This window comes from Archocentrus centrarchus, chromosome 6, assembly GCF_007364275.1.
Source record: "Archocentrus centrarchus isolate MPI-CPG fArcCen1 chromosome 6, fArcCen1, whole genome shotgun sequence".
Taxonomy (NCBI): Eukaryota; Metazoa; Chordata; class Actinopteri; order Cichliformes; family Cichlidae; genus Archocentrus; species Archocentrus centrarchus.
The window spans coordinates 5,292,762-5,415,197 of record NC_044351.1 but is presented as its reverse complement, the minus strand read 5'-3'; the positions used below and the strand labels follow the sequence as shown (position 1 = coordinate 5,415,197).

The following is a 122,436-nucleotide window of genomic DNA, read 5'->3' as shown; positions in this document are numbered from 1 at the left end:
CAGTTCACAGTACACACCCTTCTTGGGTTAGGGTTAGGCAGCTCCACAAATGCATGGCACAACATAGAGTGTAGCCTGTCTCAGCTTTATAGGTTTACTCGAGGGTGCTCCATCGTCCTGCTGGGAGACTTCAACACTCACGTGGGCCATGACAGTAAGACTTGTAGGGGCGTGATTGAGAGGAAAGGCCTACCCGATCTGAACCCAAATGGTGTTTTTTTATTGGACTTCTGTGCAAACCAGTTTGTCCATAACGAACACCATGTTTGAACATAAAGATGTTCATAAATATATGTGGCACCAGGACACCCTAGGTCGCAGGTCAATGATCGATTTTAGAATAGAATAGAATGCCTTTATTGTCATTATACAGGATGTACAATGAATCGTAATCATATCATCAGATCTGTGGCTGTATGTTCTGGACACTTGGGTGAAGAGAGGAGCTGAGCTGTCAGCCAGGGCTGGACTGGGACAAAAAAATCAGCCCTGGCATTTTTGGCTTAGACCGGCCCGCAACTATGTCTTAAAGCATTTGACACAGTCTTACTCTTATTCAATATGGGCATACCTTTTGCTAATAATACTTTTTTTACATTTAGTTTATTAATGCTTCAATTACAAAGCTTTTATTTATCATTTAGCAGTTTTAAAATCTGTTATTTCACTTGTTTGAGTACTTTTTAAAACATGTTTAACCAGTATAGAGGCTACAAATTCAAAGTACTATGCAGCCTTTCAACACACCTTTAACCTAAATATCTAAAATGCTATGATGTAGCCTAAAATGGACACGTGCTGCTCATCCACCACTTCTCGGCCTTGACCGTTTGCTGTTTTATCAGATTAAGGTGCTGTTGCTGCCAGATTTTGGTAAGTATACAAATACCAATAAATATTGATACTAATCAATTGCCATTGCTCACCATTCTCATGTAATAAATCTAACGTTACCTCCATCACCTAAAAGTCCCTGTATTATCCTAATGTTACTACCTGCATACGTACTACTTTCCTGCTCACTCTGTCCCTCGGTTTCCAAAGTCTGAATCTCTGGCTGCTCCTCTCCCCGTCTTCACCTACAGCAGAGCCGGCTCAAGCCTTGAAGGGGCCTTAAGCAAGATTTGATTTGGGACCCCCTTCTTACCATTTCATTGTCCCCTGAACTTAATCATTATTAATGCTGGAGGGTTAAAGTTGATTATTAATTTTTTTAGGATGCTTTACTGTTTCAGCCTTTTCAATTCAATTTTTCAATTCAATTTTATTTATACAGTGCCAACTTACAACAAACAGGCGCCTCAAGGCACTTTATACTGTAAGGTAAAGACCCCACAATAACTACAGAGAAAACCCAACAGCCATCCTAATCTTAAAAATACAGAGGGTGTCTGTCTCCTGAATCCAAGCTGGGAGCTGGTTCCACAGAAGAGGGGCCTGAAAGCTGAAGGCTCTGCCTCCCATTCTACTCTTAAGTATCCTAGGAACCAAAAGTAAGCCAGCAGTATGAGAGTGAAGTGGGTGATATGGTACTATGAGCCAATGAAGAGAAGCCAATATGGGAGAAATATGGTCTCTCTTTCTAGTCCCTGTCAGTACTCTAGCTGCAGCATTTTGGATCAGCTGAAGGCTTTTCAGGGAGCTTTTAGGACAGCCTGATAATAATGAATTACAATAATCCAGCCTAGAAGTAATAAATGCATGAATTAGCTTTTCAGCAAAAGTGTTCCTACATATATGTGCATTGAAGGACATATCCTCTAGCTGCAACATTTTGGATCAAAATGCATGAATTATGAATGAGTTATAAATGCATGAATTAGCTTTTCAGCATCAGTCTGAGACAGAAATATTAGAGTGTAGCCTACTCATTAAATTAGTGTTGTTACAAGTGTACAAATCTGGACAGTTAGAATAGTCTCTTCTTTCTTTTAGGAAATTGTCATTTGTAAAAAATTAAAACAAACCAAAAAAGTTTCATGACAAATGTGGATAAGCTTGGGGGCCCCCTGATGGTCAGCGGGCCCTATGCAGCCGCATATGTCGCCTATGCCTTGGCCGCTCTGCCTACAGCCTGTTGTTGCTGGAGCATTGCTGTTACAGAGGACATGGAGGCTGCAGCAGCGAACATGTCTGTGATCTTTACACATTTTGTAGCATCTACAGTTCAATTTCTTCTCACGTAACTTCTCTTGACCCCCTTTCTGCTGCTTCGGTTTCTCCATGTTGCCTCTCCTTTAACACACGCGCTCAACACTGAAACTACTAGCAGGAGTTACAGGGCACCACGCAGAGAAAAGGTTGGGCTGCTTTCATCGTATATCCTGATTGGTTCCATCCGCTGTCTATACTGAAGATGGGCCAGTGGGCCGCCCCCTCTAAATTGTGGGCCGGTCTCTTAGAACCAGTCCAGCCCTGCTGTCAGCTGATCACCACCTGGTGGTGAGTTGGATCAGGTGGCGTGGGAAGGACGCTGGACAGACCCAGCACACCTAAATGTATTGTGAGGGTGTGCTGGGAACGCCTGGCAGAGGCACCAGATCTTCAACTCTCACCTCTGGCAGAACTTCGAAAGCATTCCGAGAAAGGCTGAGGACATTAAGTCTGAATGGACCATGTTCCGCACCTCCGTTGTTGAGGCTGCTGCTCAAAGCTGTGGCTGCAAAGTGGTTGGTGCCTGGTAGTAATCCATGAACCAGATGGTGGTCAGCGGAGGTGAACGGCGCTATCAAGCTGAACAAGGAGTCTTATCAGGCTTGGTTAGCCTGTGGGACTCTGGAGGCAGCTGACAGGTACCAGCAAGCCAAGCAGAACATGGCTCAGGTGGTGGCCGAAGCAAAAATTCAGGTTTGGGAGGAGTTCGCTGAGGCTATGGAAAAAGACTTTTGGATAGCCTCAAAGAGATTCTGGCAAACCATCAGGTGACTCAGGAGGGAAAAGCGGTGCTCTGCTTACATGGTCTATAGTGCAGGTGGGCCGCTGCTGACTTCAACTGAGGCTATAGTCAGGTGGTGGAAGAAATACTTTGAGGACCTCCTTAATCCCACTGGTACGCCTTCTGTAGCAGAAGCAGTCTCGGGATGAGGGGGATGACTTGCCCATCGCTGGGGGTGAGGTCACTGAGGTGGTTAAACAACTCCTTGGTGGCAGGGCCCCTGGGGTGGATGAGATTCACCCTGAGTTCCCGAAAGCTCTGGATGTTGTAGGGATGTCTTGGCTGACATGCCTCTGCAACATCGCATGGAGATCTGGGGCAACTGGATTGGCAGACTGCAGTGGTGGTCCCCATCTTTAAGAAGGGAGACCGGAGGGTGTGCTCCAACTATTGAGGATCACACTCCCCAGCCTCCCCTGTAAGGTCTATACCAGGGTGCTGGAAAGGAGGGATTCCTCTTGAATCAGAGGTTCGACTAACAGACGGTCCATTAGTTGAACTGCGGATTCAAGAGGAACAATGCGATCCTGGTCGTGAAACACTGGATCAGCTCTTCATCTTCTTGAGGATGTTTGAGTGTGTGCGTGGGAATTTGGTGTAATTCACAAATGCGCAGCTTAAAGCAGATAACCCGTAAGCTGGAGTGGGAATGGAGTCTCACTAAATTAGAAGATGCTCATCTAGCCTGGAAATATAATTTGTTGCTCTATAAAAAAAAGCCCTCCATAAAGCTAGGACATCTTACTACTCATCATTAATTAAAGAAAATAATGAAGCCAGATGACACACATCAATTAGTTAAACTGCAGGAATGTCTTAAAGACATTAAGGCCTGGATGACCTCTAATTTCCTGCTTCTAAATTCAGATAAAACTGAAGTTCTTGTACTCGGCCCCACAAATCTTAGAAACATGGTATCAAACCAGATACTTACTCTGGATGGCATTACTTTGGCCTCCAGTAACACTGTGAGAAATCTTGGAGTCCTTTTTGACCAGGATATGTCCTTCAATGCACATATATGTAGGAACACTTTTGCTGAAAAGCTAATTCATGCATTTATTACTTCTAGGCTGGACTATTGTAATTCATTATTATCAGGCTGTCCTAAAAGCTCCCTGAAAAGCCTTCAGCTGATCCAAAATGCTGCAGCTAGAGTACTGACAGGGACTAGAAAGAGAGAGCAGATTTCTCCCATATTGGCTTCTCTTCATTGGCTCCCTGTTAAATCTAGAATAGAATTTATAATCCTTCTCCTCACATACAAGGTCTTGAATAATCAGACCCCGTGTTATCTCAAAGACCTCATAGTCCCATATCACCCCAACAGAGCACTTCTCTCTCAGACTGCTGGCTTACTTGTGGTTCCTAGGATACTTAAGAGTAGAATGGGAGGAAGAGCCACATGTAAAGAGACACATGTAAAAAATGTAAAGTTTTCCCATCTTTCACTGCTGTGCCACTTGCCGTCCATCTCTGCTGTATGGTGCCAGCTGAAGCTGAGGAGGTGTAACCACTGGAGAGGCACAGTCGAGGTTGTGATCCACTCTGACACACTTGGGCTGTAAGGAAGGATACAAACAAGGAACACAAACTGACAAATGACAAACCCGTTTCATAAGGGATGGCAATGTCCTGTTTGTCAGGAAAACTCATGAAAATTTTCTCTGAGCATGACATCTCAGTGTACTTTAGACCCAATCATATCCTAAGACAAAAATGGGTTCGTCTCAAAGACAAAATTCCCAAACACAAACTAGGCAACATAGACAACATGCTGTGCAGTGCAGAGAGGAGGGTTCAGACCTCTACATTGGAGAGACCAAACAGCAGCTCCACAAATGCATGGCACAACATAGAAGGCCCACTTCAACAGGACAGAACTCAGGCCTGAATGTGACGTCTGCATCGAGTCTTTGCAAGGCCTACATACATAACTGGAAACTCCTCTGAACCATATGCAGTAACCTACGACATAACCTGATGTGCACATCTTGAGAAATGTAACGACATGTCAGGTCAACGATTGTGATTGGCCTGTTCAATACCAACCATTCCTGGCTACTTTTTGCCACAGTTTTTGAATTTATCAGCGAGAGAACAGCAATTATTGTCTCAATATAAGGAATAATAACTCACAAATGTCAGCAAATTCCTAGGAGATTGTTGAAACTATCAGAATGGATATGAGGGAATAAACAAAAAGTGAAAAGAAAAGAAAAAAACAAAAAAAAAAAGGGACTAATATGTTTGCACCTGAATAAAAAAGCTGACCAAAATAAAGAGGGAGGACCCAAGTGGGAAAAGAGTTCTAGTATTTTATGAAAAGCACTAGGATGTGACCACACAGTAACAAATCCGGGTGAAAGCTGCTCTAAACAAAATATCTTATTACATATTGACCATCTCCCTATGATTATCATGTGTATCTGCTTGATGGTTTAATGATTTTCTGTGATGATTCTGATGTTTTGATGATTTACTGTGTACTTGATTGATGTTTTTAATACTTTTAATGATTTTACTGCACATTTGTTTGATGTTCTTATGTTGTTAAGCACTTTGAATTGCTTTGCCGCTGAAATGTGCTATACAAATACATTTTTACTTACTTACTAGTTAACACATACAATGCATCTCACACAAGCATAAATGCCGGCAGCAATGTCGGCCACTTATGTAAGTTACGTACATAGGCCCAAAGACCCAAGCAGAAGTCTAATTCAGGCCTCAGCTGTACATCTGCACCTAAAGGATAAAAGACACTCTGTCAAGGATGTCAATGTTCACATTTTACTGACGACATGTGTGTTAGTGACTGACACAGCAGCAGACCCCAGGGCGGAGCTGACCTCAGGTCAGTTTGCTACTTAATAAAAACTGCTTTTGCTGCAGCTTTTGACAGTTCAGTTTATGACAGTTCAGTTTATGACCATTTAATTGTTTAAATAATTATACAGTAAAAATGTTAATCTATTGATGGAATAGCAACCTCACTTTATTCATTTTTTTATTGAGAATTTCATTATTTCTGCCATTACTGGATAAATCTGAAAGTTAGAAAATAACAGCTTCCAGTGTAACCATTTCTAATCTAAGATCAGCTTCAGGGTGGTGAGTCAGTTTCTCCACCACCACTGACATTTACACTGCCAGATGCAGGAAAAGGGCCACCTGCATCCTGAAGGATCCCACACACCCAGCACACACACTTTTTGTTCCACTCTCCTCAGGTAGGAGGCTGAGGAGCATCAAGAGCAGGACCACCAGACTGAGGAACAGCTTTTTCCCTGAAGCAGTAACACTGCTGAACTCTGGTGAGGCTGTGTAGCTGTACTACTCTCCCTCCATCAATCTTTCCACACACTCATGCTGCTGTGGCACCAAATGTCACTATCTTTACTACATCCCAAACTGTTATTATATATTGTTTATATTAGTCAAGCCACTGCATGTAAATGTGATGCGAATGACAATAAAGAATCCTTGGATTCACTATAGATGACGGTTGTCTAACAGCCACAGCAGAGATGTTTCACTGAGTTACTGTTAAAGGTCAGAGTTCAGTCATAGTTTCATATTTAGCTGAAAACATTCAGAGCAGTTTTCCAAGTTTGTAATGATTGTAAAGTTTTACCAAAAAAGACAAAAAGATTCTAATGAATGTCTCAGCTTTATAGGTTTAAATAGTTCAGTGCAGGTTTGGGAGAATGAGACATTTTAATTAAAGAATGCAGATCATGTTGGGAAAATGAATCCATTATGAACTGGACTGGATGAGCTGGAAAATGACTGAAAACGAAACATGCAGCACAAGGAACAAAGACTCACCAAAATAAAACAGGAAACAGCAAACACAGAGACCAAGCCTAATACCCGTGACCTTGACACAGAGACAGAAGATAAACAATATGGAGAAGAGGCAGACTAAACGCGGAGCACCAAAGACTAAACAGAGAGACGAGGCTAGAACTGAATGGGAAAACAAAAGGGAATAATAATCTTCACAGACACCAGGCAAAAAACAAAGGGCACAATGAACAGGAAAGACACGGGACACAGAGAAGCAAAGAGACAAAAATACAGAAACACAAGGGAGGCAGGAAGACTGAGGGAATACCCGAATCACTGTAACAGAAATAAATACTCCAAACTGAAACACTAAAGAAACAGTCAAAAGGGCAGAATCTGTAATAACCTAAGAACCTAAATCATAAGGAACCTAAGAAACTTAACTGAAGGAATTTAACAATAACTGAACTTCAAAACCTCAAAAACATTAGGCAAATGGCCCAGGACCATGACACTCATAGTTTATTGTATGTAAGGATGCACTAAGGAAGGAAAAAGGGAATTGATTAGGATAGGCATAGAGATCATGCTACAAATAATGTGCAGGAGATTAGGGTGATTAAGGATAGAGATGGAAATGTACTAACACGTAAAAGGAGTGTGCTGAGAAAGTGGACTGGAATGAACTGGTTTAACTTGTGAAATGTAAAATGCAGGGTGAATTCTGAAAGAAGCAGATAACTTTAGCTTAACAACTGTGGGACTAATTATGGCCTCAGTTTCATATGGGCCAATGAACCAGGAAGCTGATTTCTTGGATAAAGACTTCAACGGAATGTCTCTGGATGATAACCAAACCTTTTGGCCCTGCGTATCCTGTGGAGCAGGGATTCTTCATTGGTTTGCATGATGACAGGTACTGTCTCTGGTGCGAAGGAGAGACCTTCTGGTTTGGCACCACACTTGCCAGCTCCTTTGCAAGTGGTGTTGAACTGAGGGTACCGCCAAGTCCTCCTCCAACTCAGGAAACAGAGGTGGTTGATAACCTGTGGAGGCCTCAAAGAGAGAAAGTTTAGTATCAGAGAGGGTGAGATGTTATGTGCATATTCTACCCAAGTTAAGTGAGTACTCCAGGTGGAGGGATTATTGGATGCAACACACTGGAGGGCGGCTTTTGGCTCCTGATTGAACCTCTCTGTTTGACCATTGGTTTGGGGGTGGAATCCTGAACTGAGACTGACTTTGGCTCCTAATGTGATACAAGAAGTCTTCCAGATCTGTGATATTAACTGTGGACCTCTGTCCACAAGGTAGAGGAATTTAATAACTGGTGTCAATCATCCAAAGTGCACAAGAGAGGTGAAGAAGAGAGTGAATGCAGGGTGGAATGGGTTGAGATAAGTATCAGGGGTGATTTGTGACAAACAGATGCAAGAGTGAAGGCTTACAAGATGGCAGGGAGACCTGCTATGATATATGATTTAGAGATGGTGAAACTAATAAAAAGACAGGAGTCTAAGCTGGAGGTGGTAATATTTCGATTGGGAGTGACCAAGATGGACAAGATTAGAAAACAGTATATTAGAGGGACAGCTCAGGTAGAGCAGTTTGGAGACAAAGTTTGAAAGGCAAGGTTCACATGGTTTGAGTATGTGCAGGAAAGAGATAGTGGATACATTGGACAAAGGATGCTGAATATGGAACCACAGTGAAGGTTCATGGATGTTGTGAAGGAGGACATGCAGAAGGGTGGTATGACAGAGAAGGATGTCAGGGATAAAGTGAGATGGAGGCAGATGATCTGCTGTGGTGACCCCTGAAAGGAACAACTGAATGAATGAAATTACCAGTTGTAGACATGTGAAGGATCCTATTTTTCTTAAACTTCACACTTTAATGTACTTGTTCTCTTGCTGTGTAGTATGTGTAGTAATAATAATAATAATAAGAAGAAGAAGAAGATAAGATAAGATAAAACTTTAATGATCCCACGACGGGGAAATTTGTGCATTACAGCAGCTCAATACAGAGAAAAAAAATAAAATAATAATAATAATAATTATTATTATTACTATTATATAAAAGAGGAATCTTTGTCAGCAGTATTGTTCGGGGGTGGGATCTAATTAATGTAACTCATAACACCAGGCGGTTTCCATGGAAGCCCACCATGTTAGGACAGTTAGCTCACATGATAGCTAGCGACATTCTGAGTAATGAGAATACAGTGTGTGTGTAGCAAATAGCTGCGCAGTTCACCGATTATAGCTGCATATTTATCAATGATTCTTTCAGTGAATTTCTCTGGGAGGAGCAGAATGAACCGTTTTAACCCCACCGTTCCCGCTGACCAATATCTCGGTAGGTTGTGTGTTGTTAGCTGTTTCACTGGAGCTTGACTGAGAACCTACACAGACACTTAGCTGTGTCAGTTAGCTCGGCTAACTTTTTCATTTGTGTTTGTTTGTCTGTCTTCCAGCGGACAGCAATGTGTTGTTCTACTTGAGTGATGCTGTGACCCAGCTGCTAGAGCACAAAGAGGAATACACCCAGTTCGGAGTGATCCGCTACTTCGCTGAATAGTACGTCCCACATGCTGCCTGCTATTTTGCTGTCCACCTTTGTTCATACAGGAAGAATGCAGCTCCGGAAACATCCTGAAAACTGCTGTTTTGAGGCTGTTGAGATAGGAATCGCATTGCATTCATGTAAGACAAAAAGTGTGAGACCTTGCTCATAATTTGGTTTTAGCATCGTAATACGGTGATGCTGAATTAATTTAACAGTATGAACTTCAATATAATTTTTAACTAATGCTTTGGACGATAAGAATGTCGCCTGTGTGAACATTCAGTACTGTGCAAAAGTCTCGAGCCACCCCTTATTTCTTAATACATGGAAATACAGTATACATTCACCGGCCACTTTGTTAGGTACACCTTGCTAGTACCGTCTTGGTTCCCCTTTTGGCTTCGGAACCGCCTTAATTCTTCATGGCATAGCTCCAGCAAGGTGTTGGAAACATTCCTTCAAGATTTTGGTCCCTATTGACATGTTAGCATCACACAGCTGTTGCCGATTTGTTGGCTGCACATCACATACATGTTGTGAATTTCCTCTTCCAGTAAGTCCCAAAAGTAATCGATTGGATTGAGGTCTGATAACTATGGAGGACATTCGAGTGCCAGCACTCATTGTCCTTTTCAAGAAACCAGTTTGAGGTTATTTGAGCTTTGTGACATGGCACATATCCTGCTGGAAGCAGTCATCACAAGATGGGTACACTGTGCTCATAAAGGGATGGATATGCTTAGCAACAATACTCAAATGGGTGATGTCATTTAAATGATGCTCACTCGGTATTAAGGGGTCCAAAATGTGCCAAGAAAATGTCCCAAACATCAATACACCACCACCAGCCTGAACCACTGATATAAGGCAAGATGAAACCACCCTTTGATGTTATTTATGCAACATTCTATATGGTGTTCTGCTGCTGTAGGCCATCTGCTTCAAGGTTCGATGTGCTGCACATTCAGAGTTACGCTTCTGCATACTCTTTTGCAGCAAGTAGTTATTGGAGTTTCTGGTGCCTTCCTGTCAGCTCAGAGCAGTATGGCCATTCTCGTTTGACCTCTGGTATCAACAATGGCCCAGGCAACTGCTGCTCACTGAATATTTTGTCTTTTTCAGACCTTTTCTCTTTCTCAATGTAAACCCTGCAGATTTCATTTTGAGTACAGCCAAAATGTGTAAAATTAGAGTAGGGCTATACTGTTAGATTTTGTAGAGTAGTGGATATACAGTAATTATAGCCTTCAGTTAGAAATAACTATGCCTACAAACTGCAGATCTGGGTTTTTGATGTGCTTGCGTTTGTAGTTTCAGCAGTGTGAAGAACAGTAACCACGTCCTCTTCAGAGAGTTTAACTACATCCAGGCCACTCCACATAACAGAGCGTCTTTCATTCGAGTATTCTGGAGATGCTACAGACAGATCGGCAAAAGTGGAGGTGAGAGCACAATAAAACTGGGTCCAGATTAACTAAGTCTGCTCCAGCACAAAACCCTTTTTTGGTAATATTGAATATAATTTAATACCTACGGCATGCTCTAATCTCTGTAATAAAATGTTATGGTCAGCAGTATCAAACGCTGCACTGAGGTCCAACAGGACAAGAACAGAGATGAGTCCACTGTCAGAGGCTCTAAGAAGATCATTTGTAAACTTCACTAATGCTGTTTCTGTACTGTGATGAATTCTGAAACCTGACTGAAACTCTTCAAATAAACCGTTCCTCTGCAGATGATCAGTTAGCTGTTTTACAACTACTCTTTCAAGAATCTTTGAGAGAAAAGGAAGGTTGGAGATTGGCCTATAATTAGCTAATACAGCTGGGTCAGTGATGGCTTTTTTGTTGTTGATTTTTTTTTTCTTTCTTTCTATTTATTATTTTTATATTTTATTTTTGATGGCTTTTTAAGTAATGGTTTAATTACTGCCACCTTAAAATCTTGTGGCACATACCCAACTAATAAAGATTGACACATTAATTAATGGTTGGACTTCTTTGTGCAGTCTAGTATGAATGGGGTCAATAGACATGTCGATGGTTTGGAGGAAGTAACTATTGACATGAACTCAGATCAATTGCAGAGAGAGTCTAAACGAATACAGCAGTACTGAAAGTACCTGAACTTGATGATATGTCTTTAAGATGGTTGTGAAAAGTTTAGGTTAAAACAGTGTCAGTTTTACAACTGAAATGTGTGGACATGGTGGTTTTTACGGCTGGCCTAATTGCATATGAATCATACAAACAAGGTTTTACAAAGGTTTTCACCAGGTAATTTACTTCAAATCCTTCAGAATTTCAGACAAAAAAAAAAAGGCTTATTTTGCATCTAAAGTGTGTGATAGCTGGGAGTGTTCATTTATTTGGAGAGGTGGGAGAATTTGTCATAACTACTGGGTAACTGGTAGATGGCTGAAAGCTGTAAGCACAGTGCCAAAACTTCAATAACTCTTCACGGAGTCTTCACCTCAAATACAAAACTAAATTTATTTCATAAGACTTAAATTGTTGTGTTTCTTAGTTTTCACTGACATTTTTAAGTGTTTTTAGTTATGTACTACCATGACTTTTGCTGTTATAAAACTGGTGGTTAGTCATTGTGTAAATTGTAGCCATAATGAGTTTTGTATCTTGTTTTTTCCAGATTTGCTCTCCATGCTGGAGTACAGGTCTTTGCTGCAGTTACTGTGTCCAGATTTCCCGGTGATGTTGGTGCAGAGTGCAGCCAGGTCAGCAGGAAGAATAACTTTCCAAAAGAACTTTGATCATTTCAGATCAAGGTGGAACTTGACTGCTTAGGGGGTGGCTGTAGCTCAGTAGGTAGAGCAGGTCACCTACTGATCGGAAGGTCAGTGGTTCGATTCCTGGCTACTCCGGGCTACATGCCAATGTATCCTTGGGCAAGATACTTAACCCCAAGTTGCTCTCCGACCGTCCCGTCGGAGTATGAATGTGTGTGAATGTTAGCTAATTAAAAGCACTTAGCTTAGTAAACATGGAAGTGCTTGTATGAATGGGAGTGCATGGGTGAATGCAAACAGGTTGTATAAGCGCTTTGAGTGCTCATACTGAGTAGAAAAGCGCTATATAAGAACTAGTCCATTTACCATTTTACCATTACTTTACAGACAAGATGAAAAACAAATTTCAGAACATTTAGAACAAAGAAATGATAACAATGAAAGTTCTGCTGTTGTGCTCATTCCAAATGAGAGTTTGAAGAGAGGAACCATGATTCGGTGTATAAAACATTAATGTCACAGCAACAGTAATCTTTTCTTTTGACTACAGCAGCACACACATCTGTCAAATTAGATTTTTTTTGTTATGTTTTGTTATTTTGACAAACAGAATATAATTTTCCCTGTCGTTTTAATTTGAAATTTTTTTCATGACAATGAGACATACTGAATAACATTAACATGTTCAAAAACAACTTGATCATGTAATATAAAGAACAGAGTGTGTTTGTATGACTGCATAGAGAGAGAAGATCAATGCTAAGACACACTAACTGTTTTTAACATCAAGGCTACAAGAAGCAACTTTTTTCTGCAGTTAAAGCTGAGCTGCTGAAACACATCGTGTCTAAATGGGCAAAAATAAAATGTACTAAAACTTAAGTTCATCACATAAAGTTACTGCAAAGGTCTTTCCCCTGGACAGACAACTTTTTGTATCCAGTTATATTTTATTCTGAAGGCTGAACCTTTTCTCTGTTGCCACACTGGACACGGAACTATTTCAGCCATAGTTTTACAGTTGGGGAACATTTCATTTAGGGAAGTGATGAGAGGCCAACAGAAGCCTGTAAATGTGAAACGTTCTGATATTGAATCCTCTCACAGAGAGGAAAGTAAGCAGCTGCGTCAGACACCTTGATGGAGGTTTCTACAGTGTGTTTTTAATGTAATGCAAAATGGAATATGAAGCCCAGCTGTAAAAATAGGAAGCACCCTCACTGGACTTTGTAGGATAAACCTTAGAAACATGGCGGAAGAGCTGAAAATTCTTGCTTGAATTAAAGCTAGTAACCTATATAGGAAGGTGTGTGTAATGTAAGGTTCTACATGTGGTTAAACTTGTGTTTGCATTAGTATGAATTACTTTTCTGAATGAATTCTTAAGATAAGTTAAAAAAAAAAAAAGATTTGGAGTAACTTAAGCAGCAACAATGGCGTAGTTTATTTTTTCTGACTTTATGTAATCTAGATCTATAACTACCGATATGTTTTTGTGGCTTTTTTAGCCTTTATTGTGACAGGACAGTGGAGAGAACATAGGAAACCTGGGAGAATGACCAGGGAGACGACAGGATTTGAACCTGGGTATTAGTCCTGCGGCATATGGGTCACCAGCCCAACCCAGTGAGCTAAACCAGCACCTCCAGTCTGAATACGTTTGGAGAGACGAGAAAACTCCAACTGCAGTTTCGGTTTTCCTGTTTTGAAAAACAAAAATGTTACTCATTCAATTACTTATGTTGATAAGACAGGCTCAAAAAAAGGCAGTCACAGAACTGAGGTTGTTTGCTGGAACAAAGATATAAAGTGGTTTCTCCTCTACATGGCAGTGTTATGTGACATGATGAGGAATGATGCTGCCAAGTAATTTTTAGGAGAAAAAAGAAAGAACAGGACCTAGAACACTTCCTTACAGAATTTCATATTATGTGACAGATGTCTGTGACTCGAATACTCAAGTGTGTTGAATCAGTGCTATTAAAGCAATTAAAGCAATTAAAGTTAACAGGACTATATTGTCAGAATATGTTAAAGTTGTCAAATCAGTTAGCACCCTTTAATAAAGTAAAATACACTTGGCTATACAGTTTTTCTTTTTGTTTTTGTTTTTAAAAACATTGTTAGTACTTAGATAATAGTTGATGAAAATATAATATTTTCAAGTTTACAAAAGTCGAGAAGAGTTAAGAAGTTTACTTGAGAAGAAAAGGACAGACACACAGAAGACAACACATTTGGAACACGTGTCTGCAGCTCGACTGATCTTAACTAGCTGAACGTTTAGTGGTGATGATTGCTATTCTTCTCTCTTCCTCTAGAATTGCTGTGATGGACGACAGCATCGATTGTCTGATATCTTTCTCTGACTTCCTTTATGCCTTCCAGCTGCAGTTTTACTACCAAGGTAATAAACCAAGTGATGAAAGGAATAATTCAAGGGGGCAGAGTAATGAACTAAGGGAGGGAAGGGATTAACCTAAGTGGTTAAGAATGTGGATAATTTGGATAATAAAGAATAGATTAATACACTCTATTCATTAACAATCTGAGGGAATGGAAAAATTAATGTAGGAAACAAGTTAAAAACCTGATCTAACAGAAACATAATCTTAGAGAACAGGCTGGTGAAATCACTGAGAAACCAGGTGAATAAATTAACAAACCAATAATAATAATAGGATAGATACAATTCATAAATTGTTTGTAAGGATTAATTAACTTTGGGATTTGTTTTATAGAATTTAGAGGAAACTTCCTGTTGTCCATTGTGTCTACAGAGTTCCTGGACAGTGTGCTAGTAATCTACCAGGATCTGCTAGCAGGGAAGAGTCCCAACACGGTTATTGTCCCAACATCCACCTCCATCGAGCAGATCCCATCTGTGTTCACAGAGGAGAACAAGGAGGAGGAGCAGAAGCAAGATGGGGTGGAGCCGTCCACTCTGGCTCTCTGTATAGATGCCCTGTGTGATAGGTCCAAACATAGGTAAATGCTCTATCCCTCACATACTGTGATATTCTTTTAATTTCACGTAGACATGATTTATTCACTATTTCAGTTAGCCAACTCACATTTGAGATGATTTTTATTATAGTATATAGAAAGAGTCTGTCATCTAGGCTCCAAACTTACAGCTGAGCTGATACAGTGATGAGTAAACATCCCCTTGGGGCCTGCACCGCTAAGGCAAAACAGGAGGAGAAAGTTTCACTGGAGAATCTGAGTAATCTGAGTGTCTGAGGTCCAAGGAGGGAGCCAGAAATTGCAGCTTTTGTGTGTTCATGGGAGTGACAACTGTTAATAAATAAATAAAAAGCAATGCTGAAATAAAAGGCATCCTAGATGTCATTTCCCCTGAGACACTCACTGTGCCTAAAGTTAAAAAAAAAAAAAAAAAAAAGTTTGGAATCAAAGTTGACTTGAAAAACAAATGAAAGACTACAAGAAAAAGGAAAAAAAAAACAGGTAGAAGACAAGAAGCAGGTAGTCTGTCAGCCCCAGATGACAATCTCACTGCAATGGGGGAAAAACCCATCCGTATTCTCCAGCATCCATGGAAATAGTGCCAAGAAATTAGATGACATCTAGTAATGATAGATGTTCCACACACAATGTATGCACAGTTTAGTGAATATGCACTGTTAGTAAATGAAGGCCATTGTGTCTAAAAACTATTCTCCATATCATCATACCACAACTTAAACAAAAAGATTGTTTTGTTGTAGTATTTATTTGTGGTGTGTGTGTTTGTGTGTCTGTGTTTTGTTTGTTTTATCTGACATTTGCATGTCTGTGTGCAGTCATCCCCCCAGGTCATGTATGAGGGAAATCCTGAAGCAGACTGACAGAGTTTCTTACTACAGCTTCCTCATGAGTCTGGCTAAACAAGAGACCATCAACCAAACTATAGGTGGGTTCAACCAGAGACACTGGGCCTCATTTACAAACAGTGCATATTTACAAAGCGATGCATAAACTTTGTGTGTGGAATCTTTTATGCACAAAACAGTGATTCATCAATATTTTCGTATCTGAATTTGTTTGTATTATACAAACAAATTTAGAAGTGCCTGCCTCTCAGCCCGTGACAGCTGGGTTAGGCTCATCTCAACTTGTTTCCTCATATGGGGGTGTGGCATGCTTCCATGCATTTGCTAGTGTTAGTGGATACATTTTCAGTTTTCTCGCTCTTTTAGCTCCATCTTGTTTTTTTGGTTTGTATTAGATTAGTGGTGCTTTAAAGATGTGAATCCTTTCCTTTCCCTGATTCTCCAGGAGTGTTACCCAGTAATGCAGAGCTGCTCATTGATCCAGAGATGGACCAGGAACTTGACAAACTGTGAGAACACACACACACACACACACACACACACACACACACACACACACACACACACACACACACACACCCACACACACACACACACACTTATCAGTAAACACATCATCAGGAACATTACCCCGCATACTAGGGCTGTAACCAGGCGTTGATGTGGGATTTGGCAGGTGAAGGAACCCTAAGAGCTGGTGTAGGGGTACAGCAGGAAAAAAAATGCCTCCCTAACTGATTTGTACTGTTTTCAGAGCTGTGTTGCTGCTGCTCTGAGGTTTACTGCTCCTTTAACTAACTCAATTCTACATTTCATAAACAGATATTACATAAGCCAGTGGCTCCCAAAGTGTGTGCCACGGCCCACCGGGGGGGGGGGGGGGGGGGGGGGCTGCAACACTCTTGACTTTGGGAACCACTAGCATAAGCCATCAGGGCTGCTTTCTAACCCCTAGTTGATATAAAGAACACTGTCAAAACACTGTTCCAGATTTTTCTGGCCCTCTTTGATTCCTAGTTGTAACCATACATGTATTCATCCTGAACTGTCTGCTGTTGTCTGTTACGGTACTTGGAATGCTTTGAAAACACACCAGCTGGTGCCTATCAACTACAGCAGGCCACAATGGTTAGCCTTTAATGTGGCAGATACTTTGGGATTTTTATGAATCCTGTCTGAAGTTTTAAACTTGTTCTAAAAAAGGGGCCTGCCCAGAAGTGAAATACAACAATACTTCATTGTAAGGTAAAGACCCTACAATAATGACAGGGTACACACACACACATATATATATGGGTGGGCACACCATGATGTACCCATTGCTTTGTGGACTACTGCTATGAAGCATTGTGTTTGACATGTAGGCCAAAAGCATCTATCAATTTTACTCTGAATGGGGTTACGTTTTTTAAAAAATGTACATTTTGCTGTATTAAAGAAGGCTTGAAACATCAGCCCATTAAGAACGTTTTTTACTGAGGTCAAAAATTGAGATATAGGGTAATTTTGTCATGGCTTTGCAACCAGTGGATTTGCCCCTTGCTGGCCATTAGAGCAAATGCTAATTTTTTTGTATAATTGATTAAGTGGGTAATAAAATTTTTTTCAACCATAATAGATCTCCAGTTCAGCCTGTATACATTTCAACTTGCTTTTCTTCCATTTTGCTGTTTTCTTCTTTCAATTGTAATTATATTATAATCTGTTGTTCTCTTGCTGTCCAGGATTGCTCAAATATCAGTGAGTCCTGGCAGCAATAGCAGCAGCAGTGCTGTGGGGGGGCTAAAGGAAGTGCAGAGGAAGGCATCCCCCAGGAGGAACATCCATCACAGAAGGAGGATGGAAGTGGAGAGTGATGGCTCCACTGAAGAGACTGACTCATCTGAAAACTGATCTCTGATCACATATTGACCTGTCGCCTGCCATCTCAAAGGGCAGGTTTACCATTGTTCACATTTCTTTATAAGCAACAGTTTGGTGTGAAATATATCAAAGTTTAAAACTAATATGAGTGTCAGGACTTCAGACCTCCTTCTATAATAGTTACCCATTGTAAATAATGCAAATACTATTAAAGAAATAAGACTCTTACATCCAGAAGAAAACATATAGGATATAAGCACGCACCAATCAGTTGTTCTCTAATTTATTGATGAGCGAGATAAAGGTGTTTCTGTCATAACCTGTCATCAGCAGAAGGCAAAAAAAACCAAAACACACTAATTATATAGGACCAGATGAGCTCCAAACATTGATAAACAAAGAACACATATCTGTGTCTGAAAAAAAGTGTCATGACAAATAGTAAATATACAGCATAAGTGCTATAATTAAATTTAATTCAATTTTAATTATATAGCGCCAAATCACAATAAACAGCTGCCTCAAGGAACTTTATATTGTAAGATAAAGACCCTGCAATAATTACAGAGAAAACCCAACAATCAAAATGACCCCCTGTAAGCAGCACTTGGTGACAGTGGGAAGGAAAAACTCCCTTTTAACAGGAAGAAACCTCCAGCAGAACCAGGATCAGGGAGGGGCAGTCATCTGCTGTGACTGGTTGGGGGTGAGGGAGGGAGACAGGACAAAAGACACACTGTGGAAGCGAGCCAGAGATTAATAATAACTAATGATTAAATGCAGATTTAGGTATGTCGAAAAAGAGGTGAACAAAAAAGAAATACTCCGTGCATCATGGGACTCCCCAGCAGCTTAGGCCTATTGCAGCATAACTAAAGGATGGTTCACGGTCACCTGATCCAGCTATAACTACTATAAGATTGATCAAAAAGAAAGGTTTTAAGCCTAATCTTAAAAGTAGAGAAGGTGTCTAATGTGCCTTGAGTGGTCAGTAAGACTATAGAAAAGAATTAAGATATATGAAAATATAGAAATGCCATTCCATTTCCATACATGTAACAATGTTTGTATGAGGTTGTTTATCACAAAAGCAATCTGGAAAAAATACATCTACAAACTTACTGTAAACCCAAAACTGTATATAAAAAATCAAATTCTCTGACCCTGTAACAAAGTCATGTGTAAGAAAGATATAAAATGATATATTCTTACACTTATTTTTCTCCCTTCTCGTTCCTGTCACCCTCCAGCATTTCAAGGCAGATGACTGCCCCTCCTTGAACAGCCCTCCTAAAACCAGGCGATTTTTCTGGAGGTCTCTTTCTCCGCTGCCATCAAGAGCTGCTCATACAGAGCATCTGATCGCTGTGGTTCTTGCTAATATTTTAGGGTTCTTACCTTAGTATATAAAGTACCTTGATTCTGTCAACTAGTAGTGTATAAATACAATCAAATGGTATATATTACATTGTTGTACTGCAGTCTTTATAACAAAGCTATCTTTGACACATTGCAAATGGACTACAACAGAAGAACCAGTCACAGTCAAATGGAATTGAAAATGTGTTCACATAAAATAAGAGTAATATTGTTAATTAAGTCCATTTATGTTTCTAGTAAAACACTCCATTAACTATCATTGCAGCATGTCTTGAAAAATGTGCTTTATTGAATTTTACTGAAGTCCACTGGGTAGTTATTTGAGCAATGATTTTGAAGCCTCTACCCGAATGAGTGGGGAGAGAGTAGTTACTTTGATTTTCACCTGAACTTAAAAACTGTATGTATAGAATCACAATGCAAATGATAAACACTGTTTAAAAAGTTCTGCATTTTCCCCCCAAATCAGGTGAAGATTGCTTTCCCTGTAGGTTTTACTTCTATACAACATAATAGCTTTATAAACAACTCACTCCACAGTGATAGCATGGTCAACATTCTGGCTTATGCACCAGAACAATCATGTAAGTTCTTTTTAATTTATCTGAAATATCTGCAAACAAATTGTCCCCTTAGTGCTGGCTGATTGAGTATTACATAGCCAAGCTGAATATTCATTAACAATATATATTTCCTGCTAGTTTCTCGTCATATTTCCAGGCATTTTTTTGATGGTGAAGCAAGTATTAAATTAGGTCTACATGGTATGAAAAAGGTCTTGAAAATGATCTCTTGAATGCTGTAGAAATGCTGTGATACCAGCAAACTAACCTCATATTAGCTCATCGTCTTCATCTGGGTGAATGTTTCCTGCTTCTTTGAGGGTGGCAGTAACAATGTCATTAGCTTTATGTATATGCTAATATATGTTTTATTTTTATTTATTAGATGAAGCTTTATTGGTGAATGTAATTTGATTTGTATGAAGAGCCTTACTCACACTGTGAATAATAAAGATAGAACTGTGATGCTTGAGATGGAAGATTTTAGCTTGAATGTCTTCAGTCATATTTCTTCAATCAGGTTTTAAGTCATACTTAAAATATATACACTATATTGCCAGAAGTACTCACACATTCAAATAATTGAATTCAGGTGTTCCAATCACTTCCATGGCCACAGGTGTATAAAACCAAAGCACCTAGGCATGCAAACTACAAACACTGGTGAGAGCTCTCAGGAGCTCAGTGAATTCCAGCTTTGGACTGTGGACTTGTGAGATTTCCTCACCACTAAATATTCCACAGTCAACTGTTAGTGGTATTATAACAAAGTAGAAGCGACTGGGAGTGACAGCAACTCAGCCATGAAGTGGTGGGCCATGTAAAATCACAGAGTGGGGTTAGCAGATTGTGAGGCACATAGTGTTCAGAGGTCATCAACTTTCTACAGTCAATCACTACAGACCTCTAACTTTCATGTGGCCTTCAGATTAGCTCAAGAACAAAGTGCATGGGTAAATTCCTAGATGAATTTCATTGGCTGAGGAGCTGCATCCAACCCTTACATCACCAACCACATGGCCACTGGCCTCTAGGAGCCGTGGAAATGTGTTCCCTGGAGTGACGACTCCAAAAAAAAAAAAAACCTGGAGAGAGCAGCTTCAGCCTTAAGAAAGGCCTGTACATGTGCACATCTGTGTCTGATGTAAATATACCTTTTTATATATATATATATATAAATTTTATTTATTTTTTTATGTCAGTCATGTCTGGCAGTTTTTACAAATGGAATCATAATCCGAATGCATTGCTGTACCAAACATATTTGCTTTTACAAGAAGGGCTCTATATGCTCTCTATCGGCTACTCTTGTTTATCTTTTTTTTATTCATTCATTTTGGTCATTGTTCATACAATATGACTGCCACGTCTGACAGGCAGGAAGGAAAGAGCAAAAAGAAGAGAGACAAAGAAGAAAAAAAAGAAATAAGGGGACAGAGCTAGATACACATGATATATACATATACATACACATATATATTATATTTTATTTTTTTTAAAAAAAGAGTTTTGGCTTTGAAATTAGGTTGTAAATGTGATTTATTGACAAGAATAACCATCACCAGTGTATCATCTTGACTTCATTTTACAACACTGATATCATGCAGTGTCACACCCATGTTTTTGCCAACAGTATACAGTAATAACTTCTATACAACCATACATACATATATTATATATACAGGACATATCTATGTTGATGAGTTATGTGCAGTTGATCCTCATGGTGTTAGAATCACAGATGTGGAATACATAGAAAGGACACTTTCTGGTACAGCATCTCACCATGATGCAGCTCAGATGACAGCTTTAGTAATGCATTATTCACTTAACCAACAGACATGACATGACATAACCTGCTGTCTTATATGCCTTGTGTTATGTCACTGTAAAGGAGCGGCTAGAGGCAGACTCTCTGAAACAGTAACATAAGCAGTTTTTGTGAAGCAGTGTGTTTGATGCAGGCTATCTTGTTTTGGATGGCCTAAAGAATTTTGGAGGTTTGTGCAAAGAGGACCGTATAGGTCATCTGTCCTTTAGCCAGCTGTGCCAGGGATACAGCTGCTATGCTCTTATTGGTGAATCTCACAGACAAGTTGCAGAAGACTCCATAGAAGGTGAGGACAGCGTGAGGAGTCCAAGATGAAGCATTGATTGTCTTTTTCTAATTTTCACTACATGGGCAAAATGCACCAACTCTAATGGCAGACAGACACCCATTTTCCATCCCCATGACCTTTACGTTTCATGTCAGTTTTTCTGTTTTTAGGTTTAATTTTTTATACACTTAAAAATAAAATTCTTTCCTTTAAAGCTGAAAAAAGTGGTACGAGCACCCAAGAAAATTGTTTGCAGGGTACTGGACTAAAATAAAAGTTCAACAAAGAAACAGAAAGGTAAAGGCTGCACACTACTGGTCTCTTACAGTATTTTATTAATAATGTTGATGCAGTCCTGCTACTGACCATTTGTGCCCACCAGTATCCAGCAGTGTAAAGACTTTTCTTCCATTCACGTTGATTTTCATTCACTTCATGCCATACTCAGATGACACAATATCTAGACCAAAATTGTGCATACAGATAGTTTTATCTTATGTAGTAGGTCATAGTTAATGATATGCTGCATATTGGACGCAGAGACTAACCCGTCAGCATATTTTACCTTCTCTCTGCCTTGTTTCTATGGCATGTCCATGGTGTTGACTAACAAGAGAACAAATTATAACCATAAAAAAATTAAAGAAAGACAATTGTGACAGATAGACTTTAGTCTTGTTGGAGTATCCAAAACAACACTTTGGATGACACTGTTTTTTTACATTCTTATTTATGTACCCATGGATTCCCATTCCCAGTGGCACATGGCTGTCCCCAATAACTAAAAGCTGTAGTGAGTACTGCTGCAGCTGCTCAACCCACAACTGCATTTTTCTTGCAAACGCAGCACATTTAAGGGGAAATAAACATATTTTTCAATGGTATAAGATTTATTGCCACGAAGCATTGTTACAACAAAGAAATAATTGACTAAATATAAACCCCATCTCTGGAACGCTCTACCGCAACCTTTAAAGGTCATAAACAGCTTATCTATTTTTAAATCTCATCTAAAAACCCATCTGTTCAAACAAGCTTTTGGTCTGTAACTGTGTGGGTTCTAGGATTTTATCTTGGTCTTAACTGTTTTGCTTTTCTTCAATTTTTGTTTATTGTGTAATTGTGCTTTTTTTTTGCTGTTTTCATCTTTGATTGTTTTTTACCTGTAAGGTGACCTTGAGTGCCCTGAAAGGCACCTATAAATAAAATATATTATTTATTCTTCTTATTATTAAGTTTCCTTACTTTTTATCCTAAGCTTAGATTAGAGATCAACAGGTATAAAATCACCATCTACTGACAAATCAATTCTCTGGAAAACAGCATCATCAATTCTTCAAACCTGTGTGAATGGATAGTTGAAGGGTCTAAAGTTGTTTTTCCTCAGTGAGCATCAGTAATAAAGATAAATTATTAATTGCAATTTTATTACTTTTATTTTTTTCCCACATATTTTCAAAAAAAAAAAACAATTCAAAAACAATTTTATTGTCCTATAACCATTAATAGGTGATCATAAAACAGCACCTATTTGTACTTGTCCAACCTTATATCAAATTTACATTTAGTCTGAGCCTATGTTTGAATTCTGTTTTTATATTTATTCTTTACTTGATCTCCTACTGTTAAACACAACCAAAGCTGCAACTGAAATAATAAAACCTAAAACTGTAAAATTGTTGTTCAAACACGCTAAACTTTATTAATATCACAGCTTTTTTCCAGTCTTATTGACAGAAGCATTTAAATTGCTCAGGCAGTATTATGTGATTCATTCTAAGACTTTCCTAATATTAGAGTTTCATCTTCCTTGTTATAATCATCTGCTCTGCTGCCAGTACTTTAATCTGTAATTGTGACTGGTCAGGCGCTGCCAGCTCCAGCCCGTTCACGTGAATGTGCATGGAAAACCATGGGTTAACTTAGCAACTTGATAGCCAGCTTCATGTGACCACTTATCTTGACTGCAAATGTTATGGCAAATGAATCTGGATAAAGGAAAGATGCTGAGCTCACTGCATAGTACAGGGTGCTGATGAATACCTTTTTAACTCTAGTGGCTTCCACTATCTCCTGAAAAAATATTAGGACCAGCATTAGCTGTTAAATTCTCCATTATGTTTGCCTGCAAATCTCTGAATTTGTCTATGTAGCAGCCATGTGTCACTGGATTTGTACATACAACCACCTGCTTCAGAAATGTAATGCAAAAAATTATGACAAACCTGCTGCTCCAAATGTACCCACTAGAACTGCATGTTATTCTGAAACTGGTTTTCCATTACGTTTTGGTATGATGTATTTTATTTCATTAACAGTTTTAAGCATTGAATTTGTTTTCAGTAATATCTTCACTTCTGAATAGACATAACAATGTACAGAGACAACATGTAATATGTAATAATGTAACAGTCAAGATCATTGCAAAATTAAGATCTAGATTAAGTTTTTGGGAATTCACATTCTCTGAACTCAGTTCAGTGGTAAAACAGATTTATGGCATCTATTTATGGGATTGGTAGAACCTTGGTTTGAAATTACTTTAAATACATGCTTTTTTGTAAACACATGTTTATATGTCTGCTGTTTACTGAAGGAGTGTGACACAGCGAGGTGAGAAAGCTGTTCTAGCAGAATTAAAGAAGTTAAAAAATCTGATTTAAATATTTTTGTGAATTTAGGACTAGAGGGAGGTCAGAGGGAAGCTTTGAATTATAGAACTATTTTAGAAGTTTGTGAGTTTATACAAATGATCGTGCTTTTCACAGGATGAATCCTAATGGCTGGTAATCAAGGACTCATCCTCAGACTGTGTAAATGGCCTTACATCTTCCTACATTAGAGTCAGAGACCCCAGACTCGTAACAGCTGTACTTTTATATCTGTTTTTTTGGTTTTGCATCTCTTGGTAGTTGTTTTGTGTCTTTTTGAAGTCTCTTTCAGGTGATTTTGCTGTTCTTTGTAGTTGTTTACTTTACTTTGTGGGTAATCAATCTTCAGTGTGATTATTCTTTTGCACACTGGTTGCAGGTTCAGGAAGAGTTGATTTTAAAAATTTGTTTTCATTTAATTCCATACAACCCTACAAAGTCAAAGACATGATTACTTACATAAACAGCACTTAAATGGTAAATGCACTGGTACTCATATAGTGCCTTTCTACTCAATTTGTGCACAAGCCTCATCCACCCAATCACACACACACACACATTCATACAGCATTTTTATCTGGAAGATTAAACACTTCTAGCTAATATTGACTTGCACACTCACACACCAATGGTTGCATTGGGGGCAACTGGTGTTCAGTATCTTGCCTAAGTATACTTTAACATGTGGACTACAGGAGCCAGGGATTGATCCACTGACCTTCCGATTGATACAGACCCATTCCAAAAAATTGGAATATCATGGAAAAGTTGATTAATTTCCATAATTCCATTCAAAAAGTTAAGCTTTTATAGATTCAGGGCCCACAATTTAAACCATTTCAAGTATTTATTTGTTTATTTTTATATAATTTGGGCTTCCAGCTCATTAAGCCCAAGAAAACAGGATTTATTAGAATACTGTGGAGAAATCAGCCCAAATTTTGCAGGGCATGAATGTTTTAAACTGAGTGTGACACACTAATCATCTATTAAACTCAAAACACCTGCACAGGTTTACCCAGGTGTCATCAAATTGCTTCAGTTTGGTTCAAATGTCTCAGTTCGGTTCAATATGGGGAAGACTGCAGACCTAACAACTGGCCAGAAGACCATCACTGATACCCTACATAGGATGGATAAGCCATAAGACCTCATAGCTAAGGAAAGTGGCTGTTCACAGAGTGCTGTGTCCAAGCATATCAATGGAAAATCTAGTGGAAGGACAAAATGTGGCAGGAGAAGATGCACCAGCAAAAGAGATGACCGTGGGCTTCAGCGGATTATCAAAAAGAGAAGATTCAAGAATCTGGCAGAGATCCAGAAAGAGTGGAATGAGGCAGGAGTCACAGCTTCCAAAACCACCACATTCAGACGCATTGGGAGATGGGCTACAACTGTCGGGTCCCTCGGGTCAAGCCACTTCTGAACCTGAGCCAACGTAGGAAGCGTCTCAACTGGGCCAAGGAGAAGAAGGGCTGGACCGTTGGCCAGTGGTCCAAGGTCCTCTTTTCCGATGAAAGTAAAGTGTGCCTTTCATTCGGGAGTCAAGATCCAAGGGTTTGGAGGAAGACGGGTGAGGAACAGAGCCCAAACTGCTTGAGGTCCAGTGTGAAATATCCACAGTCAGTCATAATTTGGGGTGCAATGTCTGATGCAGGTGTTGCTAAACTCTGCTTTCTTAAATCCAAGGTCACCGCAACAGTCTGCATCTCCATACAGATTCCTTCTGCTGAGAATCTGTATGGAGATGCAGATTTCATCTTCCAGCAGGACCTGGCCCCTGCCTATGCCGCCAGAAGCCTGGTTTGATGCCCATGCCATCACAGTGCTTGACTGGCCAGCCAACACGTTGGATCTAAACCCCCATTGAGAATCTGTGGGGTATTCTCAAGAGGAAAATGAGGGCCACCAGACCCAACAACAAAGAAGTGCTGATAGCAAGCATCAAGGAAATCTGGGCTTCCATAACTCCCAGGTAATGCCACAGGCTGATTGTCTCAATGCCACATCGCATCGAGGCAGTGATTAGAGCAAAGGGATTCCCAACCAAGTATTGAAGATTGACATATTGTTTTGAAAGTACCATATTTTGATTGATTTGATGTGATCCTAATTTCTTTTTTTTTTTTTCCTGCAAAAACTGAGAAGTAGTTTGGGCTGATTTCTCCACAGTATTGTAATTTTTTGAAATCCTGTTTTCGTGGGTTTTATGAGCTGGAAGCCCAAATTATGTAAAAAATAAACAAATAAATACTTGAAATCATTTATAAATCTGAATCTATAATCTATGAAGGTTTACCTTTTTGAATGGAATTATGGAAATTGATCAACTTTTCCATGATATTCTAATTTTTTGGAATGGGTCTGTAGCTGACGAACTTTCCTGCCTGAGCCACAGCTGCCCAGCTCTTAAACTTAAGGCTCTTAAACAATCTAACAGATATTTAAGTTAGATTGTTTTAAGTTTTATTTTGCTTAAAGCTTTGTTGCTCATTAGAACTTAGGAATGAAAGTTTAATACATGTATTGTTAATTTAAAACATTTAAATATGCACTTCAAAGGTTGTTTAATCAGATAAAGTCAGAGGCTACACTTCCACTCTGATAAGCTGTTCTAGTTAGATTGGATTACCACTAGTTTATCTTGTGGGGTCTTATTCATGTGTTTCAGCTGCTACATTATTATGTGATATAAACACTAACATTGTTGTTTAAACATTGTGTCATGTGATTGCTTAACTGACAAATATTGACATGCTTGTATGGGTAATATCTAATATGAGAAAGATGATTCAGATCTTTCCTAACCAAAGTTGTAGTTGCTGTGATTTGGCTTGGTGGGGTAGAGAAGCTCTGAAGGCAGTCTGTATACACTATATCGCCAAAAGTATTCACTTACACATCCAAATCATTGAATTCAGGTGTTCCAATCATGGCCACAGGTGTATAAAACCAAGCACCTAGCAAGCAGACTGCTTCTACAAACATTTGTGAAAAAATTGGGTCACTCTTTGGAGCTCAGTGAATTCCGGCGTGGTGCTGTGATACGATGCCACCTGTGCGACGAGTCCAGTCATGAAGTGTCCTCACTACTAAATATTCCAGAGTCAACTGTTAGTGGCTGGCAAAGAGGAAGTGACTGGGAATGATAGCAGCTCACAGAGCGGGGTCAGCAGATGCTGAGGTGCTTAATGCACAGAGCTTGCCAGCTTTCTGCAGAGTCTCTACAGACCTCTAAACTTAATGTGGCCTTCAGATTAGCTCAAGAACAGTGCATAGAGAGCTTCATGGAATGGGTTTCCACGGCCGAGGAGCTGCATCCATACTTTAAATTACCAAACGCAATGCAAAGTGTCGGATGCAGAAGTGTAAAGCACACCACTACTGGACTCTAGAGCAGTGGAGATGTGTTCTCTGGAACAGAGTTGAGAAGTAATGAAGTACAAATACTTTGTTACTGTACTTAAGTAGAATTTTCAGGGATCTGTACTTTACTTGAGTATTTATTTTTCTGACAACTTTTTGCTTTTATGCCCTAAATTTTTACAAATATCTGTACTTTCTACTTCTTACATTTTCTAAACAGGCTTGTTACTTTAGATTTAAGACATTTGGGTGGCAGGGGGGGGGTGGTGGTGGGGGGGGGGGGGGGGGGGGGGGGTGGGATGGCAGTTAGGCTCATTGGTGATTGTAAATTGCCCATAGGTGTGAGTGGTTGTCTGTCTCTCTCTGTGTTGACCCTGCAACAGGCTGGCGCCCTGTACAGGGTGTATCCTGCCTCTCTCCCTCTGACAGCTGGGATATGTCTGTATATGATGTGAAGTTATGATTTTTCATTTTGTGAAACAGCCTGAAAAACCAAACTGTGGTACACTAACTTTGTGTCAATAAGGGTTGCATGAAAATACTAAAATACTGCAGTTTCATGCAGAATAAACATGGCAGCTTGCTGTACTGTGGTGAATTTACAGTAAAACTCTCTGTTGGACTGGTGCACAGTGGCTGTGGTGTTCATGGTCACAGTTAGGTTACATCAAGAGTAGCAGAGATGAGATTGAATTTAAGCTGATGATGCTTAGATTTATTCACTGAGTTCAACCTTTATACCAACTGTATATTGTCTGTATGAAGACCATATAAAGAGTATACTGTCAGTGTAAGGGATGGAAATCAGCCAAGGTATCTCATGAAATATTGGGTTACATCTGGTTGAACTGAACTGTTTAAATTCACAAAGAGCAGCAGCACAGGTCAGCTGATCACAGCCTGTACACAATGAAAACCTACTGGAGATTATGGGAGTTTCTGCTTTTTAAGAGGGCTGCAGCACTCCTGACTTTGGGAATGGCTGCTTTAGGTGATGAGGCAGAGTCATCCTCTACAATGTAGATAAAATAAAATACCTACATTGTAGTGATTCTCTTTATTTTTTTCTGATCATGTTCTACATAACAGTGTTCAAGCTGAGTGCATTCATTAGAATTAGAATTTAGATTGAAATAAAGTTTGGATTCTCATGTAATAATGTTTTATTATTACATTAATATACCACGAGGTTCAGTTAGCTTTGCACAAAAATAGAAAGAAATGTCCCCCAAAGGACTTTTACTTTTTTAAATTTGAGTACATTTCAGAGCCTGTACTTTTTCACTTTTACTTTTTTCTTTTACTTTTAACTTCAGCATAATTAGAAATTTCAGACAATTTCATGCTCCCAACTTTGTTGGAATAGTTTGGGGATGGCCCCTTCCTGTTCCAACATGACTGTGCATCAGTGCACAAAGCACCATCTCATCCAAATGCACTTCTGGAAGAATCATGAAAAAATTCCCATAAACACACTCTGAAAAACCATGTGGAAAGCCTTCCTAGAAGATTTGAAACTGTTACAGCTGCAAAGTGCAGGCTGACATCATATTAAACCCCGTGGATTAAGAGTGGGAAGTCATTCAAGTTCATATGCGTGCGAAAGCAGATGAGCAAATACTTTGGCAAGTATGCACTATTCATGCATAGTTAATTATAAATAATTGCAGATAAAATGCAATATTAGACATCTCTGTTGAAGTATGGGTAACTTTCTGTGGTATGGAAAATCTCATGTGACCCTATCCATCCATAGAGGTATTTTTATTGTGACACGGCTGTATTACTTGCTGTATTATTGGAAGCAAATAAGAAAATCAAAAATTCACCATGCAAAGAAGATACATCAGTGGTCCAGTTGGTGGTATAAGACCAGGCTTACATGCACATCGTGAGTGTCCAATTCATAGAGTGGAGCGAATGGGAGGCATTATTCAATGAAGATGTCTTCAGTGGGACAAGAGTAACTGATGTACTTCTTATAATACTGCTGGAATGCCCTCCTGTTGGAAAATCAAAAGATAAAATATTCAATAACCAAACAGACCAGATCACTGGAAATGCTTAATTTACTTGGGGCTCAGCTTGTGGGCTAGACTTGCACAAAAACAAGAATATTTGTTGCCATATTCCAGCCTAGCAGTCTATTTGTTTGTGCACATAGACACAAATTGTGTTTAAATCAACTTTAAAACTAAAGCATTTCATTAGGAAGAAGGTTTTGAGTCTAGTATGTGTGCAGCAGAGACTCCTCAAAGAAAACTCATCACCCTGAAAACCAAGAAAACAGAAGACACGGCAACTGTTCTGCTCAAAAAAATAAAGGAATACTTTTTAATCAGAGTATAGCATCAAGTCAGACTTTTGGGATATTGATCTGATCAGTTAAGTAGCAGAGGGGGCTGTTAATCAGTTGCCTTGCTGTTAATGAAATTAATAATAGTTGCACTAGAGGGGAAACAATCAGACAACCCCTAAACAGGAATGGTTTTACAGGTGGAGGCCACTGGCATTGTTTCTCCCTTCATCTTTTGTGACTGTTTTTTTCACTACTTTTTCATTTGGCTAGGGTCCATGTGTAAGTTTATCTGACAAGAGTAGTGACAATAGTGACAGACATAAAATCATAACTTACAATACATAATATTATTGTATATATTAATGTAATTATTGTAGGGTCTTTACCTTACAATATAACGCACCTTGAGGCGACTGTTTGTTGTGATTTGGTGCTATATAAATAAAATTGAATTGAATTGAATTAAACATACAATCATTTCATAACTTTTGGAATTTTTACCTAAATAATGAAAAAAATTATCCTCAGAGTTATGTTTTAAAATGAACTGTATACTAAAAATGATCACTTGTTAGAGGTCGAGACCTTTGTGGAACCCATAACACTCCAACAGCAAGTTTTTACTCAAGTAATAATCCCTCTCAAACTCCAGCATGTGCATGAATAGGGCAGTTATGTTTATGGAACCTCAAATATAACTGAATAAAATATAAAACTGAACACAGTAGAGCAGGACTCACCCCACAGACTCTGCTAAAGGATGTGAAGATGTCTCTGACATCAGAACATGGCAGGCAAAGCGCTGCTGGTCAGGATGCTTGGTGATGAAACCAAAATACCTGCAGTGCAATAACAGCAGTTATTTCCCAAGCTAAGCCTACTACAGGAGGGAAAACAACTGAGCAGCAACTGAGCAGCTTCATAAAGGTTCATAACAATTTACTAATTTCTCATGAGGTTTGGGAATTGATTAAATAATTTAAAGCATTTGACTCACTTGCTGTGTTTTGGATGACAGCCACAGAATGAAATATTTTTCAACTGGAAGAAATGGAAACACTGGTCCCCCTAATAGAGACAGAGAGACATGTAAAAATGTAATCCTGGAATATTAATCCAAATGATCAAATAGATTTTATTAAATTAATTAATGGCTATACAGTAAGTAACTTTAGATAATGTTGTTAACTGCTAACTTACCTGTGGAGAAATCAACTACTCATAGACCTACTGTAACTAAATTTACACTGTAAATTCATTGGATGGAACAATTATAGTTAAAATAACTTTGTGTAGACAGGATATCTTTTGGTAGATATCCTGTGTAGATCTAGATTCAATAGAGGGGATTTGATGCTGCTGATAGGTGGAAAATGAACTGCACTGTTACACTGAATAACATTTCATAAATTGGCTGGTACTTCATAGATCACATGAATCACAAATTACATCACAAATTACATGAACTTTTGTGTCCCACTAAGATGATTTGGTGTTTCTGCAACAACAAACCATGGATAAATCCTGACATAAAGGATCTAGTAAAGGAGAAGAGGAGGGCCTTTAAATCTACTGTTTGTTGTGATTTGGTGCTATATAAATAAAATTGATTTGAATTGAATTGAATGAACTCAATTTATTTTTCAACAGATTTGACCACTCATCTGCATCTCCCCATACTCATACAACTCTGCTAATTACCCTCACTGCAGCACTCTTTACGAGCTGTTCTACCCCTCTCCACTCAGCCACCCCTTCCCTCTCTTCAACTTTCAGCTCACAACCACCCCCCCACCATTACATCAGTTGATTCTCCCACACAAGCCAATACCCAGCCCCTGGCTCCAATGACTCAAATTTGTCCCTCACAATGACTCAGGTGAGACATGAGCTCAGAAAGATTAAGGCAAGGAAAGCTCCAGGTCCAGATGGTTTCACTGCCGGCTCCTCAAGTCCTGCACAGACCAGCTATGTCGGGTAGTTGGACACATGTACAACTTGAGCTTGAAACTAGGCAAAGTACCACAGCTGTGAAAAACATCTTGTGTGGTACCTGTGCCTAAAACCCAGCATCTGAAGGACCTAAACAGCTACAGACCAGTGTCACTGACTTCATATCTGATGAAGACACTGTAGAGGTTAGTTCTCAAACATCTTCGCTCTTAGGTGAACTTATCGATGGACAATGGTGGACAATGCTGTTATCCATCTGCTGGACAGAGCTCTATATCACCTGGAGAAGTCCAGGAGCACTATAAGAATCACCTTTTTTTTTATATCTCCAGTGCTTTCAATACCATTCTGCCGAGTCTTCTGGATTTTGGGTGAAACCCTCCATGCATTGGTAAGGAGCTTTCTTATCTTGATGTCAGTGGCTTCTATATCCTCCTTTGGCCAGCTTATTATCCCAACAGGGTATCTGACAACTGGCAAGGCGTAGGTGTTGATAGTCCGGATCTTGTTCCTACCATTCAGCTGATTCTTCAGGACTTGCCTTACTCTCTGGAGTAAGGCAAGTTGCAAGTCTCTTGGCAGTTGCAGTTTTCCTAGCGGCCTCTTCATGGTTCCCATTTGCCTGTGGGATTCCAAGGTACTTGTAGCTGTCCTCAATGTCTGCAATGTTGCCTTCTGGTAGTGCAGTCCCCTCTGTTCTGACTACCTTCCCTCTCTTTGTTACCATGCGACTACACTTCTCCAATCCGAATGACATTTTGATGTAATTGCTGTAGAACCCAGTGGTGTGGATCAGTGAATCAATGTCTCGTTCACTCCTTGCATACAGCTTGATGTCATCTATGTAGAGTAGGTGGCTGATGTTTGCTCCACTCCGTAGTCGGTACCTATAGTTAGTCTTGTCAATGATCTGGCTGAGGGGGTTCAGGCCTATGCAGAACAGCAGTGGAGACAGAGCATCTCCCTGGTCAATCCCCCACTTGATGGTCACTTGTGCAGTTGGTTTGAAGTTGGCTCTAATGTTGCTCTTCATATTCCCATTGAGTTTCTGGTGAAGGCTCTCAGGGTCCTGTTGATCTTGTGTAGTTCTAGGTATTCCTATGGTGGCCAGGAGGTGCAAACCAACATTACAAAATTTGAAACACTTTTACAAGTTTCAAAACAAATTAACATTTCAGAAAGCAAATTAATATCACTCGAAACACTTATAGAAGTCCCAAAACAAATTTACAATTGGCAAAACCGGAAAGGGTATGTACTAATTCCAATGCTGCATTGGAAGTGATAACTGAAGCGGTCATTTCGACCCAAGATGGATGGAGTGGAATTTCTTGCCCGTTTCACAGTTTTGTTTTTCATGTGGTCGGTCCTTAGAGTTTTTAAATGGCACAGATCAGATGGAAGGACCAGAGGCACAGCGGACAACAGCCAGATGACGCTCGCTATCTGAAGTAGCCTATGTGAATGAACACTGTTAATGTTACTGGTTAGCTCATTTTGTTTTTTGAGACTTTGTTAATTTCAGCAGAAAAACCTTGCCCGTCATTTAAACAGTTCCTGGAATACACTTAAAGGTGCAGTTACTTTTGTTAAAATACTTATAAATTGTGGTAGGTGACCGTGTTTTCTTCCTCACACAGCATTTGGACAATTGTTTTTCATCCATTATTTTCATTCATTTATTTCCCACTTTTAAATATTGAAGCTGTGGGTGTGAAATTGTGTACATGTTCCACCATCATTATAATAACCTTCCCTTCAATTCATAGCTGAGCAATTTCTTTTAGTTTCAGATGCAGTTCAGTTGAAGACTGCACACTTTTCTGCAGCTCTAATAGCTGGAGAACTCCCCTCTGTGCTCCAGGTTTCCAGCTTAGCCATGATCTTATCTTTCAGGTCAGCTGCATTTAATGTACCAGTTGTTATTTGGCCTCGTACCCAATCCTGGAGTATGGAAATGATGATATCCCCCAACCTGTTGTCCCGGCTCCCTCTTGCCGTAACATTTGTGCTGTGCCTCATCAGTCTCTATTTGTAATAGCAGTTGCTTCTTGCGAATGCTGGAACACTGAGCTACTAGTTGTTTCGATGTCAGTCTGGATGGTGGGTGTCAAAGAGTCCATAGGTCCCAATTCCTCTCCATTAAACCCCTTTCATGGGGATAACGTAGACTCAGCTATTGACATGTAGTAGCATTCCAACAGTTTCAGATTCTTGCCGGGCAATCAACACCTGCGTCTTTCCAGTTGTCACATACCCTGTTGGGATAATAAGCTGGCCATATGAGGAGATAGAACCCAGTGACATCAAGATAAGAAAGCTCTTCACCATCCATGGAGGGTTTCACCCCAAATCCAGCACCCCTAGATTGTACACTAAGCAGAAGGGAGGAGATGCTAGATGATACAACAAAGATCCATGAGTACATCAGGAAGATGGCCACAAATGATCACCTTCTTAGTGAATACCTCAGACATCAGAAACCCAAGAAAGAAGAGGAGAAAGAGCAGGGACCATCTTGGAAGGACAGGCCTGTGTACAGCATATACCACTGACAGATAGAAGAAGTGGCTGATATTGAAAAATCCTACCATTTGCTGGACAAAGCTGGGCTGAAGTATAGCACAGAAGCACTAATCATGGCAGCACAGGAACAAGCTCTGAGCACAAGTTCAATAGCGGCTGGGATCTACCACACCAGGCAAGACCCCAGGTGCAGAGATGCCTCTGAGACAATCCAGCACATAACAACATGATGCAAGATCAGGCAGGAAAAGCAGACAGGGCATACACGGAATGCCATAACCAAGTGGCTGGCATAGTATACAGGAACATCTGTGCCAAGTATGACCTGGATGTCCCGATGTCAAAATTGGATACGCCCACAAGGGTGGTAGAGAATGACTGAGCTAAGATCCTGAGGGACTTCCAGATGCAGAAAAACAAACTTGTAATGGCTAACCAACTGGCCATCGTAGTGGTGGACAAGAAGAGGAAGAAAACTGTAGTGACAGACGTTACAATACTAAGTGATGCCAACAAGAAGCAGAAGGAACACAAGAAGCTTGAGAAATGTCAAGGGTTCAGAGAAGAGCTAGAGAGGGTGTTGAAGGTGAAGGTAACAGTGGCCTCTGTGATAATCAGAACACTCGGGGCAGTGACCCCCAAACTGGGAGAGTGGCTCCAGCAGATTCCAGCAACGACATCTGGGATCTCTGTGCAGAAGACTGCAGTCCTAGGAACAGTTAAGATACTGCACAGGACCCTCAAGCTCCCAGGCCTCTGGTGAAGTTTGTTGTTTTTAAACATTTAATCCATGTCAGTGCCTGTATTCATGTGTTTCCATGATATTTACATATTATCACTTTAAAACAGAAAGCAGAAAATAAATGTAGTTGTAAATTTTATAAAAGGCCAAAAAACAGAAAACATAGTTTCAAAACAGTCAAATGTCAAATGGAAATGTTAAAAGGAAATGCTAAATGTGAAATGCTTTAAAGAAAATGCAATGAAATAATCCACCCACCCTTGTTTTAACTCCCTGTCCAACTAGAGATGTGAGACCAAATGTTAGGGTGGAAAACTGAAAAGCAGGTAAAGCAAAATGGAAAATGTGAATATTAAATGCTAAATGAAAGCTGCTAAATGGAAAATATAAAAGACAAATTATTAGACAAAGAGTTCTAACCCTGAAATCTGACGCTGAAAAAATAATGTCTTATGCCTGTTGTGGCTATGATTGTTGCTACCAGGTGTGTTTATTTTTAGGAGGGGGAGATGTTATCAGAAGAAGCGCATAATCTGCACTTTGCTTGGATAGCTCAAAGTTGTGAGCACAGGGCCACAACTCTCTGTCTTAAGTCTTCACTCAGTCATCATGGTGATTGTTTAGAGGCATGTCCCACTTATTGCTCCTCAATAATACTGATATTTTCACAAAACACAGTAGAAATTAACTGAACTGAACTGTCTTTTTCTCAGCAGTGCGCAAACAGGGAGCATAACAGGGAGAAATGTCTGTGAAAATATTATTGAATCCATGCTAGCATGTTAGATTAATGCCTGAATGTTGCAATGTGATGTTAAAAAAAGAATGCACACATTTACACAAGTGGCATAGTGTCATAGTAACTGGGATGGCTTGTGATGTGACAGTAAATAATTTTTTGTATCCTTCAGTGCTGCTTCACAAAGATTTCAGGTTTATACAGTGGAACCTTTTGTAATGGTGCAGTTCTCTGAATAAATCCTGCACTCCATCTGGGTTTTAATCCTCAGATCCTTTGCACAATGCCCAGCAATTTCTATTTGAAGAATTATCCCTTAAATCAAAAGCATGTTGATTCTCCTTCATCCTCCTCTCACTTGTCTGAATTGCCTCACTGTTTTCAGAGGGAAACACATGCATAAATCCTGAGCTTACACTGTATTGCACTGCCTGGCCAAAAAAGTCGCAACCTGGATTTAACTAAGCAAATAGGTACGAGCCTCCTATTGGATAATTACTGCATGGGTGATTATCTTTCAGCTGGCAACAAGTTATTTAACCCCAACTGGTCCAATGAGTTGCTTCTCATTTCTTAAACAACCATGTCGAAAAACACATCGCGTGGTCGTGGAAAAGATGTCAGTCTGTTTGAGAAGGGTCACATCATTGGCATGCATCAAGCAGAAAAAACATCTAATGAGATTGCAGAAACTACTAAAACTGGGTTAAGAAATGTTCAACGCATTATTAAAAACTGGAAGGATAGTGGGGACCCATCGCCTTTGAGGAAAAAATGTGGCTGGAAAAAAATCCTGAATGATCGTGATCAGCAATCACTTAAACGTTTGGTGAAATCAAATCAAAGAAAAACAACAGTAGCACTCAGGGCTATGTTTGATAGTGAAAGTAAGAGCATTTCCACACGCACAATGCAAAGGAAACTCAAGGAATTGGGACTGAACAGCTGTGTAGCCTTAAGAAAACCATGAATCAGTGAGGCTAAAAAAAAGGCTTCAGTTTGCTAGGGAGCATAAAGATTGGACTCTGGAGCAATGGAAGAAGGTCATGTGGTCTGATGAGTCCAGATTTACCCTTTTACAGAGTGATGGGCGCATCAGGGTAAGAAGAGAGGCAGTGAAGTGATGCACTCATCATGCCTATTGCCTACTGTGGGGGCAGTGCTATGATCTGGGGTTGCTGCAGTTGGTCAGGTGTAGGTTCAGCAACATTAAGTGCTCAAAGAATGAGGTCAGCTGACTACCTGAATATACTGAATGACCAGGTTATTCTATCAATGGATTTTTTCTTCCCTGATGGCACGGGCATATTCCAAGATGACAATGCCAGGATTCATCGGGCTCGAATTGTGAAAGAGTGGTTCTGGGAGCATGAGACATCATTTTCACACATGGATTGGACACCACAGAGTCCAGACCTCAACCCCATTGAGAATCTTTGGGATGTGTTGGAGAAGGCTTTGTGCAGTGGTCAGAATCTGCCATCATCACTGCAAAATCTTGGTGAAAAATTAATGCAACACTGGATGGAAATAAATCTTGTGACATTGCAGAAGCTTATCAAAACAATGCCACAGTGAATGCACAGCGTAATCAAAGCTAAAGGCGGTCCAACAAAATATTAGTGTGTGACCTTTTTTTTTTTTTCGTCGTGACTGTTTTTTGGCCAGGCAGTGTATATTTCTAATTTGTACTTTGCTATAATTAATGTATATAACTCCCAAAGGGAAATTACCAGAATCAAATTCATAGTATGTTCATGTACACACGGTGTTTCAATGTCAGTCTGGATATACAGTGGTATGCAAAGTTTGGGCACCCCTGATAATTTTCATGATTTTCCTTTATAAATCATTGGTTGTTCAGATCAGCAGTTTCAGGTAAATCTATCATATAGCAGACGAACACAGTGATATTTGAGAAGTGAAATGAAGTTCATAGGATTTACAGAAAGTGTGCAATAATTATTTAAACAAAATTAGGCAGGTGCATAAGTTTGGGCACCCCAACAGAAAAATGACATCAATATTTAGTAGAGCCTCCTTTTGCAGAAATAACAGCCTCTAAATGCTTCCTATAGCTTCCAATGAGAGTCTGGATTCTGGTTGAAGGTATTTTGGACCATTCTTCTTTCCAAAACATCTCCAGTTCAGTCAGGTTTGATGGTTTCTGAGCATGGACAGCCTGCTTTAAATCCCACCACAGATTTTCAATAATTTTCAGGTCTGGGGACTGAGATGGCCGTTCCAGAACGTTGTACTTGTTCCTCTGCATGAATCCTTAGTAGATTTTGAACAGTGTTTAGGGTCGTTGTCTTGTTGAAGAATCCAGCCCCGGTGCAACTTCAACTTCATCACTGATTCTTGAACATTGTTCTCAAGAATCTGCTGATATTGACTGGAATCCGTGCGACCCTCAACTTTAACAAGATTCCCAGTACCTGCACTGGCCACACAGCCCCACAGCATGATGGAACACCACCAAATTTTACTGTGGGTACCAAGTGTTTGTCTTGGAATGCTGTGTTCTATTTCCACCATGCATACCGCCCCTTGTTATGTCCAAATAACTCAATTTTAGTTTCATCAGTCCACAGCACCTTATTCCAAAATGAAGCTGGCTTTTCCAACCTCAAGCAACCCTGGTTGTGGTGTGTGCGCAGAAAAGGCTTCTTCTGCATTACTCTCCCATACAGCCTCTCCTTGTGCAAAGTGCGCTGAATAGTTGAACGATGCACAGTGACACCATCTGCAGCAACATGATGTTGTAGGTCTTTGGAGCTGCTCTGTGGGTTGACTATGACTGTTCTCACCATCCTTCTCCTCTGCCTATCTGAGATTTTTCTTGGCCTGCCACTTCGGGCCTTAACTAGAACTGTGCCTGTGGTCTTCCATTTCCTCACTATGTTCCTCACAGTGGAAACTGACAGCTGAAATCTCTGAGACAGCTTTTTGGATCCTTCCCCTAAACCATGATGTTGAACAATCTTTGTTTTCAGCTCATTTGAGAGTTGTTTTGAGGCTCCCATGTTGCCACTCTTCAGAGAAGATGCAAAGAGGAGAAACAGTTGCAGTTGGCCACCTTAACCCTTTCTCATAATTGGATTCACCTGTGTATGTAGGTCAAAAGTCAATGCGCTTACAAAACAAATTTTGTGTTCCAATAATCAGTGCTAAAGGTATTCAAATCAATAAAACGACAAGGGTGCCCAAACTTATGCACCTGCCTAATTTTGTTTAAATAATTATTGCACACTTTCTGTAAATCCTACAAACTTCATTTCACTTCTCAAATATCACTGTGTTCATCTGCTATATGATATATTTAACTGAAATTGCTGATCCAAACAACCAATGATTTATAAAGGAAAATCATGAAAATATTAGGGGTGCCCAAACCTTTGCATACCACTGTATATCCAGACTCACATTGAAACAACTGCTTGCTCAGTGTTCCAACATCTGCAAGAAGCAGCTGCTATTACAACTAGAGCCTGAAAAGGTACAGCACAAATGGTACAGCAAGAGGGAGCCAGGATGTCATGTCAGGGGGTAGATATCACCATTCCCACACTCCGAGATTGGGTACCAAGCCCCAAGAATAATTTGTATGTTAAATACCAGAGCAGCTGTCTGACAATTAAACGATAAGATGATGGAACCATGGACACTCCATGGCCGGTTACCAAGACTAAGTGAAGTACCCTCTGAAAGCATACTAGATGATGCAGTACTGTGAACAATCCCTACTTTGACTATCACTGAAACCAATCAGCTGATGTATAGGACAGCAACAGTGATATTTGAGATGCTTGGCTTTATCAGTTTTATCCATGGAAAAGACGACTAAAGGCAAAGATCAAGGCAGCACTAAAGGAAGTTAGCCAGTTATCAGAGCTGAAGAAAGCAGTGCCTAAAAAGTATAACAAACTGTCCATACCCGAGGCCTTAGAAACTGCCAAGAAAAGACTCACAGCCTTGGCTAATCACTTGAAAAGTTATACCAGAGACATAGAAGCCAAGAGAATAAATCAGACATTCTTCACTGAAGCATCCAAGGTGCCAGGGGAACAATATGAGAACAGCACCCCCACCAAGGCTGGAGATGCTACTAGCAGGTTTTAGTTTTCTGATAGTGACTAGTGCATTACCATCTGGAAAACATCTGATTGGCAAGGCCTTTGGATTTCAGCATGACATTGATCCCAAACACACTGCTAGGTGTGGTAAAAGCATAGTAAAAGTAAAAGAGTAGAAAAACACACAATGGAACACTATCAGTCATGGAATGGTCTCCCCAGAGCTCAGACCTCAAAATTATTGAAGCAGTGTGGGAGAGCAGAACAAAAGACAACCAACATGTACAGAAGAGCTTTGGAATGTCCTTCAAGAACCCTGGAGAACTATTCCTGAATATTACTTAAATAAATTACCAGAAAGCTTGAGTTCAGGGTGGGCTGAACAATAAAGGTGGTTATACCATGTGACTTCCACACTAGAATTGTAATTCTGTTTTACCTTATATACTGTATTTACATGCATGTTTGCACATAACTCAATAATCAACTGCACCTACTTACCATAGCAAAATATAAAGAAATTAGGGGTGGGTGAAGACTTCACATAGTACTGTATTCAATTAAAATAACAATAACAAAAACAAAGAAAACACTATTAACTAATATTTGTTTTAAATGACCACCATGTTAATGGTAGCCTAGTATTCAAGTTTACTTGTTTCTGTTTAAACAAAAATTAATTTATTATAAAATGGATTTATTTTGAAAATCCTTCTAAATAATAAGATTGTTTCATTTTTACTCTTTGAGTATAGGTAAGTATGGAGACACAGAGTAGTTGTGTACCCTGTGAACAGAGTGACACTGGTCCTGGACGCTGATCTTCACCCCTTTCACACTGACTTCCAGCACACAGGCTGATGGAGGCTGACCTGCTGACCGTCTATTGTGCGCTACCTGTTAACACAAATAATCAACCAGTTAGTTAGTAACCTTATTAGGGATTTGTTTTAGATCAGTGTAACTCTTACAGGACTAATCCTATACGTATGAAGTATGAAAGTGCAACCAGAAAAACGTTCTCTAGTGCCTCTTTTCCACTAGTACCTACTCAGCTCGGGTTGACTCAACTCAGCACAGTCTTGTTTTGTTTCCGTTACAATGGAATACCACCTCAATGTGGGTGGAGTTGATATAGCAATGTGGGCAGTAGTCTCTTGACGTAATTTGTATGCAACTCAAAACACAACACAACAATGGATGAGCTAGAGGCAAGCTAACGGCAGCTAATGCCAGTTTATTATCGTCCTCATGCATAAGTCCCCCCTACAATGTTTTAATGGATGAAGGTTATTGTTAAGTATTAAAATATGTGTGCTGGGTGTGTTTCAGATGGCTCTCTTGTTGCAAAACTACTGCCACAAACTGTCGATCAAGGAATTCAACCGAGCCTCCCCATGCTTTGTGTGTCTCCATTTTCTTGCTGTTGGATTTTAAAAATGGTGCAGTTGATTCTGGTGAAGGAGTTGCTCTTGTGACTCAGCTAGTGACAACACTCCCTGGCCAATCAGTGGCATGCTGTTCGTTGACATCACATTTTTGGATTGCCTCGGATCGCTTGGAACCCCGGCTGAGTGCCTAGAAACCGTGCCGGGTCAAGTCGAGCCGCGCTGAGTTGGTACTAATGGAAACATGGCATAAGAGTCTCTGCAAAAGATTTTACAAACCTCTATACAATGCTTCACATGTAAACATCAGGGAACTGATGTTTACATGTGAAGGTCAGTTCACATGTAAACATCATGTGATGTTTACATGTGAATCACATGTAAACATCACATGTAAACATCATGTGATGTTTACATGTGAATCTAACATTAGGTTAATGTTGCCTAAACAAAAACAAATCCAAAAAAAAAAAAAAAAAAAGCAGTCTGGACATTCTGTACAATAAAGACAGGAAAAAAACAGCTTTCACAGTGGAAGGGTCTCGTTCCAAGGTTACATCAAAAGTACATCTTTTTCTCTAAAGTAGCAATCATGATAAGAAGGCAAGCATTTTTTATTTGTCTTAGATTATTGGTATTATAAATTAATCTGAGAATATGAATCTCACTATTTCTTAGAACAATTTGCTGACACAATACTCCTCTTGAGGAGGCACAGCAATGCTTCATGTTTTCAGATCAACAATAAGGTAGCTTTTTTAGCTGGGTGCTGATTAAGGCCAAACTAACTGAATGTTACTGTATCGTAATAGTTAAATTAATTTAGTTGCCATTGTATCAATATGGTTATTTACAATTAATAATGATGAATGATAAATAGCAAGCTGAAAGAAGCAGACTACCAGAAATGTGATTATAATAGCAGACGCCAGAAAAGATTTGTTGCTTTCTTTTCCTTTAAAAAAAAAAAAAAGCAGCATTACAAAGCTGAGTGCTTCCTTAAAAGCCTTTAGTTAATACTCAGCAAGAGTACTAGAAAGTGAGATCACATTTCTCTGTATTAGCTCCCTGTTAAATCCAGTGCGGAATCAAAAATACTTGTCCTGACTGATAAGGCCCCATCACATTTTAAAGGTGTAGACACCTCTCCTGTGGAACATGCCCCCAGTTTTGGTGCAGGAGACAGATATTTTCTCTACATTTAGGATTAGGCTGCAAACGTTCCTTGTTGATAAAGTTTATTGTATATTTCTGCTGGGGAACTTCCCATGACTTCCTTGTGGAGAATGGCAAATGGCGGGCCCACCCTGAGCCTAGTTGTGCAGGACGTGTCTTCCTGTTAAAGTTTCCTGTTAGAGTCTTTCCTCATCATAGTGGCCAAGTGCTGCTTATCAAGGATCTGATTGTTGGGATTCTGACTCTAATATTGTTTGTTCTTCATTTTACAATATAAACCACATACAGATGATTATTATTATGAACTGTGGCATACTGGTGGTAAGAGCTGCCTTCATCTTATTCACTTGTTGATTCTTTGTTGATTCTTAGGGGGATTCTGTTAAATGATCTTGATAAATGAAAAAAAAAAAACATATCTCTACCGTGTGCTTCAATTAAACAGTTTATTTTGCACCTTCTGCATTGCAGCACACAGCACGTCATTGCCTGTGTGGATGGGAACCTGAACGGAACCCAGAAATTGTACCAGGAACTTCTCAATCCAATCATCTTTCTGAACTGCAAGAAGAAACAGAGAGAAGAAAAAACAACTTTAATCATAGCTGCTGCTGCCGAAATTCTCCTTTTACAGTCCAGTGTGTTGCAGTGTACCTTGGTCAATTTCTTTGGGCACCCTGACAGCATAGAAGGCAGGGAAGATACCAATAGCCCCAGTCCTCATGTTGTAGCCCTGACACCACAGGTCCTTAGACTGGTTCAGCATTAAGACAGGGTCATCTGCTTCAAGGTCCAGCTCATCGCCATGACGAGGAACAAACCTAAAGCCATGCAGAAAAAAAATACAGGATTTGAGATTCATGTGATTCTGTGCACATTTGTTAGTCTGTGTATTCATGTGTGTTGACCTGTAGACAGCTCTGTGACTCTGCTGCCTCTCCACGCCATCAAGAACACAGGAGAACACACCAAACGAGCCAGCACCTGAACAACACACCAGTGGCATTATACTCACAATCATAAAGAAAAGTAAAAGAAAACAGAACAAAACAGGAAATCAAAATAAACACAAAACTCAAGCATCCACTGACATTTACTGAGGAATTTTTCAATTTTATCTAAAATTATGGCTACCTTGTATTTGACACACTCTTTCTGAACTGAAAACTTCTGCTGTGGCTGTAGCTCAGGAGGTAGAGCAGGTCACCTACTGATCAGAAGGTCAGTGGTTCGATTCCTGGCTACTCCAGGCTGTATGTCACAGTATCCTTGGGCAAGATACTGATCCCCAAGTTGTTCTCTGACACAAGTGTTGGAGTGTGAATGTTAGATAATAAAAGCACTTAGCTTGGTTAATCATGGGGTAAATGTAAACACTTTGAGTGCTCAGACAGAGTAGAAAAGTGCTACATAAGAACTAGTCCATTTACCATCCAACAACAGAGGGCAGCTTGGTAGAAAATTATACGATATCTAATTTTTACACACACACGATCTGTAGCCATGATTTCTATGTCTATCATAAGGATAAAACTGACAGCTGAAATTCCACAGCACAAAACAGTGAAAGACTGAGGGTTTTCTAATTGCTGTGCAACAATCTGGAGCCAAGAATAAAGGTGGTCGTACAAAATATTGACTTTCAAACTTGTAAAATCTCTATTTTCGCTTTATATACTGTATTTCCATTCATGTTTACACATTTCAATAAATTGCTGCACCTACTTCCCATTTCCTTGCCAAATATCAATTAATTCTACCATAGTTCATTCTACTACATCAGTTAATTCAATTTCAGAAATGGCTAGTTAGTAAGGCACAGATTCTTATTATAGTTCCTCTGTCATATTAAACTGAATGAATTTGTATTATTTGATTTGGTTTAAAACTAAATGTCTGGAGAAAATACACACCTGTGGCACTGTAATGGCTGCTGTTCTTGGCAAACAGGTTGAGGAACTTTCTGCTTCTGGGAGCACCAACCCTTCCACCATTAGACTCCTCTTCCTCTGAAGTTGTCGATGATGTTATCTTAGCCTGTTTGCAAAATCTCATCACGATGTCCCTCCTCCTCTTCACCTCCTCTTCCCTCTTCCTTCTCACCTCTTCTTCCTGCCTTTTCTTTGCCTCTTCCTCCTTTCTTTTTTCTTCCACGTCCCTCCTCTCTTGGAGCAGAAGAAAAGACAGGTTATACAGAGAGTAGCAAGGAACAAGCAGGTGGTATAGGTTTCATTTCAACTTCAACAATATTCTCTCTTTTGAAATTCTTTAGTTTTAATCTTGTCAGTGGTGTTGAACAAGGTTTAGTACTTGGTCATCTACTTGATTTTGTGTGTAAGCTTAAATTAATTACATAACAGAATGGTATGATTTCTATGTTCATTTATATGACTGTGCAAGGGTCTTGAATCACCCTTCATTTTTTAATATTTTACTAGGAAAATGTGAAATACGTGCAGTCATTTACTGAAGTGTGCAAATGTAAATGGACTAGTTCTTCTGAAGTGCTGTTCTACGCTAGCTGAGCACTCAAAGCGCTTTATAAAACAGCATTTACCCATTCACACAAACACTTCCTTCTACAGATATCTAACATTCACACACACATTTATACACCAACAGTTGCATCAGAGAGCAATTTGGCGCTCAGTATCTTGCCCAAGGATACTTTGGTATGCCGATTGGAGCAACCAGGAATCAAACAACCAACCTTACGATTAGTAGATGACCTGCTCTAACTCCTGAGCTACAGCCACCACAAAGATACATGAAAGTACAGTGAATAAGTCAAAAAGAGAGTATACAATTCTAACAAACTTGAAAGACATTATTTGTTATTGCCACCTTTATTAATCAACACAGCCTAAAGTCTCTTAAGCAAGTTTTCTTTAATTTCTTTAAGTAGTCTTCAGGAATAGTTCTCCAGGCTTCTTGAAAGGCACTCCAAAGTCTTTGTTTGGATTTTGATTGACATTTATTATGTTTTCTGTCAAGATGATTCCAACTCCTTCAATAATGTTTATGACCAGGCTCTAGGCAGGCCAATCCATGATAGATAGTGTTTGATTGTGTGTTTTTCTATCGAGCTATGCTTTTACTGTACTAGTGTGTGTGTGTAATATATGTGTGGAAATGTTGTAACCCTATGTAAAAAAAATATGTGCACTTACAAAAATAAGGTCAGATCCACCATCCAGCAATGACAAAGGTTATCCTATTCAAGATTCAAGAGAGTTTTATTGTCATTTGTATTGTATTACAGTTCCACAGAACTATAAAATTCTTATTATGCACTTCTTCTGCTCCAGCTCAAAGAATAAATGAGAAAATATACATAATCCAGGAAGAAGGGCAGAAAAAAAAGCAAATAAATAAATAAAAACTACAGGAACAATACAAAATAGACATCTTATATACATGAGGTAGACCTTATAGAAGCAGGTGCAGTAGATGAAGTGTGTTTATGCAATGGTATGGCAGGGGTTTATTGCAAAAAGTTTATTGTAAACAGTCTTGTGTAAAGTGTATGCATATAGTGCAATTAGCAGTCCAAAATCAAAATGTATCTTTCCTTAAAAATAAGATAAAATGGAATATGCCCAAATGAAAAGGTTAAACCATTGTCCTTTCATTTTTCTTTATATGCAATCTGTTAGTTTTTTATTTCTATTTATTAAATTCTGAGTAGTCTGATATTTTTTTTGTCTTATGGTGTTTTGAAAAACTGTAAATAATGACCAAAAGGAAATCTTACTATAATGATTGTAGGGTAGCATATGTATGTATCTATGTTTGTATGTACCCTATCTCGTCTTAAATTAAATTAAACTTTATTTATATAAAAACAAATCACAACAACAGTTGCATCAGGGGAGTTGCAGGTATACTAAAAGTGGGGGTGCATGACATAGTAATCCCAGCTGACCAGATCAAGCATGTTAAGAATCCCCTTTCTAACCCCCTTTAGCTGTTTGAACCAACTGAGAGTAACCCATAACTGCAACAGCTCAATCTTGGCAACAGCCTCCTAGCAGTTTGTGTAGCAAAAGTTCCATATGTCAGAGTCCTCGCTGATAATCCCACTAAACATGATGAGACTCTTACCAGCTCTTGGTACCAATGAAACAATATCAGGAGTTGTACAGACTGACTCACCAAACCCCAGTAAGTCAAATGTGTCTCAGGAAGCCGACCCCAATGAGTCCTTATGGACTCTGCAGCAGAAAGGAGGTCAAGTGACACAGGAATGGGATCCACCTGTTGATGTTAGCCACCTGGCTGAGGACGAACAAACCGCTGTTAAGAACACGTTGGGAAGAGTCAGGGGCATTTGCACAAGATGAAAGTGACATGGGGTGCATTCCCAGATTGAAATGACAATAACACTCAGAGACACTACTCCAATTCAAAGTTTTAAAAGCCCTGCAGACCAATGGAGTCAAACTGTGGCCTAAAAAATGCGGCCTGTTTAAGAGAGAAGTGAGACATATTTCCCACTTACTTTCAGCTGAAAGAGTATGCATAGATCCAAAAGACCTTCAGGCAGTTTATGCCCTGAAACATGAAAAACCTGCTGCCGTTGGAGATGTAAGGAGGATTGCTGATTCCCTGAGTTTCTATTGCTTGTATATCCAAGATTTCTCAAGGATAGATTATGAGCTCTTGCAACTCAAGAATAGAAAAAAGGAGCATTCTCATGGAAAGCTTGGGTGACAGAAGAGGAAAAGTGCAAAGGAGGCTCTGAGTAAATTTAATGACACCCCCCCAATCTAGATTTTGAATTCCATTTTGTGCTTCATAAAGATGTTTCAGATAAAGTACTTGGAGCTGTCTTTTACCAGAATCAGAATGGGAAGCTCAGGGTGATTGGACATCACTTCAGAACTCACACACCAGCTGAAAGGAATTACTGACGAGTGGGCTGTTTGTGAGAAACTGTCAGATGTCAGGTTTGATATAAGATTCAGACCCAGTAAAGTAAATGTTGATGTAGACACTCTATCTAGAAACCCCCTTGACATTGACAATATGTCACAGAGTATACAAAAAAGCTCTCCAAAGAAGCTATCACTGCTGCCTGGGAAGGCTGGGAAGGAAGGCAGGCATGGAGCTGTTGCATAGATCACTGCCCTGATTCTAACACAAGGTGACCAGCTTGAAGTATCTAAGAAATGGTTACATCCAGTGACTCTCTGAACTAGAGAGAGCTCAAAGAACAAACCCTGCTATATGTGACATCTTGAAAATGAAAGACTCAAATTGTGTATTTACAGATGACATGCCATGGAATGTGAGAGGACCTGCCAAAAAGATGATGCATGAATGAACAAGGCTGAACAAGGCTGATTGTTGGAGCCATTTTTGTTATTTGATCTAATGTATGATATTTGTTATTTAATTTATATTGATAAATAGTCTGTGTCATGGGTGGCAATAGAAAATGAGATTAGATGTCACCGTTCTGCACAGCTTTTAGACCATGATCCTGACTATGATTGTAAAACTTTCTTTTCAAGTATGAGTAAATAAAATATGAAACTTCATTCATGCGTCCGAAGTTCGAACTGCCCCCACCAAAGTGGATCCCAGTGATTGCGTGTCGTCGGCCGCAATACTGATTGACTTCTATATTATGAGACTGGAGAAAAGTGTCAGCCAGTCTTACCAACTGGCTTCAAGTCACTAGTTCTCAAGCATTTGAATGAAGACACGTGGCATTTCACGATAGAAAGAGTTCTCAGTTTGCCTTGACAGGAGATCAGTGACAGTCCAGTTAATAGAAAAGGGCGATTGTTTTGCATTGCAATCTATTGCATCATGTCAGTGTGCTTCTTGTGGAGCAAATCAACAGTTCAAAGAGCAACAGTGTCTCAACTGAACACTGATGCAGATGAGAGTTCCACCTATTACATGTTAAGATATGATTTCAGGAGTGGAAATGGAGAGGAGGCTTTATATGCCTTTACAGGTACCTCTACATGCCTGTAACCCTATTGGCCTCTTCTGAGTAAACCCAAGCAGTAAACTGTGGAACACTTCAGGAATGAAATAGTATGGTGGGCATCAAAACACTGAACTGAACAGTGACAGTGAAGAAGAAGAAGTTGACAGAGTACAAAAATCAGGAATCATTGAAATGCCTTTCACAGTGAATGAAAAGGAAGTCCAACAGCCTCATTCAGAAAGGAGTCTGCACCTTACCTTACCTAATCTACACTAGTGATGAATTAACATTAAGAAGGTCTACTGAGCTACATGGTTCACATAATACACCTGGCCAGCTATCTCTCCAGGTACATCTATCAGTCAGTAGTGCAGATATGCATGAGTCACCAAACATGGCATTCTACAGCATGCCAACATATCTCTGAATACCTTACCTTATCGTATTGCCATACCAGATTCCATCATCCTGCTGTGCAAACTAGGGGTGGGTGATATAACTTTAAAAAAAAAAGAAGCTGCAACAACAATCCCGGAGGCAAACAGGGAAAGACCCAGGGGAGCAGGGCCAACCGCAGCCCACAAGGAGCTCAGAAAACCTGTGGCCACATGTCTTGTTGATAACCGTGCGCACACCCCAGAGGAGGAATGAGAGAGACCCTAGATGGAGCCCCCATGGCCAAAAGGTAAGAGCCCCAGAGAGCCAGAGGCAATGAGCAGCCATGTCAAGACATCTGGCCACACACCCTGGGACCCACAGGTACCACCGTCCCAGGGGAGGCAGCAATAGCCAGCGGGGAGTGGTAGGGAGAGGTAAATCCTGCCCTCTGCAACCATGTCGCAAAGGGGTGAAAGCTCAGTAAGCCTCAGACCCAGGACATAACTGCACATGCCAAAAAACACAGGCCACATACTCATACACACAAACACACATATATGCCAGTCACACACATACACACAGTGAGGAGACAGATGGGGCAACCTCAGCAGCTCCACCCACTAACCACTGTGTGGCACACCTGCCCCCCCAAGGCCCAAATGTACTGTGACGTGTTGTCAGACGTCATGCAGCACAGCAAGCATAAAAAAAAAGACCCTACGTGGTCGTGATGTGTTGTTTGATTGAATGGGAGGAGGGGAAGGGTCAGGATACATATGACCAGAAGGTTAAGCACCCTGGTTCCCTACACCAGGAAGGCAGGGATCAGTGAGAACAGATAATTGATTTTAGGCAGAATCATCATTTTAATGGTGGCAACTCTCCCCATGGGTGACATAGGTGAACTATTCCAGCGTGTTAGATCATCCTCTATTGTTTTTATTAGGGGAATATGATTCAACTGTACCAGGTCTGACAGCCTGGCAGAAAAAGCTATACCTAAATATCTAATGTTGCCTCTCTGTAGTGGGGTGGTGGGGATGTTCTGAAAATTACAATTCAGAGGCAGAAGTGTTGATTTACTGCAGCTGATGGAGTAATCAGATATGGATGAGAACTTATCTATCAGTGTGATCATCTTTGGAAGAGAAGCTTGTGAGTTCCCAAGGAAAAGCAATACATCATCAGCATTAAGACTCATCTTATGGTCTGTATTTTCAGTTTGAATCCCTTTAATATCTACATTATGTCAGATTGCTGCTGTTAGTGGCTCAATGAAAATGACAAAAAGTGAGGGAGAAAGCATGCAGCCCTGCCTGGTGCCCTTCTGCAGACTGAAGCTTTGGGAAATGAGATCATTTGTCCTAACGCATGCATTTGGGGAGCTGTGTAGTGTTTTGATCAGTTCATGAAGGATGAACCAAATCCAAATTTGTGTACAACTGCTTATAAAAATTTCTAGTTCACCCAGTCAAATGCCTTCTCTGCATCTAAAGAGACAACTGTGGTTTCTAACTTGTTAATGGAACAGTAATCCATTACATTTATTAGTCTGCATGTATTATTGGGTGCCGACCCTTGATAAAAACCTGTTTGGTCAGGATGTATTATGAATGGAGTAATATTTTCTTATCTTCTGGTAAGGACTTTGGAAATTATTTTAAGGTTTACATTAATGAGAGAGATTGGGGTTAGCTGGATGGGAGCGTGGGGTCTTTACCTGGTTTAAGAAGCAGGCTAATGTTAGCAGAGTTCGTGTTTGAAGATAATGTGTGATTGTTCTGAATTTGAGTCACCTGAAAAAAATGGTGCTTGCACAGACCAAATTTCTTTATAAAACTCTGCTGGAAAACCATCTGGACCTGGGGTGTTATTATTTAGGAGACGCTGTATTGCTTCATAAATTTCAGACATTGAAAGAGGTGAATCCAGAGCTGCAACCTGTTCATCATTTAGTTTAAGTAGAAGTAGTTTAATTATAGCATAACTCAACACTTTAGTTTAACAATTACTTTAGTAACTTAACCTTATAACTCTTAATGTTGGCCAGTCAAAAGCTCACAAATAATAACAAAATACCCATGTATGTGTGGATATAGTCTAAACTGTCTTTGGAGGCTGCGGCTTTCATTGTCCGACATGCCTGGGATTGTCTCATTGTTAAATTCAATTCAATTCAATTTTAATTACATAACACCAAATCACAACAAACAGTCACATCAAGGTGCTTCATACTGTAAGGTAAAGACCATACAATGATTACAGCATCTTTGACTACAGTCAAAATGACCTCCTTTGAGCAAACACTTGACGACAATGGGAAGGAAAAACTCCTTTTTATCAGGAAGAAAGTGCAGACAGAGCCAGGCTCAAGTACACTGTTGTCTGCACTCGGAATGCATAGAATTGCTATAGCAACAATATTGCGACATAATACCTTCATATCACATAAAAATTTATACTAGTATTATCTCAGACGATATGGCAAACTTGTTGTGCACACTCGCACACCCTACCTACCTGTATATCATAACCACTCAATGAATACACGTTAACAGGTAAGAAAAAATGCATTGTGGTTTAAGTATTTTAAATAACTGGAGTTTAAGAGGTTAAAAAGTTAAAAAGTGACAGGAGTCATTTATTTGTTGTTCAGTGCGTGACGCCTACAAATTTATGGTCAAAACTGAAATTTGTTTTAAGAATTTACTGGCAGAAAGGGCCTCGTTTACTACAATATTGCACTGTTGGGTTTATGAGTGTTATTGCGTGACATCAACACAAGAGAGAAGTAGTGCTGAGTATAGTCTACAAATGTATAAGGGCATAATACATTTTTTGTGTTAGTTTGATGTTGAATTTCATAAGAAGTATATTTTCTTAGGTGGGAAAAAAAGAGTTTTACTGCCAGTTGAAATGGAAGTTGCTATTCTTCATACATGCATTGTTATGTGAAGATGGTAGGCCTTATTACATATAAATTATATGTGTTATATTTTATGCATATATATTATATTTTGTCTCAAATGCAGCTCCTATACACACCTTACTACAGTATGCAGCTGTGAAAGATGGTTGATTTATTTCTGGATTTTTTTTTTCAAGGACAGAAATGTGCTTGGAAATGTCAAAGTGAGCATTTGTAGTTACCTTGCTTTCTTGCTTCCTCGCTTTTCTTTTTCTCCTTCTCATACTGTGGGTCTTCCTCCTCATTGGCTGACTGATAGACTGTTTCAGCATCACTGTCATCATTGTGTTCGTTGTAGCCATTCAAGCAGTCTTTGAGGTCGACCAGCTCCAGTTGAGCATTTTCATCCACCACCAGAGTATATTTAACAGAGTCATAATTTAACCCCGCTGCAGATCCACTGTTTGGTGCAGTCCAATTAGCTGCAGAGGCCATGATGCCGTCACCTTTTTCTAACACGGTTTCAGTGGTACAGTCTGTTTCTGTTTTTCCAGTACCTGTGAGGCAGCAGGTTAGCCCATTCTGGAAGTTTAGGCAGGGAGTTGGCTCTCCTTCACCCTCTTCTTCACTGATGTCAGGGTTAGTTCGATGGGACAGGGAGGGATGCAAAGGCCCTGGTGGAGGTCCTTCTGTGTCTGAGCTAAGGGACATCCTATTGGACCCCCCTTCACTGCTGGAGTGGGAGAGGACAGACGGGTTGTCCTGGGTCCTGTCATGGTTCTGGTCTAAGAACACAAAATATAGAGCATCATTGCCAATATTTTCAGTTTTTGAAATTTCAAATATCACAGATAAACTTCACAATTATGATGAGTATTTTAATACTCTAACATAGTTATATATTTTAATATCCTTTACAGTTGATGTCAGGGTATTCTAACTGTTCACCAGTCAGACACACATTGTTACCTGTGCAGTGCTATGGGATTTTCTGTTTTTTAAGGGGACTGCAGAACTCTTGACTTTAGGAACCACTGGGTTAGGACATAGCATTCACATTAAACCCTCAGTATGCCAGAATATTAAACAAGTCCCAGTGGAATTATTTTCAATCATCAGAAAATATTATAATGCACTGCACAAAAAGAGGGAAGTGTCTATAGATGGGACATTTGTCTGAGCTCAGTGAGCTGTGAAAGTTGGCAACTGATAATTTAAAGAGATCAATGTTCCAGCAACACTTTCAGTATAAACAACAGCTTTATTACTTAACTAACACATTTTGGCAGAATTATAGACTACCCCTTTAAATAATATGAGTTTGAGGAGAAAAAGTTGAAAACAGCCAATCGTATGTGTCCAGTATAACTGTCCACCAATCCACTCAATTGTGTGAAAAATTTTCAGTAGAAAAAAATTTTCAACACCCAATCATCTACATTTAGTTTATTTATCAACCAACAGAACACCAGCAAAGATGGGCTGAGCAATTGGTCAGGCCATTTGGGGAGTGACTAATGTCAAAACCAGGTATGTTTGTTTTTCCTATTACAATTTTTTTTCTACTCAAACACATACAGTATGCCATTTAAAGTGCTGTATAGTTCTTGATGACGCTGATGAAGGCCACAGGTTGAAATGCATTGGTCAAGTAAAGCTGGTCTTTATATTACAAGTGTTGCTGGAGCTTTCATCTCTTTAGGCCCTTGCTCTTATCCAGACCCTTGAAGTAGGTGAAGTTGTGCCAGAAACCTCCATTCTTTTTCCAACTGCATATACTAAAAGAAGTGGTGCTGAGCACAACCAACTCTGTTCCTGGCACATGTTTTGGCTGATTTCAACATTGTCTGTTTTACAAACGTGACACTTTCCAAACACTGAATCACCGAAATAACACATAGGTCCTATTGTCCATGCCCATAATATTCTAGCTTGAGGTCAAGGTCACCGAGATTCACCGAGAGTTTTAGTACATTTATGGTGTGAATTTGAACATCCTAGGTGACATTGTTCTCTTGTTCACAAGATTTTCAGAAAAACTTCACCTCTGACCTTGACCCAATTATGGCAAAAATTTAATTAGGTGAACTAGTGGGTCTGTGGCCATCTTTCATGCAAATTTGATATGAATCTGACTTGTAGTTTTGTTGTAATATTGTTAAGAAACAAACAGGCAGACAAACATACCAAAAACAACAAATGGCAGTTGTAGGGTATAAGGCTACACAGTGTAGAGATAAAATCAAGCATTACACAACACCCTGAATCTCTAATCAGCCTTCTGATGTTCTGGTGGCTGTGGCTCAGGAGGTAGAGCAGGTCATCTGTTAATCGGAAGGTTGGAGGTTTGATTCCGGGTTGCATGCCAAAGTATCCTTGGGCAAGATACTGAGCCCCAAGTTGCTCTCTGACTTGCGTTGAAGTATGAATTCAGTTCTATCTTATTTATATAGCACCAAATCACAACAAACAGTCGCCTCAAGGCACTTTGTATTGTAGGTAAAGTCCCTACAATAACACAGAGAAAACCCAATGGTAGTGAATGTGTAGTAGAATGTGTGTGAATGGATGAATGCAAATGTGTTGCATAAGCGCTTTGAGTGCTCAGTTGGAATAGAAAAGTGCTATATAAGAACATTTACCATTTGGTGTTTCCTGTGGGTGCCAATGGGTCCTCCAGTAATCAATTATGGAACAAGGTATTGGTGTTCATAGCTACTAATTTTCTTATCAAATAACCCCAGATATTTTATTCTGTAATCTAAAAGTAAGAAAATGTGAGTGTTGGTGTACAAGCATCAACAGCCTCTTTCCCTTGTAGGTTAATGTCCACATTCCTGTACTGAAAGAGGTTATTCAATTGAGTTGTTATATATGTAGACTGTGCTACATACAACAGTCATTTCTAATCAAAATGCTACTAGGCTGAGATAATTTTACTAGATGTTCCCCTTTCCACATTGCTTTTTTTAAACATCTGTTGTCACCTATAGTACATTACGCCAATAGTCCAGAGGGAAGGGAGGGAAGAAATAGGTGGCTGCATAACCAATAAATCAAAGTGTTGTGCAAATCTTAAATTGTTTAACAAACAAGTATTTCTCATCCAATGTAGCAAGGGTAGCAAAGTGGAACTGTTTAGTCAGCTAATGCCTCATATCCAGAGCTACGTGGACTTCTACCACCAGCAGCTCAGGTTTGACTTTTTGGGTTATTTTTTTTTTAAATATTGATATTGCTCAAGCCTCAAATTAATTGTAATCTAAACTAAACCATGCTATAGGGAGGAGACATGGCTCTTAACACATCCTAAGGGCGAATTTAGAAACGGTGATGGGTTTTTTGGGCGTGGGCAGTTTCATCTGTGAGGTGCCAGGCATATTTCTCTACTTATTATCATAGTCAAGATGTAATTTATAGAGCCCAACAGTTTGGTAGGCTGATGCTATTTATTTATTTATAACAACTGATAAGCAAAAATTTGAAAATGTAAAGAAGAGACTGGGGAAACATCCGACTATATTATGAATGTTGATGTTGCATTATTTGTCCACCAGAGGGCAAGTTCCCTGTTTACAACACACAATGCCACAAAGACAACATCCAGCTGATCCAAGCAGTCGGGCAGAGTGTAAATGAGTAAATAACCATATATAACAAATGTTAAAGAAATCATTTCTCCTGATAGGGCAGATTCAGAAACAGATTTGACACTTGCTGGAGCCAGCTCTGAAGCTGGGTTCAGTACCTTGGTGTTGGGTTGTCTCCAGGTTTCTTGGTGCTACAGGTGTGCGTGGTACCACCATAGCAGGCAGATAGATTTCCTGATTAGACAGAGTTTTATTGGATTTTAAGCTGCCTCCTCTGTTGCCTCCTTTAGTACCTCCTTTTCCTCTCCCATCAGCTGCCCGGCCTTTCAGTCCGTTTACTTCCCTTGGCCTCTGATGTCCATTCCTGTCTTTCATCTTTGATTCGTCGCACAGTCGTCCTCCTCTTCTCTCAGCCACTCCATCCTTTCCTTTGAGGTCCCCCAGGCTCCTTTCTCTCATTGCTGTTGCTCCTTTTCCTCCTTTTCCTCCTCCACTTCCTGCTCTCCGTTGACTTCTTGGTGTGCTGGAAGACTGTGTGTGCGTACCTCCAGGTGCTAGCCGTTCCCGTGGTCGAGCTTGTGTGTCTGAACCAGTGGCAGCAGCCTGAGTGTTGGCTCTGCTCTTGGATACATTGGTTGTTGGGGGCTTTGGTGCTGGCCGGCGCTGGGTGCTGTGCTGGACTTTGTCCTCAGCTTTTGGTTGGACATTTGATGGAGTAAGATCCCCTTAACACACACACACACACACACACACACACACACACACACACACACACACACACGCACACACACACACACACACACACACACACACACAAACACACACACACACACACACACAACAACAAAAGCATTAGATTATGAATTAGGCAACCAGATATACAGTATACAGAGGGATTATCAAAGTAGCCTACAGTAAGCAGTTAATCCTGTTACAGCAACAGAAGAAAACAAAAAGTGATGATTTCATGATGTGGTGGAACTGTTGTCACTACTGTTGTCCTGTTATGTTATGCCTTTCCTCTTATATTCTTTTATGTTCCAAAACTATTACATCAACAATTATTTAAAATAATTATCTCAATTAACAAACAAAAATATTTATAACCAAGTCTTCCATGTATTTTCCCCAAATTTCATGCAACACAGTATTGGACTGAGTTGCATGGAACATCGTCTCTGCCTCTACCTTAGAGTTATACTAAACAAAGCCAAATATTACCTTAACGTTTTGCTCTCTAATTCTGCTGATGTCTCTGGTTTATCCTCAGTTTATTGTAGTTTTTGCAGTTTTGAGTTTTGTTTATTTTGTAGTAATCCCTGGTTGGTTTACATATTTCTTTGGGCATTTTTAGTTTAGTTTTGAATTCTTTTCTTATTTAGTCCCTGGTTTCTCTATATTCTCCATGTGAACTCCACATTTCTGTGTTCTCGTGTCTGTTTTGTTTTCAGTTTTGCTTTCCTTTTTTGTATGTTGATTGAGTCCACTTATTCATCACTGCTGTCTCCACTCTTGCTGATTACCTTACAGTATGTGTGTATAAATGGTCTGTGTCCTCATTTCTTTGTCATGTCCTCATCTTTGGCTTCCCTCATGCTGTGTTCCCTAACTCTGTGTTTTCCTGTGTTGTTTCCAAGTTAATGTATTTCTGACTCCAGTCCTGTCCTGGTTAGGGTTTATTCAAAGAGAGAAATTCTAAGTTTACATCTGCTCCTCATCCTCTGAGTCTTGCATTTGGGTCCTACAATGCCTGCCAAGCAGCCAGTCCATGACAACGTAACATTTTCACAGCTAGATGTCAGCAGATTGTAGATCGCTGACATCTAGCTGTCTTGAATTGGGAGGGCTAGTTTTCTAAGCCCTCCTTATTCAAGTGCGTAAATCCTTGCTACGGTGGCTGCTATAGGACAAAGATATTTTAGTCTGGCAAGAGAAATCAAAAACATTAAATTTCAAATCAAATCAAAGTTTATTTGTCACATGCATAGTCATACAAGGTACAACTAGAAGTGAAATGCTTTGACGACTACCCTTATACCTTAGCACAAGATGAAGATATAAATAGAGTGATTAAAAGAATATAATCAAGAATATAATCAGAATGTATGCTGAGATAAAATGAAAGTGGATTAATTAACAAAATATAGTCAAAATAAAATATTAAAAGGAACAAAATATATATAGAATGTAACAAAATATATACACTAGAATATACATATACGGCTGTAGCTCAGGAGGTAGAGCAGGTCACCTATTAATCGGAAGGTTGGTGGTTCGATTCTGGGTCGCATGCCAGAGTATCCTTGGGCAAGATACTGAACCCCAAGTTGCTCTCCGAAACATAAAATATAATATCTTGGTTATATCCAGAAGGTATGGTGTGTGTGTGGTGGTGGGGTATAGTGTGAATAATGCAGTGCAAATAGCATGACATGATTGTCAGTGGGAGAGTCAGTGAATGATGCATATTGTGTTTGTGTAGGGTGTAGCCCATCAGCTGTCTTGATTCAGGCTCCTAATAGCTTGTGGAAAGGAACGCCTTCTCAGCCTCTCAGTGTTAGCCTTCAAGGAGTGAAAGCGCTTCCCTGACCTCAACAGAGAGAAGAGTCCATAGTTGGGATGGCTGGGGTCTTTTACGATCTTCCTGGCTTTGGTCTGGCACTGCCTGTAGCAGATGGTCTGCAGGTCATGAAGTTCAGTCAGAATGATACGGTTTGCTGGATGCACCACTCTTTGAAGAGCTTGTCTGTCCTGCTTGGTGCTGTTCCCAAACCAGACTATGATGTTCCCCATGAGTATGCTTTCAATGATGCAGGTGTAGAACATCTGAGGTGGTAGAGATACTGGTGATCCTTCTTTGCTGTGGAGCTGGTGTGGCAGCATGACAACATGTCCTGCAAGATGCGCAATCCAAGGTACTTGAGGCTGTCTACTCTTTCTACTGGGGCTCCATTCATCTGAACAGGCTGATAGCACTGCTCCTGCTTCTTGCTGGAGTCCACAATCATTCTCTGGAAAGCATTTATGGGAAAATGTTCAGCCAGGGGACCATTTGCCATTTTGAGGCTCTGCAGCTGAGCTACAAGAACATGTGCAAGCTGAAGCCCCTTCTGCAGAAATGGCTGGATGAGGCAGAGAACTTGGAAAATCCTCAGGATATACACAGAAGTGAGCAAGTTTTTGTTGATACCAGAAAAAGAAAGCAGAGGACCAGCCTGGAGGGAGCAGCACAGCCTGGAGGGAGCAGCGCATCCTGCGCTTGAGTCCTACTTTATCAAGTGTCCCAAACCGAGCACTCAAGCCATTAAACACATTTCAAATGACCTGGGCCTGCAGAGAGATCTGGTACGTGTGTGGTTCTGAAAGCAAAGACAGAAGGGGAAGTGTTTGGCCCTCAAAGTAGCTCATACCTGCCTGCTAAACCTCCACCTCTATCATTATGGCCTCCTCAACTGTCATTGGGTGCCTTTGGCACCACTAGCTCCCCTTACCAGACACTAGCATGTGGTGCTCCAGCCCATCCCTGGCCAGTGTCTTCTGTGCCTGCTCCCACCAGGTACCCTGTGTAGGCACCGGTAGCTGAACCAGTGTATAGAAGGCCTCAGCCTACCATTCCCAAATTAGGACACCCAGATCCCAGGTTTCACATGGCTTTAGAGAACTTCCTTCCTCTGCATGCTACAGAGCTTTTCAAGTAGCAAATACTTTTTGACCATCTGTAGTTGGAAGCTAAGCTAATGGCCGATGCTTTCCTCAACTCACCAACGCCATATAGAGACACTATGGCAGTCCTTCGTGATAAATTTGGTCAAAGTCATCAGCTAGCCTTGAGAACGATAGCTAGTGTCCTTGAAGTTCCTGAAATGAGATGTGGAGATAGCTTTCCAGAAATTTTCACTCCAAGTACAATCGTTAGTTGGCTTGTTGCAGAACCTGGGCCCAGAGGGGAATCTCGAACTGAGCTGTGGCTCACACGGAGCTCAACTGCTGAGCAAACTCCCTGCAGGATCAACACATAATCTGTATGACCTCTCAGAATGGCTAAGCTACAAATCTGGTGCCAAGAGTTTGACAGTCATGTCCCTGGCCTGAACACTAAAGAAAGGCATGGTACACAATACCGTGACAACCCTACATAGTACTGGAGAGCCAGCGAAGGATGTCTCGGGATCTCACAAGGAGACTGGCCAAGAATAAAGTCAAGGGCAAAGTTTACTGTGCCTACTGCAAAAGCACCAAGCGTTATTTTGGTCAATGCCCGGATGCCTCTAAGCTTTCCCAAACTCACCTCAAAGAGTGGATTCAGGTGAGCAGACAATGTAGGTGCTGTGCCCAGACTCATCAAGCAGCGCAGTGTGCCTTAAAGAAGTCCTGCCACTGCTGTCATGGGAAACATCTCTTAGCTCTCCATGATGTCAATACCAGAGCAGAACAGGGCAACAAGGAGAGAGCCAATAGAGAAGAGAGTTGCCTAATCAGTTCTGTCTCTGATGCAGCCTACCTCATCCGGCTCAGGGTAGGGAATTGTGTCATGTTGAAAGTGGTCCCAGTAATTGTGCGATATGGGGGCAGAACCATAGACACCTCTGCTATCCTTAATGATGGGTCTGAGAGAACAATGCTTCTGCCAACTGCAGCTGAGTCTCTTGGCCTTAAGGACATTCCTAAAGACCTCCCCCTGCACCGCATTCGTCAAGCTACCCAGGTCCTCCACGGGTGCAATGTGTCATTTCAGGTCTCCCCTGCTACCAACCCACAAACCAGCTACAGAATCAACAGTGCCTTCACCGCTAATAACGTATTTACCCTGGTGACCACCTACAGAAGAAACTCCAACATTTCTGTGGCATCCCACTACGTACTCTATGAGAAGTTGAACCTTTACTTCTCATTGGGTCTAATCAGCCTCATCTCATTACCCCTATTGAGCCATTCAGATTTGGTCCACCTGGGGTCCTGCAGCCATCCACACCAGGCTTGGATGGACCCTCCTAGGCCCAACCCAGGTGATGGGGTGGCTGACTCACTCTACTCAGTGCTTGTTCATGTCCTCACCACCATAGAGGGACAAGCTACTCCAGCACGTTGAAAGGCTCTGGCAGGTAGACACCATCCCTCATTTGTCAGAGAGACATGACCCACTCAAAGCAGAATCAGCAGGCCGTAGCACTACTCAAAGCCAAGACAGTTCAAACAGAGATTGATGGCATCTTTAGGTACTGCACTCCCTTGCTACGACACTCAGAGATACCCCCCTTGCACGCACCCAAAGGAGTAAGTAATGCCTCTCCTGCATAGTACAGAAAGATGGCTCCTGAAAGATCTGCAGCGAGCAAACTCCTACAAAGCAGCAATGCAAAAGCTGATCGACTCAGGCATTGTGAGAGATGAGACCCCACCTCAAGAAATTTGGCATATACCTCATCATCTTGTCATACACAATGGTAAGGATCACATCGTTTTTAACTGCTCTCACCAGTACCTCGGGCAGACTTTCAATCAGTACCTCCTGCTGGGGCCCAGCCTAGATGCCTCCTTGCTGGGAGTCTTGGTGAGATTCTGAGAGCATCCCATAACAGTTAGTGGTAACATCAAGGGGATGTTCCACCAAGTGTATCTACTTCCTGCAGAGCATTCCCTGCTGAGGTTCCTGTGGCAGGACCTTGATGTTCAAGAGCCTCCGAGAACCTATGAATGGTAGGTCTTGCCCTTTGGTGCCACTTGTAGCCCCTTCTGTGCAACATATGCCCTGCAACACCACGTTGCTGACCACAGCCCAACTGCCTGCAGAATGTGGGTACTCCTGAGTACGCCAGGTGACTTGTGGATCATCTGAGAATCCTTCTAGCTTCAGGAGACTTTGACCTGTGCCAGTGGGCTTGCAATAATCCAGAAGTGCTGAGTCACCTACCACAAGAAGCCCGATCTGTGAGCCTGGAAGTGCAGCTAGTCCAAGATAAGTCCAACCCCCTGAAATCCACCCTTGGCCTCAGCTGTAACTGGGAGATTGACTGTCTCAGCTACAAGCATAGACCTGTGGCGTATGATCAGCCAACTCTTAGGAACCTCTATTGAGTCTTAGCTATTCAGTATGATCCCCTGGGTTTTCATTACCATTCTCCACCCAATCAAAGCTCATTATCCAACAATTTGTTCCAGCTCTGGAACAAACAGCGTGGTTGGGATGACCCCAACTTACCTGCAGAGCTCCTTCAGGCCTGGTCTGCCTGGGAGGCTGAGCTTGAGCTCCTACCCCTCCTTACCTTTCCACGGGCATACGTACCGCTTGGTGCATACCAGGAAAGTAATCTGCATGAAATGCATATTTTTGCAGATGTCTGGAGCTGTGGCATATGGAGCTGTGGCATACATGAGGACCCAGGATGACAGAGGCCGAGTGCATGTCTCCTTTATTCTTGCTTGCTCATGAGTTGTTCCAAAACAGCTGCATTCTATCCCACGTTTTGAGCTCTGTGGAGCTCTGGTGGCAGCATGACTGGCCTGTGTCCTCAAAAGAGAGCTCACCTTGCCTGTGGTTCGCACGACGCTGTGGTCAGACTCCACCACCGTGTTAACCTGGCTATACTTCCAGTCTTGTTGTTACAAGGTTTTTGTGGGGACTTGTGTAGCCAAGATTCAAGAACTCCCTGAAAACTGCACTTGGTGTTATGCTGACTCGGTGAATAACCCAGCTGATGACCTGACAAGAGGGACCACGCTGAAGCCTTTAATCAATCCAAACAAGACCTCCTTTCCTTCATCAATCTCCAGATACCTGGTCAGAAGTACCCAATGTAGAGACCCCAGAGGATCACACAGAACTGCAGAAGACCTACCTCTGTGGATTAACCATTACACACCCGGCAATTTATGCTATACTTTCTAATAATCCTGCCTAAAGGAAGTATGTATAATGTAAATAAAATTGGTCTTAGCACAGAACCCTGTGGAACACCATAATTAACCTCAGTGTGTGAAGAAGACTCCCCATTTACATTAGACATTTGGAGTCTATTTGAAAAATATGATTCAAACCACTGCAGCGTGCTATGTTATTAAGATATGATCGCATAGGTGGGGGACAGAGTGTGGTTCAAGTGGTGGGTGGGGTCATTTAGATTTTGAGAGAATCCAATTGAATCTAATAATAGATTAAATGCAGTGTTGGGGCTGTCATTTTCAGTATCTGCATGGATGTTAAAATTACCCACTATAATTATTTTATCTGAACTAAATCAGATAAAAAGTCTGAGAAATCAGACAGAAACTCTGAGTAAGGAGCAGGTGGATGATGAACAAACAAATAACAAATGAAACAGGCTTCTGAGTTTTCCAACTAGGCTGAAAAAGGCTAAGAGTCAGAGTTTCTAATTAATTAAAACTCTGTTTGGTTCTTCTCCACGTTTGCATTCACCCATTCATACAAGCACTTCCATGTGTAACTAAGTGCTTACTGTCTAACATTCACACACATTCATACTTCGATGCTTGTATGAGAGAGCAACTTGGGGTTTGGTATCTTGCCCAGGGATATCGTGGCACTCGGCTCGGAGCAGCCAGGAAATGAATGGCCAACCTTCCAATTAGTAGGTGGCTGCTCTACCTACTGAGCCACAGCCAACCCGTGGTAGTGTTTTCATTTAATGTTCATACCTGTGATGTATGGTAGTGACAATACGATAGACTGCATGCAAAGTGTGGTTTCACAGCTCCGTGAGACTGAAACTAAAATATACCTATCACCCGCTAACTGTGATAAGTTATAAGCCCATCCAGTCTACATTAATTACTGTTTAGAATTTGTATACAATTTGTATAGACTTTGTATAGAATACTGTGTGATTTATCCTGGTCTATTCCAAACCATTAAATACATTATTCTACAATATACTGTAGAGATAATCTGAGCAATTTGAAGAACTACTTATATTGAGTTTTCATACCTGTGATATGTGGAGAGGAAGAGTGGGAGTCTTTCCAGCTGTCCTTGCCTAAAGAATTGTTGTTGATGGAGTCCTGAAAAGAGTTGATGACACAGAGCAGCAGTGTAAGACCAACAACCAAGAAATGACTGGATTACACACACAGAGAGGATGAAATCCTGTTTCCATCACATTAGATACCTGACTAGGCCCATCCTAACACTAAGTTATCTACATGATCTATCCCTAAGTCTCTAATAACAGCACTGCCAGGAAGAGCATTGACCAGAAGGTGTGTGGCAATAGAAGTAATTTGTAGTCATTTTGTGTCTCTTTAAAGTCATTTTCTGTGTTTTTGTGGATATTTTGTGTCTTTTTGTGTTTTGTTGTCTCTGTAGAAAGTTAAGTCCTTTGTGGTCCTCATCTATTTGTGGTTGTTTGGTTTCCGTAGTCATTTTGGCTACGTTCACACTGCAGCCTGAAGTGACCCAGGCTGTATGTGACCTGTATCTGATCTTTTAATGACAGTCTGGACAACACAGAATCGATTTTTACAAATGTGACCCAGGCCACTTGGATATGTGGTCCTAAATCCGATATGTATCTGCTCTTTTCAAATGTGACCTGTGTCTGTACAGGCAGGTCGTATTCATCCGATTTGTATGTCATTGACACTTGACAAACATCACTATTCTGCACAGTGATCCATGTTTACTTCTGCAAACACTAAGCACGCTCCCTATGTGTGACATTATTGTGTCCTCTACTGTGCATGCAGGACACTTTCAGGTTGTTTGCAGTTCACACAGGAGATCACATACAAGTCGCATATATTATATATCATATTTCACAAAAAATCGGAATTGAGCATTAAGGCCTGCAGTGTGAACATAGCCTTAGTCTCTTTTATGTGTCTCTCTAGTCATTTTATGGTTTTATGTTTCTTTGTAGTTATTTTGTATCTTTTTGGGCATCTTAAGTATTAGTTGGGGGGGGGGTATCTTTATAGTCATTGTATCTCTCTTTGTGAGTAGGACACACATTGCACAATACCTGCATTGCCTTAATGTATGTAAAGTATTCTTCGCTACACTGTGTATTTTGTCTAAGTTATTGTAGTATGGAGGTGGCTTCCAATGTAGTCTTGTAAGCTGATCAATCAGATATGGTAAACCCTTTGAAGCAGCATTATATTGAGTCTCTACAGCTGCTCTGCACTGTCTTGCTGTTAATCTACTGAAACCAGAGGGGTGTACTACAAAACAAGATCAATGGATTAGTAAGTTACAGACTAAAGCCAGTTCACAAAAGCTTCTTTTACCTGGCTTTTCACCATGGGTACTCATGCTGAACTGACATAGGGAATGGTGGCCTAGAGGAGAAGAGTGCAGTTTGTGACTGACAGGATGCTTTGTATGTGAGGATGCTGGGTCGAATCCCTGGACTGGCATGTACTGGAAAAATGGGATATCCACCCTTGAATAGACTGAGAACCATCTGGAATCCGATCCATCAGAGGGGGAAAAGCCCCAGAGCACCCTTGGACTGGTGTTGGTGTTGGAGCATTGAAGTGCTGCTTGCCTCCACTCTGTGTGCACCACTGTGGGCTCTTGAGCAAGGCCCTTAACCCTGTCCAGGTGCTTTCTAGCTGCCCCCTGCTCTACATGTTGTGCTGGGTTAAATGCAGAGACTAAATTTCACTACATGTATATGATTTTGTTTGTTTTATTGACATCTTGCTCCAATGCATGGTTTGGGTTTATAATTGACTGTTAAATGTACAACACTGAAAATACCTCTTTTCCCAACTACATTCACAATTAATTCTATACACTATATTGCCAAAAGTATTCAATTCAATTTTATTTATATAGCGCCAAATCACAACAAACAGTTGCCTCAAGGCACTTTGTATTGTGGGTAAAGACCCTACAATAATACAGAGAAAACCCAACAGTTAAAATGGCCCCCTATGAGCAAGCACTCACCATCAAAATAATTGAATTCAGGTGTTCCAATGATTTCCATGGCCACAGGTGTATAAAATCAGGCACCTAGGCATGAGGACTGCTTCTATGAGCATTTGTGAAAGAATGTGTTGCTCTCTGGAGCTCAGTAAATTCCAGCATGGTACTGTGATAGGATGCCAGTTGTACAACAAGTCCACTCATGAAATTTCCTTGTTACTAAATATTCCATAGTCAACTGTTAGTTGTATAATAACAAAGTGGAAGAGATTGGGAATGAGAGCAACTCAGCCATGAAGTGGTAGACCACCACAGAGTCAATTCCAACAGACCTTCAAACTTCATATGGCCTTCAGATTAGCTCAAGAACAGTGTAAAGACAGCTTCATGGAATGGTTTTCCATAACTGAGCAAGCTTTACAAAGCCAAGCGCAATTCAAAGTGCTAGATGTAGTGGTGTAAAACATGCTGCCACTAGACTGTAGAACAATGAACATATGTTCTCTGGAGTAATGAATCATGCTTCCTCTGTCTGGGACTCTGATGGGCAAGTCCAGGTTTGGCAGTTGCCAGGAGAACTGTTCTTGTCCAAGTGCATTCTGTCAAGTGTAAAGTTTGGTGGGGTTGTTTTTTCAGGAGTAGGGCTCAGCCCCTAAGTTCCAGTGAAAGGAACTCTTAATGCTTCACCATATGAAAACATTTTGGACAATTTCATGCTCCTAACTTTGTGGGAACAATTTGGGGATGTTCTTCTTGTTCCATCATGACTGCACAGCAGTACACAAAGCAAAATCCATAAAGACATGGATAAGTGAGTTTGGTGTGGAAGAACTTGGCTGGCCTGCATAGACTCAACCTCAACCTGAAACAACACCTTTGGGATGAAATAGAGTGGAGACTTCTTGTCCAACATTAATGTTGGGTCAAAAATTCCCATAAAAACACTTCTAAATCTTGTTGGAATCCTTCCCAGAAGAGTTGAAGCTTTTATAGTTATGAAGGGTGGACTGACATCATACCCTGTGGATTACAAATGTCATGTCACTTGACTTCATATGTGTGTGAGGGCAGATGAGTGATTTTTGATAATACAGTGTAGATTATCCATGGGCAAAACATGTTACATATACAAAACTGTTGAGCAGTAAACTAGAAGTGCAGCTGACTGATTTTCCCAAAGACTCAGTTTTGCACCTTTCATCTGACCTTCTCCATATACACTGCTCAAAAAAAACAAAGGGAACACTCAAATAACACATCCTAGATCTGAATGAATGAAATATTCTCATTGAATACTTTGTTCTGTACAAAGTTGAATGTGCTGACAACAAAATCACACAAAAATCATCAATGGAAATCAAATTTATTAACCAATAGAGGCCTGGATTTAGAGTCACACACAAAATTAAAGTGGAAAAACACACTACAGGCTGATCCAACTTTGATGTAATGTCCTTAAAACAAGTCCAAATGAGGCTCAGTATTGTGTGTGGCCTCCACGTGCCTGTATGACCTCCCTACAACGCCTGGCCATGCTCCTGATGAGGTGGCAGATGGTCTCCTGAGGGATCTCCTCCCAGACCTGGACTAAAGTATCCGCCAACTCCAGGACAGTCTGTGGTGCAACGTGACATTGGTGGATGGAGCGAGACATGATGTCCCAGATGTGCTCAATCAGATTCAGGTCTGGGGAACGGGTGGGCCAGTCCATAGCTTCAATGCCTTCATCTTGCAGGAACTGCTGACACACTCCAGCCACATGAGGTCTAGCATTGTCCTGCATTAGGAGGAACCCAGGGCCAACCACACCAGCATATGGTCTCACAAGGGATCTGAGGATCTCATCTCGGTACCTAATGGCAGTCATGCTACCTCTGGTGAGCACATGGAGGGCCGTGTGGCCCTCCAAAGAAATGCCACCCCACACCATTACTGACCCACTGCCAAACTGGTCATGCTGAAGGATGTTGCAGGCAGCAGATCACTCTCCACGGCGTCTCCAGACTCTGTCACGTCTGACACATGTGCTGATTGAACTTGCTGTCATCTGTGAAGAGCACAGGGTGCCAGTGGCGAATTTGCCAATCCTGGTGTTCTCTGGCAAATGCCAAGTGTCCTGCATTTGCCAGACACCCCCATCTGTGGATGATGGGCCCTCATACCATCCTCATGGAGTCGGTTTCTAACCGTTTGTGCAGACACATGCACATTTGTGGCCTGCTGGAGGTCATTTTGCAGGGCTCTGGCAGTGCTCCTCCTGTTCCTCCTTGCTCAAAGGCGGAGTTAGTGGTCCTGCTGCTGGGTTGTTGCCCTCCTACGGCCTCCTTCACGTGTCCTGGTGTACTGGCCTGTCTCCTGGTAGCGCCTCCAGCCTCTGGACACTACGCTGACAGACACAGCAAACCTTCTTGCCACAGCTCGCATTGATGTGCCATCCTGGATGAGCTGCACTACCTGAGCCACTTGTGTGGGTTGTAGAGTCCGTCTCATGCTACCACGAGTGTGAAAGCACCACCAACATTCAAAAGTGACCAAAACATCAGCCAGAAAGCATAGGTACTGAGAAGTGGTCTGTGGTCCCCACCTGCAGAACCACTCCTTTATTGAGTGTGTCTTGCTAATTGCCAGTAATTTCCACCTGTTGTCTATTCCATTTGCACAACAGCATGTGAAATTGATTGTCAATCAGTGTTGCTTCCTAAGTGGACAGTTTGATTTCACAGAAGTTTGATTTACTTGGAGTTATATTGTGTTGTTTAAGTGTTCCCTTTATTTTTTTGAGCAGTGTATAATGGTGATGACTGGAAGAAAAAATTTCATCGCTCCATAAGATCTGTTAACACTAATTCTCAGTCCACTTCTTGTGTAATTCTATGTACTTCAGCCCTTTCTCCCTGTTACCCTTCCTTAACAATGGCTTCTTGATAGCCATCCTTCCAGTGAGACCATTTGTGATGATGCTTCAGCAAACAATGGATCGATGGAAGAAGATGAATTTTTTCCCATCTCTTAAGGATGTGACTTTCAGATACTCTTTGCTGTAGATAGTTTTTTAGGCCTGACACTTCTTTTGTGCTCCAATTGTCCAGTGTCCTCAATTTTCTTTAAGGACATACTGAACACCATGCCAAGATCTCCCAAGTTTTCAGCTATTAGCTCTTTGGAAATCACCTTGTTGGTCCAAAAATACTATTTAATAACTGTCAAACTATTATCTTTTGGGTAATTTGGGAGCAAATGTGTTTTTGCAACAGGCTGCTAGTAACAGTGCCCCTCAAGATACTGTTTAAAATGGACTCTTTCCTAAGTTGTCTGTTGTTGACACAACACTGGTTCATCCCTTGAGGTAGGTGTCTCTTTATGCTTGAATGGTTTATAGGTTAGATAAGTGGCTGAAGAACAAAAAACAAATATTCCACTTAAAATGATTATGTACAAAGCCTGGACTGAAAACGAGTGAAAAAAGGCAATGTTCAAAGGTCCCTTTGGGAGTCGCTACAATGGATCATCTGCCTCCATGTCAACCTATCCCTAGCTTCCCGTTCTGTCATATTAACCCTCTGCATGTCCTTGTTCACTAGATCCATGAAACCTTTCTGTGGTTTTTCGCTTTTTCTCCTGTTTAGCAGCTCCAGATTCAGCATGCTTTGCCCAATATATCCACTATCCCTCCTCTGCATGTGCATCTCAACTGTTCCTTCCTAACTTTGTCTCCAAAATGCTCAACCTGTAAATCAAATGTTGGAATAAAGATACACATATTTGTTTTCTTTATTGCAATAATGTGAATGATATTTCTTGTTTTGTAAGAGATCATTTTACTGGAGCACTGTCAGATCGCGATCAGAGGAGGAAATTCATTTGCAGACATTTATGTTTTTATAAGCACCGAAATTCCAGTTAGAAATTAGTTTGTTATTTTTGTATTCCCTCGTCAACAGGCTTTAAGGATGGAGACTGTGATTATGTCAGCTCAGCTGCAGCTATCAGACTGTCAGTCAGTTCCTCTGAAGCATTTACTGTAGTTACTGCAGCATCACTGTTTAAATCACACTGATCTGTATGAAGATTTAGATGCAGAGCACAATGATCAATGATCAATCATTTGCTGTGTTGTAAATGGTCACTGCTGGAAAAATGTCTGGATCTTGGAGATGATGTGAACATTTGAGTGAAGATGAGGCTAAAATTAATTTAAGATTTGAAAACTGAACTAAATGTATTTAAAGTGACTTAAATATTGTCAACACTTTGAAAGTTATGGTGTCTGAAATTCAGAGTATGAATGTTGACTTATTTTCCAATGAAAATCACCTAAATCGGTGATCGTAGGCTCTATAATGGATTAGCAAACCTTGTCCGAGTCTACTTCCACAGCTGGAGAATCCAAACAGATCAGGATCATGAGTTCAGACTGGATAAGGCCCAGATTCAGTTCAGGCTCCAGGAAATATTTGAAATCTATAAAGCTCATTTCTTATAGCATGTTTGCCTTTGGTTCCTTTTGGTAAAACTGTGCATTCGTTACAGACTAGGAAAGCTGCCCTGCATGTTTTCAGCTAAATGTGAAACTATGACTGAACTCTGACTTTTAACAGTAACTCAGTGAAACATTTCTGCTGTGGCTGTCAGAGAGCCGTCATCCATCAGTGAAGCTGAGATTAGATCAGGTTCGAAACAGTTAAACTGGGAAACATTAAAGCAATTTTTCTTGAAATCTCATTACTCATTTTTATCCAGTAATGGTAGAAATAATGAAATTCTCCATTTAAAAAATTAAGAAAGTGAGGTTGCTATTCCATCAATAGATTAAAATTTTACTCAATAATTATTCTTTCAGTCACTACCCAAAGCTAGTGACCATAGGGGAGGGTAGGAACGTAGATCAACCGGTGAATCTACAGCTTCACACTCAGCACTCTCTTTATCACAACAAACCAGTACAGCTTCTGAATCACTGCAGAAGCCATGATCCATCTGTCGATCTTTTGTTTCCCTCTCCCCTCACTCGTGAGCAAGACCCTGAGATAATTGAACTCCCCCACTTTGGGCAACAACTTGTCCCAAACCCAAAGTTGGTACTATGGCTGAGAACCATGGCCTCAGACTTGGAGGTGCTACATACTCGGCCGTAAACCACCCCAGTGTGAGCTGGAGCTCACCAAGAAGCTAGCAGAGCTACATCATCTGCAAAAGCAGATCCTACATCCACTAACATTGAGACCATCCACCACTTGGCCAAGCCTGAAAAATTCTATGCCTAAAAATTATGAACTGAATTAGTTACAAAGGACAGCCCTGGCTGAGTTCAGCACCCAGCAGGAATGGGTCTGACTTATTGCCGGCAATATAGACCAAGCCATTGTTGCAGCTGTACAGAGACCAGATGGCCCGTAGCAACGGGCCAGGCACCCCATACTCCTGCAGCACACCCCACAGGATTCCCTGAGGGATGCAGTCAAATGCATTCTCCAAGTCCACTAAACTACATTGTTATTCCTGATTCTGAGGTCCAACCAAGGGGCAGACTTTCCTCTCCAGTACCCTTGCATAGACCTTTCTGGGGAGGCTGAGAAGTGTGACCACCTGAAAGTTGGAACGCACTTTCCAGTCCCCCTTCTTAAAAAGGGGAACCACCACATGAGTCTGCCAATCCAGAGGTGTCACCCCCAACTTCCATGCGACATTTCAAAGGCATGCCAACCATTACAGCCTGAAAGCATCCAGAACCTTGAGAAACTCAGGGTGAATCTCTTCCACCCCAGGGGCCGTGCCAGCAAGCAGTTGTTTAAGCACGTGTCACTTCACAAATTTAATTCTGGAAGGATGGTCAAAAATTCCCACAAACACACACCTAAACCTTGTGGAAGGCCTTCCAAGAAGTGTTGAAGCTGTTATAGCTGTAACTGGTGGGTTGATATCATATTAAACCCTATGGATTAAGAAAGGGATGTCACTCAAGTTCATATACACGTGAATACTTTTGGCAATATAATGTATCAAATCCTTATGAGACTGTCCCACACAAACTGGTGGTGCTTGCACTTTAAGTCCAGTCCAGTACCTCCTGTAACCATTTTAGGATGCAATTTACCTGTGCCAATTTCACAACCACCTGGCAACAGTTGGAGAAAGACATTGTTACCGGATGCACAATTTTGGTCATCTTGTTCTCAGTTGCAATTAACTTCCTGGTAAAGACAGTGGAAATTCCAAGAAGAGATGCAGTTCTGGTAAACAGTGTTCAGCAGGCTCCAGTTAAGGAATTTTGGCGTGGCAAGATCAGTCCCAGAGTGTCGGTGGATTCTGGATTATTTAGGAAGGCCATTAGAGGTGCTAGGATGGAATTTAAGCCATCAAAGTCCAAGAGCCTTGTGTTAAAGGAAAGGATGTGTCCAGGAGAAACACCTATTAAGAGTTTTGGGAAATGGTACAGATTACAGCTGAATGACCAAGAGAGTTTCAATTAGATGCTTGGGACGGTGGAAGCTTGGCTACGAACCCTAGAGAGGAATGGGCTACCTGGAAGATTCAAACTCTGAAGCCACAAGCAGGGGGTGCTCCCAAGGCTTCTTTGCCTGTGGCTCATGTATGAGACACCATTAACAACTGTTGAAGTCCTGGAAAGCAGGAGTAACACCTTTCTTCTGAGATGGCTGTCAGTCCCCAAATGCTTCACATTAGTTGCCCTGTACAACTCTGGGAGTAAGCTGCAATTGCCCATAGCATGGGGTTGAAGAGTCCAAGGTGGCCAAAACCTGGCAGGTGATGATGCTGCGTGACAGCAATGACCAACTGATCCGCTAAGCAGATATTACTATCCACACAGGACAGAGGTGAGCAACAACCAGAGTGCCCTGCAGGAAGCTGAGGCAAGACTACACCACAAGGACATTGTGGGGTCTGTCAATAAAGGCATGTTTAGGAATCATAACTGGGGCAAGGTGGAGGAATGCTAAGACCAGGGGGTCTCACAGCTTTGTCCAGAAAGAGCTGTGCCTGGTGGAAGAAGAAAATTGAGAAGCAAGGTCAGTGTCCATGAATAGCCAGGGGGGGTGGTCATACTGGGGTGGTGTCCAAGGCAGATCTCTGAGGTGGAGGGGTTTGTGGGGCATAGATGGGAAGTGCATAAAATTTCTCCTGTGCTTGACATATATTTTGCTAACATGAGTGAACCTCCACTACTAGGGGCTGGCTGAGAACCCAAGGTGAACACTGTGTGGGGGACCAGCAAACCTTGAACATGAATTGTCATCATGCCAATCTACCATGGCCGATTGTAAGTTTAAATGGAGGCTTTCATGGTTAGCTGTGTGGCAGGCAAGGTTGGACCCAGTGTGCAGGACTCTCAAAAGCAGCACCGAACTTAAAAGGTGGTTTATTGGCAAAAACAACAAGAGATACTGAATACAAAATAAACTTGGGGTGGATGGGTGCCAGAACTAAATACAAAAACTAGGAGCAATGTGACACACAGACAGGGTCACACTGATGACGACACAACAAAGAACTGATGAGGCATCAACAGATATTTGCTGAACTGACCTCAGGTCTGGAGGAAAAGAGGAAAAAGACCCATAATTTCTCAGGGACAACAGTGTCTTGCTTGATCAGGTTCGTCGGTGCAGGTGAGAGCTCTGGCAGGACACCAAGTGACTCAGGAATCTTGGCATCTGCTGCTGACTGGGTTATGAGAGTTGACCTCAAGAGACAACTGAAGTTTCCAGAGGAGATACCACCTCAACTCTCAGACCGGAGTCCATTGGTTCAGAAACCTGAGGGGCAGAGGGGACTGCCCAGGATGCTGAAGTTGGCTGTCAAGCCCTTTGGAAGTGTTGTGGGTTAATTGCCAAAACACTGGTGAAGTAGGGTACCCACCTGATGACCTGAAGAGAGCCCAAGAGTCCATGCCATAATGCTTACTAGGACTTGTGAAGCCCTAGTAAATGTGAAATGTGGCCATCACCCTCAAGGCAGCAGCTGGGACAGCACCTAGCCGTTGATCTTATCATATTACAGATTTAGTTCGACAACTAATTGTGGAAGTATGTAATTTAAACACAACTTGACCACATAAGGGTTGTTCTGTCACTTCATCAAATTCCTCTGACTTGATCGTCTCAGATTTGCGGGGGAAAGAGGGGGAAAGACACACTTCTTAATAGGAATTATGCAAAATTTCACATCCTTATTGTCATTAGTTTGCTCAAAAAATAAAGAGAAAGAAAGAGTAGAACCTCTAAATCTACTTTATTGTACCTAATATATCATTTTTCTTTATTTAAATTATCTCGTTTAATATGTGATTAATTCATGAGTTAGTTTACTAGCTCATAAATAGCTCAACAAATCTGAAGAAGAAATGATAACAGAAAAAAGGGAAATAAAACTCAAAAGTTGTTAGCTACATCACATAGACTAAACTATTCTGGTCTTGACTCAATTTTAATCAGATGTGCAGATAATGCAACCAGGGTTTGTAAGGCAGTACAGTTGACCTATATCAATTATATTTTTTACAAGATGACAGAACAGCTCTTGTTTTAACAGCATGGTCAAAACAGCCTTTCCAAGTGTCCTTGAACAAATCTCTCAGCTAACCCAACCCCCAGCTACTATGGTCTACATGATACAGATTGAATTATCAGGACCAATAGTCTTAATATAGGTATGTGCGGCGGATTTGGGAATTAAAAACAAACAAACAAAAAAACAACAAACAGGAAACTACACTAGAATATGTTCACATTTGACCCTGTGAAAATTAACACACACACACACACACACAGATACAGACACAGCAAACCAATGCTGTCTCATCCTAAGGGCTGGATCCTCCCAGGAAATATACAGCACACACACTAACCTTGTTATTCAGCTGGGTGTCACAGTTGCCTCATTCTGAACACAGGATCCATCCATAACCAGACACACATTTGCAACAGCAGCCCACAGCTTTTAAAAACAGGCCCCCTACCTGGGTACCGGCTTGTGGCAGCTGTGGGAACAGAGCCAAGGTGGTTGGTCTCTTTGGTCGATATTTGTCCATGACTGCACAGATTGATCCCCCTTTGACAAGCGACAGCTTTCTCCCTCCCTCCTCCTCTTCTCCTCCTTTTTTTAGCCAGTGTCAGCACTCGCTTGCTTGGACATGGCTTCCCCAAACCACCTCTACTTCCCTCTTTTCCCTTTCTTCCTCTTCTGTCTTCTCAGCATCGATCAGCTCTGAGCTCAACCTCAGGGCACACCTCTTTCACTCCTTTCTTCCATGATCATTGGCCATCCACAGTGTCATGTCATCATCCTCAAAATTATCTTCCTGATGATGCAGAAACAGAGAGGAGAGGAGACAGAAGGAGAAAGAGAGGTGGGTGGTGTTGAGTAGTGATGGAGTGAATGAGGTCTGAAAGAGAGAAGAAGGAGGGGAAGAGAGAGATGTGGGGGAGGAGGGGGCTCTGTACCAGCCAATCAGAGAAAGGCATGACATCATCAGCTGATCTCCCTGTGGTGCTTTCTGAGTTGAGGCTAATAAACACTATGATGCTGTGTGTGCATGTATGTGTGTGTGTGAGACCCAGTGAAATAAGATTAAAGAGTAACTTAAGAGTAATATGGAGACTCAAACAAAGGCAACAACCCAGTCAGCAAACCAGGTGAAGAAAATATAAGAACCAGTCAGTGAAGCATTAATCATGCATAATAGATCTAGAAAAGAGTCACTTTAAAATATCAGTCTGTAAATCAGTTAACAAGCATTTTCACAGGATTCTGAATCAAAAGTCAGGCAGTCTGTGACTAAAGGCAAGGGCATGGCATGGATCATGCCAATAAATGTATACAGATCATTCATTTCACTTCATTATAAAACACTTGAAAAGTCCTTTCTGTAGTTACTTTTTGGTGATTTGGACATAAATACCATACACCACAACTCAATATGCTGATCCAAACAAACTGAGACAGATCAATGTCAGTCCTTAGACAAATAAGTTTTATTTTCTGTTTTTGCTCAGTCATGTCCAACATGTCAAAGTAAATAATTGGTCATTATCAGAATCAGAAAGGAGGATTATCAAGTTTCCCAGTCCAATCCTCCCCTCCCTTGTCACATCTGTTTTCATCTCCAGGGTTCATAATGGGACTTCACTAACCAATGGGGGATGTCACATAGACTATGTACATCTTTTATACTGCCTATGAGTAAAAACTCCTTTTTTGTTTTTTCCTATTCAAATACAAAGATTTTATATTTTGTCACACTAAAAATTAAATTAAAGATCTTCAGCTTTTACCCAGAGATAATGAAACCACCTGAAAAAGGTGTGGAAAGTTATAACAATTATAAATGCACTATATTGTACATTAACGTGGATCAAATCAAACTAGACCGTGCATGGCTGGATCTATATCAGGCACGTTGTAGAAAAGTAAAAATCTTGGATCTTCCTTTCATTAGCCCGAGTATTAAGCATCATAACTGCTTTAAAAGCCTCAGTATAAACACCTCTCTGACAGCCTGGTGAGAATTTTTAAAAATCACTAAGTCTTCACTTATCCCCTGTAAACTAAAACTCATTTGGAACAATCCAGATATTTGTCAGAAAAAGAAAATACTGAATTTTAATACCAAATTACAAATTACAAACTTATACAATATAAAATGCAAATATAAAATTCTCCATAGATCACACTATAATGGACAAAGGATGTTCCAAATGGGCCTTACACATTCAAACATATGCACCCATTGTACAAACAATTAGGAGGCAAACTATATGCATGCTCTATGGTCTTGTATACCTGTGCAGAATTTCTGGCAGAGGATATGTAAAGATCTATCCACATGGTTTAACTGTTGTGTTTCAACTTCTCCCAGACTGTTCATTTTAGGTGACGTCAGTGAATTAGTTAGGGAGGCAAATATCTCACACGTAGTTCTTACCGCCTTGTGCATCGCTAAGAAAACTGTGAATTGGAAATCAAAAAATAAACTGTGTATTACTCAGTATAGAACTTTATTTGTAGATCACCTTAGTTTAGCGAGAATGTCTGCTTCTTCTAAAAATCAATTGGATGAATTTGACTCTCTCTGGTTCCCACTGATCAGCTCCATCACTTAGTGGGGGTGGTTGGCTGTGGGCTCTGCTCCTGGTGTGCTTTGTAGGCAGCCAGGGGTGGACTCCGGGAGCCTGTGTGTCCTGTGGCTGCCTTCTTGTTACAGCTGTGTGCTTGTCCTGGTTGTTGGTGGTGGGGGGCTTGGGTGGGTGCTTCCTTGCGGTCTTGGGGTGTGAGCCTGGGGTGCTTGGGGTGGCAGATGCTGGCCCTTGGCCAGGTGGCTGGCCTTCTCTGTGGGGCTCGGGGTGCGGGGTCTGGAGCCCCGCACCCAGGGGTCACCTGGCTTCCAGTTGGGTCCCCCACTGTGCTGCGGTGGTCTCTACTGTCCCGGGCATGTCACCGGCTGGGGTGGTTTGGCCCGGCCCACATCTGGATAACCGGTCTGCGCATTGGGACTCTAGGGTGGCTGCAGTGTGGGGGTGGGGTGGGGGGCATCGTGGAATGGTTGGGGTGGATAGGGCCCCGAGTTTCAACTCAGGGCAGTTTGTCTTGTCTCTTGTTTGTGTCTATTGTCGAGTGAATGGATGTCTGGTGTTGAGCAGACTACCCTCTGCAGTGGTGGTGGTGGTGGCGCCAATCTCGGGTGCTGCGGTGCCCCGGTGTGCTGTCGCCGCAGGCCCTGGGTCCACCTCTACCTGCCCTGTGCTGAGGTGTGGGAAATCGGGGTGCCTACTGAGCCAGTGGACAGTTGACTCTCTTCTTCTAGGTTGTCCTTTTTCTTCTCGGTCCTATGCACACCCCCACCCACCCCCCATTCACATACACCACAGCCTACACATGTAGTGTCTTAGAGAGGCCACATACAGAGCCACCTGGCCACTTGCCTCTCCTTTTTAATTGCATTGTAGTCATTTTAATTCACAACACATCCTGATAAACACAGGGGGGCAGGCATGTAACCCAGAGGTTGATGAGATGGGGCTGCTGAGGTGGCCCCACTCAGGTCCTCCCTACTGTCTGGGCGGGTTTTCTCCCCTTTCTCTTTTTTCTCAGCCTGTCAGCTCTGGCATTACTGGAACACATGTATATGTATGTGAAAAAAACACAAATAAATAAATTAAATAAAAGGAAAAACATTAACAAGAGGAGCCTATAGAGAATCTGTAGAGCTCATCTTGGAGGAGCAAATATGTTTGGCACAACAGTGCATTCAGATCACAATTCTGCTTGCAAAATCTGCCAGACATGATAGGCTTTAAAAAAAGAAAAAGAAAAGAAAAGAAATGCACTATAACGCCAAATGTATTCACTCGTCTGTATTCACACACACATATGAATTTGAGTGACTTCTCATTCTTAATTCATAGGGTTTAAAACAGTGTTGGCCCACCCCTTGCAGCTTCAACTCTTCTTGGAAGACCTTCCACAAGGTTTAGGGGTGTGTTTATGGGAATTTTTGGCCATTTGTGCAGTGGTGCGTAGACATGTTGGAACAGAAATGGGGTGTCCCCAAACTGTTCCCACAAAGTTGGGAGCATAAAATTGTCCAAAATGGTATGCTGGCGTGTTAACAGTTATTTTCAATAGGACTAAGGGGCCGAGCCCAACTTGTGAAAAACAAACCCACACCATAATCCCCCTCCACCAAACTTTACACTTTGCAGTCAGTGCAGTCAGACAAATATTGTTCTCCTGGCAACCAGCAAACCCAGACTTGTCCATCAGATTGTCGGGTGGAGAAGCTGGATTCGTCATTCCAGAGAACATGTCTCCAATGCTCTAGAGTCCAGTGGCAGCTTGCTTCACACCACTGCATCTGACACTTTGCATTGCGCTTGATGATGTAAGGATCGGATGCAGCTGCTCAGCCATGGAAACCCATTCCACGAAACTCTCTATGCACTGTTCTTGACCTAATCTGAAGCGCACATGATGTTTGAAGATCTTTAGTGCTTGACTCTACAGAAAGTTGGCTACCTCTGTGCACTATGTGCCACAGTATCCACAGACCCTGCTCTGGGATTTTACGTGACCTACCACTTTGTGGCTGAGTTGCCGTTGTTCCTAATTGTTTCCATTTTGTTAGAATACCACTAACAGTTTACTGTGGAATATATACGGTACCGCACTGGAATTCACAAGGCTCCCTTAGAGCAACCCATTCCTTCACAAAAGTTTGCAAAAGCAGTCTGCATGTCTATGTGCTTGGTTTTATACACCTGTGGCCATGGAAGTGATTGGAACACCTGAATTCACTTATTTGGATTGGTGAATGAATAGTTTTAGCAATATAATGTATTTTCATAATCAAATGCAGCTCCTACATATATGAATCACAAGTTAGTTGAAAGTCAACAGTCAGACAGTTAATTAGCAACAACAAAAAGTTAAATATGTTCTGTTTTTTGCTTCTGAAGTGTGATGACATATTTTAATCACCCATCAAGATAAATAAATATCTTCGATGACAAGATATGATGTAGATAACATTTTTCTGTGGAATATTCTAGCTAGTGTTTTTTGTTCTCTTCTGTGGACTTTTGAAGACACAACCACCCTCTACACTCTAACGTTGCACTGAGGTCTAGCAGGACAAGCACAGAGATAAGTCCACTGTCAGAGGCCTTAAGAAGATCATTTGTAACATGTTTCTGCTGTTTCTGTACTGTGATGAATTCTGAAACATGAGTGAAACTCTTTAAATAAACCATTCCTCTGCAGATGATCAATTAGGTGTTTGACAACTACTCTTTCAAGAATTTTTGTGATACAAAGAAGGGTGAAAATTGGCCTATAATTAGCTAAGATAACCGGATCAAGTGATGTCTTTTTAAGGAATGGTTTAATTACTGCTACCTTGAAGGCTTATGGTAAGTAGCCCATTAATAAAGATAGATTGAATCATTTAAGATTGACATATTAATCAATGATGGGACTTCTTTGAGCAGTCTTGTAGGAATGAGGTCTAAAAGACACGTTGATGGATTGGAGAAAGTAACTATTGAAGTTAACTCAGAAAGATCAATCAGAGAGAAAGAGTCTAAATGAATATTGGTAGTACTTAAAGTAGCTGTACACAAAGACATCTGTGATGTCTGTGAGATGGTTATGAATATTTTTTTCTCTAATTGTTAAAACTTCATTTGTGAAGAAATTCATGAAGCCATTAATCATAGTCATTGTTAAGGTTAAAGGAATATTTGACTCAACAGAGCTCTGACTCTGAAACCTCAGCTTGTTCTTATTTTCTTCAGTCAGTGATAAATAGTAAGATGCCCTAGCTTTATGGAGTGTTTTTTTTATAGAGCAACAAACTCTTTTTCCAGACTAAATAAAGATCTTGTACATTAGTGAGACACCATTTCCCCTCCAGCTTACGGGGTATTTGCTTTAAACTGCACATTTGTTGGTTATACCAGGGAGTCAAGCACTTTTAATTTGATTTTAGTCTTTTCAGAGGAGCCACAGTATCCAGAGTCATACGCAGTGAGGATGTAAAACTATTGAGAAGATAATTGACCTCTGTGGGAGTAGGGTTTAGGTAGCTGCTCTGCACTGTGTTGGCAAATGGCACTGCAGAAAATAATAATGGAAGAATTATATACTCCTCCGTGAATTGCCGCCTTATCATGGTTATGGGGTTTGTGTGTTCCAGTGATCCCATGAGCTATGTTGTAATGGGCCTTGTCCCCCTAGTAGGGTCTCCCATGGCAAATTGATCCTGGGTGAAGGGCCAGACAAAGAGCAATTCAGAAGACCCCTATGGAAGCGTTACCAAGGGAACTGTTTACCCTGCCCAGGATAGGGTTACCGTCCCCACCCTTGAGCCAGGCCTGGGGAGGGAGCTCAAGGGAGAGGGTCTGGTGGCTGGGAATTACCTGTATTGCCTGGCCCGGCGCAGCCCAAAGAGATGACATGGGCCTGCTCTTCTGTAGGCTCACCACCCACAGGAGGCATCATAGGGGTCGGGTGCAATGTGTGTCAGGCAGTGGCCAAGGGCAGACATCCTGATGGACCGATCCCTGGCTATTGAGACTGGCTACTGGGACACGGAATGTCACCTCTCTGGTGGCGAAGGAGGCTCATCTAGTGCGTGAGGTTGAGAGATACCAGCTAGATATATTCGGGCTCACCTCAACGCATGACCTCAGCTCTGGAACCAGTCTCCTGGACAGGGGCTGGACCCTGTTCCAGTCTGTAGTTGCCTTCTGTGAGAGGCAGCGATCTGAGGTGGATATTCTTGTATCCCCTTGGCTTGCTGTCTGTAGACTGGAGTTTTCACCAGTAGATGAGTGGGTTGCTTCCCTGCACCTTTGGGCCGGAAATTGGGTCCTGACTGTTGTTTGTGCTTATGCTCCGAATGACAGTTCAGAATACCCACCGTTCTTGGAGTCACTGGGTGGGGTGCTCAAGGGTGCTCTATCCGGTGACTCCATCATCCTGCTGGGAGATTTCAACACTCACGTGGGCAATAACAGTGAGACCTGGAGGGGCATGATTAGGAGGAATGGCCTGCACAATCTCAACCCAAATGGTGTTTTGTTATTGGACTTCTGTGCAAACCACAGTTTGTCCATAAAGAACACCATGTTTGAACATAAGGATGTCTATAAGTGCATGTGGCATCAGGACACCCTAGCTCGCAGGTCGATGATTGATTTTGTAATCGTATCATCAGATTGTATCATCAGATCTGGGGCTGTATGTTCGGGTGAAGAGAGGAGCCGAGCTGTCAACTTATCACCACCTGGTGGTGAGTTGGGTCAGGTGGCAGGGGAAGATGCTGGACAGACCCGGCCCACCTAAAAATATTGTATGGGTGCACTGGGAACAAACACCTGGCAGAGGTTCCAGTCCACAAGATCTTCAACTCCCACCTCCGACAGAACTTCAACAGCATTCCGAGGGAGGCTGAGGACATTGAGTCTGAACTAGGGGTGTGCGATGTTGACAAAAAATATCTCGATATTTTCTGTCATTTTTTCAATAACGATAATAAGCGATATTTTGCATTATTTAAAAATGTGTTTGCACAAGAAGTGCAAGCTGGTAAAATATAAGACTTAAATCAGCATTTTTGACATGTTCACTTTTTTTTTACTTTATTTAACCTTTATTTGACCAGAAAAAACACAATAAGATTAAAATCTCTTTTTCAAGAGTGTCCTGGGCATGACAAATGTAAATAGAAAAACTTTGGCAAGTTTTTCAAAAGCAATCGCTCAATACAGAAGACTTGACAGAATGAAATAAATAAATAAATAAAGAGGCTGTCCAGGGGGATTCCCACTACATTATAGCAAAATAAATAAATAAATAACAGAAACTGCACACCTTCCTCTGATCAGAAACCCGCTTTTGGCAGACCGCTTGAGCGTATTATCCGCAGCTCCAAACAGGTGAGCTCTGCAAACGTCGCTAGGTTATGACGCAGTGATTGTAGCATACCTACTTTAACTTAAAGGATGTTAACGTCCATCTATTATCTTCCTCTTTATCCAGATAGTCGTGGTCACAGCGGGGGGGACTAAAGTTTGCTGAGTGTGTGTTTTGCCAGACACCTTAGCTGATTTAGGTTTGGCTTGGATGAAGTCTGCAAACTGCAAACCATCTCCTCGCCTAGCAATTAATGCGGTAGACTGCAAGGCTGGCAATGTCTGAATTTCTTCCCCTGGTGCAGTGTGTTCACTCTTTTCCAGCTTTAGGTGTTGTTTAGGCAGCTATGCTAGCACACAGTATGGGCACTCTCAATGCGCATGCGCAGCAGCCCATACTGAAGCATAAAGTAGTGAACGCGTGGAGCCGAGGCGTTTTGATTGTTGTTTTTTCCTCATTAGCGTACTCAATAATATCAGCTTGCACATCGTTAACACGGCAATTACGATATTATCGTAGACGATATATATTGCACACCCCTATTCTGAACATACCATGTTCCACATCTCCATTGTTGATGCTGCTGCTCAAAGCTGTGGCTGCAAGGTGGTTGGTGCCTGTCGTGGTGGTAATCCCAGAACCAGATGGTGGTAACCAAAGGTGAAGGGAGCCATCAAACTGAAGAGGCCTATCAGCCTGATGGTTATCCTGTAGTTCTCTGGAGGCAGCTGACAGGTACCAGCAGGCCAAGCAGAACACAGATCGGGCGGTGGCCGAAGCAAAAACTCTGGTGTGGGAGGAGTTGTGAAGCCATGGAAAAAGGCTTTCGGATGGCCTCGAACCGATTCTGGCAAACCATCAGGCTACTCAGGAGGGGAAAGCGGTGATCTACTCACATAGTCTATAGTGCGGGTGGGGTGCTGCTGAATTCAACTGAGACTATAGTCAGGCGGTGGAAGGAATACTTCGAGGACCTCCTTAATCCGACTGACATGCCTTCTGTAGTGGAATCAGAGTCTGGGGATGAGGGGGATGACTCACCCATTACTGGGGCTGAGGTTACTGACCACCAACTCCTTGGTGGCAGACCCCCTGGGGTGGATGAGATTTGCCCTGAGTTTCTTAAGGCTCTGGATGTTGTAGGGCTGTCTTGGTTGACACACCTCTGCAACATTGCATGGAGATCTGAGGCAGTGCCACTGGATTAGCAGACGGGGTGGTGGTCCTCCTCTTTAAGAAGGGAGACCAGAGGGTGTGCTCCAACTATCAGGGAATCACACTCCTCAGCCTCCCTGGTAAGGTCTATGCCAGGGTGCTGGAAAGGAGGGTCCATCCGTTAGTCGAACCTCAGATTCAAGAGGGACAATGTGGTTTTCATCCTGGTTGCAGAATGCTGGCCCAGCTCTTCATCCTCTCGAGGATAATTGAGTGTGCATGGGAGTTTGCCCATCCAGTCTACATGTCTTTTGTGGACTTGGAGAAGGCCTTCGACCGCATCCCTCAGGTACCCTGTGGGAGGTGCTCTGAGAGTATGGGGAGTCTGGCCTGTTGCTGCGGGCCATTCAGTCTCTGTACAACTGCAGTGAGAGCTTGGTCCGTATTGCCGGCAATAATTCGGACTCGTTTCCTATGGGTGTTGGACTTCGCCAGGGCTGCCCTTTGTCACCAGTTCTGTTCATAATTTTTATGGACACAATTTCTAGGCGTAGAAAAGTGGCAGAAGGCTTCCGACTTGGTGGCCTCAGAATCTCATCTTCATCAGGTGGTGAGCTCCAGCTCGCAGTGGAACAGTTTGCAGCTGAGGGTGAAGTGGCATGAGCATCAACTCCTCTAAGTCTGAGGCCATGGTCCTCAGCCGGAAAAGGGTGGAGTGCCCTATAGGACGAGTTGCTGCCCCAGGTGGAGGATTTCTTTTTTTTTTTTTTTTAAAGCCTGTCATGTCTGGTAGATCTTGCAAGCAGAACTGTGATCTGAATGCGTTGTTGTGCCAAACATATTTGCTATTTCAAGATGAGCTCTATAGGTTCTCAATAGGCTCTTCTTGTTGATGTTTTAACCCTTTATTTTATTTATCTGAGTTATTTTTCCACATACTATGTAACAGCCAGAGCTGACAGGCTGAAGAAGAGGAAAATAAAGAGAAGAAAAAGGGAGAGAGAAAGGGAGCAAAAAAAAAAAAAAAAAAAAAAAAAAAGGGGAAAGAGCACAAGTCTATTAATCAGATACTTCATCACTTTAACATATAAAAAAATACTATCAATACTTGCAAAAATAAATTTGTGTGTGAAAAACAAAACTAACAAAGCATGTTACGCACACCAACAATTTTGTTGAGTTGTGATTGAGTGGGCGTTTGTGTCTGTGTCATGTTTGTGTCTGTGTCATGGAACGTACTTACCAATGAGGGCAAAACGCTGCAGCTCCACCCATCAGAAGCCAGAGGCAGGTACGGAAAGCCCCCGGAACCCCAGGCCACCAGCAGCCCACCAAGAGCCAGGAAGACCCCCGGCCACTCAGTCCAAAGACAACCGCATACCTACCCCAGCAGACGGGAGAGGGTGGTCTCAGACGGAGCCCCCCCAGTCGAGGAGCGAGGGCTCCAGGGAACCCAAGGCGATGAGAAGCCAGCCCCCCCCCAGCGGCCAGCCCCCTGCACTGGCCGGCGGCAGGGCTCCCGGGCCCACGGCACCCAAGGACCGCCCGACCCTCCACAGAGCCCCCCCCCACGCCGAAGAAGCCAACGCAGCCCCGCACCGCACCCCCAAGGGGGGCAGGCCAGCACCCACGCCAGAACACCCAGCCCCACCCAGGAACCCCGAGGCACCCCCATCCCAGGGGGGTAGGGGGGAGGAGGCAACCAGCAAGGAGCGGCCAGGAGGCAAGGCACAAGGCCCAGACCCAGGTCCAGCCATACATACAAACACACCCAGACACCCGTGTACACATTTATACACAGATACTCATACATGCCCATACATACTTACCCACACACAGATATGCCATACATACACATTCACTCACCCACCCATACTCACGGAGACGGTGACAAATACACAAAGACACACATTCATCCATAGCTACCCACCCTCTGAAGGCGGGGCAAGTGGAAACCACCCCAGGGCCAACAGCGACCCCAGGACGCCACCAGCCCGGTCCCCAAGGAACCACCCGACCCCTACCCCAGGCGAGACGCAAGAAATCGGGGTGTAAGATGACCCATCCACCCCTCCTCCTCCCCAACTTGTAGGTCTATGTGTTAATGTTTGTGAGTGAATGAGGTGTATAGGGTGCAGTTAAAATTGAGGGGACAGTTATGCCACATAGGTGGAGGATTTCAAGTATCTCGGGGCTGCGTCTGCAGTGATCCAGACGCTGCACCGATCTGTCATGGTAAAGAGGGAGCTGAGCGTGAAAGTGAAGCGGTCAATTTACCAGTCAATCTATGTCCCTACCTTCACCTATGGTCATGAGCCTTGGGTAGTAACTGAAAGACTGAGATTGCAAATACAAGCGGCAGAAATGAGTGGCTGGCCTCTCCCCTAGAGAAAAATGACTTATTTACTAGTCTGTAATTAGGAGCATTTGCATAGTTATAGTTGCATAGTTATGCAAAAATATATATCTTTTGGATGAAAACAGTCCAACATGTCCAAAAGGATAAAAAAAATCACATATTTCCTAAAAAGCCCATGCCTTCTAGATTGGATATGGCATGCATTGATACTTCTCCCACCCGCCTCAGTGTCATGGGCATGACATAGTTTTACAATGTGTATCATACTGAAATACAGCTTTATCTATCCATGAAGTCAGATGACACACATCAATTAGTTAAACTGCAGGAATGTCTTAAAGACATAAAGGCCTGGATGACCTCTAATTTCCTGCATCTAAATTCAGATAAACCTACGTTATTGTACTCGGCCCCACAAACCTTAGAAACATGGTGTCTAACCAGATACTTACTCTGGATGGCAGTACCTTGGCCACCAGTAACACTTGTACTGACATCCAATTGTTTTGTGATTTATTTATTTATTTTTTAGTCCATTTTAGTCCAATTCAAACATTTCACATAAACTGTAGAACTTTCATAAGCTGTTGGGCAACTTAATACTGAACAGCTGAAGCAGGTGATAAATTCAGAAAATGCTGATAAAGTGAGCGTTATGATTAATATGTTAATTAGTGCTCTAAAAATGTCAATTTTCCCTTTCAGAGAAGAGATGGTCCTTCCACACCCTCATCATGGTGGCCTGCCTCTGCTGGTGGAAAAAACAAAGTTAAAAAACCTGCAAGATGAACTGATGGCAGAGCTTCAAGACAGGTAGTTTCTCCTTAGTGGTCCTGGGACATGACATATACATTGCTTGTTGATGACCTTTCAGGTATCTCTACACATTTATAGCAGTGTGTACCCTATCAGTCAATAACAGTACATATGGTAGGCTGAAGTCGGGCCCCATGGCTAAATTAAATTGATAAAGATTCAGAGGCAGTTATTATACTCCTAGGAGACTGGTCACATGACTTGATCAGCAGGTAATCCAAAAGTGATAAAAGAGACACAAATAAATGAGTAAGAATCTTGAGCTTGTGTGGAGGCATTCTGTTATTACACTCCATCTTATTTGCAGTTAAAGCCAGTCATCAGCCTCCAGCCTATGGCAGAGGGGCCTTGTGATGGTAATACCTTTTGGTATTCTACTATGCAGCCTGGACTAAATATCTATGTACGATGGGTAATGTATAAAATATTTTACTGAATCAGCGTTCTACTCCAGTAAACAGGGTTAGCTAAAATTCTGAGTTTAACTCTGGGTTGAACTCAAGGTTTTCAACAAACTGACTTTCTGACGCCTCTCCCTCTGCAGTATCTGAACCACCTAAATGACACTGTTTAACTTCACTATTCTTAGATTGGATACTAAAGGTCACATCAATGCATTCATCTGCAGAAGTTCAAATCTTTACTAAAACTGAATAGAGTCAGCAGTTTATTTTTCATGATCTCTATATTATTTGTCCTTTTATGTATACCATGATAATCAGGCAGGGAAAGACCAAAAAGAAAATCCCTGAACATCTTAGATTTCTGGGATAGGCTCCAGCCCCCCCGCAACCCTGAACAGGATAAGCGGAAGTGAATGGATGGATGGATGGGTGGATGGATGGATGGATCTTAGATTTTATTAGCTAAATACACAATTTGTAGTTTTTTTTTTTTTTTTAGCCTGTCATGTCTGGCAGATCTTGCAAACAGAACTGTGATCTGAATGCGTTGTTGTGCCAAACATATTTGCTATTTCAAGGTGAGCTCTATAGGTTCTCTATAGGCTTCTCTTGTTAGTGTGTGACCCTTTATTTTATTTGAGTTATTTTTAGCATACTGTGTGACAAATTTTGCCAGAGCTGACAGGCTGAGGAAAAAGAAAAGAAGAAAAGAAAAAGGGAGCGAGAAAGAGAGAAGGGAAAAAAGAGAATAGAGAGATAAAAAAAAATTGGAATAAGCACAAGTAAATAAACCAAATAATTAGTCACTTGTTAAACATAAAAGATACTAACAATATTTGCAAAATTAAAAATTGTGTGGGGAAAACAAAAATTGCTTAGTTACACAGACCAACCATTTTGTATTATGATTACGTGAGTGTTTGTGTCTGTGTCATGAAATGTACTTACCAATGAGGGCAGAACGCTGCAGCTCCGCCCACCAGAAGCTAGAGGCAGGCAAAGAGAGCCCCAGGAAGCCCAGGCCACCAGCAGCCCATCAAGACCTACGAAGACCCGCGGCCACTCATTCCAAAGACAACCGTACACCCACCCCAGCAGACGGGGGAGGGAGGTCTCAGACGGAGTCCCTCCACTCAAGGAGCAAGGGCACCAGAGAATCCGAGGCAACGAGAAGCCAGCCCCCCCCCCCCCCCAGCAGCCAGCTCCCTGCACGGGCCGGCAGCAGGGCCCCAGGGCCACGGTACCCAAGGACCGCCCGAGCCCCCACAGAGCCCCCCCCCACGCCGAAGAAGCCAATGCAACCCCGCGCCGCAGCCCCCAGGGGAGCAGGCCACGTCAGAACATCCAGCCCCACCCAGGAACCCGGAGGTACCCACACCCCAGGGGGGCAGGGGGGAGGAGGCAACCAGCAAGGAGTGGCCAGGAGGCAAGGCACAGGCCCAGCTATACACATACATGCACATACACTCACCCACACACATATAGACATAGATACACTATACGTACACATCCACTCACCCACCCATACTCATGAAGACTGTGACAAATACAAATACACACATTCATCCACATACAATTTTTGGTTTAATGCACTGACTGTGTGGACTGCACAGTAGCTGTCAGGATTTCAGAATGTTTTCTTTGCCGAAACATTTGCTGTAGTCAACAATCTTTACATTATGTTTACATTATGTTTACATTTTATTTATTATGTCTAAAACTATTACGTTTTAGACATAATAGAAAAATATGAAAACACTAAACAGTCCTCAGTTTGTTGAGCTGTAGGTTTATGTCACAATTTAACTGGCATCTTGTTGGAGACGTGAGTATTTGATGAAATCTGCAATTTATGATTATAAAACTGGTCAAAATATAGTTTATTGTGAATTTTTGAATCCAGGGGGCAGATTTTACAAATGTGTTCTGACTACATTTTATATAGAAAGATATTCATACTTATACAAAACAAACACACAAGTGAAGAAAATGATGTCTTACATTACGATTGTCATGCTCTGTTGAGCAACTGGCTCAATTTTTATTATCCCTGGTTAATTTGAATTAATCAAAAATCTTTCCTTTTTCTGTCATTTTCCATTTGTCTCAGTGTGTGGATAAGACTCCCTATGTTTGTCAGAACTTGTTGCAGGACTGTCTGCTTGCCTGTTACCCACAGATACAACAGGCTGCCACACATCTTTGATATCTAATAATACTTGCTTTTTGCCTCTTCACTGGTACTACAGTCAGACTCTTTACTTTGTGTTCAGTGCCTTCTACTTACTCTTGATTCTCCCTGTGTTCTGGGTTCAGTTGGCCTGACCTCAGGAAACTCATCAGCTTTATGCTGCCTCAGACTGACAACAATGAACAGAAAATGCAAAATCTCTTAAATAAATGTGCACTGTCTGTTTTACATTTATGAGCCTGTCAGTTCTTACAAAGATCACAACAGGCTTACGTAGACAGACTGTCAACTGCAAACCCATTTAAGTTCCTGGGAACCACAGTCTCGCAGGATATAAAGTGAATGTCCCACATGGACATCAGGAAGAAGGCCCAGCAGAGGTTGTACTTTCACCATCAGCTGAGGAAGCTCAACATGCCTCAAGAGTTTCTGATCATCATCTACACCTCCATCATCCAGTCTTTCCTGTACACAACCATCATTCTCTGGTTTGGATCGTCCACCAAACAGGACAGGACCAGACTGCAACAGATAATCAGGTCTCCAGAGAAGATCATTGCCCTGCAATCTGGACTCACACCCATCCAGAGCCAAAGAACAGGCAGGCAGCATCACTGCAGACCCCTCACATTCTGCACAGAAACCATTCAGAGAGTTTCCCTATGGTAGGCACTACTGAGCTGTGAATGCCAAAACTACCAGACATAAAAACAGTTTCTTGCCTCAGGTTGTCTTCCTAATAATGCTCTGACTCATCTACCATTTTATGCTCATTTGCATACTCACAACTGTAAATTGTACTTTTCACCTTATGTATATACACTGCCTGGCCAAAAAAAAAGAAAAAAAAAAAAAAGTCGCCACCTGGACTTAACTAAGCAAATAGGTACGAGCCTCCTATTGGATAATTACTGCATGGGTGATTATCTTTCAGATGGCAACAAGTTATTTAACTCCAACTGGTGCAATGAGTTGCTTCTCATTTCTTAAACAACCATGTCGAAAGACGCATCGCGTGGTTGTGGAAAAGATGTCAGTCTGTTTGAAAAGGGTCACATCATTGGCACACATCAAGCAGAAAAAACATCTAAGGAGATTGCAGAAACTACTAAAATTGGGTTAAGAACTGTCCAACGCATTATTAAAAACAGGAAGGATAATGGTGACCCATCTTCTTCGAGATGTGGCCAGAAAAAAATCCTGAAGTTTCAGGCTCTCGTGGGGAAACTTCATGTGCATAGGGCTGAATCCCACACGCTCAAAGCACTAGACTTTTGACTGTTTGGCCGGCGCCTAATGTGATTGGACACTTTGATGGACCAGCTTACTGCATTAAACTGATGTGCACCGTGGCAGCAACATAAGAGACGTTTTAAACGTATTTGTTTACACTTTAAAAAATAAAGTTTGTCGAATTAGCTATCAGCAGCGGTGGAAATACTGACAATTTTCACTTGATTACTTTAATGCTGAATAAATCTTTAAAACCGGAGGATTCAAAGTTAAGTCCTGAAGCCTCTGCACTCCTGTCTGATCACATACCTTTCATGATTTTTAAAACCTCCATAGTGAGGATCCCTGAGAAAAAGAAAAATTGTTTTCATAATCAGCTGAGTAAAGCGAATTTTCCAGAATGTGAACAAATATAAAGCATGTCTGGACATGTCTTCTGCTCAGTGTTTTTATGTTTTGAGGTTTAGAAGTTATGTTGTTGAAATTCTTCTGTGTTCTTGTTTGCTTGCAGTTTAGATTATTGGGTTGTTATAGTTTCTGAAGCACGTTCTCATGTCTGCAGTTGAGAGAAAGTATTCTATCAGAAATCCTATACTTATATAAATACTTATACTTATATAAATGTAGAAATGCTACAGTATATGTACATTCTGTAAAAATAAACCTTTAATTAAGTTAAAGTGCAAATGTTCTGCATTGGATTCTTCAAACATTACCACCACCCTAGTCTTTCAAATTGATAAATTTAATAAATTAAACATTTCAGTGACAACTTTTCATGAATTTTAATGAAAATAAACATTTTTTACAATACAAAACAAATAAATAGGCATGTAATCCGTGTCAGACCAACTCTGGGCCCCATATAACATCGTGCTGTTAGCAGGTCGAATGTAGAGCTAAACACCAGCATATTAGCCGCACTAGTGTTGCATTCAGGAACGCTGGGAACTGTGAGCACTTCTGGCCAGCATTCTATCAGTTCCCACTTGTCGTGAACTCAACAGTGTGGCTCCTGCAGGGAAATTTGATTCATCCAGGCAAAACGGGTGGGGGTCGGGGTCGGGGTCGGGGTAGTTCACAAAGCTGCTACTATGGTTCTACTTTTTTAGTCTTGGTAATTAGTGTTAAAAACACACAGACACTTTCTTTGTTCTAGTTTTTGTTTGCAATAAATGAGTAAACTGATTTATTTCCATTACTGAAGCAGCTCCTACATAGACTGCCTCTCAATTTTAACTGCAAGACTTCAGCGGTCTGAAAATTCACTTGCAACTATTTTGCTTATTAAATAATTCTTTGAATAATTTTTTAAATAGCAGAAATGCCAAATGTTATTCCTTGCTTCTCAGATGTAATAATTTGATGCTTTTGTCTCATACATGGCAATCAACTGCAAATTGTGCTGTGCTGAATGGGTTTTGTCTATATATTCAAGAAAAATACTGAAAGTAACTCACTTTTATGTTGTCTCAGTGCTAACTGTAACATTTAGCTCATCAGAAACAGTTTTTTAAAATTTCTTGCTTCTGTGAAATTTGAAAAATTAGTGAATACACTAAATGATGAACACAGAACGTGTAAACAACATCAACGATGCCACCATGAACAATTGTATTTTTGACTATGTACTGGGATTCGTTTGATATGAAGGATTGATCTATTCATGAAAAGTAGCTCCCGTATTGATGCCATCTTAAAGTTATAGCTGCAGTAGCCACTGAATGATTTTAACAAACAAAAAAGCGAGAGAGACAAAACATTTTATCTGTATACATGATCTGTCTAGCTATAAGATACTCTATTAATGTGATTTTTTTTTCATAACATTTCCTAGCATTTCTTTTGGCAAAGTGATCAATTAATTAAGCACGCTTTATGCTTTTCTTTGTCCCACATGAAATTAGATTATTTGGGGGATTCTAAGACATTTAAAGTTGTCACCTCGGACAATAACAAATGTAGTATTTTTGTATGTTGTAGCATTCTGTTGACTAATAAAGAATCAGCAGATGGTGAATCAAGAGTGAAAACAATTATTTGAGGCTGATCGAATGTGTGGCAGTTCACTTATTTGTAGTGCTGCTGAACCTTTTGATCCAGATTGAGTTCAATTTTGCTGTTTACAAAGTGTTATTTTACAAAATTTTTGTTAAATTTTGTAAACTAACACTATTAATTTGAAAAGTAGCTTTTTTAACTGTTGGTTGAATGAAACAAGGCAATAACTGGAGGTTTTACTTTATTATTATTTGAATATCTCGGCGGTTGGGGGGGGGGGGGCGGGAGCCTATCCCAGCTGTCCCCCCTTCCCCCCGCGACCCTGAACAGGATGAGCGGAAGCGAATGGATGGATGGATGAATACCTCCAGGTTAAGAGTAAAAACGAGCTGTGGAATCACAACAGTTGACTAACAGTTGGATCTGCTGCTGCCCTCTATTGAACACTCTGTGTATGAGCCTTTGTGAAACTGAATAATATCTTTAGCAAAACAGACAGATTACCGTATTGAATATTTTATATACAAACTGATAAATATGTGAGGAGAACAACAAAACATTTATTTCCTTGGCACTCCAGTCACGCAAGCAGGATCTTAAGTTGCCAGATAGCAAAATGACTTTCCTCCATCACCGTCATCCCCTGCTTCATATTCATATTCAAACAGCAAATTCACAGCTTTCAGTGACTATAAAAATGTTATCTAATTCCGTAATTAGCATGGCTACTAGCAAAAATATCAGATATACTGGAAAACATTCATATTAGGCATTTTATTAAAAATTTTCAAACAGGTACTCCTTTATAAGAGCTTTCGCCACCTGAGTTTCAACAAGTGTTTCAATAAAATTAGTGTCTTCACCTTGAAGCCGAATGCTGGATTCAGACTAACGCTGAGAAAAAGCAAAAAAGATCAGATGATTTTGTGATCAACATAAAGAGAAAATATTTTCAGAGGTCTGTGTATTTTTTTGATTGGGAACAAAAAAGACTTAGTGCTTTTCTTCATCACACGTGGCTAATTTTTTTTTTTTTTAGTTCTTGTTCAAATCAAGCAGAAGTCACAATGAGCTCAGAGACAGTTTTGTGCAATTATTTGTTGACATTTCACGGACTAAATGAAATATCAACAGATCCTTAAATGTATAGCTTTTATGGGGGTTTTGAGTAATTGGGCTTTTGGCTGGTGGTTTCTTTGGGGTATGCTCAATTATAAAGTTTTCTGACTTTAAAAAAAAAAAAAATTATGCTTAATAGAAATAGATACATGTTTAAATGTATAGTTTTATTTTTTTAAAATGTAATTCAACTATGTGGTATATCAACTTAAATTCTTTAGGTGTTCGAACCTTAATACTTCGATTTTAACAGTTAGCTTTAACTTGCTCAAGTACACCTTTTTTTTTGCCTTTTTGCAAAGAAAATACGTTATATGAGAAAAGATGGTTTTTAAAAAAGGGTTAAAGTTATAATTTTATACAGTGCACAAAATAAAGCCAATAATCTATCGTTCGTTCCGAATCTACACACCTTTCAGGGGAATATTGGGCTGATATTGTAAAGTCTGAACATCAAGTCAGTAAAATCTGTCTGAAGCTTCTATTAGGTTGATCCCTGCTACATCAAATGAAGATAAAGTCCCAGAATAAGCTGTTCCTGACCACAGACTGTGTATAAAGATGGACTATTGAAAAACATAATCCTATTCTAAACCCAGAAGAGAAACAGGCTCAAACAGGCCTGCACATGTTTCATGAAACTGCCAAGAGAAAGATCATTTTTTACAATGAGCAACTGTCAAGCAGCAGGCCAGCAAGGAATTGATAAGCACAGAGGCATGATTCCTATAGACTAGACAGTTTGGTGCCATTTCTTAAGTGGAACTGGTTCTCCATGGTAAGTCAAGTGAACAGCTTGACTACTACTGTTTTGTCGGTTGTCAAGATGGCTGGGCTATGTCAGGTTTGGACTTCTATAGCAGACCTTCAATGTCACTTCCCCACCGTACTTTAGCTTTAATTGTGCAGTGAGTAGTGGCCTGTCATTCATCTTCAGTTAAAGTCAGCGATTCAGATAACTCATTAAACCCTGTAAAGCATAGTGAACAGGCTGCTGTATGAAAAGCTTCAATTAACCCAGAGGAGAGAGAGTCTCGTGCAGAAAGAAGACTGTGACACATTCAGTCCAAAGGGAAGAAAGAGAGGGTGATGTATGTGTTGTATGGCTTCAGTGCAAAGATTGAAATTGCTTCTTATTCACCAAGTATGTCTCTGAGGTGGAACTGTTCTGGAGTTTACTCATGTATACTGAAGAACTTCTGAAGGAAATGAGTCCTGATACTGTAATCGCTTTAAGTCGAGGAGCTTATAGAAATGCTCATATCCTAGTTTTTTTAGTATTTCTCCTGAAGTATAATGTAAATGCTTTTATAGTTTTTTTTTTTTTTTTTTACAGTTTTCACTTGGGTTGTATACATGCTTCTCTATGTACTTATACTGTCCACATATCCAGAACATTGTTCATTGTATGTCTTGATGTGTCCAGGTGTCCATGATGGATTTTTATACATTCTTCTCTTGCACTCCACCTGAAGACAAACCAAAGCAGGAAACATGTTTTAAAACCCTCAGGGAAGTAGGGTGTAATGAACAGGAAACGAACAGTTTGGTATATTTTTGGTAAAACAGAGGGGGAAAATGCACAAAAATAAAACTGGTCAAAAATAAAAACCTGTCCAAGTTCATGCTGTACACTGTAAAAAAATAAATAAAAAGACTAATCTGTTTACAATTATTTTATATCTGTAAGATAAATCAAAGACAACAAAAAACACAGTTTCAGGTAACCGAGCTTCTCTCACGCAACAACAACTGCTTTTCTTGTTATCTTTGCAAAAGTTTGTTATAGTTTTCACGGTAACGGACGCCCCTGGTACGCCACCAAACCATTCACATTTGGAATAATTTTTTCCTACTCAGCAACCTGAAGCTAGAGACACCAGCAACCATTGTTGCTCATCTTCCAGGGGTCAGACACAGAAACCCTAAAACTGCTGGCTAAGGATAAACAGATTTAAATAATAATTCACGCTGGCAATAACGAGATCCGGTTACGTCAATCGGAGGTCACTAAAGTTAATATTGAATTGTGTGTAACTTTGCAAAAACAATGTTGGACTCTAGTTTTCTCTGGTCCGCTCCCCAATTGGACCAGGAGTGACATTTTTAGCCGCATGTTCTCCTTAATTTTTTATAGGGCAAGTGACTATTTTTGTTAATTTCCACACACTTTATACATGATGCCCATCCCACACCTCAGTGAGGTTAAGAAGCATGTGGTCTTGAAGAATATGATCATGAAGAAATGACCTAGAGTTGTATGAAGTCACAACATATATGTTGTAATGTTCTAAAAAGTGATGTAATGTGTTGTAATGTTACTTAGAGCATGCCAGAGGTATTAAAAGTACTTCCTGCTTCCGAATTCAGGGCTGAGAATTTCACCGGTTCGCTATTGGAAATCTTTGCTTTCACTGCAATTAGCAAGCAGGCGTACACCCCGCGCACTCCACCCCGTCGCTGATACCAGACTGATTTGTTTTCTGCTAGATCGCTGCACTATAATATTATTTCACCACATTTTACAATCTACCACCGCGACGGCCAGTTTCATTCACAATGCGCATGTGTGATCTCACGAGAGCCCTGTTCACATTTGATTTTGTGAGGCTACAGAAAGCAAAATGGCGATCTGCGTTAAAGCGAGGGGGAAGAAGTGGAAAAGGGGAGCACAAATGACAATTTCAAACTTATTAAACATAAATTCCCAGGAGCTCAGTGTTGCCAACTTAGCGACTTTTCAGACCCCCCAGGGGTTTTTTAACAAAAAGGGAAAGGCGACAAATTTAACCACTTTTTCTGGTGACTTCGGCGACTTTTGGTGATAGCACAGAAAGCTGAAATCCTCCGCCAACATGGTGTTTCGTGTACACACAGCGCTCCTACCACATTCCCTTCATACGCTTCGGCATTTCCCGGACCTTGCTTTGGGCTTTCATGATGCATTTTTCTTCCTTACTCACCTCTCTTCACTGTCTATGTCAGGGGTGTCCAAGATCAAGGTCAAGTTTACTTATATAGCACATTTAAAACAACAAAGTTGACCAAAGTGGTGCATAATAAAGTATATAGTCCCATAAAAAGCAATGATCTAAAAGGATGTTAGACTGCAGCCAAATGCCAAGGAGAAGAAATGGCTTGCAGGCCCTGAGCTCAGATTTTATATGGTCTGCGCGTCTTGTCCATAAATGCGTTATTTTTGGCCGGCTGGCACAAGCAATGAATACAACTTAGCATGCAATTCCTCTTTTTAACTCATGGAAGCAGTGTCATGTAACAGCTGTCTGCTAACTGTGTCAAAAACCTCAAAAAGAAGAAGACTGAATGGGGGGGGGGGGGGGTCATAGGTGACAGTGTTGCCCACTTAGAGACTTTTCAGAACCCCTAGTGATTTCTTTTTTTTTTTTTTAAGTCAAATATTGACTACTAAGAAATTTCGCAACTTTTTCTGGTGACTTCGATGACTTTTGGAGACTCTGAGATAGCCTGGAAAGCCAAAAGCTGAATTTCTTAACAGACACCCTGTTTTGTGTACATACAGTACTCCCTTCATACATCCAGACTTCACTTCAGCACTGAAGAGAGACCCCCACCCCACCTGAGCACTCAAAGAGCTTATATATTTAGATGTTAGATTTAAGTCATTGCCATTGTGCACACAAGGCACACAATGAAATGATCGTTCCAGATCACTCATCCATAGACGAGAAAAAAGACAGATGAAGTGATGCACTCACTTTGTAGTGCCTACCAGACAAGCCTGTGAGGGCAGTGTTATGATCGGGGGTCGGCTGACTTCCCAAATATAATGTAAAAACAGGTTTTTCCACCAGTGGATATTTTTTCTTCCCTGATGGCATGGGCAAATTCCAAGTTGACAATGCCAGATTTCATCAGGATCAAACTGAGAAAGAGTGGTTCAGAGTTGGTCACGAGACATCATTTTCACACATGGAATTGTCTTTGTGCTGTGAACACATACCATGTGATGCTGTGTCTGACTCTCCCATCAGCAATACAAGATTTTGCAAAAGAAATGTATGAAACTGAATGGAAAGAGATGTGACATAGGCTTATCAAAATGATGCTACAGCGAATGCATGCTGTCATCAATCCAATGTCCAACGACATGCCCATGAGCTGGGCAGGGTATATGAAAAAAGGGATACAGGATTCTTCAGCAGACAACTTGACTTAACTTAAACATAAATAGACACTGAATGTTTCACCTTTTATCACTGCAGCTGTCTTGCTGTTTCTCCAGAAGTCTGATCATCGTCCTCCATTCTGTCCTTATTCTGCTCCACGTCCTCTTCCATCTTCTCCTCTCCTCCTGTTGCCTCCCTCTCCCGAGCAGCTAGAGTGCAGTACTGTCGCCCTCGCTGCCTATGGCCACGCCGCACCTTGCGGTTAAGGCCTTTTCTCTTCGGTCCTAATGATGATGACTGAGCCAGGGCGGTAGATGGACCGGGACAAGAAGAGGAAGGGGAAGACAGTTTAGACTTTGACAGGGGACTGAGGGCCAGTGTTGAGGACAAGGAGGGAGGATGAATGGGCTCAGCGTGAGAGCCTGAGGAGATGCAGGGAGCCTGGTCCGCCTGCTCTGGATGTTGGACTGATGTGGAGGATGTGCAGACTGTGAAAGAATCAGGAGCTTCAGAGCAGCCAGCTGCCTCTCTGTCAGCAGGAACTCTCAGAGGAGAATCTAAGAAAAGAATAAACAATAATCAGCAAGCTGTGCACAGATTATTTGTGAACATTCTCATTTTAACAGAGAAAATAAATCTTGGTTATATCTTTCCTCCGACCTGGGCCACTGCTGGTCTGGGACTCATCAGTCATCGGTGGCTCTGCTTCCTCCTGGATTGTCGGTACAGATGCTAGCAGACCTAACACACACACACACATACTTTATGAGTGCAATGTTAATTAAATGTCCTCCTTCATGTTAAAGGTTAAACCTTTTTATATTACCCCAAACATCCATTCTCTTCCGCTTAACTTGTTCAGGGTCAGCCTTTCCCAGCTGTCATAGGGTGAGAGGCAGGGTACACCCTGTACAGGTTGCCAGCCTGTCGCAGGGCTAAAACAGAGGGACAAACAACCATTCACACTCACATTCACATTCACACCTATGGGCAATTTAGAATCACCAATTAACTTAACCCCAGTAAGTGCATGACTTTGGACTGTGGTAGGAAACCAGAGTACCTGGAGAAAATCCATGCAAACATGGGGAGAATATTTGGAAATTAATCGTTCGCTCGTCTTTATTCCTAGATGTAGAAATGTGTTATAATCGGGGTGGCTGTGGCTCGGTTGGTAGAGCAGGTCACCTACTAACCAGAAGGTTGGTGGTTCGATTCTGGGCTGCATGGCAAAGTATCCTTGGGCAAGATACTGAACCCCAAGTTCAGTATCTTGTGAATGTTAGATAATAGGCACTTAGCTTAGCTACATATGGAAGTGCTTGTGTGAATATACATGTTGTATAAGTGCTTTGAGTGCTCAATTAGAGTAGAAAATCAGTGGAGGGAGAGAGGAAATGTGGGAAAGATACATGTGGGAAAATTGGCAACAGGCCGGGACTCGAACCCGCGCCACCCGCACCGCAACGAGGCATGTGTATGTAGTCGTTGGCTTCACCACTAAGCCATCTGGACACCCAAGACAAAAAAAGCGCTATTTAAGAACTAGTCTATTTAACAGTATATCTTGAATTAAAGCAGGCATGAAATAAACAAAAAACAAAGAAAAAGAGCAAAATTTTAGGCACCATTTTAACAGCTTTGTTTTCACAACTATGCTTCGCGTTGTCACGGTTGCTAGCTGATACACTGAGGTAAGGGCAGGCGACGCAGATACAGTGGCTTGCAAAAGTATTCATACCCCTTGAACTTTTCCATATTTTGTCACATTACAACCACAAACATAAATATATTTCACTGGAATTTAATGTGAAAGACCAACACACAGTGGTATACAATTGTGAAGTGGAAAGAAAATTATACATGATTCAAAACATTTTTTACAAATAAAAAACTGAAAAGTGTGGTGTGCAAAAGTATTGAGCCCCCCTGAGTCAATACTTTGTGGAACCACCTTTTGCTGCAGTTACAGCTGCAAGTCTTTTAGGGTATGTCTCCACCAGCTTTGCACATCTAGTGACTGAAATTTTTGCCCGTTCTTCTTTGCAAAACAGCTCAAGCTCAGTCAGATTAGATGGAGAGAGTTTGTGAACAGCAGTTTTCAGATCTTGCCACAAATTCTGGATTGGGTTTAGGTCTGGACTCTGACTGGGCCGTTCTAACACATGAATATGTTTGGTTTGAAACCATTCCATTGTAGCCCTGGCTTTATGTTTAGGGTCGTTGTCCTGCTGGAAGGTGAACCTCCGCCCCAGTCTCAAGTCTTTTGCAGACTCCAACAGGTTTTCCTCCAACATTGCCCTGTATTTGGCTCCATCCATCTTCCCATCAACTCTGACCAACTTCCCTGTCCCTGCTGAAGAGAAGCAGCCCCAGAGCATGATGCTGCCACCACCATATTTGACAGTGGGGATGGTGTGTTCAGAGTGATGTGCAGTGTTAATTCTCCGCCACACACAGCGTTTTGAATTTTGGTCAAAAAGTTCCATTTTGGTCTCATGTGACCAAAGCACCTTGTTCCACATGTTTGCTGTGTCTCCAACATGGCTTCTGGCAAACTGCAAACGGGACTTTTTATGGTTTTCTTTTAACAATGGCTTTCTTCTTCCACTCTTCCATAAAGACCACATTTGTGCAGTGCACGACTAATAGTTGTCCTGTGGACAGATTCCCCCACCTGAGCTGTGGATCTCTGCATTTGGTCCAGAGTCACCATGTGCCTCTTGGCTGCATCTCTGATCAGTGCTCTCCTTGTTCGGCCTGTAAGTTTAGGTGGACGGCCTTGTCTTGGTAGGTTTACAGTTGTGCCATACTCTTTCCATTTCCAGACAATGGATTGAACAGTGCTCTGTGAGATGTTCAAAGCTTGGAAAATCTTTTTATAGCCTAAGCCTGCTTTAAACTTCTTCACAACCTTATTCCTGACCTGTCTGCTGTGTTCTTTGGACTTCATGATGCTGTTTACTCCCCAATATTCTCTTAACCAACCTCTGAGGCCGTCACGGAGCAGCTGTATTTGTACTGTGATTAGATTACACACAGGTGGACTCTTTTTAGTCATTAGCAGTCATCAGGCAACTTCTCAATGCAGTTGGTTGCAATCAGAGAAAAGGGGGCTGAATACTTTTGCACACCACACTTTTCAGTTTTTTATTTGTAAAAAATGTTTTGAATCATGTATAATTTTCGTTCCACTTCACAATTGTAACCACTTTGTGTTGGTCTTTCACATTAAATTCCAGTGAAATATATTTATGTTTGTGGTTGTAATGTGACAAAATATGGAAAAGTTCAAGGGGTATGAATACTTTTGCAAGCCACTGTATAAAGGCTAGACAGTCCAGTTTCACAGCCACTCACTTCCAGCCTTTGCGGTCTTCGAAGGACCCAGTCTACGTCGAAGGATGTAGCCCCTGAATTTGGACATAACTCTGGACTCCTATGATGACTCACACGGTCAATAGTGGGTTAATGACCCTCACTTCCAATGCGACAGCCCCCACTGGGACTCTTCACCAGTTGTTCTAGAACTGAAGAAACCTCTTGGCGAAACTTCAAAAACCTAAACAAAGTCCAGATGCCTTCTTTTCAAGCTCTGATGAATTTTAGTAACTTTTATACAAAAATGTGTGTCATTTATTTTGAGAAACATTTTGGATTAAAAATGACTACGTGTTAAAGTATAACAAATTTCTGTTTCATAGTAATTTCTTGGCTCACCACCACATTGTTGTTGCATCACTGATTACATCCATAGGCTGGCAAAGTAAAGCCATTCATGCATCACTAGTAGCACCACACAATACTTGTTAAAACCACTGCTGCAGCATGTTCATGGATAAAGCCTGGTAAGTGCTCTGCATATGACTTATTTAGTGAGTCACAGATACACAACAGTAGCAGTACAGATGACAAGTTTAATGTTTAAAAGCACTGCCGCCATCTTGGATTGTTAAGTAGGTGCTGGTGGGGTGCTCCAACTTTCTGACCTGGAAATCTGATTTGAAACGGTGTTCCAAATGAAAATTCAGACTGGAAAAGTCTGATTTCAAACTTCAAATCGAAGACTGGGGTCATGTACTGGGCCAAACATATATTTAGTAAGAAAACATAACATAACAGACTTTGCCTTACAAACGTTATTCTTGCTTGTGACTTGTTTATAGTTTGACTCAGGGTACTTTACAGTAGATTACAGAGCGTGTGTCTGTGTTTTGTCATTCTGTTCAGTTAACATACAGACAGCTGCTGCTACCGTCTGTGAGGTGTACGCCTGACTTATGAAAACAGAAAAACATGTCTAACACAAAGGAGTCTATATTGGCCTTTCCCTTATGTTAATCCCCAGTACACTGAACAAGGGACTGTCAAAATAAAACAGGAAGTGACCAAACAAGACAGAAATGTAGAATTGACACAACACAAGGAATAGAATATGCAAGAGATAAGGGACGTGATCATTGAAGCCTCCCAATAGGACTACAGAGTCACAGGATGGAGCACCCTTAAGCACCCCATCCAGCAACTAAGAAGACTGAGTACTCTGCACTGTTATCTTGTACGTTAGCGCTCAGGGACCCACAGTGATGCCAGCCCAAGGAACTGAACCAGGGTCCTCTCAGTGATGAACCCTCTTCTTCGCCTCCAAGCCACCACTCCCCCGCTAACATCATTACTTTTAATAATAATAAAAATAAAAATTCATTATCATTTCAATTTAATTTTCCAAGCAAAGTAATCTTTTACTTATCTTATTGGGGTATTTTGCTGCTAGTTAACAACGCATTTGGGGACCCACTTTGCCCACTGAGTAAAGGGTGTGATAACTTACTGAGTCCTCTGTAATGGGAAAGCTGCTGGTAAACTTGTTTCATCCTCTCGATGTTGAGCCTGCTACTCTCTGCGTGATTGATCATGGGTTTGGGGTAATCCACTCCCACCACGCAGTTGGCTGCCTTCTGGAGCGACTCGGGGGCATTCCATGGCTCATAGATGTACCGGTTTGGGTAGTCCTTAAGGATGGGGACGTAATGTCTGCGGAGAATTCAAAAGCACATAACATGAACTTTAATATAGTATGCTTCTTACATTACAAATCCCTTTGAGTCAGACCATAGCTGAGCTTAAACATGCATTCTGAGTTTACAGCCATTTCATCCGTTTCACGTGAGTGGTCACAATTTCTGGTATTAGTTTAAACTGGACCTGCTGCTGTTTCATTGTAAAGATCTGCATCATCAAAGTGACTGCAGTTTATCTTGATATCACAACAGGTTTGCTCTTTTTAACCGAGAACACCACAATCAGACAGAAAGCATTTAATGTTGTCCCTTTCTTTTTCAAATTCCTGCTCAATGACAAACTCTCATATCACATTGACTGTTTAAGCACTATAGTATTGAAATAGGACAAAATGCACTATTTGGACTATATGGTATTAGGCCACACATCTTAATCTTTGAATTCATTTGTTTTCAGTCCCATTGCCACAGGTGTATAAATCAAGCTCCTAGCCATGCAGACTGTCTTTACAAATTTGCTTGTGGTCCTTTAACAAGACGCCACAAAACAAACAAATCAGTGCATGATTGAAATTTCTTCCAAATATTCTATGATCAATTATAACTGGTATTAATGCAAAGTGCATTTAGTGCATTGTTGCATTTAGGAACCACAGCAAATCACTCACAAAGTGGCAGACCATGAAAAGCAGTGTCATTGAGTGCTGCGGTGCATGTTACATAAAAGTCAGCAATGTTCCGCTGCCCTGGTGGTTCAGGGTTGCTGCTGGCTCTGGGGGGCATCCGTTTGTCCACACCTCAGAGGTTGGATTGATGTGGATGGATGTGTCTTTGTGCATTTTTCTTTGTGTGTGTATGGCTGGACCTGGGTCTGGGGCTTGTTGAGCCTTGGCCCCTGTGGGACATGACTGTGGATTGTGGGGGGATGCTCCTCCCTACTGCTTTCCACTAGTCATTGTGCCCCCAGGATGTGAATACTTGGCTGTTCCGGGGTGCATGGCTGAATTTTTTTTACCAGCTTCTTTGATGCCATGTGCCAACACAGTGCAGAGCAGCTGTCTAAATTCTACTCTCACAGAGGTAAATTGTCTTGTCAGCAGTTCACATCCTCACTGCATACAACTCTGGATATCGTGGCTTCTCTGAGAAAAAGAAGCTTCAATTCAGAAATGCTTGACGCACAGCTTAAAGCAAATAACTCATAAGCTTGAGTGGAAATAGCTTCTGTCTAATTGAGAAGACCTTCATTTAGCCTGGAAAGAGTTTGTTGCTCTATAAAAAAAGTGACATCTTAATATTCATCACTGATTGAAGAAAATATGAACAAGCCCAGGTTTCTTTTCAGTACTGTAGAGAGGCTGACAAAGAATCAGAGCTCTGTTGAACCGAGTGCTCCTTTAACCTTAACTAGTTATGACTTCAGGAAATTCTTCACAAATAAAAGTTTAACCATTAGAGAAAAAAATGATTCATAACAGACATATCTTTATGTAGTTACTTTCAATACTACTGATATTTATTTGGATTCTCTCTTGGATTGATCTGAATTAACTTCAATAGTTACTTCCTCCAAGCCATCAAGGTGTCTATTAGACCCCATTCCTACAAGAATGCTCAAAGAAGTCCTACCATTAATTAATGCTTTAATCTTAAATATGATCAATCAGTCTTTATTAATTGGCTATGTGCCAAAGGCCTTCAAGGTGGCAGTAATTAAACCATTATTTAAAAAGCCATCATTTTACAGAGCTATCTTAGCTAATTAAAAGCCAATGTCCAACTTTTCTTTTATCACAAAGTCCTTGAAAGAGTAGTTGTAAAACAGCAAGAGTTTCAGTCAGATTTCAAAATTCATCATAATACAGAAACATATATATTTTTACTAATATATATATTAGTAAAAATACTAATATATATATATATATATATATATATATATATATATATATTTTTTTTTTTTTTTTAGAAGGCATTGCATACATTTTCACTGCTGATTCATTGCAGACAGCTTTATCTATCCATGAAGCTAGATGACACACACCAATTAGTTAAAGTGCAGGAATGTCTTAAAGACATTAAGGCCTGAATGACCTCTAATTTCCTGCTTCTAAATTCAGATAAAACTGAGGTTATTGTAGTCAGCTCTACAAATCTATAATATCATTTTGACCAGGATATGTCCTTCAATGCATATAACAAACAAATCTGTAGGACTGCTTTCTTATATTTGGCCACTATTTCTAAAATTAGAAACATCCTTTCTCAGAGTGATGCTGAAAAGCTAATTCATGCATTTATTACTTCTAGGCTGGACTATTGTAATGCACTAACACACACACACACACTAAAATTGTGTTTATTTGCATTTGTGTTTTTTTAACGTGTTTTCTTACAGATACAGCAGTATGTGCTACTTTTTGCCAGCAAGCACAAACAATGGATACATCTCAGCATGCAGTTCCTCTTAACTCATGGAGGCAGCATCACGTAACAGATGTCTGCCAACTGCTTAAAAACCTCGAAAAGAAGATTGAATGATTGAATGAAAACATCGCCAAAGCAAGAGAAATGACTATGTTGATTATTTTTTTTAATAGAAGGCAAGTTTATTAAAGACTCCCATCCATCCACCTATCCATTCACTTATCCTGTTCAGAGTCGTGGGGGGGCTGGAGCCTATCCCAGCTGACATAAGGCGAGAGGCAGGGTACACCCTGTACAGGTCGCTAGCCTGTCGCAGGGCCAACACAGAGAGATGAACAACATCCACACTCACATTCATGCTCTCATTCACATCTATGGGCAATTTAGAGTTTCCAATTAACCTAACCCCAGTAAGTGCATGTCTTTTGGACTGTGGGAGGAAACTGGAGTTCCCAGAGAAAACCCACGCAGACACGGGGAGAACATGCAAACTCCACAGAGAGAGAGAGAGGGAGGGGCCTGGGCCAAGGTGGAATCGAACCCAGGCCTTCCCAATAGTATTCTAACTGAATACCAGCACTGCTGCCTCACAGTTAGAATACAGTTTATTAAAGACTGTGTTATGAAAATAGCAGAACACATTTTCCCCGAGAAAAAAAGTAGAGTTTACTAGTGTTTGTCTGGCTTGGAACGCTGTGGCATGCAGAATTGAAGAGCTATCATCACATGTTAACAGATGACTGGGAGACAAGTCGACAAACTTTGAATTTTGTTTTTTTCGTTAGCCTTCAAAGAAAAGATGTTGTAGAGAGCCAACTATTTGAACAAAGCTGCAACTTTTCCAAAGGCACAAATGGAGCCCTGCACCACACACTACCCAGCTCTGCAGGATGTCATGATTAGCAGTACGGGTGCACAAACAAAGGGGTATATACAGCAGTCATCGCATCCCTCGCTGGCAAGTTTAACATTCGTTTTGGGGATTTGGGGAATTTTGCTGCTATTGCTGCTATCAGGGTAAAAACTCTCATTGACATTAAAAATATATTTTTAGAGAGACCTGGCCATGGGGCTGCAGAAGTTGCAACAAATATAAAATCACAGTTCTGTAAAGATATTTACAGAGGTCAAAAAGGTCTGGATTGATTATAATGTAGATTATTTCACTTCAAATTGCCGCTACCAGGTGACTGCGAGGCAGTTCCCAGCCACTGGGAGTCGCTCTGCTTCTCCTGGGGCATATCTACTGTCCACTATAAAACTACTGTGATTGGCCTGTTCACTACTATTGAGTCCTCCTGTGAATTTCTGGTTAGTTTTCGCCGCAGTAACAATCAGGAATAAAAAAATCAAAGCATCAATAGAAAGACTCACAAATTCCTGGAGGGAGACTGCTGAAACTATCAGAATGGACATGAAGGAATAAACAAAGTTTGAAACAACAACAACAATAAAACACTTATATTTACAGCCCAAAAAAAAAAAAAAAAACTGGCCGCAAAGAGGGAGTTTGAGAGAAGAGATTAAGGAGAGACCTTACGGATTCCTTTGGGACCGGAGGAAGGATTCCTGTGCTACAGTTGCATATTCTGTTTGCCCTGAGCTCTGTAAATAAACTTTGTCTACGTTTTTCCAGAGTCCTGCCTTTTGAGTCCACCTGGCCACCGGTCATGACATGGGGATTAATTCAGCAGTGAGGGACAGCAGCCCCATTCAGTTAAGCCTCATGACTTCAGTTGAAAAAGGAGCCTGCAGGGTTTAACATGCAAGTAATAAGTGTGATGTTAGGAGATACCTGATGTAGTCTCCTGACGGGTCAGTTCTCCTTCCAAAGCCAACAGGACAGTAGCAGTGGAAGAACTGCTGAAAGAAGGCACTACAGGACAACCACATCCAACTGCCAGCATTCACACTCCAGTCTGCATCCAGCAGCAGTTCCTCAAATACCTGCAGGAACACAGAACCAAAATACAGACTTCAGGGAGCACTGTCACTGTCTTCAAAAGTCAGTTTACATGTGTGCAACCTAAGAGACAACAGATTTAAGACTGAAAGACCAGACTGTCCTACCTTCATGCCACTCTCCCAGCTGATCCACAAGTCTCCCCTGGTGAGGAAGCAGGCCACAGCGTGCCGCGCAAGGTGGTGGATCCAGCCCTCTTGTCTCAGCTGTGTCATGATGGCGTCGATCCAAGGGAACCCAGTCCGACCCTCAGCCCACTTGGCCAGTGCTTCTGGGTTCTGGTCCCATGGGATCTGGAAACAAACACAGTAAATTTTTCAGTGTTTACATATACGTTTAGGCTGACAAACGTGTTACCTGTACTTATAAGTTGAGAAATTAACTTTTTAATATCTCCCAGCTGTATTTACCTGGAATACCTGGTTCCAAAATTGATAAATACAACTGTTTATCTGAGCTTTTCTTTGGCTTCATGTAAAATGTCAGTGTCTGATATTATATCCACAGACAAGTGCTGATGACCAATAACACTCATTTACACATCTCCACCCTGCAAAGGTTCACCTGGACACAGATGGGGTTTCCATCCATATGATCAAAGTTTGGGTTGTTGGTGGCTGCAGTGTAAAAGAATTCCCTCCATAAGAGCTGGCCAAACAGGGACAGAGGAGGACTGCAGCGTTTACGGACCTGATGGAGAGAGGCGGTTAAAAAACAAAACAAAAACGAGATCAGAAAGAAACACAAACAAGATACAAATCACACTTGCTACATTGTATCCCCTCACATTTAATGTGTTAAGACCCCCACCACCAGGTTTATGGTATTATTAAAGAGTTGATTTAAACCTCAAATATGCACACCAAACATCTGTTCTCTCATACCATAGATCACTTCATTTAAAGGGGACTCGTTTTGGGGCTGGAAATTCTCCCAGTGCAGTAAAAAAAAAAAAAAAAAAAAAAAAAAAAAACCCCAATATGAATTTAAGTCAATTCAATACTTTTTTATGCTTTTAAGTAAATATGAAGATATTTGATCCCACCCTGTGCTTGTTTTGAGGTTATTTTTTTTCCTTAACCCACTGTAAACTTTTTGTTTAAAGTATTTGGTAGATTCTGATAGGGTTTTTTTTTAATTTATTATTATTATATATATGGGACAGTACCTTCATGTAAAGCTCTCTGAGGTTGTAGTACAAAACTCTACAGGACAAACACCCGAAACGCAGGTAGGGGCTGAGGCCCGTAGGATTGGCATACAGAGAGCAGGTGTTAACACGGGGGTTCTCCAAGCTGGTTACCCACACCTGAAGAGACAGATACCATCATCATCATCATCATCATCATCATCAAGATGACTCTCCATCACATGAAAGAAATTTCATGTGATGAAAAATTTAATAATTCAATAAAACTTGAGGCTGAACCTAAATGTTATGATCCTACAGTCACTATGACAACAAGTACTTTGTTATATTCTTTACAACCCAAGAAGGCTGGAAAAAAAGTTACTTTTGTAAAATTTTTCCAAATGAAATCTACAGGAAAATAAAACTCAGATCAGTAGGCTGTGTCACGTTCAAGTATCTCAGTCTTGTTAACAAGTGGTGTGAAAGTGGACTGGGAGATTAGCAGACAGATGAACAGAGCGTGAAGGCAAAGCTGTCAAATTACTGGTAAATCTATTTTCTTAGCTTAACCTGTGGGTAGTGACTGAAAGATTAAGATTACGGATAACCTGCCTCTTATTCCCTACCTGCCTCTAGCTTCTGATGGGTGGAGCTGCAGCGTTTTGCCCTCATTGGTAAGTACGTTCCATGACACAGACACAAACATGACAAACACCCACTCAATCACAACTCAACAAAATTGTTGGTGTGCGTAACATGCTTTGTTAGTTTTGTTTTTCACACACAAATTTATTTTTGCAAGTATTGATAGTATTTTTTTATGTTAAAGTGATGAACTATCTGATTAATAGACTTGTGCTCTTTCCCCCTTTTTTTTTTTCTCTCCTTTTTTTGCTCCCTTTCTCTCTCCCTTTTTCTTTTCTTTATTTTCCTTTTCTTCAGCCTGTCAGCTCTGGCTGTTACATTGTATGTGAAAAAATAACTCAGATAAATAAAATAAAGGGTTAAAACATCAACAAGAAGAGCCTATTGAGAACCTATAGAGCTCATCTTGAAATAGCAAATATGTTTGGCACAACAACGCATTCAGATCACAGTTCTGCTTGCAAGATCTACCAGACATGACAGGCTTTAAAAAAAAAAAAAAAGATTACGGATAAAAGCAATAAAAAGTTATTCTTCCAAAGGTTGTCTGTGTTCATGCTCAGAGATGAAATTAGGAACTCATTCATTCATGAGGGGCTCAGAGTAATGCCACTGTTCCTCTGCACTGAAAGGCTAGATGAGGTGAGGATACCTCCCAAATATCTTCTTGGTGAAGTCCTTCAGGCATGCCTAACTGGAACATGCTGAAGAGATTGTATCTCTTGGGACTCTGACATTGACTCATGCTTTACCTTTTTGTCCAGATGTTTACTGAGTCTGTCCAATGCCTCTGATTCTCCTCCACGCCATACAGCTGGACGTAAACCATCTGTCCTGAAACCTGGGCACATGAAAATCAGTTCAAATACAAAGCAGCTATTTTTTGAACCAAACCTTCATCGCTAGCTGTTCTCTACTACATGGAGGATTCATACACCAAAGTCAACTTAATAATGTGGCATTTTAATATGGCTCTAATACGGCTATCTAATGATAGCTAAATATGTAACTTTAATTAGATTTTTAAACTAAATCTAGCAGGATTCACCCGGTGCTGCACCATGCTGAGGTCGTCTTGCGCTGGGCTGAGAATTTCACCAGTTTGCTATCTGAACTGTTCAATCATTGCAATTAGCAAGCGGGCACGCACCCCACACTCCGCGCTGATTTCTTTCCCCCTCTGGCTAGATTGCTGCACTATAGTATTATTTCACCACAATTTGCAATCCACCACTGGGCACGGCCAGATTCATTTTACAGTGTGTCCATGTGATCTTGCGTCTTGTTCACGCTTCATTTTGCAGTGCAAAATAGTGACCAGTGTGAAACAGAGGGGGAAGCAGAGGAAGAAGGGAGCTCAAAGGACAATTTTGGGCTTCCCAGGAGCTTATCTTATTTCTTGTCTTCGTAGACTCACAAGGATAGCACACTGACGTGTTACTTAAGGGATGTTTAGTAACAACAGCTGCAGGTAAACGTGCATCTTATTCTCAGGGCATCGTAACACAGACTAGAGGGATCCACACTCCCTATCATCATAAAGTCACAGGGTCCAATCAGATTCAGGTGCCCTCAATGGCCTGTAGGACCAACCATTATCACAGAATATTACATACATAGTATTATCCAACTGTTCACCATCACTGAATTAGCAAGCTGGCACAACATTTAGCGTTTTGCATTAGCCCCCACCCCCAACACACGTGTGCCAGGCCAAAATTATTTTTCTGGCTAGAACCCTGTCTAGCTTAAAGGACCGTCCATTAGTACAGAATGTTTCATACAGTGCAGGCAGTACTGTGCAGGCTTGAAACCTACTTAGGAAATTGAAATTACTGAGCCAGGGTTATAATGCTGTTTCTAATGAAGAGTTCAGTGAATGTAGAAGTTTAATTGTTTATCTTTTTTTTCTTTCAATTGCAAATAAAACTCAGGGAAGCAGTTATAGTTATCAAGCAGACTGATTTCAGAACATTTACAATTAAAGAATTTGTAAATATGGGACAATTAAAGTATTTATTAGTCTTAAAACCAGATTTAAACCTAAATGTTTAAGAAAAACTTTAACGGAAAACATAAATTATGCATACCCAGTTCTTCCAATGAAGGTATACTGTATAGCTGGTCGTGGTTGTCAGCTATTTTGGTGCAACATTTGTCCATCTGTTCCTGGGTGACAAGAGGCAGAGGTCTCCTAGGCAACTCCAGTCTGCTCACAATAGTCTGAAAGCGCTTAAAGGTCAGAGGAGGACTGTTGTTGTTCATCTCTATTATCCTGCAGTAAAACAGAAAAGGGAGAAAAGTAGAGCAATACACAGCACAGCACAACATTTCTGTAACAGCTCACAGTTACCTTACCCTGACATGTTCTTATGAACATTAAAAAAAAGCAGACCAAACCTTTTAATAGAACGCGTGTGCTACAGTTTCATTAAATGTTATATAGAAGGTAATTTTTAGCCAACAAGACTAAGACAAAGCAGGACAGAACTAAAACAAAATTTTTGTAAATGTACACTTGTTAGAGAATCACAGTAAATAAAACAATGGCTTCACTGTCTATCTTTACAACGAATCATCCACATTATTCAGCTGTTACAGTATTTAGAAAAAAGAAATCTACTAAAATTATAGTTTTCTACTAAAACTAACAATAAATTTTTATGTAATCATTTTGAAATTTCAATCCTACAGAAAAGATATCAGCAGCAAATTTTCAGTTTTCATTGCAGACCCAGATATTACATTAAAGTTGGAGATAATATAGTTTCAATAACAAATAAATATTATTTTTTCTGGCATGACACATCCATAAATAACCCCCGTACAATTTATAGTTCTTACCCTATCCAAATCATTGAATTCAGGTGTTCAATTCTCTTCTATGGCCAGAGCCGTATGAAATCAAGGACCTAAGCCACAAGTCCAGTCGTGAAATTTCCTCACTACTAAATATTCCACAGAATTATAACAAAGTGGAAGCAACTGGGAATGACAGCAACTCAACCACAAAGTAGTAGGTCACATTTAAAAAAAAAAAAAAAGAGCAGGGTCACCAAGTTTCTGCAGAGTCAATTGCTATATGGCCTTCAGATTAGCTCAATAACAGTGTGTAGAGAGCTTCCATGGAATGGGTTCCCATGGCTGAGTGCTCCATGGGCTGTGGCTCAGGTTATAGAAAAGGTCATCTACTAATCAAAAAGTTGGTGGTTAGATCCCTGGCTGCTCCAGTATGCATGCCAAACTATCCTTGGGCAAGATACTGAACCCTGAGTAGCTCCTGATATATTCATCGGCGTGTGAATGTGTGTACAAATGTTAGACAGAAAGCACTTAGCTGTAGAAGTGCTTGTATGAATGGGTGAATGAAGACATGTTGTTTAAAGATCTTGAGTGCTCAAAAGTGCTATAAGAACCAGTCCATTTACCAAGTGCAATACAAAGCGTTGGATGCAGCAGTGTAAAGCACGCCACCACTGGACTCTAGAGCAGTGGACACGTTCTCTGGAATGACGAATCATGCTTCTCTGTGTGGTAATCCAAGGGATGAGTAGAATGGGAGGCAGAGCCTTCAGCTTTCAGGCGCCTCTTCTGTGGAACCAGCTTCCAGCTTGGATTCGGGAGACAGACACCCTCTCTATTTTTAAGATTAGGCTTAAAACTTTCCTTTATGATAAAGCTTATAGTTAGGGCTGGATCAGGTGACCCTGAACCATCCCTTAGTTATGCTGCTATAGGCCTAGTCTGCTGGGGGGTTCACATAATGCACTGTTTCTTTTCATTCACCTTATTTACTTTGTTTATACTCCACTCTGCATTTAATCATTAATTGATATTAATCTCTGGCTCTCTTCCACAGCATGTCTTTCTCTCCCCTCAGCCCAACCGGTCGCGGGAGATGACCCCCCCTCCCTGAGCCTGGTTCTGCTGGAGGTTTCTTCCTGTTAAAAGGGAGTTTTTCCTTTCCACTGTCACCAAGTGCTGCTCATAGGGGGTCGTTTTGACTGTTGGGTTTTCTCTGTATTATTGTAGGGTCTTTACCCACAATACAAAGCGCCTTGAGGCGACAGTTTGTTGTGATTTGGCGCTATATAAATAAAATTGAATTGAATTGAATTGAATTGATGAGTCTGGGTTTGGCGGTTGCCAGGAGAAAGGTAGTCTTCCTGTTCCAACATGAATGAGCACAAATGCACAAACCAAGGTCCATAAAGACATGGATGTGGGAGTTTATTGTGGAAGACCTTGACTGGCTTGCACAGATTCCTGACTTCAACCCAACAGAACACCTTTGGGGTGAATCAGAGCAGAAAGTGGGAGCCACGCCTTCTCATCCAACATTAGTGTGTGACCTCAGAAATGCACTTCTGGAAGAATGGTCACAAATTCCCATAAACACATTTCTAAACTTTGTGGAAAGCCTTCCCAGAAGAGTTGAAGCTGTTAAAACTGCAGAAGGTGTGCCAACATCAGATTAAACCTTGTGAATTAAGAATAGGATGTCATTCAAGTTCATATGCGTGTGAAGGTAGACGTGCATATTTTTGGAAATATAGTGTAATTGCTGAGTAATGGCTAGTCAAGGTAGTCTGGCTGGTAGCTTCTTTAATGTTCCTGGAATAATTAGTGAACTTAGAAAACTGTTTTGAATTTGAATCTGAACCTTTGCAGGCTGTTTTGTCAATGCAGCAGTATTAATAGTTTCCCCTCAATATACAACTTGTCTATATCCCCTTTGGTAGCATGTATACAAACGTGTACATCACTTTCTACTTTTATATACTGTACCGTAATATTCATTCGCTGACACCTCCTACCTAAAAAGATTATGTAGGCATAAGATGAATTTTTTTCCACCAAAATTTATGTATCATGACTGATGGGGATATCTGTAATGTTGTTCAGGTTCAGCGGTTAGTGTACTTGGAACAGGGAGGCCTCCCTATTGGCAGATTCCATGTACTAAGTTGAAACGGCACCTGTGCACAATGACCAATTTAAACCATGGAGCTGAGCGCGTGTGCACAGAGCTAAGCTTCTTTCCACCCAGGCATACAGCATGCTTACACTCAGGCCTGTACCAGTATTATGTAATGTTGCAGCACTGTAGCATGACATAATACAGTGCTGTCACACTGACTAAAAGATGTTTGTATATGGAAGTCCCTAACTCTTACTCACTGAACCACTTGATCCAAGTGCACTGGACAGTAACAAGAGTCTATTTGGGAGCTCTGGTCTGTGTGTGTGTGTGTGTGTGTGTGTGTGTGTGTGTGTGTGTGTGTGTGTGTGTGTGTGTGTGTGTGTGTGTGTGTGTGTGTGTGTGTGTGTGTGATGACGACTAAAGGGACTTTCCTGGATGTTGTGGACTATTGGTGATTTCAAAATCACATAAATGCACATTTTTTTTTATTCCTTATTTCTACTGGTGTAACAAATGACATTTTAGACTTTTCACAATTCCCTTTTTGCAATCTAACAAACAAGAAAAAACAACCAATTTATTCACATTAACACATACTTCATTGAACTAGCATCACCTGAACCCAAGTATGGATTACTGAACAGGGTTTCAGGCCACAGACTCTCTGAATGAAGTATGGTTTCATAGCTTCCTGGCATTTCAATGGGATATACTGGGGAATTACTTCTGATGTCAGGTAGCAAGAGCAGCCATGTTTAATCAACTAGCTAACTAACTGCAAACATTCCCATAGATGGACAATGACTTGAATATAGTACGTGCATAAGTCCCCGAGACCTTCTTAAGGAAGAGGAATGGATTATTTTTTAAATGGCAAAGTCACTCACTCGACTTCAGCTTTTATGAGCATGACAGAACTTTACATGAATACAAAGGGTATAAATACTCACAATAAAGCATAAACTAAAGGTAGCAGCAGACAATTCTGCCACACTAGCTCAATGGAGGAAACTCAGCTATGAGTTCCAGACTTCAGAAAGTCATTGACTGCAAAGGATTGACATCCTAGTATTAAAAATAATCCTTGTATTTATAATTATATTAGTATGTCCAATTACTGTCAGGCTGGTAAAAAAAAAAAAGCTGTAATCCCTAAACGGTTGAAGGTGAAAATCTAAATTTTAATTCACAATTGCTTCATTTTAAATCCACCGTGTTGTTGTATGGTATCAATATTCTGTCAATTAGCAAACTGAAAAATAACGGATTAACAAGTTTAAATTGATACTCGAGTCAACAAGCTTGCTAGCAAATGGCTACGGCAGACTAGAAAGAAATATCCATTGCCTTTTGTTGAGGGAACAGCCTTTTAAAATGACTTTTCAAAGACCTGTTAATAAAGGGTTCCTGCCATATACAAGAATGGACAACTGAAATAGGAAATAAGAGGCTAAATGGAGTTGCACAATACAAAAGTTAAGGGTAGGTATTCCACCACAAATAGACTAATTCTATGGAAAACACTAACCTATCTAAGTTGTAGAGGGTATGCGAGTTTCTGACAATGGTTTCCACTCCAAATTCTTGGGCCATCTTGATAATTGCACCATCCCTCTCTTTCCCATAAGGCTCTGGGTCATATTCAAAGGTCAGCCTGGTCACGTTCCACTCCTACGGCAAGGAAGAAACAGGAAAACAATGTAAAATAGTAACAACAATGATCAAGTTACTGTCTACCATATCGTCTATCTATTTACAATCCATTTAAACAGGTAGCTAAATAAACGGTTAATGATAGCTAAAAATATTCAAGATTAAATACTTCCAAAACTAAACTAAATCTAGCTAAAAAAAAATTCCGTTAGCTGAAGTTAAACTGTAACCCTGAACTGTGCTAGTGCACGAAAAGTAAGAGAGGAAAGGTGATGTGCACGACTACAGACCTTAAAAAGCCTGGGGAAGACATCGGTAGGCTGCCCTCTGACTACAAAAAGCCTAGAGTTGAGTTTCTTGAGACTGCTGTCCAGGTCCTCCAGAGCCTCCAACAAAAACCTGCTCACACATAAACATGAGGGAAACATCATCATTCAGAAATATTATCCACGTACAACTGTGTGAATCATTCATCGAGTAACTCAAGAAACTCTGGAAAAAAAATTCATCAATCAGGGTTCTAGCCAGCGGTTGAGGAGTTCACCTGTTCGCTATCGAAACTCTTCTATCAATGAAATTAACGTTTATTTTGTTGTAACTTTTTTACTCTAATTTAGTTAGTTTTAATTAGTTTTTAGAGGGGTTTTGCTTGTTTTTATTAGTTTTTTATGCTTGGTTTTAGTTTAATTTTCATTTGTTCTAGTATTAGTTTTTCATGCTTTATTTTTCAGGTGCACAATTAAAGGTGCAAGAGTAACTATTGTGTAACAAGACCTCAAAAATTATACCATAATTATTTTTTATTCAATAACTGTTCACAAGAACACAAGAAATATGCATAACACTGAGGATACACATAAAGAAAAATCCAATAATTCCCTGAATAAACTCTGAAAAATATTAATAAAAATATTTAAATCATAAAATTAGGAATAAATTAGAAATGAAATAGAAAAAATGTAAATATAACATCTGCAGGTTTTCTGAATTTAAAAAAGCACTTTTATATTCAGTGATTTTTATCACTAAGTATTTATGACAATCTTTAACACAAAAATGAACAAAATTTACAAATTAAAATAAGAAAATGCAATAAGCTCATCTACTTTATTTTCTTTTAACAGCAAAACTGTATACTAAAATTATAGATCCATGCTTATTGAATACAATAAAAATTTATGATTAAAAAGGTAAAACAACAACAAAAAAAAAACTATATCCAACTTTTGTAAAGTGCTTTATAAAATAAATGTATTATTACTACACAAAAAAGGGGGACAAGAAGCATAAATGCTAAATTAGACTCATGGTTTCTGACACTTTTGGATAATTAAAATATGGCTGGGTCAAAGTGACTCAGGAACATCATTCCTGCTGCTGAGAAAAGAACAAAATAGGATGGTTAAAAGACCTAAAACTGTAAATTAACTTTAATGTGTTTTAAATCCACCGGCTATATCACGTGGAATAAACACACGAAGAAGGTCATGTGACTTCTGAGATAGACCAACTTCCACTATGGAGTTCTGGAACAAGTTGAGGTATGGCGGCACCCTCTTGCCTGCAGCCAGGTACTCTTGAGGGTGCCGCCATTTTAAACGCTCAGCATTGCAGTGATGCTGCCGTGGAAGATAAAGCTCTGCTTTCCACAGTCTGCATTCAACCTTATTTTTATTTTCTGTGAAATGCTCCCACACCTTTGACAGTCTGTCTCCATTTTCTTTCATTTTCCTCCACCCTCCTCTCTGTTCCACCATCGTTATGTTGTTCTGTTACTTTCTTCTTCTTCCTTAGTACTGTTGTTGTTGGCAAACAACGGAGGCAATACTGCCACATATTATCCTGTGGTCTATTGCAGTTACAAAATCACATAAGTGGTTTTAGAATATGACACGTTGACAATTTAAATTCCACGTTGACTAATTTTGGTAGTCAACATCACTGATTATACCAACGAATCGTTGAAGCCCTAGTCTAAAGGGAGGCATGGGGTGTACTAGACCACATTTATTTCAAGGCTTTAGTAACATTATTTAGCTGATTTAGTTTAATATAAATAAGTTATATTAATTAAATTCTATTCATATTTTTAATTTAAAAGTTTTTTTTTCCTTTGGGAAAAGTTTGGTTTCGGAGAGAATTTGAGCATTCTTTGAATCATTTTTGTTGACAAGTGGTTGAGTAATTAATAGTTAATTAATGGTTAAACATACATTTGATGACAGCTTTCTGTTTGCCATACTTCTGCCTCTCTTTCCTGAAAATTTCATTCAAATTACTTTAAAAATCAGAGGAAAAATGTGAACTTTTCTGTGTGTAATCTTTTCCAATTTTCCGAGATTTTTTTTTTTTTTTTTTTTTGAGTAAAAAAAAAAATACATGGGCCAGTAAAACTCTGACCTACTGACCCTGTGCTGTTAGGCTGGATACTGAATTATTATTAACATCTGCATCACCAAAATGTCTGTTTTCTGCAGCAGGAAATCCTTCAAAACACAGGGCAAACCTGAGAACCTGAGAATGCTGATATGCTCACTTAATTGCAGCCACCACAATCTCCTACAACCACACATACATAAGCACCTTGAGGCGACTGTTTGCTGTGATTTGGTGCTATATAAATAAAAAATTGAATTAAATTGAATACTCCCTCATTCACTAGCACATTTAAACCCATAGACACACACATGCATGCACACACACATAAACACACACGAACACACACAAAAACTGTCAGAACTCTGTTATTGCTTCCTACTAATCTCAGAAAACAGTCCAAGACGACAGAGTAAAGGCTATTATATTTTATTTTTCTTTATTTTAGGTTGTATATTTACATTACTAAGCATTGCTAACTTGATCACTTTCAGTCTCCTGATGTTGCCTTTTGCACAGACCTCATCTTGGCATTCCTTTGACTTTTCTTTGGGAAAAGTTTAGTTTTAATGAGAATCTGAGCATTCTTTGAGCCATTTTTGTTGACGGGTGGTTGAGTAAATAATGGTTAAACATACATTTGATGACACTGATAGTCATACTTCTGCCTCTCTTTCCTGAAAATTTCATTCAAATGTCTTTAAAATCTGAGGGAAAATGTTAACTTTTATGCGTGTAATCCACTTTTAAGATCACAATTTCCCATTGATCATAATCGTAAAACAATGCATGCTATAGTAGTTAATCGGTTGTAATTTCATTATTGCTTGGGCTATTGGTGTGGTTTTGGTATCATAATGTATCTTTATCCATGCTCTGTTTTCAGATATAACCGCAAACACACCAATTTTAAGGAATTCTGATAGTTTCCATGAATGCCGAACAAAATAGTGTATAGTGTTAATTGTATTTATTTTTTTAAGTGGAAATACCTGGCTGATATACGACAATAACTTAAAATTGTGCATTTCTTCAACGGCGCTCAGCACGGCCATTTTAAGCTAGCCATTAAGCTAGCTAAATGACGTGGAGCGCAGGCCCGAGTATAAACTTCAAGCGCAGCACATTTAGAGTGGATTGTACAAACAGCGAACGACTTCATATTTCACTGGGTTAAACCAGCCTTTGATTACCCTAAAGCTGTCACAAAAGCAACTCACAAACCTCCATCGGTTGATTCCCACGTTAGCAGATCCAGCAAACCATGGGTCTAGAATATAAACACAGCGCACTGTGTCCGCTCCATTCAGGGCCTCCTGCAGCGCCGGATTATCGTGCAACCGCAGACCTTTACGAAACCAGTGAACTGAATTTACCACCATGTTTACTTATTCCATCGTTACAGTAACATCCAGAAATAGTAGCCAAAATGAAGCAAAACTGTTAAAATCGATGACAGCTCCACGGACTCCAGACAAACTTTACTTACAAATGAAAATCAACACTCCGGGGCGTGGTCTATTACGTGGGCATGGCGATAGGTTAGCATTCTTGTAAGGCTTTTCTGGTTGGGCAGAAATTAAAACGTCTGGGAACAGCGTCCCTCTGAATCTGGTACGGGATTCAGCAGGAGGAAGTGGTGTCATTTATTGCAGTTGTATGAGACTGTTATTGTTGTGAAATTACTTGTGCGTATCTCAGTCCGCATGTGTGTATTTCGATCTGTGTGGCGATTTGGTTGTGCACAATGAAATCCGCTTGTGTGTATTCAGATTATTTTTCGTAAATGTGTGTAAATCTGTACAGCTGCACAGATATCTGTGAGTGTACAGGAAAATCTGCAAATGTGTATTCAGAATGTGTGTTATGTTGTAAAATTGTAAATGTGTAAGATTTGTAAATGTGTAAGTAAATCTCTGTAGGTATACATAGATATTAATGGCTGAAATGTCTTAAAGTTTTTACTCGTAGCACTGAAAATGCAGACAAATCAGCAGTTACAAGTAATCCAGCTTTTCAGTTGACTGTCTCTTTACATGTGACTTTTGTTGCACTTCTACGGTGGCAGATAGTTGTCTGTAAGTCAAGTGTTGATTAACCCTGAGCTCAGCTTTACAGGCTCAGGCTGTGCTCTCGCTCAGTACGTACAGTAACACCCATGTTCAAGCGTGACATTAGTCGGGTGGTAGTGGTGGTTGTGCTGATGCAAAGCAGGCTCAGATGGACAGACTACAATGGCTGTACCATATGCTTGTTGTAACTACATGTTTATGTAGTTTCAGTAGCTGTCATCAGAATAATAACATGTTATCCATAACTGAGAACAGCTGTGATTGCTCAGGTTATGTTCACCTAATAAACTGTTACATCCAGTTGCAGAAAGGAAATGGCAGAAACTTACACTGTAATCTGAATGCAGGATATTGATGATAATTTGAATTACCTTTGAGCCTACGTAGCGCTGGCTCATCATATTGATGAAATAAGGCAACAGCACAAATGGCATTAAAGCTGCAAGCAGTGATGAGAGGGCCCTCGCACCCTGTCGTACATTGAGGCGTGCAAGAGTTGAGCCGTGCTATAGTTTGCACATGCTCAAGGTGAGGAGAGTCATGGGGTCAAGTGGATGTTTTAAGCCTGGGAGGCTATTCAGCTTTTATGTCATTCAGCTACTGAATATCTCCTATGCCAACTAGGGGCATAATTAAATGCATGTCAAAGTATTCACTCACCCATCCAAATCACTGAATTGAAGTGTTTCAGTGACTTATATGGCAACAGGCATGTAAAACCAAGCACCCAGGCATGCAGACTGCTTCCAAAAACATTTGTGAAAGAATGGGTCGCTCTCAGGAGCTCAGTGAATTCCAGTGTGGTACCGTGATAGATGCCACCTGTGCAATAAGTCCTGTCATGAAATTTCTTCACTACTAAATATTCCATAGACAGCTGTTAGTGGTATTAAAAATAAAGTGGAAGCAATTGGGAACAACAGCAATTTGGCCACAAAGTGGTAGGCCACGTGAAATTATTAGGCCGAGGTTGCACCCAAGGCGCATAGTGCACAAAGGTCGCCAACTTTCTGCAGAGTCAATCACTACAGACCTCCAAACTTTATGTGGCCTTCAGATTAGCTCAAGAACAGTGCATAGAGAGCTTCATGGAATGGGTTTCCATGGCCGAGCAGCTGCATCCAAGCCTTAAGTCACCAAATGCAATACAAAGTGTTGGATGCAGTGGTGTAAGGTACGCCACCACTGGACTCTAGAGCAGGGGACAAGTGTTCTTTTGAGTGACAAATTACGCTTCTCCATCTGGCAATCCAATGGATGAGTCTGGGTTTGGTGGTTGCCTGGAACGCCTTGAGGGCCTGAGCCCAACTCCTTTGTTGTGATTTGGCGCTATATAAATAAAATTGAATTGAATTGAATTAGAGAACAGGACTTGTCTGACTGCACTGAGCCAAGTGTAAAGGTTGGTGGAGGGGGTAATTATGGTATGGGGTTGTTTTTCAGGAGTTGGGCTCAGGCCCTCAGTTCCAATGAAAGGAACTCTTAATGATTCCTATTGCTTTCAGTGAAAGAAACCCCTGATGCTCTTAATGCTTCATGAAACTGTCCAAGACATTTTGGACAATCTTATGCTCCCCAACTTTGTGCGAACAGTTTGGGGAATGCCCCTTCCTGTTCCAACATGACTGTGCACAAGTGCAGAAAGCAGGTACGTAAAGACATGGATGAGTGAGTTTGATGTGGAAGAACTTGACTGGCCTGCGCAGAGTCCTGACCTCAATCCAGTAGAACACCTTTGGAATGAATTAGACTGTGAGTCAAGCTTTCTCTCAAACATCAGTGTCTACCCTCACAAATGCACTTCTGGAAGAATGGCCAAAAATTCCCATAAACACTCCTAAACCTTGTGGAAAGCCTTCCGAGAAGACTTGAAGCTGTTATAGCTTTCATATTGAACCAGGGGTGTCCAAACTTTATTCAAGGAGGGCCAGATTTAATTGTGTGAAAGTTCCCAAGAGACAACAGTCCCCGATGACATTATTTTAAACTATTTAAAAAAATGCATATAAATAAATTCTTTTATTTAATATTTTAATTTAAACAAAAAAGAAGTAAGCAAATGTAACCATTAAAATGATACAGAGCGTAAAAGCTATCTGAATTTTCAGCAGAAATTTAAAACATACAGACACTCATAAAGTACAACTCTGTGTAATTCTGATAACAGAGCAACAGGTAAGTTATTGATACTAATGTGAAGGGCACACAGGTACACAGGGCAGGTCTGGTACGACAGCAGGGGTAGACGTGTACAATGTCACATAGGTGGGCGTCACTTAGATTCAAAGCGGTTCTTGTTTAAGTGCAGAACAGAGAAAGTCTGCACAAACATTTTCTTTGCAAATGTCCACATTTCTGGAAACTTGCGCTTATCCAGCTGCTGGTAAAAAAGCATGAGAGATGGTGGTGTTGGTCACACTGATGCTCAGTCAGCTCCAGCTACAGGTGAGGTGAGCATCATCAGGGTCAAACAGCAACATGTCCTTTTCAATAGCGGCAAAATCCCAAAAGAAGTCATTGAACTCACCAGCAAGGGATGCGATTACTGCTGCGTTCCACTTCAGCTAAGCTGTCCTGGAGCTGCTTCGCTTTTCAGCAAGGTCACTGTCTGATAGGTTGTCATATGTAATAGCTTGTTTCTGGCATGGAAATTACATTTAACAGAACCCCCATCCAAGAAGACAAACAGAACAAACATGGGGAGATAGGTGAACTGTGGCCATGCTGCCCCCTTTCTGGAGGCGCTGCCATTAAAAAGACAGAAACAATAGTGAAAACATATAAGGATGAGTGAGGAAAAAAATCATCTCATACTTTGTATACATATGCACATACACAGTATAAGGTTATAAAACCTCTGCGACAGAGCAGAAACATATAGCATGGAAGCACTAGGGAGGGGAGGGATGGACAGGGGAGCCAGCGGAGGCGGGGGGGGGGGGGGGGGGGGGGTTGGGCTACT

General features: G+C 40.9%; 3 protein-coding genes across 5 annotated transcripts; 1 reads left to right on the top strand and 2 right to left on the bottom strand.

Moving 5' to 3' along the window:
- Positions 1-8,886: 8,886 nt before the first annotated feature.
- Positions 8,887-20,157, top strand: cstpp1 (centriolar satellite-associated tubulin polyglutamylase complex regulator 1). Of its 2 annotated transcripts, XM_030732520.1 has the most exons (10): positions 8,887-9,088; positions 9,207-9,309; positions 10,610-10,740; positions 11,948-12,032; positions 14,366-14,451; positions 14,825-15,032; positions 15,848-15,957; positions 16,323-16,386; positions 17,602-17,811; positions 18,991-20,157. In XM_030732520.1, the coding sequence occupies exons 1-9, from the start codon at positions 9,010-9,012 to the stop codon at positions 17,768-17,770; spliced, it is 1,035 nt and encodes a 344-aa protein (XP_030588380.1). In that variant the 5' UTR covers positions 8,887-9,009; the 3' UTR covers positions 17,771-17,811; positions 18,991-20,157. The 2 variants fall into 2 exon arrangements, with proteins under 2 accessions (XP_030588380.1, XP_030588381.1); XM_030732521.1 differs by lacking the exon at positions 16,323-16,386 and having other exon boundaries at positions 15,848-15,939; positions 17,701-17,811.
- A 9,149-nt stretch (positions 20,158-29,306) lies between these two features.
- On the bottom strand, positions 29,307-74,775 carry LOC115781980 (C-Jun-amino-terminal kinase-interacting protein 1-like). Its single transcript, XM_030731941.1, has 12 exons — positions 74,385-74,775; positions 63,462-63,534; positions 55,677-56,243; positions 52,171-52,713; positions 44,612-44,863; positions 43,607-43,682; positions 43,353-43,519; positions 43,156-43,259; positions 40,921-41,031; positions 31,096-31,166; positions 30,839-30,937; positions 29,307-29,802 (listed from the first exon to the last, which is right to left on the bottom strand). Exons 1-12 carry the CDS (start codon positions 74,454-74,456, stop codon positions 29,730-29,732), a joined length of 2,208 nt encoding a protein of 735 aa, XP_030587801.1. The 5' UTR covers positions 74,457-74,775; the 3' UTR covers positions 29,307-29,729.
- Positions 74,776-92,537: 17,762 nt separating this feature from the next.
- On the bottom strand, positions 92,538-118,885 carry cry2 (cryptochrome circadian regulator 2). Of its 2 annotated transcripts, none has more exons than XM_030730808.1 (13): positions 118,627-118,885; positions 115,317-115,425; positions 114,902-115,044; positions 110,540-110,727; positions 109,202-109,290; positions 107,841-107,981; positions 107,237-107,362; positions 106,780-106,965; positions 106,505-106,656; positions 102,096-102,298; positions 97,925-98,005; positions 97,346-97,821; positions 92,538-94,585 (listed from the first exon to the last, which is right to left on the bottom strand). In XM_030730808.1, the coding sequence occupies exons 1-12, from the start codon at positions 118,782-118,784 to the stop codon at positions 97,352-97,354; spliced, it is 2,046 nt and encodes a 681-aa protein (XP_030586668.1). In that variant the 5' UTR covers positions 118,785-118,885; the 3' UTR covers positions 92,538-94,585; positions 97,346-97,351. The 2 variants fall into 2 exon arrangements, with proteins under 2 accessions (XP_030586668.1, XP_030586669.1); XM_030730809.1 differs by having other exon boundaries at positions 110,540-110,724.
- Positions 118,886-122,436: the final 3,551 nt, after the last annotated feature.

Excerpts from the sequence above, each read along its gene's own strand:
- cstpp1 (XM_030732520.1), top strand. The coding sequence starts at position 9,010 with ATGATTCTTTCAGTGAATTTCTCTGGGAGGAGCAGAATGAACCGTTTT. Across the intron at positions 14,452-14,824 it reads GCTGCAGTTTTACTACCAAG|AGTTCCTGGACAGTGTGCTA; the intron begins GTAATAAACCAA and ends TTGTGTCTACAG. Across the intron at positions 16,387-17,601 it reads GACCAGGAACTTGACAAACT|GATTGCTCAAATATCAGTGA; the intron begins GTGAGAACACAC and ends CTTGCTGTCCAG.
- LOC115781980 (XM_030731941.1), bottom strand. The coding sequence starts at position 74,456 with ATGGACAAATATCGACCAAAGAGACCAACCACCTTGGCTCTGTTCCCA. Across the intron at positions 56,244-63,461 it reads TTCCTCTCCACATATCACAG|GGGATCTTACTCCATCAAAT; the intron begins GTATGAAAACTC and ends GTGTGTGTTAAG. Across the intron at positions 43,683-44,611 it reads CAGCCATTACAGTGCCACAG|GTGCTGGCTCGTTTGGTGTG; the intron begins GTGTGTATTTTC and ends TGTGTTGTTCAG.
- cry2 (XM_030730808.1), bottom strand. The coding sequence starts at position 118,784 with ATGGTGGTAAATTCAGTTCACTGGTTTCGTAAAGGTCTGCGGTTGCAC. Across the intron at positions 107,363-107,840 it reads TCAGAGAGCTTTACATGAAG|GTCCGTAAACGCTGCAGTCC; the intron begins GTACTGTCCCAT and ends TCTCTCCATCAG. Across the intron at positions 102,299-106,504 it reads CCGTCAGGAGACTACATCAG|ACATTACGTCCCCATCCTTA; the intron begins GTATCTCCTAAC and ends AATTCTCCGCAG.